This window comes from Bombina bombina, chromosome 1, assembly GCF_027579735.1.
Source record: "Bombina bombina isolate aBomBom1 chromosome 1, aBomBom1.pri, whole genome shotgun sequence".
NCBI classification, from domain to species: domain Eukaryota; kingdom Metazoa; phylum Chordata; class Amphibia; order Anura; family Bombinatoridae; genus Bombina; species Bombina bombina.
The window spans coordinates 146,609,925-146,754,103 of NC_069499.1; the positions used below are offsets into that span (position 1 = coordinate 146,609,925).

Sequence of the window (144,179 nt, forward strand, 5' to 3'; positions counted from 1 at the left end):
TTATAGGGGGCCTTGGTAGTTTGGGGGGGGTGGTTTGTATACTGTTAGGGGGTGTTTGTTTTTTGTAGCAAAAGAGCTGTTTAACTTAGGGCAATGCCCTTCAAAAGGCCATTTTAAGGGCCCCCCAAAAGGTTAGTTTGGGTGCTTGTATACTGTTAGGGGGTGTTTGTTTTTTTGTAGCATAAGAGCTGTCTAACTTAGGGCAATGCCCTACTAAAGGCCCATTTAAGGGCCCTTGGTAGTTTATTCTAAATTAGGCTTTTTTGGGGGTGGGGTGTTTTTTTTTTTTTAAAGGGCATTAGAAGAGGAATAATTTTTATTTTTTTGTAATGGTAGGTTTTTTATTTTATTGTAATTGTAGGTTTTAGTGTAAGGTAGCTTAGGTTTTATTTCACAGGTAAATTTGTATTTATTTTAACTAGGTAGCTAGTAAATAGTTAATAACTATTTACTAACTAGTCTACCTAGTTAAAATATATACAAACTTACCTGTGAAATAAAAATAAAACCTAAGCTAGCTACAATCTAACTATTAGTTATTTTTTAGCTAGCTTAGGTTTATTTCACAGGTAAGTATGTATTTAGTTTTAAATATGTATTATTTACTTAATAATTGTAAATTTAATTTAGATCTATTTTAATTATGTTAAAGTTAGGAGGTGTTAGGGTTACGGTTACAGTTAGGTGGTTTAGGGTTAGGTTTAGGGGTAGGTGTAGGGGTTAATAGTTTAATTTAGGTTGTTGCGATGTGGGGGGCTGGTGGTTTAGGGGTTAATAGTTTACTTTAGTATATTTCATTGTGGGGGGCTTGCGGTTTATTTAGTGGTAGTGATGTGTGAGGCCAGAGGTTTAGGGGTTAATAACTTTATGTAGGTGGCGACGATATCGGGAGTGGCAGATTAGGGGTTAATAACTGTAGGTAGATGTCGGGGATGTCGGTGGTGGCAGATTAGGGGAGTTTAGACGTAGGGTTTATGTTAGGGTGTTAGGTTTAAACGTTAGTTTCTTTTTCTCCATAGACATCAATGGGGCTGCGTTACGGAGCTTTTCTTTCTGCAATCGCATGTGTTAGACTTTTTTCTGACCCGCTCTCCTGATTGATGTATATGGGGAAAGTGTACATGAGCACATCAAAACAGCGCTTGTTTTTTGGCGGTATGGAGCTTAAAAGCACCATATCACACGCAGAAGCCGGGTTTTGAAAAACTTGTAATGCAGCGCTATAGGGGATTAAATAATGCAACTTTTGTTGCGTTCGTTAAATTCCCTATAGCGCTCAAAACTCGTAATCTAGCTGACAGTATTTAACTAAGTACTTAATGTAAATATTTCACTTTCGAATGTTCTTCACATAGAGAAATATGTTCTAAGTATTTATAAAAAATTATATACATATACAGTCATGTAAAAAAGGAAGTACACCCTCTTTGAATTCTATGATTTTACCTGTCAGTAAATAAAAATAATCATTTGGTCCTTAGCAGGTCTTAAAATTAGATAAATACAACTTCAGATGAACAAAAACACATGACATATTACACTGTGTCATGATTTATTTAACAAAATAAAGCCAAATAAAGCCAAAATGGAGAAGCCATGTGTAAAAAACTAAATACACCCTTACCTTTTCCATAGGAATTAAGAGGCTAAGTAGCAGCCAGGTGCTGCTAAGCAAATGCCCTTGATTCATTGATCATCAGCAAGTGCAACCACCTCTATAAAAGCTGTTTGCGGGTCTGGAGCATTCAGGTTGTTTTATCACAATGCCAAGGAGGAAAGACATCAGCAATGATCTTAGAGAAGCAATTGTTGCTGCCTATCTATCTGGGAAGGGTTATAAGACCATTTCCAAACAATTTAAAGTCCATCATTCTACAGTAAGAAAGATTATTAAAAAGTGGAAAACGTTCAAGACAGTTACCAATCTTCCAGCAAATTCACTCCAAGGTCAGACCGTGCAATGCTTAGAGAAAATGCAAAAACTCAAGAGTTACATCTCAAACTCTACAAGCCATGGTTAGCATGTTAAATGTTAAAGTTCATGACAGTACAATTAGAAAAATACAAGTATGGTTTGTATTGAAGGGTTGCCAGGAGAAAGCTTCTTCTCTCTAAAATGAACACGGCAGAACAGCTTAGGTTTGCAAAGTTGCATCTAAACAAACCACAAGACTTCTGGAAAAATGTCCTATGGACAGACGAGACCAAAGTGGAGATGTTTGGCCATAATACACAGCACCATGAGTAGGTTTGCACTTGACTGTGTTTTTTTTCAAATTTTTGTGCTCCATTAAAGTCTATAGGGAAATACGTAAACATGGTCCCGATATTCATGGTTCAGCTTTCTGTGTACATTGGGTTTGTTTGTGAGCAAATACTTTTTTCTTTACACACATCCATTTGATATTGAAGCCAGTGAATAATTTCTTCCTTTGGATTACTGTAGCCAAAAATGCTTGCACTGGCCCTGAGTAATGGAAAAGATTATGTAAACCAAAAAAATGTAAAGGGATGGTGAGCTCGGACCATGGTATAGTCACTAAGAATAATATGGCACCATAACCCTTTTCATATGAGAACAAACACTTTTTGAAATTGTATTTAACTTCTATTTCTTTGAAATGTGAAATTATTTTTGGGAAATTAACCAACATTTTGAGAGTATATTGCCATCTTTTGATAAAATTGATTACTGACCCTAGTTTGTTAAGAATGGCTGTTTATTAAATCCAAAGATATCATCACATATATATTTTCAAACACACCACTAATGCATATTCACTAATGCTTAATTTTCTTGCTATCCTTTTTTGAAGGAGCAGGAATGCACAACTGGGAGCTAGCTAAACACATAAGGCAAGCCAATGACAAGTGGCACAAAGTGCAGCCACCAACTAGCTGCCTGTAGTGCATTGTTGTTTCTGAGCCTACCTAGGTATTACTTTTTAAACAAAAAGGATACCAAGAGAATGAAGCAACGTAGGTGTTAGAAGTAATTTGAAAAGTTGTTTACAATTTTATACTTTGACGTATGAAAGAAAAGTGTTAGGTTACATGTTTCTTTAAGAAAGATTACATTTTCTGAATATTAATACCCACTTTTAAATTTTGCAAGATAAAGTGCAAGAAAATTTTGCAAAGGTTTATTCAGCAGATACTTCATACACCCCCGCCCAAAAAAAACTTACATTACTGATGAGAAGTCTATACCACATTTATAACATATTCCTCAGAGTTTTTTTGTTTTTTCCTATCATGTATAGTATAAAGCTGCAGTTTAATATATTAATACTACTTTTTTTATTTTTTATTTTTTTTTTTTAAAAAAAGGGGTATTTAAAGTTTTTTTGAATTTTAGACAAACTAACAGAAAGGGTATGGTCATGTGTAACTAAATCCTGGGACTCTACATTAGCTAAGAGGGACAACTCCCAAGGGACAAAGTTGATTTATTTATCAATGAAACATATTTAAAAAAATAAATAAAGCTCTATAATACATTTTAATAGAACAGATCATTTTTTTGGGGGGAATCATTGCCCTTTAAAGGGACAGTTAATAGTTTGACAAAGCAATATACAAATTTTACTTATGCACCATAAAAACAGCTTTACAATTTAATTTCATAATTTATTTTACCCCCCTTTTTCTGTGTTTTAAATTTGGAAATTGAGTTTTTCTGTATTCCAAATAATAAAAAATAATGAAAAAACAAGTCTAACCCATTCATATCTCTGTCGATAATTTGCAGTTTGCTATTATGTTGAAGAAAAACAACGGAAACTTAGTTAAAACAAGGACAGTGGTTAGCCTGGATTGGTTCCACAAAATAAGGAGAGTAGTTGGGAGAGTTTGACCACTGAAAAACTATTGCATTGAACAAGGTGTTAAACTGTTCTAATAATGTTCAGACTCTGCTGACAAGTTAATATAATAGAAGACTTAAAATAAATTTGTAATTACAAGGTGTTTATATTTTCCTTAAAAATGTTTTTTTCCCCCTCACTCTAGATGCAACCTTAATCAGGCATTTATGTCACAGCTGCCTTAAAGGGCTATAAAACACTAAGGACTATATTACAAGTGAGGCGCTATCTTAACATTCACTGGTAAAGAGGCAAATGTGTCCCTTTACCAGCGAATGTTAAATAACCAGCCTTTACAGGTAGCTTTTACAACTTGGGCTAGCAATTATTATTATATCATTAACCAGAGGTCAGATAAAGGCTGCACGATTTGCCCGCTGCACTGCGCTAGGTGGTTTGCCGTGTCTGACGGCATGGGATCGAGGCTGCCATTGTAACCTATGGAAGCATGCTCTTGTGAGTGATTGGCTTCTAGGCAATGCAAACGCAAGATCACATTCACATTGCGCCTCACTTGTAATACACGTGCATTTACATCCGCTGGTATTACTGAGTGGAGCACAAATAACGTGTTTGCGTAAGGGCAATATTGCGCTACACTCATAATCTGGCCCTAAATAAGTCATTGCTTGAATGTTGCATTTAAAGAAAAGATTAGCCAGAGAATAATTTGCACATGTAGTTTTAAAAATTATATTAGGTGTTTAAATATTGAAAAAATAAGGGTAACATTCTAATGTCCATAAAGCAGTAGGTGCCGCCATATTCTAACTTAGGTTACCTTTTCTGCAAAGGCCAATTAGGAATGGTTATAAATGGCTTACTAAAGTGTGCAACCAATAAATGAGGGTAATACAGCTGTGTCTGAAATTCCATGTTTGACATGAATTGGAAAGCCCACAATATTTAGAATTAAATTACAGGAAATGAAAACAAAAATAAATAATGAAAGTATATTGCAAATTTGTTTTACTACATGAAATTAAACAATTTATATTAATATATTTACGGTAGGTGTTTAATGTCCCTTTTAACTTTGCTGTTTTTGTAACTATTTAAAGACATTAGATACAATATAATTGTAAAAAATGAAAAGAATCAAATAAACAATAGTTATCATACATCAAGAGAAACAAGCAGAAAAAAACTGTAAAAGATTATTAAATATAAGTTACATTACACTCCATGACTACAATTTTTTTAGCAATCAATGTTCCCTTACAGTTAGAGTGAAATTGACAAATACATCTTTGCCCATATGTGACCAATAAACTGCACATAGGATTAATAATACTCAGTTCTCATTTTTCAGTAAATTGCTACAAGTATTATTCAATATCTCGACACATGCCTATAATTTCTAATGACAAGATAATATAAATAAAGGGCACATAGAAAGATTGTTGTAAACAAGCTAGATGAACAAGTTATTTATCGACTAAAAAAGTTGACTAACTACATCCATTCTGAAAGGTTGAACTGATGAGCTATCTTGCCCAAGGGAAATCCAGTAAATAAAGAACAGAAGGCAATACTTTACATTGATCTGTGATAGCTTTTCAAACAAGACAAAAATATATATTTATATACTCTTTTCTTTTATTCTGCAATGAATTTTCTACTGAGTATGTGCTAACTGACCTTAAATGTATCCTGTTGAATTATTAGTGAACTTGTCAAAAATAATCTTTCTTAAGTGTTAGAAAAGATCCTCACATTCAATACATTGTAGCATGGTGCTGTATATCTGTGATACAGAAACTGATCAATTTAATATATATATATATATATATATATATATATATATATATATATATATATATATACTGTATATTATTTAATTTAATTTTTGATATTCATGTTTCAAATCTGGGTAATCTTAAAAATTATATTTTATTATATAAACTTGACATAATTACACTTTGTATATTAGTCTGGTCTGTCTTAGCTGAAACTATTTCCATAGTAATCTACAAAAGAGAAAAACATTAAAATTGATAGAATTTAAGGCAAAGATGTTGTCTATAAAAGGAGAATATTGGTAGATAAATCAATAAATAAATCAATCAGTCAATTAAAATAATTAAAAATAGTCAGCTTTACTATAGAAAACTGTAGATAACAACGACTATGTAGCCACAAAGTGATGTATAGGTTAGGTCCCAAACAGTGCTTAGTGAATGTAATGCTGATTGATACAAGCAGGACTACTACACAACTATGCATTGGTGGGAAATGTTTTACAGCGTTTACCCTTACCACCAGTCATGCCAAAGAATACAGCATTTCAAGGCACTTTAAATGGAATGGTGGACAATTTAACAAGTCTGCAAAGATTTTATTTGTGAACCAAAACCAAGGTGAATTTTATATAAAACCAGACCAGGGGGCAGATTTATTAAGCAGCAGATGCTGCAATCTACCCCCAAAGTTTCCAACTTGCTGGAAGCAGAAGTTAAGAAGAAGCGGTTATAAGACCGCTGCTCCTTAACTTCTCCGCCTCTTAGATGGCGAACTGCAATCATCCCAATCCGATACGATCAGGATGATTGACACCCCCTGCTAGCAGCCGATTGTGCAGGGGGCCGGCATTGCACAAGTACTTCACCAGAAATGCTTGTGCAATGATAAATGTTGATAGCGTATGCTGTTGACAATTAGTAATGTCGGACGGACATGATTCGCTACAGTGAATCATGTCCGCCGGCCATTTGTTAAATTGGCCCTATGTCTTCTGACATTTTTCATGTGCCAACAGGGATGCTCTATATGATGAATTGCTTTCAAGAGTTTGCAAGATTGGGTTCCTAGCTACTATGAACAAAGGATATTTTTTTCTAGTGGCTTCTTTTTGACAGAGAAAACAGCTATAATTTAGAAGGATATTAAACAATGGTGGTTTCCTATGGTTTATCACTAAGATCAGCTTCTGACTGGCACACAGATACCATTGTCATAGCACTTTAACCCAAACCATGACCTTCCCAATTAAATAAAGTTGAATAAAAACATATGCAGCAGTAAAGTCTTGATGATGTACTTTCTATTTTTCAGCATCTTTGACAGGTCCTCTTTATTCCACACTGTGTTCTACTGAAAAAAGATGTAATACCATATGGTTAATCTGATTAATTGAATAGAATGGCTGATGTTTTTTCTTCTTTAAAACTGAGCACACCCTCCTTTTTGTTTGAGATTGTGTGTGAGTCACCATATTTGAGCTGTTATGAACAAAGGATTTTTTATTGTGGCCAGATTAAAACAGCTATAATTTAGTGGGTTACTAAAAAATTGTGGTTCCCTATGGTTTTGCACTTCAATCTTCAAAGAGCTTCTGGCTGGTACAAGCCATGACTTCCCCAATGTAATAAAGTTGCACAGAAAACATGTACAACCCTAATAGTGATAACAACAACTAAGCCTAATTACAATCAGCCCTAAATGTCACCTGTCACTCACAACCCTGACAACTGAGAATAAATTAAACCTGAGGAAAAAGTGCTTGTTCAATATGTCAGTGTCACTCAGGGTGCAGTCTCTTTTACCTCACTATCACCAAGATTACAAGTTGTGCGCTAAACCTGGTGCATAAATAACGCAAACAAATTAGTGATACCGCACTTTCCATAGCGCTGCCATTACAAGTTACAGAAAAACCTTCTTGTGTTGTGTGGTATGCGTTAAGCTCCATACAGCACAAAAGCCAAAGCCATCACCTGCGATTGCGGAATGGCGATTGCTATAATGCAATCTCCATTGATGTCTATGGGGAAAAGAAAGTTATGTAAAAACCTAACACCCTAACATAATCCCATAATCTAAATACCCCTAATCCGCTGCCCCCGACATCGCCGACACTAAATAAACATATTAACCCCTAAACCACTGCCCCCCACATCACAACTACTATAAAAAAGCATTTAACCCCTAAACTTCTGCCCCCCCCCACACCGCAACTACTATAATAAAGCTATTAACCCCTAAACTGCTGGCCCCCACATTGCAACTACTATAATAAAGTTATTAACCCCTAAATCACTAGCCCCCCACATCGCTAATACTAAACTAAACCTAAAAAAAACCTAAACCGCTGCCAACCCACCCCACTTCTTCCAGGGCGGCACCATCTTCTATCTTCTTCCAGGAGGTGGGGAGCAGTCTTTGGCGATGCACGGATCCGGAGCGCTGGACCTCATCTAGAGTGCTGGTCCTATTCAGTGACAGTGGTCTTCAGCGACTTGGATCCTCTTCATGCGATCATCTGTCGCACACTGAAAATTTAATGCAAGGTACCCCTTTTATATTGGGGTACCGTTGCATTCCTATTGGCTGAAAAATTCATATCAGCCAATAGGATGAGAGCTGTTTTAATAGGAATGCAAGGGTACCCCAATATAAAAGGGGTACCTTGCATTTATTCTTCAGTGTGCGGCAGATGATCGCATGAAGAGAATCCATGTCACTGAAGACCCCCGCCATAATTTTAGTCTGTTTTTTTGGTAATGTTAGTTGTTTGTTTTTTTTCATAATTTAGTGGGGTTTTTTTTGGTAATGATATTTTTTTAATATATTTTCTCAATGTTAGGATTTTATAATTTTGTCACTTTTTTTTTCCCCCTTAATTTTAGTTTTTAAAATAATAATGTTAGGTTTTTGTATAGTTTAAGCTTAGGTTTTTTTATTTCACAGGTAAGTTTTTATTTATTTTATGGTAGTTATATTGTAAGTTTAATTTAAAATTAGAGGGTGTTAGGTTTAGGGGTTAATAGTTTAATTTAGTGTTATGCGATGTGGGGGGCTGGTGGTTTAGGGGTTAATAGGTTTAGTTTAGAAGTGGCAATGTGGGGGGCTGGCAGTTTAGGGGTTAATATATTTATTTAGTGTTGGCAATGTAGGGAGTCGGTGGTTTAGGGGTTAAAACTTTAATTTAGTGTTGGCGATGTGGATGGGTGTCAGATTAGGGGTTTAATAAGTTTAATAAAGTATTTGTGATGTGAGGGGTGGCGGTTTAGGGGTTAATAGGTAGTTTATGGGTGTTAGTGTACTTTGTAACTTTTTTGTTATGAGTTTTGTGAAACTACTGGTCTCTGATCGCGGAATGGATCATGGCGGTATAAACTATAACGCTAGCGTAATAGCCTGACCGAACAACTTGTAATATGGGAGACCAGAAAATTCCACACTCAAAATCCATTTTTTAGTGCGGAATGGAAAGTTGCAGTATAGGCTAAAACGATAGCGGTATAGCTGTACCGCCGCAACTTGTAATACGGGAGACCTGCAATTGCGCTCCAAAAGGCCAATTTTTCAGCGATATAGCCGTACCGCAAAACATTTAATCTTGCCGTATGTCTAAATAGAGAAAAATATCTTTTAGCATATTTGTCTGATCCTGCTGTGACAGACAGTCTAGCCCAAAAGTACCCATTTTGAACATTCCCTGCCGGGTATATCTCTTCATTTCCTTTTTTCTTAATCAACTATTTGCTACCAAAACCACAACCCACAACAATTAAGAGATGCAGACCAAGTCTCCCATGAATATTCTATATTAAAACAATATCCTCTTATGCAAACCTCACACTTCAAGATACCGCTTTATTGAAAATCACCTTCACATGACTTCCTTACTGCAAGATATCCCCCTTATTTTAGAACCCTATATGTAAATTCCACTCCCCATCTGAATCTCCCCAACACCTAAAACCTAACACCAAATCAAACCTCTCAAGAAAATAACTACGGTATCTTAAAAAATAAATAATATTTAAAGCCATTGACCTCTTGCCTTAAGATCTTGATGAGTGATTGTCTTTTTTCAGCATGTTTCACCAAGCAGCAATTGGTTCGTTTCATCTTTATTCCACTCTGTGTTCTGTTGAAAAAAAAATACTTCTATATTATTTATACAACAAAAGAGGTCATAATCTGATTAACTGATTAGGATGACAGATGTCTTTCCTTCTTTAAAAATTGAGCACCCTGTCTTTGCTGTTGGTTTAATCACTTTAATTAACTTTAGAGGGTTGGATGTGGCCCACAGGTCATAGTTTTGTTGGCCCTACTCTAAACAAATCATAAAGGTTGAGACTGCTGTCATATTATGGTGAGCTATAAGCAAGCAACATACCTGGTTTAATCACTGCTTAGAACTTGCTTCAACTTTTTTCTTCATATTTTAATAATCATTTGTATTCATGAGTCCTACGTTTTCAATAGTAATACGTTTTATGATTCAATATCACTTTGTTTATGGTGAGTTGTCTTTTTATTAAGTTAGGTGACATCTCTTTTGGAGATCCTTACAAACCATTATAATTGAAGCAGATATCAAGCACTTTACTGATATTACTCTTGATGATCAAGTGATATGATGAATAAAAGATGAGAATAATAAACAGTGATACACCAATGTTATCTCATTTTAACATTTAAAATACATTATGAATGTTTTATATATCTATTTTATATACCTATTTGATTCTATTGTACATGTAAAAGCAATTAATCTCACAAAATACATCTACTTTAAGTTTTTCATGTTTAAGAAGATATTTTTCATGTAAAATTATGTAAATTCCACTGCCCATTAAATGATTGCTTCAAAGCTCCAATAAAGAAACAAGTATGCACAATTGACCATATTATTTATCATCCTTACTTCTTGAGGTCTTCAGCTCCATCTCTCTTGCTAATAAATGTGCACACTACTGCGCATGCAAGATATGCCAATGAAACACATAGCAACCATTAATCGGTGTACTCGCATAGGCCCTGATGATCGAAAGTACTACGAGGGGGCGAAATATTCAAAGGGATCCGGCCGCCATGATGAAGGAGCCTGTTGAAATATTCCAAACTCTCGACATAGCGGCATTGCTTGGGGATTCTGGCTATAGATAGCAGCCAGCATTGCGGATCTTATTGGCAATGTATAGTAAAGGAATCCCTTAAATAGAACTGCTGTGCTTAACCACTAATCCTAATACCCCTAAACCAAAGTACCCCACTCTCACAAACTAACACTACACTAATAAAAATCTAAACTGCTACATACCCACAGCAAGTCGCTAACTATAAACCTCTATGCCGCCCCATACCCACTGCAAGTCTCTAACTATAAACCCCTATGCCACCATATACCCACTGCAATAAACTATTAACCCCTATGTCTCTAACTATAAACCCCTATGCCACCATATACCTACCGCAATAAACTAACTATAAACCCCATTGTCTCTAACTATAAACCCCTATGCCAAAACATACTTACCCCAATTATCTAACTATTAACCCCTATGCTGCCACAAACCCACCGCAAGTATCTAACTATTGACCCCTATGCCACCATATACCCACTGCAAGTATCAAACTATTAACCCCTATGCTGCCACATACCCACCACAAGTATATAACTATTAACCCCTTTGCCACCATATACCCCAAACATAAACTAACCTAACACCTAACCCCACTCGAAATTAAACCCCCTAAGATAACAAAAAATAAAAATCAGACAGCCAGATTAGAGTTTTTAGCGCTATAGGGAAATTAACGACTACCACAAAAGTGGAGGTATTTAACCTCCCTATAGCACTGCTATTACAAGTTTACAAAAAGCAGGCTTGATATGGTGGTGTTGAGCTCCATGCTTCACCCAAATACAAGCGCTGCTTTGACGTGCTCATGCACGATTTCCCTCAAGGAAACAAAAGCTCCATTACCCAGCCTCATTAATGTCTATGGGGAAAGAAAAAGTTATGTTTAAACCTAACACCCTAACATCAAAACCGTCTAAACACCTCTAATCTGCTGCCCCTACCATCCCCACAACCTACATAAAACTATTAACCCCTAATCTGCCGATCCCGATATAGCCGCCACCTAAATTCACTTATTAACCCCTAATCTGCCGTCCTTAACATTGCCACCCCCTACATTACAGTTATTAACCCCTAATCTGCCGTCTCCAATAAATAACCCTAAACCTCTGACCTTCAATATCACTAGCACTAAATACATATATTAACCCCTAAACCGAACCCTAACCCTAACATAACCCTAACCCTAATGTAACCCTAACCCTAACACCCCCTAAATTAAATATAATTAAAATTTAAATAAAACTTTAAATTATTACATAAATAATACCTATTTAAAACTAAATACAAACGTACCTGTAAAATAAAACCTAAGCTAGCTACAAAATAACTAATAGTTATATTGAAGCTAGCTTAGGTTTTATTTTTGTTTCACAGGTAAGTTTGTATGTAGTTTAACTAGGTAGACTAATTAGTAAATAGTGATTAACTATTTAATAACTACCTAACTAAAATAAATACAAATACCTGTAAAATAAAACCTAACCTGCCTTACACTAAAACCTAACATTACAATAAAATAAATTAAATTAATCAAATACAATTATCTAAATTACAAACAAAATAAACACTAAATTACACAAAATAAAAAACCAAATTATCAAAAATCAAAACGAATTACTCTAATAGCCGTATAAAAAAAAAAAAAAAAACCCAAAATAAAAAATCCCCTAGCCTACACTAAACTGCCAATGACCCTTAAAAGGGCCTTTTGCAGGGCATTGCCCCAAAGAAATCAGCTGTTTTACCTGTAAAAAAAAATACAAACAACCCCCCAACAGTTAAACCCATCACCCACCCAACCAGACCCCAAAATAAAAACCTATCTAAATAAACATAAGCTAACCATTGCCCTGAAAAGGATGGGTATTGCCCTTAAATATATAGGGCATATGACTCTTTTACTGCCCAAACCCTAAGCTAAAAATAAAACCCACCCAATAAACCCTTAAAAAACCTAGCACTAACCCCCGACAATCGAAGACCGGACATCCATCCTCATCCAGGTGGCAGAAGTCTTCATCCAAGTGGGCCAAAGTCCTCATCAAAGCCGGCAGAAGTCTTCATCCAGATAGCATCTTCTATCTTCATCCATCCGGCGTGGAGCAGGTCCATCTTCAAGACTTCCGCGCGGAGCATCTTCTTATTCCGATGGTCAACATAGAATAAAGTTTCCCTTTAAGGTACGTCATCCAAGATGGCGTCCCTCACATTCCGATTGGCTGATAGAATTATATCAGCCAATAGGAATTAAAGGGGAAAAAATCCTATTGGCTGTTGCAATCAGCCAATAGGATTGAGCTTTCATCCTATTGGCTGATCCAATCAGCCAAAAGAATGCAAGCTCAATCCTATTGACTGATTGGATCAGCCAATAGGATGAAAGCTCAATCCTATTGACTGATTGCAACAGCCAATAGGAATTTTTCCCCTTTAATTCCTATTGGTTGAGAGAATTATATCAGCCAATTGGAATGTAAGGGACGCCATCTTCGATGAAGTACCTTAAAGGGAAACTTCATTCTATGTAGATTATAGGAAGAAGAGTATGCTCTGCGCCGGATGTCTTGAAGATGGACCCGCTCCGCGCCGGAAGGATGAAGATAGAAGATGCCGTCTGCATGAAGACTTCTGCCGGCTTCAATGAGGACTTCTGCCGCTTGGATGAGGATGGATGTCTGGTTTTTGAAAACTGTAATTGGATCATCAGGGGTTAGTTTTATTGTAATTTAGATAATTGTATTTGATTAATTTAATTTATTTCATTTTATTGTAATGTGAGGCAGGTTAGGTTTTATTGTAGAGGTAAATTAGTATGTATTTTAACTAGGTAGCTAGTAAATAGTTAATAACTATTTACTAACTAGTCTACCTAGTTAAAATAAATACAAACTTACCTGTGAAATAAAAATAAAACCTAAGATAGCTACAATATTATAACTATTAGTTATTTTGTAGCGAGCTTAGGTTTTATTTTATAGGTAAGTATTTATTTTTAAATATGAATTATTTAGGTAATAATTGTAAGTTTTATTTAGATTTATTTTAATTCTATTTAAGTTAGGGGGTGTTAGGCTTAGGGTTACGTTAGGGTTAGGGTTATGCTTAGGGTTAGGGTTACGTAAGGGTTAGGTTTAGGGGTTAATATATTTATGTAGTGATGTGGGAGGCCAGAGGTTTACAGGTTAATAGTGTATTATAGTATATTTCGTTGTGGGGGGTTTGCGGTTTAGTGGTTAATAGGTTTATTATTGCGGCGGTGTGGGCAGACGGCAGATTAGGGGTTAATAATATTTTAATAGTGTTTGCGATGTGGGAGGGCGGCGGTTTAGGGGTTAATAATTTTATTATAGGGGCAAGGATGTCGGGAAGTGGTGGAATAGGGGTTAATATTTCTTTAAAGTGGCGGCGATATTGGGAGCACTAGATTAGGGGTTAATACATTTATTATAGTGTTTTACGATGATGCGGGAGGGCCTCGGTTTAGGGGTTAATAGGAAGTTTATGGGTGTAAGTGCACTTTGTGACAGTTTAGTTATGATTTTTACGTTACAGCTTTGTAAAATAAAACTCATAACTACTGACTTTAGATGGCGGTACGGACCTTGTCATTTTAGGCTGTACCGCTCACTTTTTGACCTCACCGCAAAACTCGTAATACCGGCGCTATGGGAGTCCCATTTAAAAGGGATTTTTCTTAAAGTGCAGTACTGAAATTGCGTGACGGCCAAAAAGGTGTACGGTACACCTATTCTGACAAGACTAATAGCGGCGTTAGTGAAAAAGCATCGTTAAGAAGCATAACATCTGCAAGACATCCGGCGCGGAGCATCCTCTTCAATCGAAGTCTTCTTCCAGAATCAGGGCTCCTTTAAGTGACGTCATCCAAGTTGGCGTCCCTTGAATTCCGATCTGCTGATAGAATTCTATCTAAGGATCTCCGCGCCCGATGTCTTGAAGATGGATGAAGATAGAAGATGCTGTCTGGATGAAAACTGAAGGACTGCCTGTCTGGAGGACCACTTCTGCCGGGTTGGATGAAGACTTCTCCCGGCTTCGTTGAGGATGGATGTCCGGTCTTCAAAACTGTAAGTGGATCTTCAGGGGTTAGTGTTAGATTTTTTAAGGGTTTATTGGGTGGGTTTTATTTTTAGATTAGGGTTTGGGCACTTGAAAAAGAGCTAAATACCCTTTAAAGGGCAATGCCCATCCAAATGCCCTTTTCAGGGCAATGGGGAGCTTAGGTTTTGTTTTAGTTAGGATTTTATTTGAGGGGTTGGTTGTGTGGGTGGTGGCTTTTACTGGTGGGGGGTGTTTGTATTTTTTTTTTACAGTTTAAAGAGCCGATTTCTTTGGGGCAATGCCCCGCAAAAGGCTCTTTTAAAGGCTATTGGTAGTTTAGTTTAGGCTGGGTTTTTTTTATTCTGGGGGGCTTTTTGATTTTTATAGGGCTATTAGATTAGGTGTAATTAGTTTAAATATCTGATAATTTCTTTTTTTATTTTGTGTAATTTAGTATTTGTTTGTTTTGTAATTTAGTTAATTGTATTTAATAAATGTAATTTATTTAATTGTAGTGTAAGGTTAGATTTTAGTGTAACTCAGGTTAGGTTTTATTTTACAGGTAAATTTGTATTTATTTTAGCTAGGTAGTTAGTAAATATTGAATAACTATTTACTAACTAGTCTACCTAGTTAAAATAAATACAAACTTGCCTGTGAAATAAAAATAAAACTTAGGCTAGATACAATGTAACTATTAGTGGGTTTATTTTACAGGTAAGTATTTAGTTTTAAATAGGAATTATTTAGTTATTAATACTAGGTTTTATTTAGATTTATTTTAATTATATTAAAGTTAGAGGGTGTTAGGGTTAGATTTAGGGTTAGGTTTAGGGGTTAATATGTTTATTATAGTGGCGACGATGTCCAGAGCTGCAGATTAGGGGTTAATAAATGTAGGTAGGTGGCGGTGATGTTAGGGGTGGCAGATTAGGGGTTAATAATATTTAACTAGAGTTTGAGATGCGGGAGTGCAGTGGTTTAGGGGTTAATATGTTTATTCTAGGTTAATAAAAATGTTTTCGTGTTTGCGATGCGGGAGGGCCTCGGTTTAGGGATTAATAGGTAGTTTATGGGTGTTAGTGTACTTTTTAGCACTTTAGTTATGAGTTTTATGCTACAGCATTGTAACGTAAAACTCATAACTACTGACTTTAGATTGCATTACGAATCTTGCGGGATAGACTGTACCGCTCACTTTTTGGCCTCCCAGAAAAAGCTTGTAATATCAGCGCTATGGAAGTCCCATTGAAAAAAGACTTTACGCAAATTGCGTAAGTTAATTTGCGTTTCAGCCAAAAAAGTGTGCAGAAAAGCTTTTTTGACAAGACTCGTAATAGCAGCGGTAGTGAAAAAGCAGCGTTATAACCCATAACGCTGCTTTTTCATTCATAACGCAAAACTGGTAATCTAGCCGAAGGTTTTTTATTTTTACTTTAATTTTCTAGCCTATGTTTTTTTAGTTCAATTTTTTTCCTTTTGAGGGGTTACAAATAATGTAGATTTGGGTTTTGTAATATTTTTTCTTTTGCAAAAGAGCTGATCATTTTTGGAAAATTAAGTGCTATTGTAATTTTATTTAGTGTTAAGGTGTTTTTTTTATTGTTAGGTATAATGCTTTTTTTATCTTGGATTCTGTAGTTTTTTGTGTGTAACTTAGATTATTTTTATATTTTGTAACTTAGTGGGGTTAGTTAAGACTTGGGGGGTTAGGCGTTAGTGTAGTTCTAGTTTGCATTGGGAGGTGGCGGTTTAGGCATTAATCTCCTAGCCACCAATAACTGTATGGGAGTTGATAGGCAATTATTGTTAGTATTTATTAGGCCTTTATCTCTTAACCACCCCCATACCTGTATGGGTGTTGATTAGGTGATTATTGTTATTTAGTATTTAGTAAGCCTTAATCTCCTAACCACCCCCCATACCTGTATGTAGGTGATTATTGTTAGTTAGTATTTAGTAGGCCAAAAATAATGATATAGCTGCACCATCAACTGTATTTAAAACATCATAGTTTTATTGACCCATGTCCTTATTCATGTCTAATATAAAACTTTAAAAACAAACCTTATATAGGCTGAAGCTCCACCCACCACACCTGTTTTCACTTGTGTTAACTTAACACTGAATTTTCTTGTACTTAATGCCATCTAGTGGTCAATTTTTACATTTCTTGTTATACATTCATCATAACCTTAAACAAAGGACATATAGATAAGTTAGTTAAATACATTTCTTCATATCTTTGTACGTTATACATCAAGTTATTGAACCCAGTACACATATCTGTTAAATATATGATTATTGTCATTGATTGTTAAATAACCAAATTTTACCTTAAAAAAAAAGATAAAAAAAAAAAAGTAGGCATTAATCTCCTAAAACCCCATATCTGTGTGGGGGTTGATTAGGCGATAACTGTTTTATAGTATTTAGTAGGCCTTAAAGGGACATGAAACCCCCCATGGTGAGCCAATTACAATAGATATATATATGCAGCCACCGATCGGCAGCTAAAACCTAGTTTATTTGCTGCTCCTGAGCTTAACTAGATAAACCTTTCAGCAAAAGATAACAAGTTAAATTAAATAATATAAGTAAATTGGAAAGCTGTTTAAAATTGTATGCTCTGTCTAAATCATGAAAGTCTAATTATGACTTTACTGCCCCTTTAATCTCCTAACCACCCCCTATACCTGTATGGGGGTTGATTAGGTGGTTATTGTTAGTATTTACTAGGCCTTAATCTACTAACCACCCCCCATACCTGTATGGGGGTTGATTAGGTGATTATTGTTAGTATTTAATAGGCCTTAATCTCCTAACCACCCCCATACCTGTATGGTGGTTGATTAGGTGATTATTGTTAGTATTTGATTGTCCTTAATCTCCTAACCACTAGCCCCTACCTGTATAAGGGTTTATTAGGTGATTATTGTTAGTTAGTATTTAGTAAGCCATCATCTCCTAACCACCCCCATACCTGTATGAGGGTTGATTAGGTGATTATTGATGGTTACCATTTTGTTAGGCCTTAATCTCCTAACCACTCTTCATCTGTTTGGGGGTTGATTAGGTGATTATGTTAGGGCAGCTTAGGGATTATTATTGCATTTATCTACAATTTTAAAAATATATTTGTATTTACAATAATAAATGCATCATGCAAGAATATCTACATTTAAATGTATATATCCAATACTTAAACTAATATGCATTATACATGAACATGCATTTTATTTCAAAGATTGTAGATATAATGTAACCAGGCCTTGCATTGATATTCACTATTTAAATTTATGAACGTATATTGCATAACGGTTTAAAGGGACAGTCTACACTAAAATTATTATTGTTTAGAAAGATAGATAACTCCCTTACTACCCATTCCCCAGCTTTGCACAACCAACATTTTTATATTAATATACTTTATAACATTTAAACCTCTAAATGTTTGCCTGTTTCTAAACCACTAAAGACATATGTTAATAGTAGTCAGTAGCATTAAATTATATTTTTACATAACATGCATGCAGTTATGTATAACTTTAATGTTAATTATACTGTTTTAATTAAAAATAATAAACACAAAAAGCAAACTTAATTACATTTACATTTATATGCAAATGTTTAAACATTATGCATTCTACATATCAATGCATTATTTTAAATATTGAATATTTATGTGTAGTTTAGACATAACGTCAGTGTAGGCGGTATTAGGGACTTAGCTGGGCATCCAAGGGGTGTGTATCTTAGGCATGACGTAGGTGTAGGCGGTCATGTAAAATTAGGTGGGTGGTGCAGGGGGGAGTGTAGGTCAGCTGTAACATAGGTATAGGCGGTCGATGGGAGGTAGCAAGGTGGAGTAGGGGGAGTGCAGCTTAGAAGTGACGTAGTTATAGGCATTATGGGGGAGTTAGCCGGGAGTGCTAGTGGATGTAGCCTGTGCATTGGACACATAGACACAAGATCGATATGTTCGAAGCAGCAAAGTGCAGGTTACAAGGAGTGTAGTGGCCATGTTTGTCTCGCTATCTATTATCTGTTGAGTATACATCACCTGAGTTTGTTTGTGTAGGTGTAGTAAAACAGGTTTCCACAGCAATATTTGAAGTGTGCCTACACAGAAACTAATTTTAGTTTCAGTGAGTGCACTTTCTGCGCCATGTAATCCCACTTCAAATAGGGCCTCCCCCTGCCACTGCAAAATGCCGATGAGCAGCGATGTTGTTAATGTCGGTGGTGAAGTCACGCTCCCATTGACTTCTATGGCAAAGACATCGCTGCTTGCTAGCATTGCTCGGGTACGCCTGTTTTCTTTTAATATCTCAACAGACAATCGGACTTAATGCAAGTTTAAATTTAAATAAATTCAATTAAATTGTGTTTTTATAAATATATATAAATAAGAACCAAAATGATACATTTCATATTAAAGGGACACTGTACATTTTCTCTTATATTTATGAAAGTGTAGCATTTAAACATTCAGGCATATGTTTGCTTAAAATAAATGCTGTTTAAATTAAAAGGGGCAGTAAATCCAGAGTTAAATTTAAATTGATTGGATAGAGCATGAAGTTATAAACATCTCTCCAATTTTCTTCTATTATCAATTTTACTTAGTTCTCTTGATATACTTGTAAAAGATTAATCCTAGGTGAGTACCTTTAAACAGCCTTTAAGCATGTGTGTGCCTTTAAACAGCTGGCAGCAGTGTTTGCAACAATATTTACATCAATGTTATACATTGTTGTAATCACTACTGCCATAAACTGCAAAAGACGTTACCTAAGCTGCAATCAGCCTTTATAGGTTTACTCGTTAACAAAGGATACCAAGAGAACAAAGAACATTTGATAATAAAAGTAAATTGGAAAGTTGTTTAAATTGCATGCTCTATCTGAAACATAAATGCTTAATTTTTACTTTATTGTCGCTTTAAATTTGAACTAACATACAACTATCTGTTGTGCACTTCCTACAAATGCTTAATTAACATTAGTTAGCAGGAAGTACCTATCACCCAATGAATATTAACATGAAGTATCTATCAGCCAATGAACATTAGTTAGCAGGAAGTGTCTATCACCCAATAATTATTAACAGGAAGTATCTATCAGCCAATGAGCATTAGTTAGCAGGAAGTAACTATCAACCAATGCACATTAGCAGGAAGTATCTATCAGCCAATGAGCATTAGTTAGCAGGAAGTAACTTTCATCCAATAAACAATACCAGGAAATACCTATCAGCCAATGAGCATTAATAGGAAGTTTCCCGCTCGCACTGACTGACTCTGTGAGCAGCGTCCTCACACTGGCAGGCCCCGACCCTGCCAAAAATGGCTTGCGTCAAGGAGGAGTTTGCACTAACTTCTACTGCGAGTCCTCCCAAGTTATTTCCCAGCATCCCCACTGCAAAATGTGCGGTGGACTCCTTCCCCACCGCAGAATGTGCGACTGACACTGCAAGGGCCGATCACGGACACCAGTGTCCCTTGTACGGACACCTTGCCGACCCCTGTAGGAAATGCTTTTCAGACATTAATCATTAGTTTAAAGCACATGACTGATTTATTAGTTTTAATGTTAATTAATATTAGTTTTAATTTAGGTTTCAAAGGAAGTAAAAATAATTTTGTTAATAGCTATTTAATAGTGGATACAATTGCAAGATTTCAGGACACTGATGTCCCTTTATCAGGTATTCACAATGCAGTGTCCTGAAAGCTTGTATATGTTATTTTCTTACAAACTTCATTTGAAAACACTGGCTAATATGACCCTGCCCTTTTCCTGCATCAACAATTAAGGTTTAAAATAGATTTTACATTATATTTCTTTCATAAAAAACAAGCATACTTAGATGCTGCTTGTTTTTTTATGAGTACAATGTCTCTTTAATATAAATTTCCCCTATGCTAAATGATGTGTGCAATTTATTGCTTATATTAAAAAAAATTCCATTCTATTTGATTAGACATTGTGAATAATTAATAGGTGGAGCATGTTCAGTTTGGTGTATCAGCTGTTAGAAAACAACATATTGCTTGAGAAAACAACATATTGCTTGAAAAAGGTGACTTGCAATGGTCAAAATAAATTGAGAGCTTTGTGTCTATTTTAACTGTCTGAGTATTTTCCATGTAGCAAAGATACTTTTTTTTTACTACAGATTACTTTATCTGCTTCATCTGTCAGGCTGCTCGACCTCGCTAAATTCTGACAGCATAAGCTGTGAGCATTTCACATTGCCGTGAAATGCTTGTGCAATGCTGCCCCTGCTCCGTCAATGATCTCAATTGGATCGGGATCATTTTAGTGGCAGAGAAGTTGAGAAGCATCGGTACTACGACCGCTGCTTCTTAACTTCCATTTCTGGTGGACCAGATGGGGCTTTAATGCAGCATCCGCTGCTTAATAAATTGACCCCTTTGAGTCTTTTGCAGTACAGACTCCTTTAGGAGAGCCTTGACATTTAAAGAAATTGCTTGCTGCTTCATGGTAACAAGCTTTAATCATCATCTAGGTCACATTCACCTGGGATATATTGCAAATCCTGATTTTATTGCAATTGGTTGGGAGGAACAGTACAAGTAAAAAGTTACATTATTTCAAAGTGGTGCTTTGGTAGCCTTGGTGGCTACAAATGTGGCAGATAAGTTACCATAATTTTGTTGAAGATACACCTTTGGTTTCTAAGAGAATATCTTATATCTAAACCACTGCATGCCATTATTCCCAGCTATTAGTGTGCAGATTAGTGTTTGTGTAAAAAAGTTAAGTTGTGTAAGGTGTATCTTATGACCGGGGGTATCACTTCACAATTATTCCGTTATCACAAGACTTTAACTTGCAGTGTGAGACTTTAACTCACACTATAACTTGTGCTAGGACTCAAACCTACACAAACCTCACGCTTAACGGCAAGACTCAAACCTGTCATGGGGAGTTTAAGCCTTTTATAAAGGGACTTTAACCCTTTATATATCACTAACGCCATTCAGACTTTGGGTTCAGATTCACAGAGGAAAAACCAGAATAAAAACACTTATCAACTTACCCCTGTGTGAATCCCACACTCTTACACCAGAATTGATAGGCGCTATCTTATGATCAGGGGTATCACTTGACAATTAGCAGTATTCTACACCTTCACCTGGAAAAAAAAATGGGTTACTTGAAGAGATATCTTGGGAACAACAATCAGACAGGCAGCAAGTAAAGTCTAATCACTGTTCTGTTTAATATAAGGCATCACAGACTTTTATAGACAATGGTTACAGTATATGGGGTTAAACAATGACATATCAGTCACATCATCTTACACAGTATGCTTGGAACAAAGAACATCATAGTAAAAATAAGGAGTAAAAAGGAATATCTTTAATGAGCGAGGAGTGTTAGATAAAAGTATACCTGGGCGAATCACACAAGACATGGCAAGTTCATTGGACCAATTATTGAGATAAAGTGTTCATGTTAAAACATCAGCATATTTTTTCTAACAACATAATAACTACCTTATAATGAACTATAATAAACTCCTCTTAAAATGGTATGCTTAAACTAAATGGATTACTAGAGACAAAATGGCATCATTATGGTTATATAATCTTACATTTCACCCTTTTATTCTAACAGAATAACATACTATTAAAATTAAACAACTATATAAAAGGCACAGAAAAATAGTAAATATATTAATAACAATATAAGCCTAATACTATGGTATAACATGAATCTATTTGAGAATACTGTAGTAGAAATTCATTCACATTTCCTGCTATAATAGTTAACTAATATAAAATGCTGAATAGGCCAATAGGGTACAATATGTCACTGCACATGAGTACAGGCTCTCCAATACTCTCTGTCTACCTCAAAGCATCCCAAACTACTGGTCTATCCGCACAAAGACCCAACCAGCCCCCTATCTACCCCCAAACAACACTGCATCTTTATTTCTCAACCTGCATAGCTAGCATCCCCAAATAGCATCACCATTTTCTTGCTCTGTACACTCTCCACAGTGAAGATTAACATAGGAACAGCACAAGTATCTCTGGGTGGCCTCTGATCATTTTCATAACAGTATTTGTCCTCTTAGAGCTTCATCTCCCTCAGACACTCTGCTTTAATACCATAGTCCATTTGCAGTAGGGGGGCTTTGCACATGAGAAAGTGTCCATCTGCAGATATATGCTGTAAGTATGATGGTTTGTTCATGGGGTAGACAAGGGAAACAGGTGGATCCTTATAGCAACAGACACTCGAGTCAGAAGGAGTCTAAGAAGGAAACTAAACAGCACAAGATGAGCATGCACCCTGATACAATTACAATTATGTCCAACAGATTATCTTTTTTGTAAGCATCGCAATTTCCTTTAATAGCTTAACTTATCCTATGTCATTTAAAACCAGGAAACATTGTGAATCTATGATACAAGTTAAATACATTTATTATATTTTACAAAGAATAACTCACAGCTTCTCTATACAATTTAAATGATACCTTAAACATGAATACTAAGCAAGTACAACCTGCTAGACGTCATCAAGAGGCTGTATGACTATGCTAAGTAGCTAGTAATGAGGTCTGCCCTGCAACAAAAATACAAATAAAAACAGTCAATAAAAACATTTTCTTTAAAATGTATTTCTTAACACTTTCTCTTTGAACTACTTAAAAAAATAACCTAGTGTTGTTTTATTCTGCAAAGCTACTATATGTAATCTTTATACAGTAATTTGCCAAATATGATTTTAGTAGAATCAGCTGTCTCATCTGATATAAGCACTACTAATTTACTAATTATTTTATGCAACCTAAATTCTCTCACACTCCTGTATGAGGAAAGAGTACAATCATAACATTATTAAAACTACACAATCTTTTAAAGGTAAACACATCTTTATGGTAAGATAATTCCTTTCGCTGACAAACACCTGGAATTACAAAACTCAAATAGCAGATACCATACCACTTAATAAAGGAAAAATATATTTGCTTTTATAACACAAATCCAATAAGAGCCATTGTAAGTATAAAATATACCATCAATATCATTATAATTATACTACTCACAAAACTCATATTTCTCTGTATAATTTATATACATTTCTAGCGGAGGTTGTGTTCTTAACCTGTTTATTGTGAGTAGTTTTACTATATAATAAGGAATAATTACAATGGGAAATTCCTACAAAACTTCCTATTCTCCTACCTTTCTTCATTGTAAGACACAATATCCCTTCTTCGCTTAAATATTAAGGGGTGGTAAAGAAACATATAATGGTGAAGGGTCTAGAATATTCTGAGATATTGCAGCATTTTCTTTAAACTAAAAAGGTGCAAACATTCTCTATACTCAGTGGGCCATACAATAGATTACAATACTGCAAGGTTTAGAGTTACATTTATCTGGAGGATTTTGTCTAAGTACATAAACTACAATGTATACTAATACAAAATAAGGCATACTTTTTATAAATTATTATAACTAAAATGATCAATAAAAATAACACAATTGCAAGAGAATACAAAACAAGCAATATGAGTAAGCAAGTTAAAACAATACTCCCCTAATTTGGCTGTGGATGACTCTGTAACAGCGTAACAGGTACTCAACTCCAACAGTCAAGGCACAGTCAAGAGAAGGATAGTCTTTATGTTCTGAAGACACACATCATAGAAAACAATCATTGATTACCCAGAGTCCAGTTCTGGGGCTCTTACCAGCTTGCAATGCAAATAATAAATCCAAAAGATAGTTCAGCAACTTATACTGCAGTGTGGTGGTTAAACAAACTTGACAAAGGTCTTTTTATCTTTTTTTTCTTTCCTTCACCTAGGCGCCAGGCATCTCTTTATTTAAAAGGTTTACTTGCATTTAATCTTCAATCTTTTGGAGAGTACACTATGGAATTGTATCTACATAGATTTACCTAAATATGGAAAACTTAAAAATCATTTAGTTAGTCAGGCCTAGATTTAGAGTTCGGCGTTAACCGTGAAAACCAGCGTTAGAGGCTCCTAACGCTGGTTTCTTACGCACTCCGGTATTTAGAGTTTATTTACCGCGACTCAAAATACACCTAACGCTCACCTTTCTACCGCCACCTCAGACCCAGTAGTAAACATATACCGACAAAAAAAACATCCACGAATCACAAAACAAATATTACACAAAGTACACTTACACTCATACAAACACTACACTATCTTTATTTTTCATATTTATTTTGTTTTCGTTAAAATACAAAGGATTAAAGTTGCGAGATCTCGGGTGTTTGAAATAAATCCACAAAAATCCATTTTCCCATTGACTTACATTGACACACGGGAAAAGACCCTCATATACCTACATCTAACTAATAACATTATCACAAACATACACTCATCGATGCATACAAACAATATACACCACATGACATACACAAAATTTTTATTTATTACAAAAACAACACGATTTATTTACTTTTTCACACAAGCTCATGACGTCACTCACTTTACGAGGAAAACCAGTCTTAGAAAAAAAAATTAGAAATCTTTAGAGCCTCCATTGACTTCCATTGACCCTCATTTCCCTAACGCACGCAAATAGCGTAGACTGAAAAACTCCAAATACCAGCGCTAGAAAAGACATGATTTTATGCGTTAGACCTAGCGATGATAAATAGATTAAGAAATGACTATTTCCCTATGGTGGACTTATGGTTTTTAATTATTAAATATTCACAACACCATAAATTTGTTTCACACTTTTAGATTACATCAACTACAAATCCACATCACTAGTAACACATTATTATTTCAATAAAATTACATTTAAAATTAAAATAAAATTCTAGACACATTTCTGGATTCACAAACACTACACAATGGGAAACACCTCTCATTTACCTTTATTATTGCATTTCAGTTATTCAACTCATATGCTTGCAGCAACAGCATATCTACATAGGCTTAACACATGATCAGTCATGGATGCACATACATTACTTTTAACATTCACTCATACATGTGCATTCAAATGATGGGGGAAAAACACATTACATTTTCTAGAGGAATCACAAAACACAACATATGGATTTTACTGTACTTTTAACATCATGATTCCATCACCAGAAACCATTAGGAATTACGTACAACAAGAACATCATTATACCAGATTACAGATGTCACTTTATGGGAAGGAACAACAATGCCACACCGCTATATAGAAGTCAGCATATGTGGGACACAATCACAATATATACGTACATGTACATAACACGCATCACCCATCACGCAACCACAAAGCACACATTTATATTTTATTCAGCACACAACAACAATGTAGTCAAATACAACAACACAATGAGGATTTCACAACTACATAGGCAGGTTAATAATATCATGACGTCATTACAAGATTCAACCATACACATCACAGATTCACCACTGTACCGCCCCTTTAGGAACTTTAACACTCAATACTACAATACAACATATACGTAAACAACTGTTTGGAACAGCATTATTAGGGAGATTTCAATGGGACAATTAAGAAATATTGTCAGATCGCAAATCACTTATATATACAATACTACAGATGACAGCCGGAAGTTATTCAGTATTAGTGCGATTTGAATGGGACGCATACAATATTGACAGCTCGGCAATCACTTATATATACAATACTACAGATGACAGCCGGAAGTTATTCAGTATTAGTGCGATTTGAAAGGGACGCATACAATATTTACAGCTCGGCAATCACTTATATACACAATACTACAGATGACAGCCGGAAGTTATTCAGTATTACTGCGATTTGAAAGGGACGCATACAATATTTACAGCTCGGCAATCACTTATATATACAATACTACAGATGGCAGACGGGAAGTTATTCAGTATTAGTGCGATTTGAAAGGGACGCATACAATATTGACATCTCGGCAATCACTTATATACACAATACTACAGATGACAGCCGGAAGTTATTCAGTATTAGTGCGATTTGAAAGGGACGCATACAATATTGACTGCTCGGCAATCACTTATATATACAATACTACAGATGGCAGACGGGAAGTTCGGAATTATTATTGCGATTTTAAAGGGACGCATACAATATTGACAGCTCGGCAATCACTTATATATACAATACTACAGATGGCAGACGGGAAGTTCGGAATTATTATTGCGATTTTAAAGGGACGCATACAATATTGACAGCTCTGAAATCACTTATATATACAATACTACAGATGTTACTTTATCGTTTACAAACAATGTTGCAGCAACATTGATCGATCACATTCGATGCACATTATACACAACTATGCACTTTCATTCATGTTAGCCTGGACGTGTGCTTGTTACTAGAAGATCGCGTTTAAGAAATATTGATTACGCATATGATCAAACATTACAAACATGCACTGTATGTGTGATATTTTACACTTTCACATTGAGAATCATTGTTTGAAACTAACATTTCAGCAAACAACAAATAAACGCCCACTGTGAAAGCATTCGCGCCGCTCACATACAAACAAGTGAATACAATTAGCAATCATTACAAACTCAATACCATTGGACTAATTGTACTATAAATCCCCCAAACAACATGGCCAATGCATCACTTGTGATCCACATCAGATCAAGTGCTTACCTTGTTACGCTGTTTTGAAAGATGGATGACGATGACATGGTAGACACTGCTGGTGCTGCTATTGGCGAACTAGCTGTTGGTCGAATCAGGCAGCCTCGGCGGCTCAGACCGAGACGAAGGGGTCGTCTGGTTCGAGGTCCTCGTGTCTACAGGGTGAGACCCACCTTGGAAAACATGAGTGACTTTGAGGTTTTTGATAAGTATCGGCTCGATCGCGAACAGCTCATTGGCCTTTACGAGCTTCTTAAACCTCATTTGGAGCCACGTATACAAATAAGGACTGCTGTTCCCCCCATGAGTAAGATGCTAAGCTGTCTATACGTCCTGGCCTCCGGGAGTTTTCAATCCGGAGAACTGTACATGCATGGCCTGGCTCAAGGTACATTCTCTGGGGTGTTTGATAACTTTCTGAACGCCATGGTACGTAAGCAATACATAGGATTCCCACAGAATGATGGTGATTGGAGGCGCCTGAAGCGGGAATTCTTTGATATTGCTCAATTGCCCAATGTCTTGGGAGCCATAGATTGTACCCACATTGCGCTGCGTGCTCCAATTGATGACTTGCCCTTCAGAAATCGCAAACATTTTCATAGCCTCAACGTGCAGTATGTTTGTGACGTACGGATGAGGATTATGCATGTGTATGCGAATTTTGGAGGGGCTTGTCATGATGCCCGCATCCTCTCTCTGTCGTCCCTGTGGAGCCAGTTTGAGGAAAGACAAATGCCCCCTGGTTATCTCGTTGGTGAGTATTTGTGCTCAACATGGTTAATAATGTTGACAATTGGCCCTGTATTTTTTAACTGTTAGCGTCATGTTCAGCTATAGGATTAAATTTAACCATTTGTTATTTACCGACGCTAATGTCTATTTTTATTTAAATGCAGATATGTAGCATGTCTTACCTTAAGTGTTCAGATAGAGAATGCAATGTAACCATGTATTTAGCATTTTACACAAGGTTTGTTTTCAGAACAATACGCATATGTAGCATGTCTTAGCTGAAATGGGAAGCTATTATCTCATGCAATTTAACCCTGTCATTGTCTCTTTCTGCTAATGTCTAGTTTTATTTAAATGCAGATATGTAGCATGTCTTACCTTAAGTGTTCAGATAGAGAATGCAATGTAACCATGTATTTAGCATTTTACACAAGGTTTGTTTTCAGAACAATACGCATATGTAGCATGTCTTAGCTGAAATGGGAAGCTATTATCTCATGCAATTTAACCCTGTCATTGTCTCTTTCTGCTAATGTCTATTTTTATTTAAATGCAGATATGTAGCATGTCTTACCTTAAGTGTTCAGATAGAGAATGCAATGTAACCATGTATTTAGCATTTTACACAAGGTTTGTTTTCAGAACAATACGCATATGTAGCATGTCTTAGCTGAAATGGGAAGCTATTATCTCATGCAATTTAACCCTGTCATTGTCTCTTTCTGCTAATGTCTATTTTTATTTAAATGCAGATATGTAGCATGTCTTACCTTAAGTGTTCAGATAGAGAATGCAATGTAACCATGTATTTAGCATTTTACACAAGGTTTGTTTTCAGAACAATACGCATATGTAGCATGTCTTAGCTGAAATGGGAAGCTATTATCTCATGCAATTTAACCCTGTCATTGTCTCTTTCTGCTAATGTCTAGTTTTATTTAAATGCAGATATGTAGCATGTCTTACCTTAAGTGTTCAGATAGAGAATGCAATGTAACCATGTATTTAGCATTTTACACAAGGTTTGTTTTCAGAACAATACGCATATGTAGCATGTCTTAGCTGAAATGGGAAGCTATTATCTCATGCAATTTAACCCTGTCATTGTCTCTTTCTGCTAATGTCTAGTTTTATTTAAATGCAGATATGTAGCATGTCTTACCTTAAGTGTTCAGATAGAGAATGCAATGTAACCATGTATTTAGCATTTTACACAAGGTTTGTTTTCAGAACAATACGCATATGTAGCATGTCTTAGCTGAAATGGGAAGCTATTATCTCATGCAATTTAACCCTGTCATTGTCTCTTTCTGCTAATGTCTAGTTTTATTTAAATGCAGATATGTAGCATGTCTTACCTTAAGTGTTCAGATAGAGAATGCAATGTAACCATGTATTTAGCATTTTACACAAGGTTTGTTTTCAGAACAATACGCATATGTAGCATGTCTTAGCTGAAATGGGAAGCTATTATCTCATGCAATTTAACCCTGTCATTGTCTCTTTCTGCTAATGTCTATTTTTATTTAAATGCAGATATGTAGCATGTCTTACCTTAAGTGTTCAGATAGAGAATGCAATGTAACCATGTATTTAGCATTTTACACAAGGTTTGTTTTCAGAACAATACGCATATGTAGCATGTCTTAGCTGAAATGGGAAGCTATTATCTCATGCAATTTAACCCTGTCATTGTCTCTTTCTGCTAATGTCTAGTTTTATTTAAATGCAGATATGTAGCATGTCTTACCTTAAGTGTTCAGATAGAGAATGCAATGTAACCATGTATTTAGCATTTTACACAAGGTTTGTTTTCAGAACAATACGCATATGTAGCATGTCTTAGCTGAAATGGGAAGCTATTATCTCATGCAATTTAACCCTGTCATTGTCTCTTTCTGCTAATGTCTATTTTTATTTAAATGCAGATATGTAGCATGTCTTACCTTAAGTGTTCAGATAGAGAATGCAATGTAACCATGTATTTAGCATTTTACACAAGGTTTGTTTTCAGAACAATACGCATATGTAGCATGTCTTAGCTGAAATGGGAAGCTATTATCTCATGCAATTTAACCCTGTCATTGTCTCTTTCTGCTAATGTCTAGTTTTATTTAAATGCAGATATGTAGCATGTCTTACCTTAAGTGTTCAGATAGAGAATGCAATGTAACCATGTATTTAGCATTTTACACAAGGTTTGTTTTCAGAACAATACGCATATGTAGCATGTCTTAGCTGAAATGGGAAGCTATTATCTCATGCAATTTAACCCTGTCATTGTCTCTTTCTGCTAATGTCTATTTTTATTTAAATGCAGATATGTAGCATGTCTTACCTTAAGTGTTCAGATAGAGAATGCAATGTAACCATGTATTTAGCATTTTACACAAGGTTTGTTTTCAGAACAATACGCATATGTAGCATGTCTTAGCTGAAATGGGAAGCTATTATCTCATGCAATTTAACCCTGTCATTGTCTCTTTCTGCTAATGTCTAGTTTTATTTAAATGCAGATATGTAGCATGTCTTACCTTAAGTGTTCAGATAGAGAATGCAATGTAACCATGTATTTAGCATTTTACACAAGGTTTGTTTTCAGAACAATACGCATATGTAGCATGTCTTAGCTGAAATGGGAAGCTATTATCTCATGCAATTTAACCCTGTCATTGTCTCTTTCTGCTAATGTCTATTTTTATTTAAATGCAGATATGTAGCATGTCTTACCTTAAGTGTTCAGATAGAGAATGCAATGTAACCATGTATTTAGCATTTTACACAAGGTTTGTTTTCAGAACAATACGCATATGTAGCATGTCTTAGCTGAAATGGGAAGCTATTATCTCATGCAATTTAACCCTGTCATTGTCTCTTTCTGCTAATGTCTAGTTTTATTTAAATGCAGATATGTAGCATGTCTTACCTTAAGTGTTCAGATAGAGAATGCAATGTAACCATGTATTTAGCATTTTACACAAGGTTTGTTTTCAGAACAATACGCATATGTAGCATGTCTTAGCTGAAATGGGAAGCTATTATCTCATGCAATTTAACCCTGTCATTGTCTCTTTCTGCTAATGTCTAGTTTTATTTAAATGCAGATATGTAGCATGTCTTACCTTAAGTGTTCAGATAGAGAATGCAATGTAACCATGTATTTAGCATTTTACACAAGGTTTGTTTTCAGAACAATACGCATATGTAGCATGTCTTAGCTGAAATGGGAAGCTATTATCTCATGCAATTTAACCCTGTCATTGTCTCTTTCTGCTAATGTCTAGTTTTATTTAAATGCAGATATGTAGCATGTCTTACCTTAAGTGTTCAGATAGAGAATGCAATGTAACCATGTATTTAGCATTTTACACAAGGTTTGTTTTCAGAACAATACGCATATGTAGCATGTCTTAGCTGAAATGGGAAGCTATTATCTCATGCAATTTAACCCTGTCATTGTCTCTTTCTGCTAATGTCTAGTTTTATTTAAATGCAGATATGTAGCATGTCTTACCTTAAGTGTTCAGATAGAGAATGCAATGTAACCATGTATTTAGCATTTTACACAAGGTTTGTTTTCAGAACAATACGCATATGTAGCATGTCTTAGCTGAAATGGGAAGCTATTATCTCATGCAATTTAACCCTGTCATTGTCTCTTTCTGCTAATGTCTAGTTTTATTTAAATGCAGATATGTAGCATGTCTTACCTTAAGTGTTCAGATAGAGAATGCAATGTAACCATGTATTTAGCATTTTACACAAGGTTTGTTTTCAGAACAATACGCATATGTAGCATGTCTTAGCTGAAATGGGAAGATACAAAATAATATAGAAATTTTTTTATTGGTATGTTTCTGAAAAGTTTTAATATGGATTATGGTTTTTAACTAAAATAAATTATACAACAATATACTAGTTTAAGTATTCTGTTTGAATTATGTTCTGTTCAAAATTTATAGGTGATTCTGGGTATATGAGCCGGCCTTGGCTCATTACCCCCTTGCGTAGCCCGACTGATGTGTCTGAGGAGCGCTACAATAGGGCTCATAAGAGAACCAGGGCGGTGGTTGAACGGATGTTCGGGCTCCTGAAGATGAGGTTCAGGTGCCTGGACCGTTCTGGAGGAGCACTCCAGTACAACCCAAAGAAGGTGGCGAAGATCGTTGTAGCCTGTAGCGTCCTGCATAATATTGCACAGCGGGCTGGGATGCTGCAGGCCGTCCCGGTGGACAGAGACCTCCTCAGAGATGAGGAGGATGATCCTGTTCTAGAGGGGGAATTCCAGGACGAGGGACTTGATGTCAGAGCAGACGTCATCAACCGCCACTTTAGACGGTAAAGAATAGAAGTTAGACTGTGTAGTATTTTCAATAGATGTGAACTCTAGGGAAATGACAAGTAGAGAATTGTGCAAACATGTTAGTATTGATCAAATGTTAGAATAAATTTTAATTTTCATAATATAGGTGATGCTCTGGGCATTGGGTCCTATAGCGAGTCTTTGCCACCTGGTTTTTAAAGAGGACATCAGATGGTAAGTAGAAATGTTTGGACTGTTGCTGGCATGATTTGTACACAAAAACATCATATGGCATACATTTTAATAAATAGATTTTTGTTTACACATTACTTAAAATGTACATAATCAGAAAGGGATACTCTAGAATGACTATGGTTCAATGTCACACAGAGGTTTTTTATGCTCAATATGACTCATCTTCACACTTGCTAGAAAATAACACAGGTTCATACACAGGCTTAGTAAGCTAGTGACAGATATTTATTATGAAATGGGGGGTGGGAGAGGGGTACTGAACTGATTCACACACTTGTATGATTTTTTTTTAATTAAATTTATTACATTAGGGAGATGACTTAATCTAAAGACTGAAAGGGAACAATTTGAAGCCTGACAGTCAAGATTGCCCAGACTGACAGTGGGGAAAAAGCCAAGATTGAAATTGAAGTATACCAATGGGATCATGTCTGGCATTATCTTTCAATTCTGCTGACCTTGAAAACCATACAAAGACATGTTCACATGGTAAGTGCAAACTATTTGATAGAATAAGGCTGTGGAGACATCCTATTGGAGACACTTAGATGATTTTCTATTTTGTAGATGGTATTTCCCAGTCCTCTATTTAATGAACTGATGAATAAGACACCTATTGAAGATCAACTGTTTACCCCTGAATTGACTTTCAAAGACCATGCATTATCCAGGTTGGTGCATGCTAGTTAAGAATCACATGAAGAATGTTGATTATTGTTAGCTTACATACATTAGTCATACTTATTTCATCATTAGATATTTAGGGATCACAATCAGAAAAAGGAATACATATTATAGTTGATATAGAGGTATTTGAATGGACATGAAATATTAGATTTATGTTCAGCATACATATATTGTTGAAATGTGATATACATTATTATGTATAATTTGAAATTTGGATATTTAAATTGAATTTTTAATCAACAATATAATGGTGTATGTATTTCATGAATTTTAAATCAATTTAATGATTATCTTTAAAAAATGTTGATCAAAGTTAGAGCATAGACACCATATGATTTTAAATGTATTTTATGAATATTTGACAACGTGTGTATTAACTTTGTTCCATTTTTATTATTTTTCTTTTCAGATTGGCATCTGATGACTTCCAGGAATATTTAATTTTTTTTTGATTAATTATATTTTGACATGTTAATACTAAACATTTTATTATTAAATACATTATTTTGAACAGATTCTACTAAATATCAATATAATCTGTAAATAAATCAAACTTGGACTCCCATGACTGGTAGTTGGCTATTTGACAAGCACATGCATAAGATAAAATAATGCTTTAATATTAGAAAATAAAATGCTTCCGAGAATATAAATATATATTTTATAACATTAATTGGGGAGTCAGATTCTTCAATGCTTTTATATTGAAAATGTATATATTACAATTATTTAGGATATGTAGTAAAATAATTTTTTGTTTAACATATAATAAGGTGAAGTGGTTCAATTACATGAAAGTGACAGTGTTGTTGAATGTAAAAATAATTGTATAAGATCATGTATCTTCCTTAGGTATCTAAAAAAATTAATAGAAATTATTTAAATTATTACATTTATGAATGGTAGGTCATTTAACTTGATAATTTTTAAAAATTAGTAATTGGATGCCAGGTTAATCTATGTAATTTTCTAGTGGAGTCATTTAACTATACTTAGTAATATTATGTATTTATTACAATCTTACCTCTTGGGTTCGACATCAAATATCTATATACAATGTAAATTCCCCTTTTGTTTATTTTGTCAATGTTAAATAAAAATACCAAATGTTTGGGTCCTTAAAGGGACAATCACAAAGTATATTTTGTATAGATTGTAAAAAATATCATACAAGAATTTAAACATATTTAGAAAGTACTATAGAATTACATTCAGTCTTTAAATATACTTGTTTTCTAAAAAAAAAAATGCACATATCTTAGTCAATGATATAAGGCATCTATATGCAAACAACAATCAGCATCAAAATAGCCTATGTAGAGATGTATTTAATCCAAGAATATATATAATTACAATATAATGATTGAATAACAAAACATATTAAGTTGTTCAAATATAAGAATATTATACAAAATGCATACATAACATATAGCTTAATGTCCCTCTACACTGAAGGCTAAAAAAGACATAATTTAATAAATATATTTCAGTCAGTGTGTAAAACAATCTAGAATTTAATCTTAATTTGCTTTACTCATATGTTAGACTCATTTAGCAAAAGGAAGGTGCCTAGGTTTATGATATTTTAATTATTATTGTGAAATGTTTATTTAAAGGGACATGAACTCAAAATATACTTAAAGGTAGACAGTTAAAAAATTAATGATTTATACATTCTGAATGAGTATTCTATTGGAATCAACTTTAAAACTTGTCTCATATTATGAATGCTCATTGTGATGTTGCTATCATTACTTTAAAATTAAGGCAGTAAATAGCTAATTTATTTGCTTCAGTACTCTGGACAGAACTTGATTGTTTGGAATAATTGATGCAACAATCGTCAAGGACAACCCATGTTTTTATAAAACAATTGTCCGTAATATAAAATATCATTATTGATTTGCAAAGAAACATAACAAGATAACTGTTAAAATTTGATAATCTGATTAAAGAATAAAGTTGATTAACATTTCATGCTCAATCACCAATGCTAAATTTGTTGGGACAGTGTCCCTTTAAGAGATTTAAAGAGTGTATTTACTTATCTTGATATCTTCACATACTTTGCTTGAAAAGCATATCGAGATCGGCTCAGTAGATGAAGATTGGTGGATGCACAGAGATGCCTTATGTGATTGGCTCAACCATGTGCATTTAAATTTCTTATGTTGAGGATATCTAAATACTAAGAGAAATTGATTTACATTTTAAAGTCTAAACAATCTTCTATCTCTACAGATCATTTGATACAATTGTTTGTAATGTCTCTTTAAAACTAAAGACGCCATTGCACAATAACATATATGAGCACTTCAGACAAATACAAGCTCGAGGTTTATTTGCGAATAACAAAGCTGTAGTTTAATATTTATAAACAGATTATCCAAGTTACTGACATTCTAACCTGAATTTTAACATTAATAAATATTGCGTGGGAAACGCATCTTGAAACACCAGATTAGCATCTTTAAACATTAGAGTCTAATGTCACGCAATAGCACACAATCAATGTGCATTATGAAATGCATTTAATAGAGCAATGTCAATACTTCACAATAAATGTATTTAAAGAACAATAAAGACATACAATATGAAATGTGTATTTGTATTAAAGAAACAGACCGTTATTAAACCGAGAAATGTCGACAACATTAATAATGTGACAGTATTAGATTTTAAAGAGTATTTAATCATTAATATTTAACGTATCATGGATATTAAATCTGCGTCACACATATCCGCATGACAGGCCCATGAGTTACAAATAAGTATACATGAAAAATGAAGTTACAGCACCACCATGAGGTATGTGTAAGGAAGTTACTAAGATATGAAACATTAAGGAACGGCCAATCAGAGTTCATCACACAAACACAACTTGAGTCAGGATGGTCTCACACACATTCTAACAATATTTCAAACTTTTATCCAATCAGATGTACAGATAACTTGTCCCATGGTGCATCTCATGTTTACTTCACCATATAAAAGTCCATTACACGTTGCCATCTTTGTCAGTTCTCTAATGCCTGCAGGCGTACTAGATATATTTTTATATATATATATATTTGAGAAGACAACCCAGCAGGCATGTCAGTTCCCAGGGTCACCAAGGAGGAGAGCGCTGCACTGGTCCACGCCGTCAAGGACTTTTATCCCCAGCTGTTTGGGAACAAGAGGAGGTTGACAGATGCGCACGTTAAGAAGGCCCTCTGGGAGTCTATCACCAATGCGGTTAGATTGGTGTGTGACGTCCAGAGGACCCAGGATCAGATCATGAGGAGATTCGGAGATATGAGGTTGCGTTTATCGAAAAAAGTAAACCTCATAAGGGACTGGGTACAAGCCCGTAAAAGAGGTGGCAAAAGAGAGGCCCCGCGGAAACTGTACCTACTCCCTTATGAGGTGACTTTATGCGAGCTCCTCAATCTCCGGGTCCCCAAAAGATTTAGATCCTCGCCATCCTCGGCCTCCTCTTCTTCCCTCCCAGCTGCGGGATCTGAAAGTCCTGACGCGGGGGACAGGGCAGATGCTTCTCCGTCCGGTGGCCTGGGAGGAGATGATAGAGAATCTGAACCAGGTAATTATCCAACTTCATATAATATGTTAATATTTTATTAGACTTTTAGAAAATGTGCATATAGTCAGATACTAAACCTATACAGATCTCACAACATACACTACATATGATGTTTAGATATCTGATTTTAGATTATTGACACATGAAATAGGAATGATGTTTCTTGCGCTCTACAGAATATGCGTCACAGAGCGGAAATGTAATTTCTCATCCACGTTAACATGGGTTTGCGGAAAGTGGCATTGCTTTATACATATTGGTGAAATGACGGATGCGTAATTCCGCTTGGAATCATTGCGCAATGATCGCGAAAATGGCATTTCTCATCCACGTTAACATGGGTTTGCGGAAAGTGGCATTGCTTTATACATATTGGTGAAATGACGGATGCGTAATTCCGCTTGGAATCATTGCGCAATGATCGCGAAAATGGCATTTCTCATCCACGTTAACATGGGTTTGCGGAAAGTGGCATTGCTTTATACATGTTGTTAAAAATTAAATGGGAATTCTTAGATTAGTGAAGAATACAGTATTCTTATTTTCAATATTATAGCTAATAAAAAAACAATAATACAAAACAATTATAACATATGGCCATCAATTGATGATTATGTAATAACAAGCAGATATTCTTAAAGATACAGTAAACAACACAACTGATTGAAAATAAGAGTCCAGGATATATTTTTAATTAATTTAATTGAGGAAACTATTAACTCATGGGACTACCAAAGGATTAATATTTTTCAATAGATTTGTTATTAATGTAAATTTTTTAAATATGGCATGATTAGTATTAATGATATGCAATCCTCATTTAATATATTACAGATATGGATGTGGCTGCTGGATCCTCAAGCCAGGGCTTGTCACAGTATGGTATGTCTCTTTTTAATTGACATTTGTCTTAGAAACATGGACTGAACATTACATACTAAATACACATTGTTCAATATTTAGATGTAATGTCTATTTAATAGATGAAAATTAAATAATTATTCGGATATCCTTAAATAACATATTACATTTTAATTGCATGCTCAATACCATTCATGACATCAACATATGGAGTAGATAATTCATTAACAACAACATTGTGGAATCAATTTAATTTTACATTAAAGGGATACTGAGCTACAATTATTAATATTGTCATTCAGATACAGTATGCAATATTAATAAACACAAAAATATAATACTATCATCATATGTGACATATTCTATTGCTAAATGTATTGTAAAATAAAGAAAGTACGTTGATGTGCATCTAAATTTTGGTTGACCAACCTGGGTTTTTATTGATGATTGGTGGATACCTTCAACAAACAATATTTATTGAATCCAATATTCCTTATCTGCCTTTAAGATTAATATCGAGCAACATTCTAATTATAATAGGAGTCAATGTTAAATCATTTTTTACAGTTTGAACATAGAAATCAATTATTTAAATTAATCATGTCAGTGTCCCTTTAAGACAAAATAGATTCATTCATCTTTACATTCTTTTTATTAAAAACTATTGATATATAAATCACATTCTCTGTTGGAGTTACTTTATAGATATCTGCATACTCTAACAGCACCATGATTACATATTTGTAATAATCAATTTTGTTTTGTATTGTGATAAATATGTGTTGTGTCCTAAACAAGATTACTGTACATTGCAAAAATGGCTCGATGTGACACATGTGTTTGTTTAGATTTGTCAACAGATGCTACTCAATATGTGGTTTGTGTGTATTCTTGTAACTTCTTAAGGACATATGACGGAATTATTCCGTCATAAAACAATTGAGCAAAGTGAAAGGCGTGTCCTTAAAGGGTTAAGAACATTGATCATTGGGTATATTTAGATATGCAATAGCAGCATCTGAGATGACTTTGATGTCTAATGTAGTCTGACATTAAACATATGTTCAATACAGATATTTTTACAGAATCCCCTTGATTCAATCAAGCATTTTCTTGTGTAATGACTGCTCTATTCTTCACATTTTAAAGTTGATTAATGTTAAAATTCTAGACAGATGTGATTTAGTGATATCCAAAATGTGTTTAATAATATATATCTATATCATTCATAGAGAGAGTTGGTGTGGTGAGCCCACAGGAATCCAGCAGTGACATAGAGACGCCTTTGCGGTCTCCTGGTAAGTCCATTGACTCATTTATATGTAATTGAAGGTGTATTGCTAATCAATATTATGATCATGATTCTGGTGAAGCATAACATTATAAAAATTCAAAATATTTATCTTCTGATTATATATTAATTTATTTTTCATATTGAACGATTAATAATTTCTACTTTATTAGTCTACACATTTGTTATTCATAAGATGTATAACATATGTTTGTTTCCATTAGATTTTTTGACAACAGTCATCAAGTTATACACACATGAGAAATCTTAAATGTTCTATGTACTATGCTTTTATGAATTTAACATTAATACAAACAATACATTAAAATTAATATTCATTGACAATAACAAATCTATTGTCATTTGTATGCTCCATCAAAATGATGTAAATCATAACTTTGTGTGTGTATATCTTTAATGCAACATTGATGTGCGTATTTGAGCAACAGTAACATATGTTATAATATCTGATCTTAACGTGTACACAACATGTTATGTTTTACAGAGATTGCTGTCACATGTGGGACGGAGGAGGAAGAGGCTGCCTTGGAGTCTGATGGTATGTGAAATATATCTATCATGTTTCCAACATGTTTTTTTTTTGGAAATCATTTTATTGAAGACCTTAAAAGTCTACAGCTTTTGCCCTTTAAAAAGGAATATTATTTGTCTGTTCAAATACACTACTGCCCCCTTTCTATATCAGGCAGCATGAAATTCTGCTTGTATATTTATTTTGAAATATTTCTAATTCATGCCATCATTATGTCACATGCATATTCCATGCCAAAAAACAATAATAAGGTTCAAATTGTACAGACAGTCATTGATATTCATCTGAGTGCCTATATACATACCATATCCTCATTTCAGAATTGTTTAAAAATTCAAACACACTTCGAAGTATATTGAAAACATAATCAATTTGAAATGCGTTGATTTGATGTCAGGATGTATGAGATGTTAATATATTTTCTTTACATTTTCAGATGGATCCACCACTTCTGGTCATCTGGTTTCCGCCCCTGCCCAGTCACAGACCCCTCCCCATGCACACACCCATGACCATGGCCACACCCCTGCACAGACCCAGAGCCCTTCCCATGACCAAACTCATGACCATGCCCAGACCACTGCCAGCCCTTCCCATATTTCATATCCTGTCCCTCCCAAAAAACGCCCATACACCCCCCTTCGCCGCTCTCCCCGTATTCTGGCCCGTACAGCTGCCCAGACCCAAACTCCCCACTCCCCAGCTGTACGGCCTACCCCGGAGCGGCAGCTCACCCCTCCCCAAGCCATTCACATCCCTCCCCAAGCCAATCCCATCCCTCCCCCCTGTCTCAACCTTCATTGTCCTGGGTGTCAGATTGTCCTTCCCAGGCACAGCTGTAAGTATCATTCTAAATACACTTTATAAGATACTTAAAGGTACAGTGAAGTTAAATTGTGAATCAAATCCAGCATGCAATGTTAATCAAATTTATAATTTCATACTCTTATTAATTATTCGTCATTCTCTTGATATATTTTTGTAAAAAAAGTAATTACTATAATTAGTTTAAACAATAAAATAAATCTGGCCATCATTTCTTTATTGTTGGATGAATGTATCCATCAACCAGCATGCACAAACAAAGTTGATAAACAAATATTTGCTTCCATAAAAAGCAACATTCTTGCTTTCAAAATATAGCTTGAGAATTAAAACATATAATGAATATGTGTAATTTATAAAGATTTGTCATGTCATGCTCTATCTGAATGAGTCCATTAAATATTTAGGTTCAGTGTCCCTTTAATTGGATATCACTACATATACCAATCACCACTACTTGGATCCAAAATTTTATGTACAAATGTGGATACATTATCTCTTGTCTAACCCAGTGGGAATGTAATTTCTTCTGGTTGCTATGTTTACACAGCTTGTCCTCAATGCAAAAATGTTTAAGGATAGGTGTGCCTACCACAGTCTAAATTAAATTTTTAAATTTCTGATGTAAGTACAATGTAAATCCTTTAACAAGATTTGATACACTCAAGCTGTATAAGTGGATCATCTAAAACCAATTAAAGGGGACAACATGTTTGAGTAACATGTCCCTTTAATGATTTCTGTCTGTCTGAATAACCTAATTCATGTGTAAAGAATAAATGTAAACTAATTAATGTAAATAATTATTTGTCTTTATGATGACAATGTATGTATTAAAATTTTTAGTCTGTTGTGTAATTATCCTTAATCTTTAATTTTATTTTATTTTAGGCTGTGACTCAGCATGGCTCATGCTAGAAGGGATAGCAAGAGTAGAGCAGGCCGTGTTGAGGAACGCAGCTGTCCTGAGAGGGATGAACGACACCATGCAGGCCCAGCTCCGGGTTCAGGACTTGACTCTGCGTGAAATTATGCAATTACGTTCAAGGCCTGAATCTGGAGCTGGACATGCACAGGACAATGAAGAGGATGACCAGTAAGTGGAGGATCTGGATATGCTCCATGGTGGCAGATAAGAATCCTCCGTCCACATGTTGAATTTTTATTGTTAGTGTTGCCATTTGGCCTTTTTTTCTGTTTATTGTTGTGCCTGTTGCACTCTTTTACCTTGTCATATGTCTCCAATGGGGCTATGCTGGCCCTTGGCAACTCTCTTCATGGACTGTGATGCACTGTGTTACCTTGTCATGTGTCTCCAATGGGGCTATGCTGGCCCTTGGCAACTCTCTTCATGGACTGTGATGCACTGTGTTACCTTGCCATGTGTCTCCAATGGGGCTATGCTGGCCCTTGGCAACTCTCTTCATGGACTGTGATGCACTGTGTTACCTTGTCATGTGTCTCCAATGGGGCTATGCTGGCCCTTGGCAACTCTCTTCATGGACTGTGATGCACTGTGTTACCTTGCCATGTGTCTCCAATGGGGCTATGCTGGCCCTTGGCAACTCTCTTCATGGACTGTGATGCACTGTGTTACCTTGTCATGTGTCTCCAATGGGGCTATGCTGGCCCTTGGCAACTCTCTTCATGGACTGTGATGCACTGTGTTACCTTGTCATGTGTCTCCAATGGGGCTATGCTGGCCCTTGGCAACTCTCTTCATGGACTGTGATGCACTGTGTTACCTTGCCATGTGTCTCCAATGGGGCTATGCTGGCCCTTGGCAACTCTCTTCATGGACTGTGATGCACTGTGTTACCTTGTCATGTGTCTCCAATGGGGCTATGCTGGCCCTTGGCAACTCTCTTCATGGACTGTGATGCACTGTGTTACCTTGTCATGTGTCTCCAATGGGGCTATGCTGGCCCTTGGCAACTCTCTTCATGGACTGTGATGCACTGTGTTACCTTGTCATGTGTCTCCAATGGGGCTATGCTGGCCCTTGGCAACTCTCTTCATGGACTGTGATGCACTGTGTTACCTTGCCATGTGTCTCCAATGGGGCTATGCTGGCCCTTGGCAACTCTCTTCATGGACTGTGATGCACTGTGTTACCTTGTCATGTGTCTCCAATGGGTCTATGCTGGCCCTTGGCAACTCTCTTCATGGACTGTGATGCACTGTGTTACCTTGTCATATGGCTCATAGATTCCTTATTTTTACAAGATTATTTATAAATGTTGTGTATGTTTTCTTACATACTAATAAAATACATTTTATTTCACAAATAATTGTCCTCATTCTTCCTGTTATTTTTTGAAAGCTCTAGTTTATGTTGTTGATCCTTAAAGGGACCTACCAAATATATTTGTTATACTGAAATCATATATGTAAGACAATAGTAAATGACTTTAAGATTAACATCTCCAATGTAATCTTATTATTTGTCTTTATATTATTTTCTCTTAGCTCTATCATTGCCTGATTATGATTAGCAGAGTAATTTCTTTATATATGTATATATAGATTGGTATTTGTGTATATATGTATATTTAAATGTTCAGATCCATGTGTGTATTTAGAAAGTCTGCATGAATTGATGCACCTTTACCAAATGATCTGAGTATTGATAAAATGATATAATCCCTGTAAAGTCTTCATTTTATTGAAATAGTATTGACTATGTGTATGCTCTTTTTAAAAACAAAATAATGTCCCTTTAAGTGATGTTGATCACAATTGTTAATGAATGTTTTTCCATTTGTAAAGCGTTTTTGTCCTTTTTACAAGAACAAAGACATATAATTTTATTAATAAACAATCTTATTGTAATGTTGACAGCACCTGTATTTCATTTTCAAATCTATATTAGTGTAAAGGTGTAACCAAATAAATCTCTGTGTGTAATGCAAATAATTTAGATGATGAATATTAGTTAACTAATATGTTAACAAAATACATCTCCTCCCATATATGGCTATAGGTAGGCTGACAATAATTAAACCTGAATAAATGACACGTTTAATCAATACATGTATAACTATTGTTATTCAACAACAATCCAAACATATCTTAAAACATCAATGGCATATGTATTTCTCATGTGTATCTTTTAAATGTTAAAGATATACACCATAGCAATAGTTCAAGGTACAGTCAAGTCCGAAAAGATGAATCAGGATTTGTTGTCATTCCTAGATAGCAATCTACACACATACTAGTTCCTAAAATATAAATACGTTTCTTAGTGATATGCCAAGCTGTCACTGAGTCCTTGTATTGTCAGCGGTTTTTCAGCGATCTCGGATGCGCCATGTTGCTTAAGACGTCACCTGCCAGGCTGTCCAATGATTCCTTGTATTGACTGACGTTCTTACGTGATCAGGAATATGCCTTTTATTGGATTGCGTTTTGACGCGATCAAGGATGCGCCTTTTATTTTGGGCGTTCTTACGTGATCAATAATGTGCCTTTCATTGGATGGCGTTCTTACGTGATCAAGGAAGCGCGATGTTAAGACGGCACATGTAAAGTTAAAAAAACGTCTGATTGGATTACGTAGTCCCGCAATATTTGTGCACGTTAAAAACGTTTGTGACTGCATCCAATTTTAAAAAGCTTGCGAATATGTATTATTTGCATCATGTTACATTGTTGACCCGTAGCTGATAAAGACCACCACATTCTCTTTTGCTGTATGTCTGGTTGAATCAACGAACTAAAGAAAAATGTTTTCATGCATAGGATATTTCTAGGCAAGTGCAAATCTCTACAGTCCATGTTTAATATGTTTGTCAACAATATGTTCCTTTTTCTTAAAAAATTAATGTTGTGTTTAATGTTGAATATATCTAATTAATAAATAAGCGCTATTGTGTTTGAATAAATTAATCAATATGCATTTATCTTTATCATATGCTAAATATATGATGCCGACTTCTTCTAAATGTAATTTCGTTGTATATTTTATTAAAGGTTCATTAGACACTCACATTATAAATCAAAAGCTTGGATTTTGTCTCTAGTTAGATAGTCCATTGTTTAACCAATACGTTTATTTTTTCTTCTGTTCTAAGAAAATGTAAGTAATTTTCTTACTCCTCGCAAAGCCTCTGAGTTTCATGTGAGTACATTCTCCAGCTTTCTCCAGTTTGTGTAAAGGGTCTTTTCATATGTTAATGATGGTGTATTGTGTTGTTTTACGGTTGTAATGGGGGTTTCGTCTATATTTTCAATATAGCTAACCCTATTTTATTTTCAATTGTTTGAAGCTTTTTAAGATTGATATCAGTATATGTTAATCTTGTTGTTTGTAGTAGTGTCTATTACATACAGTTATGTTAAAAATATAGGATACTGTCCCTTGAATGCAAATGTTGTTTTTTGTATCATGTATGAGATCCACATAGTTTAATCTTCAAATATATTATTGTTAGCATATTTTCTCCCCCCCCCCCCTCCTAAAAGGACTTTAAACCATATTCATTGTTAAATAAAAATGTCTTTACAATAAAATATTAACACAATAATGTCTCTTAAAGAAAATACTTTATTTAACACGTCAATATAAATGTGATTTCAATTTTTTTAATTTGACAAAGTACATGTAGATATACCAACAAGTTTAAAATATGTGTTAGCATATGTAATGTTGTTAAAGGGACAGTTTAGAAAATATATAATGTTTGTCATTATTCTAAAAGTCAATTCTGTAATATCAAGGATATCAAATGTTTCTCAACAATTGAACATTTGTCTGGGTTTATTTAAATTTGCTATCTAAACTTATGAGGTTGGTGTGCTCATTTCTTCCATCTTGAAGAGTGCTTGTAATCATTATACAATTTGAGCACTAGAGGGCATTTTGATAGCATTTGTATATGTAAAACCTTGGGCTCATACAGCATATTATTGACCATGTATTGATCATTGATATCTAAAATGTTGTTATGTCAGAACAACAAATAAGTGGTCATTTTTCATAGTCATAGATACAAGGGTAAGCACATAAGTCACACGTATTTCTCCATGTTTTGTTGTTTCAAACTTGATAATGCGTAATACAGTGTTTTCTTTGTAATCAATAATTTCCTGACTGTCCCTTTAAGCTGTGTTATTGGCATTCAAACAGTAATATGCCATCATGGATAATTGTAATGGTAATTTTGTTTGCGATTAGGGAAACAGTTTGGACATCACATCACAGAAACCAATCAATATCATGAACAAGGATAGGTATGTGATGATGTGGTTTTCACACACTTATAACCCACACTCTGCAAACAATCTGCCTCCATGGACCCGGCCCCATAGAAGTCGATTATATACAGAGTGTGGTCCACAAGTGTATGAAAACCACATCATCACATACCTATCCATTACACATTAAATTAAAAAAAGCAGTGAAGATGAAAAAAATACTTACTTCCTCTTCCTTCCCCTCTTCCCACGGGGCTGAGGCTCTGGGAGAGGCAACTGCCGACTCCGAAGAGTCCTCCTTGGAGCTGTTGTGGGAGGAGTGGAAGGAAGAGTACTGGGACGACCAAGGTGAGGAGTAGATGGCTGGGGAGGAGAAGATGGATGAGGAGGAGAAGATGGCTGAGGAGGAGGATGAGTAGATGGCTGAGGAGGAGGAGGAGTAGATGGCTGAGTAGGAGGAGTAGATGGCTGAGGAGGATGAGATGGGCCGGCAGGAGGAGATGGCCCAGCAGCAAGAGGCCCAGCAACAAGAGGCACAGCAACAGGAGGTAGACCAGCATGCGCCTCCCGGAAAAAAGTAAACATTTGTTGATGAAGATTAAATATTCTTGTTTGGCCTTCTTCTATTCTATTCAGTATGTTTATGATTTCATTTTGGCCTTGAATAATCTGATTTTGGCCATCAAGTATTCTGTGTCGTCCTTCTATATTTTCTATCCGGGAGTTACGCATCTGGTCTATGTACTCCAGTAGAACCCGCACCTCCGCTATCTCCTCTTGTTGTGCATGTTGAACCCGTGCACGGCGGGGTGCCCGTGCACGGCGGAGTGCGGGTCTTTGAGGGACCTCGGGTTCCGCGGGTTCCTCCTGTGCTTCCGGGGCCTCTTGATCATCTCCCGTGCGCTGTTCGTCACGGGGGGCCTCTTCCCTCCGAAGTGGAAATTCCTCACCACCACTCTCATCCCGGGGAGATGCAGGAGGCTGTGCTGCCTCGTCCCCAGACTCTGTATATAAAAAAAAAAAAGAAAAAAAAAAAAAGTATATATTAGCATATTTGCAAATAAAGGTTTAAATGACTTAGCTTACGATACAATTACAAATGCAGAATCATTAATCCACTTTGAAATCTAACAAACAATCAATACGATTTCATCTTTTTCATAAACCGTGTTTGTGATATCTGGTCAATGTGAATGTTTTTGCGTTTTTTTTCAGTCTGTTTAAATGCACACCTAACCTATAGCCTAGATACTGATGTAACCGCAAAGTAATTGAATGCGTGTAAACAACGTTATAGCATTAATCGGATACTTAACACATGAAACCCAATGTTTTATCTTTCATGATTTAGAAGCATACATTTTGTATCAACTTTCGAATGTACTTTTCTTATCTAATTCGCTTCATTCTCTGGATATTCTTTGCTGAAAAGCATATCTAAATATGCTTATAAGATGCTGATTGTTAGCTGAATATAGCTGCCTCCTGTGATTGTTTCACCGTGTGCATGGCTATTTCTTCATTAAAATATATCTCAAGAATGAATCAAATGAGGTAATATAAGTACATTTGAATGTTTTGACAAATTGTATTCGCTACCTCAATCATGAAAGTAAATGTTTGCGTATAGTGTCCCTTGAAATACATTTGTATGTGAAATTATTGTTCAATAAGCTTACCGTCAGATGAGAGTGGCAGGTTCCCGGTATCGATTCCTCCGATACCGACTACTTCCACCTCGGAGATGCTGGGACGCAACATTTCCTCCCATCGGCAGTAGTCCATTTCAATGGCAGGGCCGCCACCGGTCCCTGCGGCATGTCGGGCCTCCAGGCTTAACTTTTTTTTCAGTTCAAGTTTACAGTCCCGGTACCGATGTTTGATAGAATACATATCGCGGTTCCGGCCACCCACTGCATTGACTGCATTCCTAATCTCGTTCCAGAGCCTCCTCCTGTCAGTCGGGGTGGTCTTTTGGTGCTGCAGCATCCTATGCCTGGCCATATAGGCCTCTACGAGGGCCTCCTTCTCCTCCATCGAAAACCTCGCCTCCCTGGTCGCCTTGGCCTTCCCCTGTGATGATGCCCTCTGTTTCCCGGACTGTGAAGCCCTACTCTGACCGCCACTGGGCCCAGCCACTTGGTCATCTTGAACCAAGTGGCTGGGTCCACCCACCGCTTCCACCCCCGCTTCCTGCCCCCCTTCCTGCCCTGTTCCTCTCCCCCTCCCTCTACTCCCCCCTCTACCTGTCCCCTGCCTGGCCTCCATCTCTTCCCTAAACTAAACCCCAAATAATCAAAAAAAAAGTGAGTGTGATGAAATTAAAGGGGGTCAAAATAAAGAACTAAAAAGACAAAAAAGGTGCTTAAAGTGTGAGAGGGATGTAAAAAACAAAGAGGGTAAGGAGTCTTTAAATAAACGAAAAGAATAAGACTAAAAGGAGGATATGTAAACTAAATGTAACTAGGGGATGGGTATGGGATGGGTATGGGGTATGGGATAAGAGTAAATGGGATGAAAGGGAATGGGACTACAAGGAATGGGGTATGGAGTGTAGTATGAGGGGGTAGGGGGTATGGAGTGTATGTAGTGTTATTGATAAGTGTATGTATGTATTGAATGTGTTTGCGTGTAAATGTGTTAAGTGTACAGAAAAATCACTCGCTCGCTAACTCACACTACTTCTAATTCTCACTAACAAACACTCCCACTAACGCTCACTAACTACCACTAACTGACGCTCACACTAACAACTCTCACTAATAACTCCCACTAACTCACTCACGCTCCCACTAACAGACTCTCTCCCACTCCCACTAACTACCACTAACTCACTCACTCTCTCACGCTAACACTACCAACTGACTCTCTCACGCTAACACTAACTCTCAAAAATTCGCAAACTCTCTATTCTTAAACCTCCAATCTCCAAAGACCCAACAGCAACACAGTCAAAGAAGCCATGCTTGTGTGGTGCTTATATACCCTGTGTAAATGTTTAATGATGTACCTATTTGCGTTGTAAATAGTGTTCAGGTGTGCTTTATTAGCAATTAATATTATTGCAATGTGTATTAGGTGTGTGAATTTGCGCATGCTCATTTTGAGTTGGTATTTGTGGAATGTGCAGAATGCGATGATGTCATAGTGGTCGTTTTCTCTAACATTGTCCAATAGTATTCATTTTAAATGTGAATTTGCGATGGTGTGTTATTAGTGAAGTGTTGTATATGTATGTTTGTCCTAATATATAGTGATATTGAATACGATCTTTTTTCTAGTGTATGTATATCATTTTTAATCCTTGTTGTTATTTAGCGATTTTCCGCATCTTAAAGTATATGCGTATTCCCCGTATAAAAATTTTATTAAAACATCCCCCGCTTGTGAATGTGTAATGCTTGTGTGATTTGTTGATTGATTGTTGTTGTGACATTTGCGGCGTGTTATTGTTGTGCATGATGTGGTATGCGTCATATGACTGAGCTGTGCGTATTCTCGCGAGATCGAGTGTTAGGTGAAAAAAGCTATTTTTTTGCTTTCCCATTGATCTCTATGGGAGACTGTCTTACGCGGCCAGTATTACGCGTGTGACATACACGCGTTAGGAGCATCGTTAGATGGTCTTATTTTAACTCTAAATACCGGAGTCAAACAATGCCGTGCGTTAGACATAAAACACGCGTGGAGTTAACAGCCCTTTTACCGCCGAACTCTAAATCTAGGCCTTAGTGTTTTTTTTTTATGTGTACAGCTCCATGATCTCAACCTGCAAACACAAATATTGTGTTAACAACTTGTCTAAATATTTTAGGTTAATTTTCTTACTAAAAAACACTCACCCAAATCCAATAAATAAAGATATTCATAAATACCTAAAGATACTCATCAATGCATAAAGATACTCATCATCAATACTCCCCCCTTTGTTTGCGTGAAACACCCTATGTGTCACACAAACACAATATGACCACAAACTAAAAGACAATCCATGCACTCCTAAAAAAAGTAGTATCCTTAAAATCAGGCAAAAAACAAAACAAAACCTCAATATATTAAAAACATAAAAAAACATTCTTTAAGAATTAATTTAAAAAACAGCTGTCCACTACTCAAAACAAAAACATTAATAGCCTTCACAAACTTTTAACAAAAAAATCAACCTGAAGCACATATACACTCACTGAAACACAGCACTGAAAAATACTAAATTGTAGCAAAATAACTACAAATAATTAAAATCCTATAATAACCTTTCATGCCCTGGTTTTGCCAATTCTATCATGCACAATACTACAAGATCATGATAATAATGCAATTACTTTAGAAGATCAATAAACTCTAGTTGCATATTTACAAATAAAATCCCTAACCATGAATAGACAAAGGAACATACAAACACCCAAGTACTATAATCTGGGAAAGGTCAGATAATAATGGCACTGTCACTGCTCTATGGTTTCTGCTTGTATGCACAGTGCAAACCCACCGTTAAAGAATTAAGTTTGTCACAATTTCTAGCCTGGTTAATTACCAGTCAAAAAACACAGATAAAAAAAAAAGCACCAAGGCCAGCTTTTGCAGCGATACACACACACACACTTATATCAACTTGCATACTGTAAATTCACTTCGAACATTTATGCTTAAGCAATTTTAACATACATCAAACTTTTAGTGACACAGGAAACACATTTTATTAACATTCTATCTCTTTAAGGAAAACATATATTTCAAACATATCAGAGACTTTAGTAACACAACAAGATAAACTCTCCACCAAATTTAAAATGTATCTAAGAGTATCCGAAAATACTAAGAATGGCCATTTTCCAAGCAATTTAGGATTCTAACAAATTATTTTTAGACATGATAATAAATCCTCAGATACTTAGTGGGGAGTAAACCTTTTACACATAACACTAAACACAGTGAAGCATCAGACAAACACTTCTTGTGCATACATTACACAGAATCTCCGTTTCATTACTGCAAAGATCATAAAACAAAAAGAAAAGGTTTTCAAATACCAAGTGATTTTTCAAGATACTGTACATCCTGTCATGTCACATTACAACATTATGTAGGGAGTCAGGAACTTTTCTCCATGAGCACAGAATGCAACAAACAGCAACAACACGTATCATTAAGCCCGATGAACAGACCCCGCATTCACAACACAATACGATTAGCAATGAAATAAGCAATTAAGCAACAATCATCAAGTGACCATTCAGCTCCAGTGATATTTAAACTAAACTATACTATATGCTTATATAAGGAAATTTAACCCTTTAAAACCCTTAAAACAAAAGACTTTAACTTCTGTTATCGCAAGACTCTAACTTGCAAACAAATAAGGTGAGACTTTAACTCAAGCTATAACTTGCGCTAGGACTCAAGCCTACACAAACCTCACGCTTAACGGCAGGACACCTGTCATGGGGAGTTTAACCCTTTATAAAGGAACTTTAACCCTTTATATATCACTAACGCCATCCAGACTTTGGGTTCAGATTAACAGAGGAAAAAGCAGATTAAAAACACTTATCTACTTACCCCTGTGTGAATCCCATGCTCTGACACCAGAATTGTTAGGCGTTATCTTATGACCGGGGGTATCACTTGACAATTAGCAGTATTCTACACCTTCACCTGGAACTCAATGGGTTACTTGATGAGATATCTCTGGAAAAACAATCAGACAGACAGCAAGTAAAGTCTAATCACTGTTCTGTTTATTATAAGGCATCACAGACTTTTATAGACAATGGTTAAAGTATATGGGGTTAAACAATGATGTATCAATCAAATCATCTTACACAGTATGATTGGAACAAATAACTTCATAGTAAAAATAAGGACTAAAAAGGAGTATTTTTAATGAGCGAGGAGTGTTAGATAAAAGTATACCTGGGCGCATCACCCAAGACATAGCAAGGCCATCTGACAAATTATTGAGATAAAGTGTTCAGCTTAAAACATCAGCATATTTTTTCTCACAGCATAATAACTACCTTATAATGAACTATAATAAACTCATCTTAAAATGGTTTGATTACACAAAATGGATTACTAGAGACAAAATGTCATCATTATGGATATATATTCATACAAGTTGAGAGGGCATTCCAATTATTTATAATATTTCTGTAAAGGATAGGCACATACATTGCAATACAGAACTCAGTAAAAGAAGCAGTTCAAAAATGTTGTGAAATTCGTGATTAGAGTATGCATTAATAATCATAATGATAATACGCATTACATACTTGAAAACGAGAGAAATCTCAATGTATCCTTCCTTGTAAAATATTTTATAAATAAATAAATTACCATGCATATTAAAGGGACAGTCTACTCCAGAATTGTTTAAAAAGAGACATAATCCCTTTATTAACCATTCCCCAGTTTTGCATAACCAACACGGTTATATTAATTTACTTTTTCCTCTGTGATTACCTTGTATTTAAGCCTCTGCAGACTGCTCTCTTATTTCAGTTCTTTTGACAGACTTGCATTTTAGCCAATCAGTGCCCTCTCATAAGTAACTCCAAAGGCATGAGCACAATGTTATCAATATGGCACGCATGAACTAACACCCTCTAGCTGTGGAAAAAACTGTCAAATATGTTGAGAGCTTAGAAATGAGCATATGAGACTACCTAGGTTTAGCTTTCAACTAAAAATACTAAGAGAACAAAGCAAATTTTGATGATAAAAGTGAATTGGAAAGCTGTTTAAAATTGCATGCCCTATCTGAATCATGAAAGTTTAATTTTGACTAGACTGTCCATTTAAAACTATGCTGCAAAACTTGAATTTAAATACAGTAAAATACTTATTTAAAGTTTAAATAATGAATATTTTTTATTATATACAGTAAAACTGTATTTAATGTACAATTTAATTTCAAAATACAAAGTTAAACTGTACTAAAAAGCATACAATTCAAAGAACACTGTTTTCTTACACCCTTGCTGAGGGGGCTGAATAGGGGACTTTCTGCTATTTGCTTAAAGCTCTCTCACAGGGCTCACAGCTTTTACCCCTGAAGATCTCACTGTTTTATTGCACCAAATGTATGATGGAAGATTTATCTCAATACAATACAATACAATACACTCTTATTATACTGATTGAAATATGTGCAATACGAAGCAAATACAAGTTAAACCATTTAACAAAGCATAGATGGACTTAGTGCCCAACTAGGAAACCTGTCCACCTGTAATTGCAGTGAGCAGGCAGGGGACGCAGCTCAATCACCTTTAAGGAGATGAGAGACCTTGAGAAAGACTGTGATCAGCTGAAACGCGTAGATGAATCAGTAAGAGTTCAACTAAACAGAGCGCTCTGTATCAGTTATCGGAATTCCTCAAGAGGTTTTTCGTTTGCAAGTAAGTGCCAAAGAGTTTGTTACTGTATGTCAACAGGAGTAATTGAAATTTATATCCTTGTATCAAAGCAAGCTTTGTTTCAAAAGGAAACACTCTACACTCATCGAAACCCGATAATCCACCTTACAGATTGGCTGAATAACTCACCACGTGACCCAGAACTCAGTGAGCGGGATACAGGGTACACACTACAACGCTAAAAACTGCATGAAACAAGGGCTCTACGGAGGGTCGAGACGTTGTGTGTTTTGTTCGCGGATAATAACTTGGTGAGACCGGATTGATAACAGCTTCTGCATTTATTATTATTTTATTATTATCAGGTATTTATAAAGCGCCAGCAGATTACGTAGCGCTATACAAGAAATAATGGAACATTACAGGGATGCATTAAACACACAAACAAACAAGTACAATATTGGGGTACATTACAGTTGTAGGTGCAATAATTGAGTTATACAAAAGGATAAGAATGCCCTGCCCTTGAGCACAATCAGTAGTAGTTAACTTTAAATACAAAGTGGCCTACAGGTAGAGAGGCTCTCAAGCTTACAATCTAAAGGAGAGGGAATGGACACAAATGGTGAGGGAGAAGGGAAATATGTTTGATGTAAGGCAGTGTAAACTGAGAGTGAGTGAAAAGTGTGGTGAGTAAATGAGGGTTGGAAAAGTGTAACAGAATATAATAAAGTGTCAGTTCAGAGGCTGTGAGTGTGAAGTAGTGTCTCTATCCTGGATCATTAGTGACAGCTGCACCTAATTGCTGTTAGGAGTTTATATATTAAAGTAAACACCAGGGTGGGAGGTGGAGGGAGGCTTGGTGGGCAAGTGCGTGCAGAGAGCCTGTAGGACTGCTTGTTGCTGTGAGGTCTTCAAATGTTTGTTTGCAGAAATGGATCTTTAAATGTATGTTTGTAGAGAGCCTGTAGGACTGCTTGTTGCTGTGAGGTCTGTGTGAGAAAGAGAGTTTTAAAGGTAAGACTTCCTGTTGATAAAGGGTAGAAGTGTGTGTGTGTGTGGGGGGGGGGGCGGTCAAGGTGTAGCTGGGAGAGGGGAATGTTAAAAACCAATTCCAAATTAGCCCAGCAGATATAAAAATAAAATGCACTCATTGTCTTGATTGGAGATAGATGATTTACCTTCAAATGTTTGTTTGCAGAAATGCATCTTTAAATGTATGTTTGTAGAGAGCCTGTAGGACTGCTTGTTGCTGTGAGGTCTGTGTGAGAAAGAGAGTTTTAAAGGTAAGACTTCCTGTTGATAAAGGGTAGAGGTGTGTGTGTGTGTGGGGGGGGGGGGGGGGGGGGGGGGGAGGTGTAGCTGGGAGAGGGGAATGTTAAAAACCAATTCCAAATTAGCCCAACAGATGCACTCATTGTCTTGATTGGAGATAGATGATTTACCTTCAAATGTTTGCTTGCAGAAAGGGATCTTTAAATGTATGTTTGTAGAGAGCCTGTAGGACTGCTTGTTGCTGTGTGGTCTGTGTGAGTGGTGCTGGGTGAGTGGTGACTGGTGACTAACAAACAAACATCTATTATTGGCACGTAGACTGAAATACATATCTAAATCCCATACCTCTGTCTTCATTAAAAGCATATCGGGACTTTTTAAGTACAACCATTGGTTGTTTTGGACAAATCGATTTTTGAACTCCATCGCAACTTTTAAGATAAAATAGGAGGAATATTTTTCTATTTTTTTTTGTATATTACCCCCTTTTGTCTGAGCATTTTATCATGACCAATGGTTATTTCACTTGTTTTTTCTTTAATTTTATGTTTTTTATGTCTATTAAACTGTTCCAGTATTTACATTTACACTTATTTCATTGCTTTTTAACCTCTCTTAGCTACTTTTTTTTAGCGCACCCTTACCATTGTCATTCATTGTAGTGACTTGCCTAGAAACTCATGGTTTGTCTCCTAATAGCTGCTTAGTTGTGACTTTCTACATATGGGGCATTATAAGAGATGTTAAGCACAAAATAACACATGGATAAGAACATGATTGAAATAAAAACGTGTTCATATTGTTACTATTCACAACAAAGTGTATATGTGTATGAGCAGTCATATAATGACATTTTTATACATGCATCAGAAATCCATCACTGCATCACAAATATCTTCAGAGATATAAATGTTTTGAAGAATTTAAAACAGTCAATTTAATAGCAATATTTGCAGTGTTTTAAAGTCTTGGGTACTGTTTATCTTATCTCCTGTCCTTTGACCTATTAGGGATAGATATTTGTTAGCTCATGCACTGATCAAGTAATCACTGTTCAGCATGTAGGATGTGCAGAGGTCTGAACCTCAAAGAATATACTTCAGCGTCTGTTAGAGCATTTTAAATATTTTTTTTTATTGGGGGGGGGGGGAATAATTAATGAAAGTTATGCAATTTAATGGGGACTACATTGAGGTTAATATCCCTTTAAACATCAAAAGATGAAGAATTAGTAGGCTGAATATTTTCATAACAGCGAAATGGCAAAGAATATTGAAGTATAAAGGAGAGATGTACAGAAAATAATACTCTATCTTTGCACATGAAACATGGTTTAATAAAAATAGAAATTTTGGTTACTATACCACTGAATCTTAAATGTTCATTTAATGAACAAATGCATGTTACAAATGTTATTTAATATATACACAGCGAACAGTGCATAAGACATAAAACTAGACATTTATGTTTCTTTTCATGGTGGGAGGAGTCAGATAATGTTGATTGACATATACTTATAGTGGCAGTCATGCATTAACTGGCCTTCAAGCAGATACCTTAAAAAAAGGTTTTGCCATCAAAAGCTTAGCTTAATGCAGTGCTACTTTTTTTATATACTTTCTAAATATTATTTGATGAATCCTCTTTAATCTGCAGGCCCACATATATATTCTGACAGAAATAAATTGCTTTCTAGCATGGAATACGTTTTTTTTTCTGCTTTTGCATCTGTATATTTACATACCATCTCAGCCATCAATAGGATGTACATCAACTGACTTGCAGATGAAACATAAAACAGATATTTCAAGTGTCAAATAATACACGTTCAGTCACTTTGCTACCTTGCAAAAGAAGAAAATGAAAACCAAACAAGTAATAATAATATTAATATCAATAATAATTTGCTAATACATAATACAATAATATAGTATTGCAGTGACATGTATTTGCAATAAATTAATTTCTTAAATCAAACAAAAAGATTAAAAAAAAACATAGCCAGCATATGTTTTTAAAAAAAAGAAAAACACAGAAAACTGCTTGTACCCTAGAAAAACATATTAATATGAAAAATACTTAGCAAAACTGTAAGAAGATAGGTATATATAAATACAATACTTTCCATATTAAAAATATGGGAATTAGAGCCTATAGTTCAATAGATTTAATGGGCAAAATGGTAGTTCAAAATAAAGTTAGATTAGAAAAAAATAAAATAGATGTAGAAACCAGTCACAAGGAAGTTAATCTAATCCTAATTTTACCTAATTTAACAATCATGTAAAAAAGACTACAGGCAAGCTTCAATCAGAAATAAAATGAAGAAAAGGTTGTAAAATAGTAAGAGACCAAGAAGACTATTATAGAGATAGAGTATGTACCAATTTTTCCTTCAGTAATTCTTATAATTTAGGGACTGATACTTCAGATATAGAACAAAGGTAAAAAAAAATTAGAGAGGTGCCCGAAAAGGAATGTTACTCGAAGGGGAGGTAGGATACGTAACAACTGGGATAAATTCAGGTTCACAAGAAAGGAGGTATCCCACCATATATGGTCGAGCAGGGAACAATTAACAGAATACAAGGAGACAACGGTGGCAACCTAGTTTTGTTGTATGAACACAAGTATGTGCTTGAAGTTAAAAGACAATTGTTAGATGGTACACAATATAAACAATTACCCAACAATCCAATAATTACTATACAATCAGATTTTTTTTTAAATTTAAATGATGCCAAGCATGATGGCATCATTACATATGATGATATATATATATATATATATATATATATATATATATATATATATATATATATATATATATATATATATATATATATACATACATACACACACACACACCCTTTGTATTAAATTTTGCCTGTCTCCTATTGTATCCCTAAACTACATAAAAAATAGGACCAACACTCTGGGAAGACCAGTACTCATGGGTATAGGAAGTGTTACTGAAGAAACTGGTGCCTATATAGACTATTTTCTTCATCCTTTCCTACACACTGCAATCTTTTGTGTTAGATATGGCAGACTTGCTTTGGAAACTTGATGGGATAAAGGTCTCTAGCGACACTATTTTTGTGTCACTTGATGTGGAGAGCCTCTACTCCTCCATTCCACATAATATAGGTTTACAAGATTGTAAATATTTTCTTGAAAGTCACGGCCAACATTATCATAAGTATACTAAATTTGTACTGGACCTTATGCAATTTATGCTTGAGAATAATGTCTTCCTTTTGATAGCATTATCTATAAGCAAATTAGGGGGACTGCAACGGGGGAAACTTGTGCCCCCACATATGCACGCCTCCATTTTGGGGACTTAGGAGATGCAAACTGTCTGAACAATTTAGCTACTACATGGATAACTTTGTTCAAATTTGTTTACGGTATCTGGATGGCATACTGTTGCTCTGGAATGGCTCTATTTAATTTGTTTTGGAATTTGTGGCAAAGTTAAATCATAAAACTAGCAATATATTACTAACATGCCTTTATGTTGTACATAAGGTTTCTTTTTAGACATTAAAATTAGAAAAAGAAGTTAAACACATAGTTTTAATTTAAAAAAGTGACTGCATTGAATAATCTGTTTGCTTCTAGTCATCATTTTGAACCTCTTGAAAATGGTATTCCTGTTGGGCAGTTTCTAAGAATTAGGAGGAACTACTCCACAAGAGCCATCTTCGAGAAACATGCAAATAAAATAAAATCTCGTTTCATGTCTAGAGGGTACTCTAAAAATAATGTAGACAGAGACTATAAATAAGTGAGAGGAACTCATAGAGATTAACTTCTATATGGCAGGAAAACAAAGGCCAGTGGCAAGTTACGTCTAGTAACTAGAAATAAGTGCCACTGGGGAAAATTGAGAGACATTGGGAATTTCTTTTGGCTGATGAACAGGTATCCAGAGGTGACACACCCCTATTAAAAGCTCGGAGATAAAGTCATAGTAACTATGTGGCCCAACTGACAAATAGGCTCTCTAAAATAAATATCAATGAAAAGTATACATGCAGAAACTATGTGACATGTGAATATATGGTTAGAATAAAAAGGTTTTCACAGATGGTATAAAACAGTATGACATTCTATATTTCTTTAATAACACCGAAGGGGTTGTATATTTATGATACTGCTCGCGCCAAAAAGCAAGGAACATTAAAAGAAAGTTTATATATAGAATAAGGGAACATAGAGATCATATATGTGATAAAGTTTTAGATAGCCGTGTAGCTAGACTTTTCTTGGAGGTACACATATCGAGTACAAAATCCCTGAAATGTATTAAGGTATCATCAACAGACAGGGTGGTCTGTTAAGAATAGAGTCTACATGGATGTTTAAGCTTTGTAGCCTTTCTCCATTTGGCCTAAATAAAAGGCTTGATTTTTTTCCTGTTTCTTAAAAGGATACTAAACCCAAAACATTTTCTTCCATAATTCAGATAGAGCATGCAATTTTAAGCAACTCCTATTATCAATTTTCTGCATTCTCTTAGCATTTTTATATGAAAAGCAAGAATGAAAGCTAGGAGCCGGCCCAGTTTAGGTTCAGCACCTGGGTAGTGCTTGCTGATTAGTGGGTAAATGTAGCCACCAATCAGCAAGCATAATACAGGGTGCTGAAGTAAAAATGGGCTGGCTCCTAAGCTTTCATTCCTGCTTTCTCTTGTAAGGTGTATCCAGTCCACAGATCATCCATTACTTGTGGGATATTCTCATTCCCAACAGGAAGCTGCAAGAGGACACCCACAGCAGAGCTGTAATATAGCTCCTCCCCTAACTGTCATACCCAGTCATTCTCTTGCAACTCTCAACAAGCAAGGATGTTGTAGGAGAGAGTGGTTAAATATAGATAGTTTATTTTCTTCAATCAAAAGTTTGTTATTTTTAAATAGTACCGGAGTTGTGCTATTTTATCTCAGGCAGTAAATAGAAGAAGAATCTGCCTGAGGTTTCTATGATCTTAGCAGGTTGTAACTAAGATCCATTGCTGTTCTCACATATGTCTGAGGGGATTACACAGATGAGGTAACTTTAGCGAGAGAATGGCGTGCAGTTTATTCTTCTATCAGGTATGTGCAGTTATATTTTTTTCTAGAGATGGAAAACACTAGAAAATGCTGCTGATACCGGATTAATGTAAGTTATGCCTGGATACAGTGATTTAATAATGACTGGTATCATGCTTACTCCCAGGGGTAATACCCTTATGATATTGCAATATAAAACGTTTGCTGGTATATGCTTTGGTGATAAAACTTTATTGGGGCCTAGTTTTTTCCACATGGCTGGCTTAAATTTTGACTAGAAACAATTTCCACTGTTGTAGTATAAAAGTTACAGTTGGTGCAGTTAAAATTACAAACTGTGACATCCAGCTTCCCTCAAAGGCCCTCTGAATGCTATAGGACATCTCTAAAGGGCCCAAAGGCTTTCCAAAGTCGTTTATTGGGGAAGGTAGGGCCACAGCTTGCTGTGGCAGTTGGTTGTGACTGTTAAAAAACGTCTGTTTCGTTTTTTTTATCCGTTTTTTGAACTAAGGGGTTAATCATCCATTTGCAAGTGGGTGCAATGCTCTGTTAGCCTATTATACACACTGTAAAAATTTCGTTTGATTTACTGCATTTTTTCACTGTTTTTCAAATTCTGACAAAATTTGTTTCTCTTAAAGGCACAGTACCGTTTTTTATATTTGCTTGTTAATTTGATTTAAAGTGTTTTACAAGCTTGCTAGTCTCATTGCTATTCTGTATAAACATGTCTGACATAGAAGAAACTCCTTGTTTATTATGTTTAAAAGCCATGTTGGAACCCCCTCTTAGAATGTGTACCAAATGTACTGATTTCATTTTATGCAATAAAGATCATTTTCTGTCTTTAAAAAATGTATCACCAGAGGAATCTGATGAGGGGGAAGTTATGCCGACTAACTTTCCCCACGTGTCAGACCCTTTGACTCCCACTTAAGGGACTCACGCTCAAATGGCGCCAAATACATCTAGGGCGCCCATAGCGTTTACTTTACAAGACATGGCGGCAGTCATGGATAATACACTGTCAGCGGTATTAGCCAGACTACCTGAACTTAGAGGTAAGCGAGATAGCTCTGGGGTGAGACAAAATGCAGAGCATACTGACGCTTTAAGAACCATGTCTGATACTGCCTCACAATATGCAGAAGCTGAGGAAAGAGAGCTTCATTCAGTGGGTGATGTTAATGACTCAGGAAAGATACCTGATTCTAATATTTCTACATTTAAATTTAAGCTTGAACACCTCTGCGTGTTGCTTAGGGAGGTTTTAGCTGTTCTGAATGACTGTGATACCATTGCAGTGCCAGAGAAATTGTGTAGACTGGATAAATACTTTGCAGTGCCGGTATGTACTGATGTTTTTCCAAATACCTAAAAGGTTTACAGAAATTATTAATAAGGAATGGGATAGACCAGGTGTGCCGTTCTCTTCCCCTCCTATTTTTAGAAAAATGTTTCCAATAGACGCCACCACACGGGACTTATGGCAGACAGTCCCTAAGGTGGAGGGAGCAGTTTCTACTCTAGTAAAGCGTACTACTATCCCTGTCGAGGACGGTTGTGCTTTTTTTTTTAGATCCAATGGATAAAAAATTAGAGGTTACCTTAAGAAAATATTTATTCAACAAGGTTTTATCCTACAGCCCCTTGCATGCATTGCCCCTGTCACTGCTGCTGCGGCATACTGGTTTGAGTCTCTGGAAGAGGCTTTACAGGTAGCGACTCCATTGGATGACATACTTGGCAAAATTAGAGCACTTAAGCTAGACAATTCTTTTATTCTGATGCCATTGTTCATTTGACTAAACTAACGGCTAAGAATTCTGGTTTTGATATACAGGCGCGCAGAGCGCTATGGCTTAGATCATGGTCAGCTGACCTGACTTCAAAATCTAAGCTACTTAACATTCCCTTCAAGGGGCAGACCCTATTCGGGCCTGGTTGAAGGAGATTATTGCTGATATCACTGGAGGAAAAGGTCATGCCCTTCCTCAGGACAGGTCCAAATCTAGGGCCAAACAGTCTAATTTTCGTGCCTTTCAAAACTTCAAGGCAGGTGCGGCATCAACTTCCTCTAATAATAAACAAGAGGGAACTTTTGCTCAATCCAAGACGGTCTGGAGACCAAACCTGACCTGGAAAAAAGGTAAGCAGGTAAAAAAAAGCCTGCTGCTGCCTCTAAGACAGCATGAAGGAACGGCCCCCTATCCGGGAACGGATCTAGTAGGGGGCAGATTTTCACTCTTTGCCCAGGCGTGGGCAAGAGATGTTCAGGATCCCTGGGCGTTGGAAATTATATCCCAGGGATATCTTCTGGACTTCAAAGCTTCCCCCCCAAAAGGGAGATTTCACCTTTCACAATTATCTGCACACCAGATAAAGAGAGAGGCATTCTTACACTGTGTACGAGACCTCCTAGTTATGGGAGTGATCCATCCAGTTCCAAAGGAGGAACAGGGACAGGGTTTTTACTCAAATCTGTCTGTGGTTCCCAAAAAAGAGGGAACCTTCAGACCAATTTTGGATCTAAAGATCTTAAACCAATTCCTCAAAGTTCCGTCGTTCAAGATGGAAACTATTCGTACCATCCTACCACTGATCCAGGAGGGTCAATATATGACTACAGTGGATCTAAAGGATGCTTATCTTCACATTCCGATACACAAAGATCATCATCGTTTTCTCAGGTTTGCCTTTCAAGACAGGCATTACCAGTTGTAGCTCTTCCCTTGGGATTAGCTACAGCCCCAAGAATCTTTACAAAGGTTCTAGGGTCGCTTATGGCGGTCCTAAGGCCGCGGGGCATAGCAGTAGCCCCTTATTTAGACGACATCCTGATACAGGCGTCAAACTTCCAAATTGCCAAGTCTCATATGGACGTAGTACTGGCATTTCTGTGGTCGCATGGGTGGAAAGTGAACGAGGAAAAGAGTTCTCTATCCCCACTCACAAGAGTTTCCTTTCTAGGGACGGAGTCCAGGTTATCAAAGCTTCTAAATTCCTGCTGGGTTCTTCATTCCATTCCGCGCCCTTCGGTGGTTCAGTGTATGGAAGTAATCGGCTTAATGGTAGCGGCAATGGACATAGTGCCGTTTGCACGCTTACATCTCAGACCGCTGCAACTATGCATGCTCAGTCAGTGGAACGGGGATTACACAGATTTGTCCCCTCAACTGAATCCGGACCAAGAGACCAGGGATTCTCTTCTCTGGTGGCTATCTCGGGTCCATTTGTCCAAAGGTATGACCTTTCGCAGGCCAGATTGGACAATTGTTACGACAGATGCCAGCCTTCTAGGTTGGGGTGCAGTCTGGAACTCCCTGAAGGCTCAGGGATCGTGGACTCAGGAGGAGTCTCTCCTTCCATTAAATATTCTGGAACTAAGAGCGATATTCAAGGCTCTTCAGGCTTGGCCTCAGTTAGCAACTCTGAGGTACATCAGATTTCAGTCGGACAATATCACGACTGTAGCTTACATCAACCATCAAGGGGGAACGAGAAGTTCCCTAGAGATGTTAGAAGTTTCAAAAATAATTCGCTGGGCAGAGATTCACTCTTGCCACCTATCAGCTATCCATATCCCAGGTGTAGAGCACTGGGAGGCGGATTTTCTAAATCGTCAGACTTTTCATCCGGGAGAGTGCGAACTCCATCCGGAGGTATTTGCACAACTGATTAATCATTGGGGCAAACCAGAACTTGATCTCATGGCGTCTCGCCAGAACGCCAAGCTTCCGTGTTACAGATCCAGGTCCAGGGATCCCAAGGCGACACTGATAGATGCTCTAGCAGTGCCCTGGTCTTTCAACCTGGCTTATGTGTTTCCACCGTTTCCTCTGCTCCCTCGACTGATTGCCAAGATCAAGCAGGAGAGAGCATCAGTGATTCTGATAGCACCTGCGTGGCCACGCAGGACTTGGTATGCAGATCTAGTGGACATGTCATCCTTTCCACCATGGTCTCTGCCTCTGAAACAGGACCTTCTTCTTCAGGGTCCTTTCAACCATCCAAATCTAATTTCTCTGAGGCTGACTGCCTGGAGATTGAAAGCTTGATTTTATCAAAGCGTGGCTTCTCCGAGTCAGTTATTGATACCTTAAGACAGGCACGAAAGCCTGTCACCAGGAAGGTCAAAAGGCTTCGGCAACCTCTTTTTCTTTTTGACTAAGAAGCTTAATCCGCTTAGCCTATGAGACTGCTGGACAGCAGCCTCCTGAAAGGATTACAGCTCATTCCACTAGAGCTGTGGCTTCCACTTGGGCCTTTAAAAATGAGGCTTCTTTTGATCAGATTTGCAAGGCGACGACTTGGTCTTCGCTTCATATTTTTTCAAAATTTTACAAATTTGATACTTTTGCTTCTTCGGAGGCTATATTTGGGAGAAAGGTTTTACGGGCAGTGGTTCCTTCCATTTAAGTTCCTGCCTTGTCCCTCCCTTCATCCGTGTACTTTAGCTTTGGTATTGGTATCCCACAAGTAATGGATGATCCGTGGACTGGATACACCTTACAAGAGAAAACACAATTTATGCTTACCTGATAAATTTATTTCTCTTGTGGTGTATCCAGTCCACGGCCCGCCCTGTCATTTTAAGGCAGGTAATTTTTAAATTTAAACTACAGTAACCACTGCACCCTATGGTTCCTCCTTTCTCGGCTTGTTTTCGGTCGAATGACTGGCTATGACAGTTAGGGGAGGAGCTATATTACAGCTCTGCTGTGGGTGTCCTCTTGCAACTTCCTGTTGGGAATGAGAATATCCCACAAGTAATGGATGATCCGTGGACTGGATACACCACAAGAGAAATAAATTTATCAGGTAAGCATAAATTGTGTTTTTTCAAATAGAGACACCAAGAGAAAGAAGAAAAATTGATAATAGGAATAAATTAGAAAGTTGCTTAAATTGCATGCTTTGTCCGAATGATAAAATTTGGGTTTAGTATCCCTTAAACTAACTTTGTGAGCAACTAGGATGTGGGTGATTTTGGGTATTAAGTAACCTGTGATGTTTGTTTGGACTTATATTTTCACTAAGAGGTATATTTGCTTGGTGCTTGAATTCTTGTTGACACATAATTTCCTAATGTTCAACAATCAATATTACCTGCAATGTTGTGGAACGGCGATGGGGCGAAGTATGCCCCTTCATTTGCCAATTTATTTGTTGGATATTGGGAAATATATATATATATATATATATATATATATATATATATATATATAAACAATTCTTGTAACACCCATACATATAGAGTTTTGTTCCACAAGAGATTCATGAATGATCTCATTCTAATAGTAGATACACATTTTAATGCAAATATATTTGAACAGTTTATTTCTTTTTAACAATAATGATGTGTCTGAAATTCATGGCAAATTATAATTCTGAAGAGATTGACTTTCTGAATGTGTCACTACAGGGTGATGTGGTTGAGAATAAAATAGTATTGAAAACTTTTAGAAAGCCAAGTGCTGGTAATACTATACTTAAAAAACAAGTTCTGTAAAACAAAAGACAAGAGGCGCTCATTGTGCAGCAAGTTCAAAACACTTAGCAATTGAACAGATAGAGGTCAGGTACTCACAAAGGAAGTTGCACATCCAGTGCAATAACGGACAAGCCGAAGCTTCAGAGCCGCTCGGCTGACTCTCCAAGGCAGTGACAGCTGGATAACCAAAACGAGGCTCCACTTCCGATACCGGTTCCAATACGGGACACCAACATGGAGGATCCTGTATTAAATACACCTAATAGAAAAGACCCAACTAGGTGGGTCTTACCAAATGTGGGTGAATAATGTGAAGTCCAGAGCAAGGCTTGAGAGATTCAATACACTTTATTTAAAACATGTAAAAGTGTTGCTTAGCAATGCGTTTCTCGGCTACGTGCCGTTTCATCAGGCTATATTCTTACTCTAAGTCTTGCTCTATTTAAACCCCATATGGCCAATCATCAACTAAAGGTTTTGGCACACCTCCTATCTTTAGATAAACATTGGTAATAGAGCCATAAGTGGGCATCCTATCAGATCATACAAATAAAACACACCTCTCTGATCCTCAGCCTTGCATTTGCAAGGTAACGATAATACATATAAATATTTCATATTTTATGTTTGAAATTTTTTTCCTGATCAGTCATAAATTGATACGCTATAAATACTATCTGTGATCAAAAATAAAAACACATTAATATAAACTTTTTAAAAACTCGTATAAATTCGAAATGCTCTCTTGTTATTAAAAAAATAGATAAAAATGTATAAAAGAAAGATTCATAAATATGTTACGCTAAAGGCAGCTGTAATGATTAAATTCTATACTCGCCGGTCCTCATATATCATAGATATATTACGCTAAAAACAATATTAATAGTTACATTTTATACTCGCCAACCCTCATATGTCATTCTCAACTAGTATAAATAATTTGATGTAATATTTCATACAAATAAATTAAAAATAGATGTTTAAAAAGCTCCCCCTAGTGATTTCTTATGTCATTACATGATGTACTTACTATTTAATCCTAATAGCGTAACAAAAAATAAGGGACATATACTGTTAAAAGGGCCCCAAACTTAGCCACAAATTAGTCTACAATCAACTCCCAAATATGTATAATCTGCCATTTGGTGATTCAATGAAAAAGAGTTCAATAAAAAGATCCATAATAACTAGATATATAATATAAATTGAGTGATCGGTGACTAGCCAATAATATTGAATAAAAATACACTGACCACTATTTGAATGTATTAATGAGTATGTCAGATGATGTAAAGAGCCTATACATAATAGTTAGAAATTAAATACTATGTAACCTGTGGAATATTGCACCTAAAAAGTGCAAATGTATATAGATATATATCAGTGAGAAATTGTGTATTTAAGTACTTACTGTGTGTGTTGGCTTTAAAAATTAAATAATATCTAGTGTTAAATAATAAATTAACATAAGTGGCCTAGGATAAAGTGCTATATGCATTGGTGACAATAATGGTGATAAATGGGCCTAATAAATGTGGCAATATATACATATATAGCTACTATAACGTGCAAATGTATATTAGTATATATCTATAGGAGATAAGAATAGGTGTACTTATAAAAGTGTGTGTAGGATAATAAGTTGTGATATCTAGTGAGTAAATAATAAATGGATAAAGTGCTATATGCAATAATGGCAATAATAGTGATATATGTGTCTGATAAATGTGACCATATGCATTTATGTGACCAATAAACTCTACTAAACCTCCATATAAATATACATATGTGATGAATTTATAGTGAGTGTAACAAAAAAAAGGGGGAAGGAGATATGTGTATATTAGTGTGTCAGAAAACTCCAAAACTGTAACAGAACCCTATTCCAAAGGTAGAATAAGTTAGAAAGCTGCTAGATTCACAATTAAATTCAATCCCATAGGATGAATAGTTTTTAATTTGTGGATCCAGTAGGTCTCCTTTTGTCTCAATCTCGTGAACCTATTATATAGATGTGAAACAGGGACTTCTTCAATAGGCGTAATAGTGTAATAATTTGGGTTACCATTATGTTTTGAATAACAATGTTTGATTACACTATGGGATTTCTTATTCTTAAGAATACTGCAATAGTGCTCAGACCACCTATGGCTGAGGCGTCTAATTGTGCGACCTACATACTGAATCCCGCATTCACAGGACAGAAGATAAATCACATAATGTGAAGCACAAGATAATTTACTTTTGATCTTATAGGTTTTCTTATTGACATAAGAATGAAATACTGTTCTTTTGTCTTCAATGTGGTCACACATTTTAGAATTTCTGATATTACATTTATATGCCCCTTTTTTAGTAATGGACTAGTAACTATTTTTTTCTATTTTCAACTCGATTAACTCGATTAATATTCTTATGTTTCACTATTTTACTAGGAGCTAAAATATTTTTTAAATTTGGTGCTCTTTTATATACTACTGAGGGTTTCTCACCTAGCAATTCATTTAAAATTGGATCACGTTTCAAAATACTCCAATGTTTGTTGAAAATATCACTAATGAGACTATGGTTACAGTTAAATTGTGTAATGAATCTAACTTCGGGGGGTTTCGATGTTCCTACTATTTTTTTCCGATTATGTTGAAAATATTCCTCTATATTTTCAGTTTTGGCATATATATAAATAGTGTTTGACTATAATCTAATTGGCGCACCTCCTATATAGACACCTTTATTGTAAGCAATTTTGGAGTCTAGTGGATGTTTTAATACTATACTTCATGCCAGCTCATGTCACCCACCTCACCTTGTGCATGCCATACCAAGGGGTCAATTCATACCAATGATACAGGCATTTACTTAAAGCAATCAGAAGAACTTGTTAACAGGATGACCTCTAGGGGATATGACCGAGTGAAATTAGAAGAAACAAAAATTAAAATTAGCTCACTTTGTAGTTTAGACTGCAGAGAAACAAGAAGGAGAAAGAATGAACTGGATAGGCATAGTGTTGTAGTTACCACAGAGTACACAAGTCAGTTCTTTTAAATACAGCGAGTGCAGAATTATTAGGCAAATTAGTATTTTGACCACATCATTCTCTTTATGCATGTTGTCTTATTCCAAGCTATATAGGCTCGAAAGCCTACTACCAATTAAGCATATTAGGTGATGTGCATCTCTGTAATGAGAAGGGGTGTGGTCTAATGACATCAACACCCTATATCAGGTGTGCATAATTATTAGGCAACTTCCTTTCCTTTGGCAAAATGGGTCAAAAGAAGGACTTGACAGGCTCAGAAAAGTAAAAAATAGTGAGATATCTTGCAGAGGGATGCAGCACTCTTAAAATTGCAAAGCTTCTGAAGCGTGATCATCGAACAATCAAGCGTTTCATTCAAAATAGTCAACAGGGTCGCAAGAAGCGTGTGGAAAAACCAAGGTGCAAAATAACTGCCCATGAACTGAGAAAAGTCAAGCGTGCAGCTGCCAAGATGCCACTTGCCACCAGTTTGGCCATATTTCAGAGCTGCAACATCACTGGAGTGCCCAAAAGCACAAGGTGTGCAATACTCAGAGACATGGCCAAGGTAAGAAAGGCTGAAAGACGACCACCACTGAACAAGACACACAAGCTGAAACATCAAGACTGGGCCAAGAAATATCTCAAGACTGATTTTTCTAAGGTTTTATGGACTGATGAAATGAGAGTGAGTCTTGATGGGCCAGATGGATGGGCCCGTGGCTGGATTGGTAAAGGGCAGAGAGCTCCAGTCCGACTCAGACGCCAGCAAGGTGGAGGTGGAGTACTGGTTTGGGCTGGTATCATCAAAGATGAGCCTGTGGGGCCTTTTCGGGTTGAGGATGGAGTCAAGCTCAACTCCCAGTCCTGCTGCCAGTTTCTGGAAGACACCTTCTTCAAGCAGTGGTACAGGAAGAAGTCTGCATCCTTCAAGAAAAACATGATTTTCATGCAGGACAATGCTCCATCACACGCGTCCAAGTACTCCACAGTGTGGCTGGCAAGAAAGGGTATAAAAGAAGAAAATCTAATGACATGGCCTCCTTGTTCACCTGATCTGAACCCCATTGAGAACCTGTGGTCCATCATCAAATGTGAGATTTACAAGGAGGGAAAACAGTACACCTCTCTGAACAGTGTCTGGGAGGCTGTGGTTGCTGCTGCACGCAATGTTGATGGTGAACAGATCAAAACACTGACAGAATCCATGGATGGCAGGCTTTTGAGTGTCCTTGCAAAGAAAGGTGGCTATATTGGTCACTGATTTGTTTTTGTTTTGTTTTTGAATGTCAGAAATGTATATTTGTGAATGTTGAGATGTTATATTGGTTTCACTGGTAAAAATAAATAATTGAAATGGGTATATATTTGTTTTTTGTTAAGTTGCCTAATAATTATGCACAGTAATAGTCACCTGCACACACAGATATCCCCCTAAAATAGCTATAACTAAAAACAAACTAAAAACTACTTCCAAAAATATTCAGCTTTGATATTAATGAGTTTTTTGGGTTCATTGAGAACATGGTTGTTGTTCAATAATAAAATTAATCCTCAAAAATACAACTTGCCTAATAATTCTGCACTCCCTGTAGTTAAAATTCTAAAAATAATTCTTCCATTGCTTGTTTGTTGTAGTATGTTAAGTGATGTGGTTGTCAAATGAAGATTGGCATCCAAGAAATCCCTTACACTAGCATCAAAATTAGCACCCAGGATGGTCTAAAATTTAAAACAAAAATGAGGCCATTCATGGCTAGGGACGGGAGTCATTGCACTTTCAGATGTTGACCCAGGACATGCTTAACCTATAGTATGATAGAGGTGTCTAAGAAGTTTAGATCAGATGTTGATAATATAACTTATGATATACGGTTTTATGCCAATTGAAAAAATGACTTTTGCCATTTATCTGTTAGAGTGCAATATTTGCCACGTTCAATACGTTGGTAAAACAACAAGGGAGGTCAATGTACGTATACGTGAACACGTTAACAATGTAAAAAATTATGACAAAGACTCCACAGTTGCCAGACATTTTACCAATATGCCTTTCACAAGTATAGCAGATTTAAGTGTAAAAATTATTGGTGTGGCTAAAATGCCTCCACGAGGAGGGAATAAGTATAAGATCCTTGAAAAGAAGGAATTATACTGGATATATAAATTGAATACCAGGACCCCATTGGGGTTAAATCTTGAATGGGATATTAGTTATTATGTGTAATGAATTAAATTTGATGTGATAAGGTATTGCGTAATTTGGTATGCACATTCATCTAATATAGAAATATGTATCAAGTTAATATGAAAATGATTTATGTGTACAAAAAGAATACTTTTACAAAATATACTCTTACAATGTATATATCAAATTGTTTTCAGAAGCTAGCATGAATCATATGTTTTATTAATCATCTGTTGTTGTTTTTATTGTTAAGTGGACTCATAGGTGATTAAGGGGTTAAATCAGGTGGCAAGTTGTATACCCCTTTATAAGGAGATTGCAGGCTCACATCTGTAGTCTATGATTAAGGACTGCTAGTAGTGCAAAACATATCAGACTGTGACTCTGTCCATTGCTTATACTGTAAGTTGTTTCTTCAATATATTGTATTTTGTTTTTTTGATCCACTGTTGTGCAGCCGGTTCTATTTTTTATAAATAATGTGTATACATAGTAACATAGTAAATTAAGTTGAAAAAAGACTGAATTCCATTGAGTTCAACCTATACAAATCTAATATACTTACAAAAAAAGCTCCAGTTGAGCTTAAATTAATCCCACTAAAAGGTAACCTATTTAATACAAGCAATCATATCCATGAATTTTGTTTCTAGCTAGCAATGTATCCAAACATTTTTTAAATGTATATAGGGTATTGACTATTCACTGCTCTTAAAGTGAAAAAATGTTTCCGTTGCAGGAGAATAAATCTCCTTTCTTACAAACTTACGGCTAGATTTAGAGTTTTGTCGGTAACGACCCGCGTAGCTAACGCTGGCTTTTTTCTGGCCACACCTTTAAAATAACTCTGGTATTGAGAGTCCACAGAATGGCTGCGTTAGGCTCCAAAAAAGGAGCGTAGAGCATATTTAACGCAACTTCAACTCTCGATACCAGAGTTGCTTACGGACGCGGCCAGCCTCAAAAACGTGCTCGTGCACGATTCCCCCATAGAAAACAATGGGGCTGTTTGAGCTGAATAAAACCCTAACACCTGCAAAAAAGCCGCGTTCAGCTCCTAACGCAGCCCCATTCTTTCCTATGGGGAAACACTTCCTACCTAACACTCTAACATGTACCCCAAGTCTAAACACCCCTAACCTTACACTTATTAACCCCTATTCTGCCGCCCCCGCTATCGCTGACCCCTGTATATTATTTTTAACCCCTAATCTGCCGCTCCGTAAACCGCCGCTGCTTACATTAACCCTATGTACCCCTAATCTGCTGCCCCTAACACCGCCGACCCCTATATTATATTTATTAACCCCTAATCTGCCCCCCACAACGTCGCCTCCACCTGCCTACACTTATTAACCCGTAATCTGCCGAGCGGACCGCACCGCTATTATTATAAAGTTATTAACCCCTAATCCGCCTCACTAACCCTATAATAAATAATATTAACCCCTAATCTGCCCTCCCTAACATCGCCGACACCTAACTTCAATTATTAACCCCTAATCTGCCGACTGGAGCTCACTGCTATTCTAATAAATGGATTAACCCCTAAAGCTAAGTCTAACCCTAACACTAACACCCCCCTAAATTAAATATAATTTTAATCTAACGAAATTAATTAACTCTTCTTAAATAAATTATTCCTATTTAAAGCTAAATACTTACCTGTAAAATAAATCCTAATATAGCTACAATATAAATTATATTTATATTATAGCTATTTTAGGATTAATATTTATTTTACAGGTAACTTTGTATTTATTTTAACCAGGTACAATAGCTATTAAATAGTTAAGAACTATTTAATAGCTAAAATAGTTAAAATAATTACAAATTTACCTGTAAAATAAATCCTAACCTAAGTTACAATTAAACCTAACACTACACTATCAATAAATAAATTAAATACAATTCCTACAAATAAATACAATGAAATAAACTAACTTAAGTACAAAAAATAAAAAAGAACTAAGTTACAAAAAATAAAAAAATATTTACAAACATTAGAAATATATTACAACAATTTTAAACTAATTACACCTACTCTAAGCCCCCTAATAAAATAACAAAGCCCCCCAAAATAAAAAAATGCCCTACCCTATTCTAAATTACTAAAGTTCAAAGCTCTTTTACCTTACCAGCCCTGAACAGGGCCCTTTGCGGGGCATGCCCCAAGAAGTTCAGCTCTTTTGCCTGTAAAAAAAAACATACAAACCCCCCCCAACATTACAACCCACCACCCACATACCCCTAATCTAACCCAAACCCCCCTTAAATAAACCTAACACTAAGCCCCTGAAGATCTCCCTACCTTGAGTCGTCTTCACCCAGCCGAGCCAAATTCTTCATCCAAGCGGAGCAAGAAGAGGTCCTCCATCCGGTAGAAGTCTTCATTCAATCGGGGCAGAAGAGGTCTTTCATCCGATTGAAGTCTTCATCCAAGCAGAATCTTCTATCGCCATCCATCCGGAGCGGAGCGGCAGCATCCTGAAGACCTCCGACGCGGAACATCCATCCTTGCCGACGACTGAACGACGAATGACGGTTACTTTAAATGGCGTCATCCAAGATGGCGTCCCTCGAATTCCGATTGGCTGATAGGATTCTATCAGCCAATCGGAATTAAGGTAGGAATATTCTGATTGGCTGATGGAGTCAGCCAATCAGAATCAAGTTCAATCCGATTGGCTGATCCAATCAGCCAATCAGATTGAGCTCGCATTCTATTGGCTGATCGGAACAGCCAATAGAATGCAAGCTCAATCTGATTGGCTGATTGGATCAGCCAATCGGATTGAACTTGATTATGATTGGCTGATTCCATCAGCCAATCAGAATATTCCTACCTTAATTCTGATTGGCTGATAGAATCCTATCAGCCAATCGGAATTCGAGGGACGCCATCTTGGATGAGGTCATTTAAAGGAACCGTCATTCATCGTTCAGTCGTCGGCCAGGATGGATGTTCCGCGTCGGAGGTCTTCAGGATGCTGCCGCTCCGCTCCGGATGGATGACGATAGAAGATTCCGCTTGGATGAAGACTTCAATCGGATGGAAGACCTCTTCTGCCCCGCTTGGATGAAGACTTCTACCGGATGGAGGACCTCTTCTTGCTCCGCTTGGATGAAGAATTTGGCTCGGCTGGGTGAAGACGACTCAAGGTAGGGAGATCTTCAGGAGCTTAGTGTTAGGTTTATTTAAGGGGGGTTTGGGTTAAATTAGGGGTATGTGGGTGGTGGGTTGTAATGTTGGGGGGGTATTGTATGTGTTTTTTTTACAGGCAAAAGAGCTGAATTCTTTGGGGCATGCCCCGCAAAGGGCCCTGTTCAGGGCTGGTAAGGTAAAAGAGCTTTGAACTTTAGTAATTTAGAATAGGGTAGGGCATTTTTTTATTTTGGGGGGCTTTGTTATTTTATTAGGGGGCTTAGAGTAGGTGTAATTAGTTTAAAATTGTTGTAATATATTTCTAATGTTTGTAAATATTTTTTTATTTTTTGTAACTTAGTTCTTTTTTATTTTTTGTACTTTAGTTAGTTTATTTCATTGTATTTATTTGTAGGAATTGTATTTAATTTATTTATTGATAGTGTAGTGTTAGGTTTAATTGTAGATAATTATAGGTATTTTATTTAATTTATTTATTGATAGTGTAGTGTTAGGTTTAATTGTAATTTAGGTTAGGATTTATTTTACAGGTAAATTTGTAATTATTTTAACTATTTAAGTATTAAATAGTTCTTAACTATTTAATAGCTATTGTACCTGGTTAAAATAAATACAAAGTTACCTGTAAAATAAATATTAATCCTAAAATAGCTATAATATAAATATAATTTATATTGTAGCTATATTAGGATTTATTTTACAGGTAAGTATTTAGCTTTAAATAGGAATAATTTATTTAAGAAGAGTTAATTAATTTTGTTAGATTAAAATTATATTTAATTTAGGGGGGTGTTAGTGTTAGGGTTAGACTTAGCTTTAGGGGTTAATCCATTTATTAGAATAGCGGTGAGCTCCAGTCGGCAGATTAGGGGTTAATAACTGAAGTTAGGTGTCGGCGATGTTAGGGAGGGCAGATTAGGGGTTAATACTATTTATTATAGGGTTAGTGAGGTGGATTAAGGGTTAATAACTTTATTATAGTAGCGGTGCGGTCCGCTCGGCAGATTAGGGGTTAATAAGTGTAGGCAGGTGGAGGCAACGTTGAGGGGGGCAGATTAGGGGTTAATAAATATAATATAGGGGTCGGCGGTGTTAGGGGCAGCAGATTAGGGGTACATAGCTATAATGTAGGTGGCGGCTCTTTGCGGTCGGCAGATTAGGGGTTAATTATTGTAGGTAGCTGGCTGCGACATTGTGGGGGGCAGGTTAGGGGTTAATAAATATAATATAGGGGTCGGCAGTGTTAGGGGCAGCAGATTAGGGGTACATATGTATAACATAGGTGGCGGTCGGCAGATTAGGGGTTAAAAAAATTTAATCGAGTGTCGGCGATGTGGGGGGGCCTCGGTTTAGGGGTACATAGGTAGTTTATGGGTGTTAGTGTACTTTAGAGCACAGTAGTTAAGAGCTTTATAAACCGGCGTTAGCCCAGAAAGCTCTTAACTACTGACTTTTTTCTGCGGCTGGAGTTTTGTCGTTAGATTTCTAACGCTCACTTCAGACACGACTCTAAATACCGGAGTTAGAAAGATCCCATTGAAAAGATAGGATACGCAATTGACGTAAGGGGATCTGCGGTATGGAAAAGTCGCGGCTGAAAAGTGAGCGTTAGACCCTTTTTTGAATGACTCCAAATACCGGTGGTAGCCTAAAACCAGCGTTAGGAGCCTCTAACGCTGGTTTTCACGGCTACCGCCAAACTCCAAATCTAGGCCTTAAATTGTGACCTCTTGTCACAAACAATTTTCTTAGAACAAACAGAGCTTCTGCCATCTCTGTATATGGGCCTTGAATATATTTTTATAAAGTAATAATGTCACCTCTCAAGCACCCTTGTTCTAGGGAAAACAGACCCAGGTTGGCTAGCCTCTCCTCATAGCTTAAATTCTCCATTCCCCTTATTAGCTTTGTGGCCCTTCTGTTCTGCAATATCTTTTTTTTCAATCGGACCCCAGAACTGTACTCCATACTCAAGGTGAGGTCTTACCAGAGATTTATACAGTGACAGAATTATGCTTTCCTCCCAAGAATTAATACCTCTTTTAATACATGCTAGTATCTTATTAGCCTTTGAAGCAGCTGTCCTGCATTTTGCATCCACCTTTAGCTAGTTATCTATACTTTTCCCAAATCCCTTTCCTCCTCTGTCTTGTCCCATTTAAATACATTGCCTGCTTATTTTTACTTCCAAAATGTAGAACCTTGCATTTTCCCGTATTAGATCTCATTTTCCATTTACTTCCCTAATTTATGCGAATCCCTTTGTAACGAAAGTTCATCCTGCTCTGACCTAATGACCTTACTTAACTTAGTGTCATCTGCAAAAATAGAGATGTCACTATTTAAATCCTTGCTCCAACTCATTAATAAAAATATTAAAAAGAACAGGGCCCAGTACTGATCCCTGGGGGACTCCACTGATTATCTTAGTCCAATCTTAGTATGATCCATTCACTACTACTCGTTGCTCCCTATCTTTTATCCAGTTATTTATCCATGAGCTAACATTTTCAGCTATTTCCAGTCCCTTAATTTTGTGAATTAATCTCTCATGTGGCACTGTATCAAATGCCTTTGCAAAGTCTAAGTATATCAAATCAACTGATTCCCCTTTATCTATATTTTTACTTACTTCCTTGTAGAATCTAATTAGATTAGTTTGATATGATCTATTTCTCATAAAACCGTGCTGATTTGAATTCATAATCTTGTTTACACTAATATGCTCATCAATATATCCTTGTTAAATTGATACTTTATATCTGTATTTAGACCTTGCCCTAGAAACCGTGCTCTAAGTGATCATCTGTTATGAAAAATTATACCTAATTTACTTTTTTAAGCATTGTGTGTCTAATATATTTGTCCATTTCATTATACATAATAATTTTACATGTATTATGTAGTTCAGGTATATGGGGTGTTGCCTTAATAACAATGCTGTTTGTATTTTAAATGCTAGTTTTGACAATGTTGATGCCAATATATATATATATCGCAACATTTTTAAGTTCTTATCAAATTAGAATAGATAAATTAACTCAGTTCATGCTTCCAAAGACAATCTCTACAAACCCTGGATATTGAGCAAATCAGTTTAGCATTGTTTGAGTTATTAAAGGGACACTAAACCCCAAAAATGTTTTCATGATTCCGATAGAGAATATAATTTTTAACAACATTCCAATTTACTTCCATTATCTAATTTGCTTCATTATTTAGATATTCTTTGCTGAAGAAATAGCAATGCACATTGTTTTCCCAGCCACACATGACATCTATGTGCAGCCACCAATCAGCAGCTTCTAAGCCTATCAGCAAAGAATATCAATATCAAGAGAATGAAGCAAAATAGATATCAGAAATAAATTAGAAAGTTGTTTACAATTGCATGTTCTTTCTAAATCATGAAATAAAAAAATGTGGGTTTAATGCCCCTTTAATGTAAAATTGACATCACTGGTCATTAAGGGAATGTCTGGCTATAATAGTGTGGGTCAGGGGTGTCCAAACTTTGCTCTCCAGAGGTTTTGGAACTACATTTCCGATGATGCTCAGCCAGCATTTTATCTAGCTGAGCATCATGGGAAATGTAGTTCCAAAACCTCTGGAGAGCAAAGTTTGGACATCCCTGGTGTGGGTCTTGTCATGAACTAAGAACAAGACTGTTCTAATAAAAACATCACCCCTATAGAAAGGGTTAAATAAGGCCATAGCCCAAACTACTGCAAAACTCCAATTGAATGTAACCAAAATATCCAGCCGAGTAACATAAATATTTGAGAAGATTCTAATAACATTTATGGACAAACTGGTTTGGGTTATTTAAAATTTTATAAATTAATTCACTTTCATTATTGTCTCTCTTTCTTCTTTCTCACCTCTTCTTTGTATACAAGGAAAATATATAATTCTAAACTCCAGAAAAACAAACAAAAACAAAAAAGAACAAAGTGAAAAAGTGCTGTTTAATTTACAGTACATTACAAAAAAAAACAAAAAATGAAATTGGCTAATTTAACATAAATGTAGCATACAATTTACAGTACATCAAGTTAAGAAATGCTCTCTCTAGTATATGTGTTTAACACTGGTAACTCTTCTTAGGTCTGTGTTCCTATTATCTTTTATTTAGGAAATGTATTTCCCTAAAGCAAAATATAAAAATGATTACTTTTACATTTAGTACCTTAGCAAATGAATAGTTATAATACTGATGAAATTATATAAGCCCTTTAAAACAAAACAGCATTGATTTAGATAAAAGACCGGGACATGCAAAATGTAAACTTTAAGTATGGTATCAAAGTAAAGCCTAAAGCGATCATTTGTTTCAAATACGGCTACTTGCTAGAACAAAATAAATTGATTCGTGAGAGTTTTCAAACTTTCAGACATATAACAAATGTAACTGAAAATTACAAACTTGGAAGAATAGTAAAAACAAAATATTATATCTACTGACTGAGTTTGTACATTGACATGTCCCCAATTTACTATTTAAAATAATACTCTCTCTGTGATACCACTAATTGAAAAGATTATTAACATTTCAGGTAGTGCGTTTGTTTGGGTCCATTGACACACCTAGATGGAGTCCCTTGAATTCAGATTGGCTGATAGGATTCTATCAGCCAATCGGAATTAAGGTAGGAAAAATCTGATTGGCTGATAAAATCAGCCAATCAGCCAATCGCAATTCAAGGGACGCCATCTTGGATGACGTCATTTAAAGAAACAGTCATTCGTTGTTTAGTCGTCGGGATTGATGGATGCTCCGCGTCGGATGTTTTCAAGATGGTGCCGGTCCTCGTCGGATGGAAGAAGATAGAAGATGCCACTTGGATGAAGACTTCTGCCCATCTGGAGGACCACTTCGCCCAGATTCGTTGAGGCCGGCTGGGTGAAGACAGCTCAAGGTAGGGTGATCTTCAATGGGGTAGTGTTAGGTTTTTTAAGGGGGGATTTGGTGGGTTTTAGATTAAGGTTGGGTGTGGGTGGTGTGATTTAATGTTGGGGGGTGTATTTCTTTTTTACAGGTAAAAGAGCTGATTACTTTGGGGCAATGTCCCGCAAAAGGCCCTTTTAAGGGCTATTTGTAATTTAGTATAGGGTAGGGAATTTTATTATTTTGGGGGGATTTTTTATTTTATTAGGGGGCTTAGATTAGGTGTAATTAGTTTAAACTTCTTGTAATTTTTTTTATTTTCTGTAATTTAGAGGTTTTTTTTTGTACTTTAGTTAATTGTAGTTGTTTTTATTTAATTGTAGGTAATTGTATTTAATTAATTTAATTTATTTAATTGTAGTATAGTGTTAGGTGTTATTGTAATTTAGGTTAGGTTTTATTTTACAGGTACTTTTGTATTTATTTTAGCTAGGTAGTTATTAAATAGTTAATAACTATTTAATAACTATTGTAGCTAGTTAAAATAAATACAAAGTGGCCTGTAAAATAAATATAAACCCTAAAATAGCTACAATGTAACTATTAGTTATATTGTAGCTATCTTAGGGTTTATTTTACAGGTAAGTATTTAGTTTTAAATAGGAATAATTTAGGTAATGATAGTAGGTTTTATTTAGATTAATTTTAATTATATTTAAGTTAGGGGGTGTTAGGGTTAGACTTAGGTTTAGGGGTTAATAGATATAATGTAGGTGGCGGCGGTGTGTGGGGGCAGATTAGGAGGTTAATAAATGTAATGTAGGTGGTGGCGGGGTATGGGAGCGGCGGTTTAGGGGTTAAACAATTAATTTATTTGCGGCGGGGTCCGGGATTGGCAGGATAGGGGTAAATAACTTTATGTAGGTTGCGGCGGTGTAGGGGGGGGGCAGATTAGGGGTTAATAAGTTTAATGTAGGTGGCGGCGGTATAGGGGGGGCAGATTAGGGGTTAATAGGTATAATGTAGGTGGCGGCGGGGTCCGGGAGCAGCGTTTTAGGGGTTAAACATTTTATTTAGTTGCGGAAGGGTCTGGGAGCGGGGTTAATACGTATAATGTAGGTGGCGGCGGTGTCGGGGCGGCGGTTTAGGGGTTAATAAGTATTCACTATTCACACAAATATAATAAATAATTAATTTCTATAAAAATATATAGGCATGGGTAACTGAAGTTTCATATCAGCAAAGGTTTCCAAAACCTGGGGCTAACAACTATACCTGTACATTTTGAAATTTCCCTGATTTTCTTCATTTGATTTGATTAGCATTATGGTAACCGTGTTGTCATTGAATTTCCTGGCTTTGTATTGTAAAAAAATTATACATGCATGTATCTGTGTGGTGTGTCTAGTATTTGTTTGGTCTGTGTTTATTGTTTGGCCGATATGTGTAAAAATGTTTGCATAGTGTGTGTGTGTAGTTATTTTGCAGGGTATTTGTATCTTTTATATGTTGTGTAGTATGTATTAAGCATTTATGTAATGTAAGGGTTTGTGTAGTCCATGCAGTATTTATACAATGTGTGTAATGTGAGTGTATAGTCTGTGTGTAGTAGTTGTGTAGTACGTAATCTGTGTGTAATGGTTGTCTATGTATGCACTGTATGTAGTCCTTAAAGGAGAAAATACTTTTACTTATAGTCAATATTAAGCGTGCTGGGTGCCAGCCAAATAATAAGTAGGTATTCAAATTTCCCACTTATTATGTGACAATGTGAGGCCAAAAATCTTAAATACTTCCCCATCTAACTCTCCTGTGTCTAATTATACCGGCTCCTACAAGTCTCACCTTCTGTCACTCACACTCCTACTACTGTTTGCTGCTGGTGACATCTCTCCTAACCCTGGCCAGGGCCACCACTAGAAATTTTGGGGCCCCTGACTTAACCATTGATCAGGGTCCCCCCCCCCCCCACCACCACCACCTTTGACATGTGCAACTTTTGACCAAGTGACTAAAACGTATATGCACTTTATTCTTAAGTGTCTATTTAAACTTGGAAATGTTGTAAAGGTAGTAACATACAAACACACAGACATACTCATACACTGAAACACACACACACTCACACATAAGGATTCACATATAGACACTCTAGCAGACATGCAAAGAAACACACTAGGACACAGACACCCAAATAGACACTCATTACTTGTCAGGTCAATGTAAACAAGTGCTGAGGTAAACTTCAGTTTTGTAAAAAAAAAAAAGGAGATTTAGAAAACAAAATATGGAGTTCTGATTATCTTTTTTTAAAGGAAGATGCCAACTAAATGACGAAAACAGCATGCAGTGGCTGAAAGGAAGGGCCCTGAACTGCTTAAACAATAATTTAAAGGTTAAATGCTAGATTGGTGACTTCCGGAAAGGTCTCATTAGTCTCAAAGTCTGTAGAAAGATGTGAATAATCAGTAGTAAGCTCAAATTGTCCTAAAAAGGAACAGACAATGGGCACACACACAAATTCAAACTTGCACATACACCCAAGGAAACACAGACAGAGACAGCCTCAGAAAACACACAAAGACATACACAGAGACAACCACATAAAACACAGAAAGACATACATACACACACCCTCACTGAGACATCCACAGAAAACACACACCCTGACAGAGACATCCACAGAAAACACAGCCATACATACATACATACACACACACACACACACACCCTCACAGAGACATCCACAGACATACACACCCACCCACCCTCACAGAGGCATCCAGATAAAATACACAAAGACAAACATACACACACCCTTACAGATACACCCATAGAAAAAGCTCAAAGACATATGCACACAACCCACCCTCACAGAGAGACCCACAGAAAAAAAATACATACACACTCAGAGACACAAACCAAAGCACAAATATATATAAACACAGACACCTACAGAAACACTCACAGGAGGAAACATTTATGCACCTTCCATCCCCTAAATCAACAGTGTGTGATATGCATGATAAAAAAAATTTGCTTTTTAAAGAATCATATTTGTAAATGTGCAAACAAAAATAATTTTGTGAATTCAAAATTGTACATTAATGATCTGGGTAGATGGCTAGATGAAGAAAAGTACTTTTAAAAGGTTGACATATGTTTGTTTTTGTTTCCCCATTTTCCTAAACCAAGAGCACCTCTTCAATTATGCTGCACAAATGTTCCCATCTGCCAGCTGTACTTATGGATTTTGAAAATGCTGTACTCTATATGGTCTTGGTAGAACCATAAGCTGTGGTACTCATACCATTAGATCTGGTTAAATGCAGGATTAAGGCTTGTTGGTATGTATTTCAAAATTAAGTCAGCTGTAGTGTAAACTGAACAGTTTTAAGTTAACCTGTCTCATTTCAAACACTGAGCAATCAGGGCACCTACATTTGTGTATTTAGGAGGAAACATTTCTGCATGGTTTTAAATATAGAATTTTTACAGCATTGTCAAATAATCATAAATACACAGCTGTGTTTTTATGGACCCCTGGCCCCACCATACAACTACTACCACACTGAAGTTACAATCCGAAATTGCACAAAGAAATAAAAAAACAATTGCTACGTAAGTCCTACCTCCTCTGCAAATGAAAGTGATCTGCTGTCTGACTGTACAAAGTAAGTGCCAAGTCTGTCTCACACTGAGCATGGTGGTTTAGTTCACACTCAAAAATCCTCTCAAATGCTAATACTTTACTCCTTGTAATAACATTTCCCATGCTCAATTAGCACTCTGCTGTAGTACCCACTAGTGGCTGCCATTGGGCCCCTGACAGGAGTCACCCCTGTCACCCCCTGATGGCGGCCCTGACCCTGGCCCTGCAGCAATCACCACACTCTCACTCAGTCCCCCACTGCAAAAACTCTAGGTCACGCAATCCTAACAATCTCATCTCTATCTGTAATAGACTTACAACTGTTCACGACCTTGTATCTAATGCTTTCAATCTTCTAGCAATTACTGAATCCTGGTTATCATCTTCTGACACTGCTTCCATTGCTGCTCTCACGCACGGTGGTCTCCACTTTAGCCACACACCTAGGCCAGGTGAGAGATGTGGTGACGGTGTTGGTATCTTACTCTCCCCCTCCTGCTCCTATCAGCACCTGCATCCTCATCCATCTCTCTCCTCTTCCTCCTTTGAAGTCCCCTCTCTCCCTCAGGGTGGCAGTTATCTATTGGCCCCCTGGACTAACCTCCCAATTCCTTGATAACGTTGCTGCCAGGCTTTCTCACTTTCTGTCTACAAATACACCTGTTTTAAACCTGGGGGACTTCAACATCCTCATTGATAACCCATCTGCCCCTGTTGCCTCTATGCTTCTCTCACTCACAAACTCCTTTGGTCTCTCACAATCCACCCTACTCACCGCGATGGACACTGTTTATCTGGTATTCTCCTACATTTGCTCTCTCTCTGATGTCACCTGTCACCAATTTCCCATCTAAAACCACAATCTGCTCACCTATAATCTTGATATACAGGTTAAACCTACTTCTCCCCCTCGCCCTTGTACCTGTAGAAATCTGCACACTGTGGATCCTCTCCAACTTTCCAACCTTATTCAAAAACACCTCCCCCACACTTCCACAATATTCTGCCCTGACCTTGCTACAACCCGCTATAACAATACTCTCTCCTCTGCACTTTTGCTCCTCCCCAAATATGCAAAACCCCACGTCATCAGCTCCAACCCTGTAACTCAAAGCAAACACGCTACCTGCAAAAATACTCCCATGCTGCTGAACGTGCCTGGAGGAAATCCCGCTCTGAACCAGATTTCCTCCACTATAAGTTAATTCTTTATTCTTACTCCTCTGCCCTTCACTTAGCCAAGCAAACCTACTTCTCTTCTCTTATATCTACTCACTCCTCCTATTCTTAATTTTCAACTCTCTCCTCTATCCAACTGCACAACCCCCTTCATCTGCCTTTAGTGCTCAAGACCTGGCAGACTACTTTTTCAACAAAACACTTACCATCCAAAGTAATATCCCAACACAAGACTGCAACCTTCCATTTCCATCCCCGGCCACCCCCTCCGCCACTCTCAGCACCTTCCCCCAACCACTGAGAATGAAGTGAGTTCCCTATTGTCTTTGTCACACCTCACTACCTGCCAACTTGACCCTATCCCTTCACATCTAATACCTTACTCAAATTTTCAATCTATCCTTTACTACTGGTTCATTCCCATCTTCCTTCAAACATGCAAAGGTCACCCCCATTCTCAAACTCCCCTCCCCTCGACCCCAATTCTCCTGCAAACTACCGCCCCATATCATTACTTCCACTAGCTTCTAAAATTGTGGAAAACTAGTTTTCGGTTGCCTAACCCACTTCTTGTCCTCCAACTCATTGCTTGACCTCTTGCAATCTGGATTCCGCCCAAAACACTCAACTGAGACTCCCCTCAGTGTTAGGGTATTTATAGTTAGATAGTTTTGTATATAGAATTGGAACACAATTGCAGATTAATTTGCTTAAATAATGGTTTGTATCACTAGAGCATTGGAATCTCACTATGAATGGAGTGAAATTCAAGATGTATAGTGAATTGATAAGCTGGTAAGTACCCCTCAATATAGGCTTTAGAATCAATGTATTCGTAAATGGAATAACTGATTTGACAGGAGAGGTTATACTAGGAACTGAGTCTCTTAAGAATAGCTCTTGTTTTGTAGGAGCTTATATATACTTGCACTACCTCTTAGTTAGGATAATATCTGACAAGCACACACAGCATGGAGAAGTACCCAGGAGTTTAGTGAGTTAGGTTGCAGCTCCTCTTAGTTAGGTAAATAACTGACACGCACACACAGCATGGAGAAATATCCAGGAGTATAGTTAGATAGGTTGCAGCTCCTCTTAGTTAGGTAAATAACTGACAAGCATTCACAGCATGAGAGTAATATCCAGGAGTATAGTGAGATAGGTTGCAGCTCCTCTTAGTTAGGTAAATAACTGACAAGCACACACAGCATGAGAGTAATTTCAGGAAACAGTCTCTGTGAGATAAGTGCTGCTGAACAGCGTGACACAAACAGTGAAAAGTGAAAATGAAACTACTTGCAGCTTGATGGGATTTCCAATCCTGTGGTCAGCTGAATTGAGGAGTGTCCTTACTGCAGCTGAGGAGTCTCTGAATTCCAATCTCTATTCAGTTTCAGTGTATAACATCCAAGTTGTCAGTGGAAATGCAGGGAAATATTTACAGGTACTTTATTGAAACACACTGAGAGCTCCGTAGCAAGGAAATTGCAACATTTGTATCAATCCTAGGTTATGCTTGAAGTGAGTCCGTAACTGGATACTTTGTATGAGAGTGTTGGCAAGCTTCCCAGAATGTAAAAGTTAGTTCAGTTTGCCACAAAGGCTATGAGTCAGGCTGGAAAAATGTAAAGATATCCTTAAGTTTAGCTCAGGTTTAAATGTAGTCTTACTACCAAAAAACTAAGCAAAGTGCAGCAGGAAATGATGAAATATATAGAGGAGGTAACCAATGAGATGAGAATTCACATGCACAACAGCCTTAAAGAGACAGTAACCCTTACACCAAGGTTACTTATGCTTTTCTTTCTGCTAAAAACCAACAGCCACTAATCAATACTTATCTTACTTTACCTGTCTGCTGCCTTTGACACAGTTGACCATACCCTTCTCCTATGGACTCTCAGATCCCTTGGGCTCTCTGACACTGACCTCTCCTGGATCCACTCTTATCTCTCTAATAGGTCATTTTCTGTCTCCATTGCCTCTGTCTGTTGGAGTACCTCAAGGCTGTGTTCTGGGTCATCTACTCTTCTTTATTTATACTTCCTCACTGGGTAAACTTATTAGTAGCTATGGCTTCAACTATCACCTCTATGCTGATGATACTTAGATCTACCTATCCACCCCTGCACTCTCTCCTTCTGTCCTTTCTCACATCAGTGTCTGCTTATCTGGCATTTTTTCTTGGATGGCCTCTCACCACCTAAGAATCAACATGTCCAAGACTGAGCTTTTTCTAATCCCCCTTCTAATTCTACAACGGTTTCTAACTTTTAAATCACTGTTGGTGACACCACTATCTCCCCATCACCCCAAGTCTGCTGCCTAGGAGTTACACTTGACTCCAATCTATCCTTCATACCCCACATCCAATTGCTCTCTTCATCCTGTCACAAACACCTACGCAATATCTCCAAAATGTGTCGGTTTCTGAGTGCTGAAACTACTAAACAGCTAATTCGTTCCCTGGTAATTTCCCGACTTGACTACTGTAATAACCTAGTAACTGGCCTCCCTCTCTCCCGCCTCTCCCCTCTTCAATCCATCCTAAATGCCTCTGCTAGGCTAATCCACCTCTCCCGATGCTCTGTATCTGCTGCAACTCTCTGCAAGTCCCTTCAATGGCTCCCCATTCACAGCAGAATTAAATTCAAAATTCTCATACTGATGTACAAAGTCCTTACCAACGCAGCCCCCCCTACCTGTCCTTACTCACCAACAATTATACTAAAGCCCGCCCCCTAAGATCCAACAATAACCTGTTCTTGCATCTTCTACCATCACCTCTTCCCATGCTATATTACAGGGGGCCTATTTATGAAAGGTCTGTCGGACATGATCCAACATTGCGGATCATGTCCAACAGAGCTCGCTGAATGCGGAATGCAGAGAGCAATACGCTTTCTGCATTCAGCATTGCACCAGCAGCTCTTGTGAACTACTGGTGCAACGCCGCCCCCTGCAGATTCGCGGCCGCTAGCAGGGGGTGTCAATGAACCCGATCATATTCCCCTCATATAATAGACTTCCATGTGGGGAGTGCAATAAAATTAATGTTGAAATTCCTTCAGTGCTAAGCTGATGGTGCGTTAAGCGAAGAATACGCTTAGCTAATTGTGCGTAATAGAGTTCTTCATGTAGTTATGTGCTATACTATTAACAGTAATGATTTACTTTCATTCTTAAAAATCACTACATTTTAGAGCTGTATTTTGGATTTTGATCAAGCTTAAAGGACAGTAAACACCTTGGGGCCGATTTATTATTGTGCTGTAGTGGATCATGTCCAGGCACATCGATAAATGCAGAGAGCATAAACTGTCTGCATTTATCATTGCACAAGCATTTATCATAAAATGCTTGTGCAATATCGCCCCCTGCACATTCGCGACCAATCGGCCGCTAGCAGGGGGTGTCAATCAACTCAATCGTATACGATCAGGCAGATTGCTGTCCGCCGTCTCTAAGGTGGCGGACGAGTTAAGGAGCAGCGGATTTATGCTTCTTAACTTTCGCTTCAGGCATCCGCTGCTTCTTAAATCTACCCCCTTGTAATAACGAGATTTTTGTTGCGTTACTAAATAATAATTTATCAGCCAAGTCTTAACGTTTTTCAAACAAAGTAACATCTTTTGTTTTCACAATTATTTTTCAATAGCTAAACGCCACTTACCGTTTCCTGACTTGGAGGAGCCTATCTGGGCTTAAAGGGACAGTATACACCAATTTTCATATAACTGCATGTAATAGACACTACTATAAAGAATAATATGCACAGATACTGATATAAAAATCCAGTGTAAAACTGTTGAAAAACTTACTTAGAAGCTCCCAGTTTGGCTCTGTTGAAAAGGTTGCTGGAACACCCACTGCAAGTGACTGTATAGGAAAAAAGCAGACACTCACCCACCCCCATCCTCTGCATATGAAAAGACTCTTAACACAAACAGGAGCAAGCTGGAGTAGGTATACATCAGTATACTTTTAAAACTTTGGGCTTGGTTATGAGTCTGAAAATCAGCGCAATATTATTATTAAAAAAAAAGCAAAACTATACATTAAAAAAAAACAAAAAACCCTGTATGGGCTATATAACTGGATCATCCACAAAACATTTATGCAAAGAAAAAAAGTGTATAATGTCCCTTTAAGTCAGCAGACAGGCAGGCAAGCTAGTAAGTAATAGACGGCTAGATTACGAGTTTTGCGTTATGAGCGGCGCGGTGCTAACTTGCAAGTTATTGTCACCGCTCACTTACCTACAGCGCTGGTATTACAGGTTTACAAAAACCCAGCGTTATCAAGCAAAAAGTGAACATAGAGCAAAATTGAGCTCCATAACGCACTCCAATACCAGCGCTGCTGAAAGCTGCTGTGAGCGGGTTTTTACGTGCTCGTGCACGATTTCCCCATAGACATCAATGGGGAGAGCTGGCTGAAAAAAGCCTAATACCTGCAAAAAAGCAGCGTAAAGCTCCGTAACGCAGCGCCATTGATTCCTATGGGGAAACTAAATTTAGCACCCTAAAATGAACCCCGAGTCTAAACACCCCTAATCTTACACGTATTAACCCCTAATCTGCCCCCCCTGACATCGCCAACAACTACATTATACTTATTAACCCCTAATGTGCCGCTCCGGACATCGCCACCACTATAAACATATTAACCCCTAAACCACTGCACTACCGCATTGCAAACACTAGTTAAATATTATTAACCCCTAATCTGACGCCGCTAACATCGCCGCCACCTAACTGCATTTATTAACCCCTAATCTTCTGCCCCCAATGTCGCCGCCACTACTCTAAATTTATCAACCCCTAAACCTAAGTCTAACCCTAACACCCACTAACTTAAATATAATTAAAATAAATCTAAATAAAACCTACTATCATTACCTAAATAATTCCTATTTAAAACAAAATACTTACCTATAAAATAAACCCTAAGATAGCTACAATCAGGGGCGTATTAAGGCATAGGCCAACAAGGCCGGTGCCTAGGGCAGCAGATTTTTAAGGGGCAGCAGAATTTTGAGTCCCTAGGGCCACTATACTGAGCTCAGGGCTGGGTGGCTAAATCAACCAATTAGTAATGACTTAAATGACTGGCCCGGCTATTGCTATCCTATGGGATTGCATGTCGGTGCGCATGACGTGGTGACAGTGGAGGCGGAGCTCACTTGCGCAGCCTGGCCTGGACTGAGAGGGAATGCGGTATTCTTCCTGGCTCCACCGCGTGATTGAGACTCACACAGACTACACAGTGCAGTGTGCACTACAACGTGACCACTGTAAAACAGCATATGCCTTTCTCCCTTCAATACATCTTCATTAGGCATTAAAATACTTAAACGGATTAGTCACTAAATACTTGTACATTTACTGTTGGTCTATCTGTCATACATGCAAAGAATAAGTATTTATTGCTGAATCTATACAACTATGTGACTTAAAACACAACTGAAAATATGTTGTATGCATTTAATACATTCAGAAACAATACAAGTATATACTTTATTATGATTGTATCATGTGACTTTATCCCCTAGGATACAATTCCTAAACCTATCATAACTACTGTTGTATTTTTTAAGTATTTTTAAAGGCCAGTTTGTATATTCATTACATATTTATCCAAGCAGATATTTTGCTTAAATAACTGTCAATCATCAAAGAAGATGTTCAAGGTCAAACAACTACCTACTGACAAACTATCATACAGTGAAGGATATTTTTTCTTATATAAACACTTTAATCATCTGACTTGCAAAATAATGTCTTAATATATATATATATATGTGTGTGTGTGTGTGTGACCAGAGTGAATGCAAGCCCTAGTGAACATCTACTTAAAAAGACATTATTTTTTTTATTTTTTACACCCTGCCCCAAAAATATTATGTCTAAAAAAGGCCTTAAACCTGGGGTGGGGTGAGGGTGGGGCAGCAGAATTTTGAGTGCCTAGGGCAGCACAAAACCTAAATACGCCCCTGGCTACAATATAACTAATAGTTACATTGTATCTATCTTAGGGTTTATTTTTATTTTACAGGCAAGCTTGTATTTATTTTAACTGGGTAGAATAGTTACTAAATAGTTATTAACTATTTACTAACTACCTAGCTGAAATAAATACAAACTGTAAAATAAAACCTAACCTGTCTTACACTAATATCTAACCTTACACTACAATTAAATAAATTACATAAATTAAATACAATTACCTAAATGATTGCATCAACCAATAGGATTTTTTCATCTTTAATTCCTATTGGCTGATAGAATTCTGACAGCCAATCGGAATTCAAGGGATGCCATCTTGGATGACATCATTTAAAGGAACCTTCATTCTGCAAGAAGACGTTGATTGAAGAGGATGCTCCTCACCAGATGTCTTGAAGATGGAGCCGCTCCATTCGTTGAGGATGGATGTCCGGTCTTCAAAACTGTAAGTGGATCTTCGGGGGTTAGTGTTAGGTTTTTTATAAGGGTTTTAAGGGTTTATTGGGTGGGTTTTATTTTTAGATTAGGGTTTGGGCACTTGAAAAAGAGCTAAATGGTTGGTTGGGTGGTGGGTTTTACTGTTGGGGGTTGTTTGTATTTTTTCATAGAGGTAAAAGAGCCAATTTCTTTGGGGCAATGCCCAGCAAAAGGCCCTTTTAAGGGCTATTGGTAGTTTACTTTAGGATAGGGTTTATTTTTAATTTGGGGGGGGGGGGGTTATTTTGATAGGGCTATTAGATTAAGTGTAATTGTAGTTTAAATATCTGATAAGTTCTTTTTTTTATTTTGTGTAATTTAGTGTTTTCTTTGGTTGTAATTTAGGTAATTGTATTTAATTTAGGTAATCGATTTAATTGTAGTGTAAGGTTAGGTGTTAGTGTAACTCAGGTTAGGTTTTATATTACAGGTAAATGTGTATTTATTTTAGCTAGGTAGTTAGTAAATAGTTAATAACTATTTATTAACTAGTCTACCTAGTTAAAATAAATACAAACTTACCTGTGAAATAAAAATAAACCCTAAGCTAGATACAATGTAACTATTAGTTATATTGTAGCTAGCTTAGGGTTTATTTTATAGGTAAGTATTTACTTTTAACTAGGAATTATTTAGGTAATGATAGTAGGTTTTATTTAGATTAATTTTAATTATATTTAAGTTAGGAGGTGTTAGGGCTAGGGTTAGATTTAGGTTTAGGGGTTAATAAATTTAGTATAGTAGCGGCGACATTAAGGGCAAAAGATTAGGGGTTAATAAATGTAGGTAGGTGGCGGTGATGTTAGGGGCGGCAGATTAGGGGTTAATAATATTTAACTAGTGTTTGTGATGCGGGAGAGTGGCGGTTTAGGGGTTAATATGTTTATTATAGTGGCGGCGATGTCGGAGCGGCAGATTAGGAGTTAATAATTTTATTTTAGTGTTTGCGATGCGGGAGGGCCTTGGTTTAGGGGTTAGGTAGTTTATGGGTGTTAGTGTACTTTTTAGAACTTTAGTTATGAGTTTTATGCTACAGCTTTGTAGCGTAAAACTCATAACTACAGACTTTCAGTTTACGGTATTGATCTTGGCGGTATAGGCTGTACCGCTCACTTTTTGGCCTCCCGGGCAGACTCGTAATACCGGCGCTATGGAAGTCCCATTGAAAAATTACTTTTTGAAAGCTGCAGTAATTACATTGCATTATGGCCAAAAAAGTGTGCGGTACCCCTAAACCTGCAAGACTCGTAATACCAGCGGTAGTGAAAAAGCAGTGTTATGAGCCTTAACGCTGCTTTTTCACCCATACCGCAAAACTCGTAATCTAGCCGAAAGTTAGCATTAAATGCATTTATTTGCAGTCCAAGCCTTGAAAAGCCTACAGGGTGCATATCAATTTCTGAATTTTAGAAATTGTACAATTTTTTGTGCTAAATAACATGAAAAGGGGACAAAATAAATAATGAAAAGAAACATTGTATATGTATTTAGAAATCTCAAGAGTTAACTTACCATTTGTGATTTGAGCGGTAATGAGTGCACCAATGGCTCTCACTTCACTATCCATTAAAAGTATAAGGCACGTTAAAGTCTCAGCCTCGTTAAGATGATTTGGTTAAAATATTTAACCATCCACATGTAATACCAGAGTGCGGGCCAATCTTTGTGCAAGGTTATATAAAACATAACACATCCTGTGATATCACTTGCGCTGATATCACTTGCGCTGAGAGAGTCCAATTATAAAGACAGCACTTGCTGGATTTAGTAAAACTGAACTTTTATTCAAAACGATTCATAAATAGTCCCATGACATTTGGGTGCCTGACTCACCTTTATTAAATGGATTCACCCAGCGTGTAGGTAGATGATATATCCTGGCATCCGGGAAGTCTGTTAAAAAGAGTAGATGCTGCAGCCTTATATACCTGATCTGGCATCTTGTTCACAAATGAGCAAAACATTTTCGGCTCCAGACACGCGTGTCCGTGTGGCCACGCCCCCTTCCTGTCAATCTGCTTCATGCCTATTGGTTTGCGTTACGCTCTCAACCAACCACCCATCCAAGGTGAAGGGAGCAAGCACATGGCTAATTAGCATATATCGTACTGCGCATGTCACTTCAGTGAACGGAATAGAGCAACTTGTGATCGCTGCGGCATTCCAAGTTAAAAAATGCATATACAAAAACGCATATACAGAAAATAAGCGCACTGTACACGGTATTGATTGAAAGGTTGCAAGTTTATAAATACATAAGCAATGTGAAGTGGATGTATTGTGTGTAGAGGGATATTTGGAATCCTGTGGATGCCCTTTTTCTTAAATTTTATATTGTATCATGGCAATGGAATCTGGTAACACATCCCAATCCAGTTTAGAATTGTAGTACAGTATGTATGTATGTATATCTATATCTATATCTATATATATATATATAATTCAAATTACCTTTCAGCTTTTAATTAAATGGACAGCAAACCCCACATTTTTCTTAATTCGGATAGAACACACATTTTTAACAACTTTCACATTTACTTTTATTATCAAATTTGCTTCATTCTCTTGTTATTCTTTGCCAAAGGAACAGCATTGCACTACTGGCAGCTACAGTATCTGATCACATCTAGTTTGTCAATCACAAGAGACAAATGTATGCAGGCACCGATCAGCAGCTAGCTGCCACTAGTGTAGGATATGTGTGTATTCATTTTCAACAATGGATACCAAGAGAACAAAGCAAATTTGAAAATAGAAGTGGATTAAAATGTTTCTGAAAATTACTTGTTGTATTAAATCTTGCTAGTTTCATTTGGACTTTCATATCCCTTTTCTAAGTTCTTAGATCATTGCTGTAACCATATGGAGATGACACCCGTTTAGGCATAAAACATTGTACTTATTTGTTTTCTATACTTTATTTTGAAAGGAAAACTACATTCCCAGACAGTCCCATAAGCCTGCTGCTCTTAAAATGCTTTCTTGAAAAAATAACAGCTACGATAATTGCATAAATTAGCATAAATAAATATTATGTAGCACATCTCAGAGTCTAAAACTGCTATAAAATTTTAAAATCAGCATATACTTCAAACTGCCATCCCAAGTACTTGTAAATTTTACCATAAAAAGGGCTTAATTTCTTTCTTTATTCCTTAATACCCACAATTAACCTGGAACTTAACCTTTGTCCTGGATATAAATATGGGCATAAATGGCATCATGGTGAGTGATACAATATTTTTTAACAGTAAAGAAGCAGAGGTAATGTTTGTTTTGGCACAAAGAGGTAGTTACAAAAAATGCCAAACTATTGAGATTTTCTTTATTGCTTCAGCTATTTCTGTAGAGGAAGCCAAAAGATTCTCAACAGCATTTTCTTTTTTCAGAAAGCTAAAATCTGTGATGTTTTGTGGCATAATTTCCTTCACAGCAAATTTCCTTTTGGAACAACTGTGAAAATGTAAGAGACATTTTCAAACCAACTGAGATTTAATGAAATGTAAATCATTCCTTAGTAAACTCAGTGAAGATGAAGAAAATATATTTCTTTTGTTGTCTCTTTTGGTTTATCTATAGAAATAACCACATTTATCTTGGGTTTATGTGAGTTACTTGATATTGTGTTTGAAGATGGAAAATTAGAGCTTCCTTTGAAAAGGGCAGAGGATCTGAATGCATTATTTGCATAATTTAATATCATTTTTAGAAACCATTGCATTAAAGCAGCTAAAAACCAATTTAATTAAGAACCATATTTTGAAGGCAGGCAATCTTAATAAAAATTTAGCAGGGTAATGCATTACATGTAACAATCTCAATATTAATAAAAGAATGTTATATAAAGTATAGAAATATTGCACATGTCTAATTTATATGCTTTCTTCAGTGTTCAAGTAATGAATCATAATCAATAACATTTATGAAGCAGATTTTGTGATTGTAGCTGTGCTGACTAGACAAGTTTGATCTTCCAAGTGTAATATAAAATAAGCCTTTCATCTGTTCTTCTTGACAGATTTTAATAAATTTAGAAAGACAGAGATTAAAATATTAAGGTATATATGTCAGATTTTCCAAACCAATTAAAGATAAGATATTGAACGCATAAGTTAATTCCATGACATTTAAAATGAGTCTCAATAAAGTTACCTGAATGACGAGATATCATTTGTATCAAGATTAAACAGATTTTTTTTTAATGAAATTGAGACTAAATATAAATAGTGCTCTGTATAGATTAAAATGTAAATTAGCTAAATACATCATCTGATAGAAAGGTACTCTTTTAGCCTCAGAGAGGATTTCAATGTATGGGAAAAAAAAGCATTGAAACATGATTGGTAGCCTATTGGTTTAAAAGGACTCTGTCACCAAACTGTTTTGTTATTTTAATCATTTTAAAGAACATTAGAAAAAAATGGTTGCAAGAACAAAACATTATTTTTTAACAACAAAATAGATTTAGTTCTCCCTAACATTATACATGATACAGTTAAAATGTGCAGCCCATTTTGTGGAGATAAATAGCAGGGACAGATAGGTTAACATTTAACTTCAATAGTTTAGATAGAGTATGCAATAAAAAAAAAAAAATAATTTCCAATTTACTTTTTTTTTGTTAAATTCCCTTTGTTCTCTTAGTATCCTTTGTTAAAGAGTAAGCCAAGCTCATAGGAGCTCAGGATCGGGCATGTCTATGACAGTAGTATTTGCAAAGTCTGCAACAGTTTTATACATTGTTACAACACTATAAAAGTCCTACGACCTGTACATCCTACTGAGTTGAACGAAGGATACCAAATGATTGAAGCACATTTGATAGCTAAAAAAACCTGGTAAGTGTTTTAGATATTGCATGCTCTATCTCAGTGGTTCCCAAAGGGGCACTAATAGGCATAAGAGGTGGAAGGGGGCACTAGAATTAAAATAGGGGTCGCTAGTAAGAAAGGAGTGCAAAAGAATGATAGTGGGCCCCTCCGAGTATAATATAATTTGTTGTGTTTTATACTAAATGCTCAAAAATCTACTTTCTCTCTTTGTATGTGAAGTTTTTTTGCTCTTTGATTAAAGGGTTTTTTCTTCTATGATAGTTCAGGTTTATGAGCAACTTACACTTGCTCTCACTACAAAATAATTGCAGCCACTTGTACTGTAGCATTGCATGTTTTGTTTTGGCAGCACTGTAATTAGAACATATTATTTACATTAAAGGGACAGTCAAATCCAAAAAAAACTTTCATAATTTAAATAGGGAATGTAATTTTAAACAACTTTCCAATTTACTTTTATCACAAATTTTGCTTTGTTCTCTTGATATTCTTAGTGGAAAGCTAATTCTAGGAGGTTCATATTCTAATTTCTTAGACCTTGAAGACTGCCTCTAATCTGAATGCAATTTGACCACTAGAGGGCATTAGCTCATGTGTTTCATATAGATAACATTGAGCTCATGCATGTGAAGTTACCCTGGAGTGAGCACTGATTGGTTAAAATACAAGTCTGTCAAAAGAACTGAAATAAGGGGGCAGTCTGCAGAGGCTTAGATACAAGGTAATCACAGAGGTAAAAAGTATATTAATATAACAGTGTTGGTTATGCAAAACTGGGGAATGGGTAATAAAGGGATTATCTTTCTTTTTAAAAAAAAATTCTGGTCTTGACTGTCCCTTTAAGTACACAGTTTAGAATCAATGTGTAATAGCAGGAAACTGAGCAAAGGCCTGCTGTGCTTGTCTTATTAGCTTTGTACACAGTCAGCAATCTTTCACCTAGATTACGAGTTTTGCGTTAGAGGCTGTGCGGTGCTAACGAGCAGTTTTCCCTCAACGCTCACTTACATGCAGCGCTGGTATTACGAGTTTTCAGAAGCCCATCGTTAAAAGACAAGAAGTGAGCATTGAGCAACATTTTGCTCATTACCGCACTCCAATACCAGAGCTGCTTAAGTCAGCGGTGAGCTGGTGTAACCTGCTCGTGCACGATTTCCCCATAGGAATCAACGGGGAGAGCCAGCTTAGAAAAAGTCTAACACTTGCAAAAAAGCAGCGTAAAACTCCTTAACGCAGCCCCATTGATTCCTATGAGGAAATAAAAGTTATGTCTACACCTAACACCCTAACATGAACCCCGAGTCTAAACACTCCTAATCTTACACTTATTAACCCCTAAGCTGCCACCCTGACATCGCCGACACCTACATTATATTTATTAACCCATAATCTGCCGCCCCCAATGTCGCCACCACCTACCTACACTTATTAACTCCTAATCTGCCGCCCCCAACATCGCTGCCACTATAATAAACATATTAACCCCTAAACTGCCGCACTCCCGCCTCACAAACATTAGTTACATATTATTAACCCCTAATCTGCCATCCCTAACATCGCCGCCACCTACCTACATTTATTAACCCCTAATCTGCCACCCCAACGTCGCCGCCACTATATTAAAAAGTTATTAACCCCTAAACCTAAGTCTAACCCTAAACCTAACACCCACTAACTTAAATATAATTTAAATAAATCTAAATAAAAATTCCTATCATTAACTAAATTATTCCTATTTAAAACGGAATACTTAGCTATAAAATAAACCCTTAACTAGCTACAATATAAATAATAGTTACATTGTAGCTAGCTTAGGATTTATTTTTATTTTACAGGCAAGTTTGTATTTATTTTAACTAGGTAGAATAGTTATTAAATAGTTATTAACTATTTAATAACTACCTAGCTAAAATAAATACAAAAGGACCTGTAAAATAAAACCTAACCTAAGTTACAATAACACCTAACACTACACTATAATTAAATAAATTAACTAAATGAAATACAATTACCTAAATTAAATTAAATTAGCTAAAGAACAAAAAACAAACAAACACTAAATTACAGAAAATAATAAACAAATTACAGAAATTTAAACTAATTACACCTAATCTAATAGCCCTATTAAAATAAAAAAGCCCCCCCAAAATAAAAAAAAAACCCTAGCCTAAACTAAACTACCAATAGCCCTTAAAAGGGCCTTTTGCGGGGCATTGCCCCAAAGTAATCAGCTCTTTTACCTGTAAAACAAAATACAAAACCCCCCCAAAAGTAAAACCCACCACCCACACAACCAACCCCACCAACTAAAATACTATCTAAAAAAGCCTAAGCTCCCCATTGCCCTGAAAATGGCATTTGGATGGGCATTGCTCTTTTGCCGCGCAAACCCAAATCTAAAAAATAAAACCCACCCAATACACCCTTAAAAAAACCTAACACTAACCCCCTGAAGATCGACTTACCGAGAGACGTCTTCATTCAAGCCAGGCGAAGTGGTCCTCCAGACGGGCAGAAGTCTTCATCCAAGCCGTGCAGAAGTGGTCCTCCAGACGGACAGAAGTCTTCATCCAAGCCGGGTAGAAGTGGTCCTCCAGATGGGCTGAAGTCTTCATCCAAGCTGGGCAGAAATGGTCCTCCAGATAGGCAGAAGTCTTCATCCAGATGGCATCTTCTATCTTCATCCATCCGGCATGGAGCATCCTCTTCATCAGACGACTAAAACAGAATGAAGGTACCTTTAAGTGACGTCATCCAAGATGGTGTCCCTTAGATTCCGATTGGCTGATAGAATTCTACCAGCCAATCGGAATTAAGGTAGAAAAAATCCTATTGGCTAATGCAATCAGCCAAAAGGATTGAAGTTCAATCCTATTGGCTGATCCAATCAGCCAATATGATTGAGCTTGCATTCTATTGGCTGATTGGAACAGCCAATATAATGCGATCTCAATCCTATTGGCTGATTGCATCAGCCAATAGGATTTTTTCTACCTTAATTCCGATTGGCTGGTAGAATTCTATCAGCCAATCGGAATCTAAAGGATGCCATCTTGGTTGACATCACTTAAAGGTACCTTCATTCTGTTTTAGTCGTCAGATGAAGAGGATGCTCCGTGTCGGATGTCTTGAAGATGGACCCGCTCCGCGCCGGATGGATGAACATAGAAGATGCCCTCTGGATGAAGAATTCTGCCTGTCTGGAGGACCACTTCTGCCCGGCTTGGATGAAGACTTCTGCCCATCTGGAGGACCACTTCTGCACAGCTTGGATGAAGACTTCTGCCCGTCTGGAGGACCACTTTGCCTGGCTTGAATGAAGACGTCTCCTGGTAAGTCGATCTTCAGGGGTTAGTGTTTGGTTTTTTAAGGGTGTATTGGGTGGGTTTTATTTTTTAGATTAGGGTTTGGGCGGCAAAAGAGCTAACTGCCCTTTTAAGGGCAATGCCCATCCAAATGCCCTTTTCAGGGCTATGGGGAGCTTAGGCTTTTTTAGATAGTATTTTATTTGGGGGTTGGTTGTGTGGGTGGTGGGTTTTACTGTTGGGGGTTGTTTGTATTTTGTTTTACAGGTAATAGAGCTGATTACTTTGGGGCAATGCCCCACAAAAGGCCGTTTAAGGGCTATTGGTAGTTTAGTTTAGGCTAGGGTTTTTTTTTTTTTTGGGGGGGGGGACTTTTTTATTTTAATAGGGCTATTTGATTAGGTGTAATTAGTTTAAATTTCTGTAATTTGTTTATTATTTTCTGTAATTTAGTGGGGGGTTTTGTACTTCAGCTAATTTAAATTTAATTTAGGTAATTGTATTTAATTTAGTTAATTTATTTAATTATAATGTAGTGTTAGGTGTTACTATAACTTAGGTTAGGTTTTATTTTACAGGTAAATTTGTCTTTATTTTAGCTAGGTCGTTATTAAATAGTTAATAACTATTTAATAACTATTCAAACTAGGTAAAATAAATACAAAGTTGAATGTAAAATAAAAATAAATCCTAAAATAGCTACAATGTAACTATTATTTATATTGTAGCTAGTTTAGGGTTTATTTTATAGGTAAGTATTTAGTTTTAAATAGGAATAATTTAGTTAATGATAGGAATTTTTATTTAGATTTATTTAAATTATATTTAAGTTAGTGGGTGCTAGGTTTAGGGTTAGACTTATAGTGGTGGCGACGTTAGGGGCGGCAGATTAGGGGTTAATAAATGTAGGTAGGTGGCGGCGATGTTAGGGATGGCAGATTAGGGGTTAATAATATTTAACTAATGTTTGCGAGGTGGGAGTGCGGTGGTTTAGGGGTTAATATGTTTATTATAGTGGCAGCGACGTTGGGGCGGCAGATTAGGGGTTAATAAGTGTAGGTAGGTGGCGGCGACATTGGGGGTGGCAGATTAGGGATTAATAAATATAATGTAGGTTTCAGCGATGTTGGGGGCAGCAGATTAGGGGTTCATAAATATAATGTAGATGGCGGTGGTGTCCGGAGCGGCAGATTATGGGTTAACATTTTTATTCTAATATTTGTGATGCGGGAGGGCCTCGGTTTAGGGGTTAATAGGTAGTTTATGGGTATTAGTGTACTTTTTAGCACTTTAGTTATGAGTTTTATGCTACGGCGTTGTAGTGTAAAACTCATAACTACTGACTTTTAAATGCTTTAGGGATCTTGGAGGTAGAGGGTGTGCCGCTCGCTTTTTGGCCTCCAAGGACAGACTCGTAATACCAGTGCTATAGAAGTCCCATAGAAAAAAGACTTTACGAAGTTTACATAAGTCGTTTTGCGGTAAGGCCAAAGAAGTGTGCGGTGACCCTAAACCTTCAAGACTCGTAATAACAGCGGTAGGGAAAAAGCAGCGTTAGGACCTGTTAACACTGCTTTTTTACCCTAACGCACAACTCATAATCTAGGGTTTTAAGTCTTCTGTCATCAGAAATAATTTGGTGCATAAGACTTTTGTAAGTAGAATATACTTTCTATAAAGTTCATTTATTGGTGCAGTAATGCAACTATGCTCCAAGAAAACAAATCAACTTTACACCTCCAACTATGATGATTTAAGACTCCTGCTAAGTGACATAAAACCAGAGATTGGCAAAGTGGTATAACTACATTAAGCCCATCCATCGGATTAACAGTTTTAAACAGTGAAATCATTACTAAGGGCTAGATTATGGGTGGTGCGCTAACTGTTGCATGCAAGCGAAAAGGGGATTATTGTGGCTCTTTTCACAGGTCGGAAATAGCGCGCGTATTACAGGTTAAAAGTAAACACGTTCACTTGAGTGCAATTGAATTTAATGTGAGTCAGGATAGCACAACTTTAGAGGTCTGGTAACTGTTACGCAATAAAAAAAAAATATTAAGGCCTGAGCTAGATTAATTTATGATATCATACTAATTTGGGAAGGTGGTGACTAAACCTTAAAGAACTTACATTAATCAAAATGACTATAAACTAAGTTTCACTGACAAAATGAGTGAGATTGCAACTGAATTCTTAGATCTCATTTTATTCACTGGAAAAAAAAAAATCACCAAACTATAAATAAAAAAACAACTGAGTGGCCATCATCCAAATTGGATTAGGAATATACGGTATTGGCAATTCCAAAGATTTAAAGGGATAGTATACACCACTTTTCATATAACTGCAGTTAATAGACACTACTATAAAGAATAATTTGCACAGATACTAAAATAAAAATCCAGTATAAAACAGTTTAAAAACTTACTTAGAAGCTTCCAGTTTAGCTCTGTTTAAAATGTTACTGGAACACCCACTGCAAGTGGGAAATATCAGACACTCCCCCTCCCCCTTCATTTGCATATGAAAAGACCCTTTACACAAACAGAAGCAAGCTGGAGTAGGTATACCTCGGTATTCTCCTAAAACTTTGGGGCTTGGTTAGAAGTCTGAAAATCAGAGCGATGTTATTTAAAAATAAGAAAAACTATCCATTTAAAAAACAAAACAACTTTATGGGCTATATAAATAGATCAGCTACAAAACATTTATGCAAAGAAAAAAACAAGTGTATAATGTCCCTTTAAGAAGAATTGTTCCAAGGTGGAAGACTTTGAGAAGGAAGCTCAGATACTTAAGGATAAACTATTAGCTAAGGGATATAGAAAAGAGAACGTTCATAAGGCTTATGAAAAAACAAGCTAAAGTAATAGTCTGGATCTACTTAAAATAAGAAAGAATGACTTCCGGTGGGTGACGATCCAAGATAGCCATGGATTCTTGAAGCTCCGTGCAGCTTGGAGCAAAAAGTGGCTATATTTTCCTCCATCCTCCTATCCCTTAGTAAACAATTGTGCCCGGGAACTCTCCTGGATCAAGGTACACTAACCCTTGGCCGCCTCGAAGCAAATTAAAATTTTAAAAAACTTTTGGCGCAGTGGCGTGTTTTGTACCGCCACGTTGTACATAGTTTCATTTTACCTCAGCTACGTGCTAACTCCTCTTCCTAACCTACTGCAATGGCAACATCTAACTTTAAAGATCTATGCTCTGACGTATGCATGTTAGTTGAAATAAGAGCTGTACTTCTGCCTGGACTAGACCAACTTCTAATGTCATATACAGACCTATGTGCATTAATAAAGTTAATGGATCAGCCCTCCCAACTAAAGAAGCCTGTATCCAGTTGACATGGCCCCACCTTACAGAATAAGGCAAGCGATACCATACCCTATTCATTAGAGAACAACCAGCAGTCTTGCAACTTCAGCTCCCACACTGAGGAGAGAAGTGGCAGCAATACCAGAGGCTGGAGAGAACCCCCACTGCCTGAACCTGCCAGAACTTACCATAGAAGCACTCCAAGATCTAAAGAAGGGCTTACTGACACCCCCAATCCCTTGTCCGATGACTAACCAAGCTGATTCAGATCAGCCGATTACAACACTGCTGATTCCGCAATGGGAGCAAAGGATTTTCTCAACTCGCAATACAAATGCTCCATTACATATGGACTCCCACAAGATAACTTTATAAATAGAATCACAAACATACCTGCACGAACACTCGCCGATCTTGGAACTATCATGATAACTACTGTGGATATGGGACTCACAAAAAAGGAGCAGCGGGATGTAGACCTGCAGGATCTATCTTGTTGCCGTCCCCACATGAGACATTACTGGTGAAAGCAGAGAGATACTCGGCTAGCAACGGGTGTTGGCTGAAATGCAATTATTTTACTTACTTCATAAGGGACTTGCTACTTCTTAGTCTCAATTATGCTGCACAATGTTGAAAGTAACCCTTTGCCTTGAGATGGTCAATGCTTCCTTGATGGGTGAAATAAAGTTTGTGGCACAAAGTCTAAAAACAATAACAAGACTTTATTAGGCACTGTGCCTAATAAAGTCTTGTTATTGTTTTTAGACTTTGTGCCACAAACTTTATTTCATTCTCACCTATACAGTTACATTGCCATTTATACACACTTTTTCCAGCGTTTGGTCTGGGTCTGATTAGTGTGTTTGATCTACTGGTTTGCTGGGTCTGGAGCCTTGCTGGACATATTATCAGCTTACAGTGCCGGTTACTATCCAGGAGAGCACAGGCTGCACACAAGATAGGACGTGTTGGTTGCAGAACCATTATTCATACCACACAGGAGTGGGAGTTAGCTGGACGACTCCAAGAGTCCAGAAGGTGATTGTGACACTTCTCAAGTGTCTGCTATATTGTGAGTATAACAACACTTACAGCAGCGGCGTGTCATGCCTCACTGATTGTGCACTATGTTGGCGCCTTCGTTTGTTTCACTCTATCTGTGATTGTATCTCACATTGCACCATATACTAAGAGTCAAATTTGTCATTCCGTGTAAGCAATATTACCATGCTGCAAATTGTACACCTCTCATGTAGGTCACCATTGATATCTTAAAACAGTTAATGGACCTGAACAGAATGTGACTTACAGTGAACCTTTAATGGGATCTTGAGTTCTTTGCCTCTGGATAACCTATTCCTGGTTAGATGCTAGTCTAAACAAGATTTACTCATTTACATAACCATTAGAAGCCTATACCCAAGTGCAAAAAACTCACTATTGTTAAGAAAGTTTATAGGTCTTTGTAATCTCTTGGTTGTTTTTTAATTTGTTCGCACTAGGCAACATACCCACTTAGATGCTATACACAAATGTTATTTTTACTCTTGGAACTCACACTGTATCTTGTATTAAGAGAAAAGTCTAGTATTTCATACAAATAATGTTATTAAGCTGTAAATTGTATATTTCTTATACAGGTCACCACTGTTCTCAAAGAACAGTCAATTGATTTGAACAACCTGTGACTTAAAGTAAACATTTAATGGGTTTTCTAGTTCTCGGTCTACATGTAGGCTATCCTCAGCCACCTAGTAGTTTACCCATAAGTCTGAAACATTGAATAGAAAATAACTACAAGGTCTACAGACAACCAATGTTATAACCTGCAAGGCTCCAAACTCTATAAAGTCTCACATAATCTCACTTCTAAAAGATGACAGGTAGAAGGCAGGGACGTGCACTCATTGGAGGCAGGGGAGGCAGTGCCTACCCTGCCATATGGGGCCAAAGCTTAATTAAATTTTAATTTAAAAAAAAACTGTTCCCCCTCATGTAATGCTATGGAGAGGCAGGTACAGGAACGCTTCTCTCCATTGCAGTACATGGGTCAAAGGAAAAGCTGTGCTGCACCGCCATCTGTGTTCTGTCAATATATTAGCAGCAAAAATTGGTACCAATAGGAAGCACCCCTCTTGATGCATCCTACCAAGTAAAGGATATATAGATTAATCAGAAGGAGGATGCAGTGAGCAGGGTCATGTGACACAACTGGAAGCTGAGGTAACCTAAGAACAGATGACACCAATCAGAAGAGTAAAGTAGTATTCTACATCTCTTGTGATTCACAAATTGTGTTCAGATACAGCTCATTAACAGGGGGACAGTAAGTGTGCATAACCCAATACTGACGGGAAGTCAAAGGGTCAATTCAAATTTAAATCCATAATTTAAAACCCAGAGATTGAAGTTAAGTGTGCAGTGTCCACATTTTTTAAACTAAAGTTTTTGACATTGAATATTGCTAAGCCTCCCTTTTTCATGGTTATTTGATTTAATTAGGTACAAACCCCATATATGTTATGTCTGTTAAGTCAAAGGATGCAGTATCTCTTTTTAGTTTTGTCTGTCTCTCCATTTATTTAAAGACTGCTTTTAACTTGTAATTCACAAATCAATTGAAAGCTGTTGCATTGTGTTTTTAATATGTGCTGCTTTTATACAAGTTTATATTAATAAAAGGAGATAATAATGAGTCATTTAAAAAATATATGTAATTATTGCAGTTGTTAAATGTTTTTAGAAATAATGCCACTGTAAAGTAACTGGTTAAACACATAGTCAAAGGGAGAGGACATTTAAAATTAAACTTTCATGATTGACGTAGAGCATGCTATTTTAATCGACTTTTCCAGTTATTTATATTTTGAAACTTCGCATAAACTGTTACTGGCCCCATGTCAGCAAATTAAATTAGTTTTTGAAAGGAACATGAAAGTCATAATTAAATTAAAATTCCATCATTCAGATAGAAATTGCACACAAAACTTTCTATTTTACTTTTATTATTATGTACTTCAGTCTTTTGGTATCCTTTGGTGTCCTTTGTTGAAGAGCATACCTAAGTGGGATGTGCACGTGCGTTTCTTGAGCACCATATTGCAGCAGCTGTGTTGGCAATATTGATAACTTGTCCTTTGTGTAAAATGTGTATGGTAAATTATTTCTATTTTTACAATACAGTAGTGAGTAGAGAAGAGATTGTGTATCATTCTAATTGCTTAGTAATAGGGATGGGCGGATGTTTCGCAACATTCGAAAAATCAAACAAATTTTAACACATTCGTTTGTTCTAATTGAATTTCGAATGTTTATATGACATTCTAACATTCGATTTTCGAATGTTCGGTTTCAAATTTTTTCGATTATATTTGAAAATATTTGTTTCGAAAAATTCTAATTTATATTTGTAATAGTATTTCTAATGCTTTCTTTAAATGTAATATTCCAATTATGCAATATTCGAATTCGAAAAATTCTAATTTATATGTTTGTAATAGTATTTCTAATGCTTTCTTTAACGTAATAGTCGAATTATGCAATATTCTATATAGAAACATTTGAAATGATATATTTGTGTCTATTATGTATCAATTTACTAGATTCCCTCCCTACCACATGAACTATTGAACTTTTGACTAGTATTTGTTAAATAGAATGTTAAATTCGAAATTTTAAATGTGGACATTCGATATAATTATAAACATTCGAATTCGAAAGTGACATTAGAAAACTGTAAATAGCATTCAATTATATAATTTTTAAGAACATTCGTTCTTATCAACATTCAGATTTATAATTCGAATTTCGGTAATAACATTCATTCTAACATTCAAATTCGGAAATTTGCACATTCGCCCATCCCTACTTAGTAACTGGCACTTGTGCCACAGAATTGTGTGAGTGTGTATGTGAGCAGAGTGTGTGTGGGTGTCAGAGAGCAGAGTATGTGTGCTTTATTCTCCAGGTAATCAATACATTTCCGATGAGCTGGTGCTTTAGTGCAGTGTTTCTCAACCATGGTCCTCAAGTACCCCCATCAGGCCAGGTTTTCATTATAGCTGAATCAGTGCACAGGAGAAGTAATCAGCTGATCAGTAACTCAATGGTTAATAACTTGCTCTCACCCATCAGCTGACTATTTCATCTGTGCACTGGCTCAGCTATAATTTAAACCTGTCCTGTTGGGGGTATTTGCAGCCCTCTATATGTGTGTTTCTCTGGTGTATCATATCTAGTGCCTCACCAGCCTCTGACCTCACTGCAGGTCACTGGTAGAAGGTACTCATATGAACATTGTCGATTGTCCATATTAAATGGTAGAGGTAGATGGTAGCGTTCCCACACATATTCAGAAATGTTGCATATATATTTTCTTACCTTTGGCTTCTAGGCTGTATCACACATTAAGAGACCAACATGATTTTACTGTCTGTATTACCATTATTCTGTAAAATATAGCTAACATAAAATATCCAGTTAATCTCTAATGGAACCCAAAGCCCTATACCTTCACCTAAGCAATATTAAGCTATTTCATATCATTTTTATATACCCTGAATAAAGAGTAGAGCATAGTTTTGGGGTTATTATGACTATATAGCTACCTACAAAATGTATTGGCTTTAATAATAATTAGAAGTCTTTGCCCAAGTGTAAACAATTACTCTCGTTTAGTCAGTGTAGTTTAGCAGAAATATTCCTTGATTTATAAAAAAATGAAAAACACACAACAGTGTAGATATTTGGAATATTTAGCGGGTCATAATGAAAATCTGAAACAGTACATGATTGTCATATGAACATGGCCTTATTGAAACTTTAAATTTCTAAATGTGTATCTTGTCCAATGTACCAATGTAATTCTTCTACCCTGTGTGGTATGATAACATGTTTTATGTATGTCTGCATTGTTGAATATAAATAAAAGTTTAAAAACAAATAAGAAAGAACAACACTAAGGTTAAGAAGAAGAGAAATTATAGGGAAGCTCTTATAACTACCTATAATGAAGGTGCCAGAGATATAAAAAATTGTTTGGAGAAACACTGGCACATACTGGAGCAAAATCAATTCTAGCTCAAAGTAAATTGAAATAAAAAAGAACTAAATTGTTTACAATCCAATTCCAAAGGATTTTTTTAAATTGAATAGGTCAAATTGTGTGGCATGCACACACCATTCTAATAAACAGAAATCTATTAAACAAATTACTTCTACATCAAATAGTAAAACTTTTTACATAAAATCCCTTGCGAATTGAAAGATGGATTATGTAGTTTATCTCCTTTAATGTGGTTGTAATCTACAGTACACAGGCCGTGTGACTAGATCATATAAGAAGAGACTCCTAGAACATCTAAGAAATATAGAGAAACATCTCATAGCCTTTTTAGACCGTTACAGAATTTGTCATAATAAGGATCATAGCTGTCTGAGGGCACAATTTTAGAACATATAAAGGTACACTCGGAAGGGATAAGCAGGGAGCTACATCTGGAGGAAGAGGGAGACATTCTGGATACATCAATTTAATACAACACCCAGAGGTCTCAATAAAGACATTGATCTGGCTCTGTATTTAATTGTCTAGGTTGAATTGATAGATTTCAGATTAGCAAGGTTTGTTTTTTAACTTGTACGGGCTTAGATAGGTGAATATCTGGGTGTGGAATAGGGTGTATATATGTTCAGAACTTTCTCATGATACATATGGGTTAGGATGTAATTATGTAGGTGGATAAAGATGCCCTTACATTCTACTATACCATGACTTTGACCTGGCAATCATATTATTGCAGCACAGTATTGCTTTGTTTTTTAGGGGATTAGTAGGTGCCAGAAGAGATGAAAAAATTATATGGGTTATGATAAGACCCAACAGAACTCGGGGATTTCTACATGAACTCTATATATTCATTCCACGAAAGGCGTAGTTGAATAATATCTGAACTCATCTAATCCTCATGCGATACAAGACATATCCTTATGTTTCTTCTACCCTGCTTCTAGTATGTCAATATAATAAATGATTGGTGTTTGAAATGTGTTGCTTGTTATTATGTATTATTATTTAGTAGCAACCGTCTTTGTTTATGGTAACATAATAATATGGAGACTTCTGTGATTGGGCAAAATTGAGTCATGTGATCGCTACGTGTGACGTCATTACACATGACGTGGACCTGCTAATGATGACCTACGAGTCTTAAATCTGTAACCCTCTGAAGAAGAAGGAAAATAAGAACCTTTGAAACGCGTGAGGGACTTTTGTTGTTAGAAGCTTCATAATGCCAAATAGGACACTGTTGCTCTCATAACTCTTCTGAGTGTTGGATTTTATTATGTGTATGATATACTTCCAACTGGGATCAATACAACACACTGGGGTACAGTGCACACACATTTCTCTACATTTTGTTATACCTCATAACATTGAAGTTTTTAAATGTGAGTGCTAGTGTATTGCTTTTTAAGATGATTTATTAAAACATTATCACACTATCTCTGCCCCTCTTATATGTTTTTTCATATCATTACAACTACCATACGAGGAGGATAACGAGATAGATACAGTTGACTTCCCTCCTAACACTCTTAGGAACCATAAGACATACCTTACCATACTCTAGGAGGTAAAGAAGGAGCAATCGTCACTAGTGCACATTTTTTGGGGCACCACGGAATTCTGTCCCTCACAGATGTGAAAACTTACCTCATAGGATTGGCATACCTACCAAAACCCATATTGTCACGTGTGGACTTTTATATTGTTATATTGTTGCATTTTTTTTCTCCTTTTTATGTTTTATCTACCCTTAGCGCTGAAACATTCATTATGTATTTATCTTTTTTTGCATTGTATCTGGGGCATTTCTTTTGGAATTTCGGATCTGTGTATATAGGTTTCAGAGTGGGATCAGTAGATAGATAGCGCAGGTCATTGGGCTGCTTGCCTTTATACTTTTTGTTTAGGCATTCTACTCTTTTCTCATATAGTTATATATTTTACCAAACAAAAAATTTAGTTGTACACTACTGAAAGCTAGCTGGTGATTGGTGCCCCTTGTTGTGGCTCTTTAAATGTATATCACTTTCACAGTAATGTATCAATATCACAGTAATGTATTTCTGTTTTGTAGCTAACCAGCTATGTGTTTAACCCGCTTGCAGGGGTTAAAGAAATAAACCAGTTTATTGGAGATATATACTGTTCATAATAATATAAAAAATACTTTAATATCCCTTTAACTGTGCAAAGCCTTTTCTAACTAATAAGTATTCTCTGGACAAACATTGTTGTAGTCAGATAGTTTCCTGAAATATTTTGTGTAACTGTGTTTGAACTCAGTTGTCTATGTTATAAACTTGGAATTAATTTACTTTAGGAGTCAGAACTATATTTTTTCAACTAATGTACAGAAGGTCATAAAAATGTGACATGAAGTCTATAAACTGTATATTACAAAAACATTCAGTGATGCGCTCTCCAGTTTGTTCAAATTGCTTTTCTTGAGACATACAAGGCAGTTCATTCCTAATATTGAAATACAGTTTAAAGCTTTCAGTTGCCTGCTTGACACACAATATTCAGCTTAGATGCACATATTGCAGATACTTTCCATTAGCCTAGCAATTACAGAGACTCTGAAAATAAAAAATCATTTGGTCTTCAAAACAGTTCCAGAGATTTTCTTTTTTTTTAAATTTTAAATAAAAGTGATTTATGTGTGTGTATTCTGTCTGCTTGTAACTTTGGACTATATTTTGTTTTGTGGGTTTTGGGGGTACTCTCCGTATTGGAAATACTAAACATTTTGAATTCAATTAGACCAATTAAGGGCTAGATTACAAGTGGGGTGCTATTTAGCACTCATGCTCGAGAGTAAACATCAATAGAAGTAATCTTTTTGCGTGGTGAGGTTAGCGCACATATTACAAGTTGAAAGTAAAAGTTTTGCGTGAGAGAGAAACCCGTGGCACACTAATTTCAGGACGTTGTATATTGCATTCACCCCATAGACCTCAATGGAGAGAGTGGAAGAAAAACCAAACACTTATCACTTGCACACTAACCAGACAGGAGTTATTAATATTTCACATACCAATGTTCTTAATATACAGTAATATGTTATTTTTATTTTAAATACATATTTCTATCTATATATCTATCCATCTATCTATCTATCTATCTATCTATCTATCTACCTATTTATCTGTACTTCTGTACCTGTATATCTATTTCTATAGATAGTTAGGTACAGGTATATATTTTACATTAACATTATCAGATATAGAAATATATATTTAATAAAAGTACATTTTATTCCTTGTACAGAACATAGGAATGTAAAATATGCGTAATTCACTTTGGATTTTGCTCTTTAAGTCTAACGCTGTGTCAGGTTAGGCCACATGTAGAATTTTTTATCTTAAGGTGCGTTATGTATTTATTAAATATGAAATATTGATAAAAATATGAATACTTATTATTTATAATTACTATAGATACTGTAAAATATACACGTATATATATATATATATATATATATATATATATTCTATGTTTTTTTTTAGAATATTTTAGTACATTTATAATAATTATTATATGTTGGGTTTGTGCACATAATTCGGACAAGAGTAGACTATTTCTTCATGTGCGCTAACCCGACATGAGTTATTATAAGGTAGTTATGTATTTATTAAATAAAAATATTGAAAATGAATTAATAATCACCTAGATTACGAGTTTTGCGCTAAACAGGGTGCGAAACTAACGCCAAAAAGGTTGCGTTATTTCACTCTCCATAGCACTGCCATTACGAGTTACTGAAAAGCCTCCTTGTGCGTGTGATATGGTGGCATTAAGCTCCATACCGCACAAAATCCAAGGGCTGAATTGACGTGCTTGTGCACACTTTCCCCCATAGACATCAATGGGGAGTGAGTGTTAGAAAAGAAACTAACACCTGAAGTGCGAAATGAAAAATCTCTGTAACGCAACCCCATTGATGTATATGGGGAAAAAAGTTACATTTAAACCTAACACCCTAACATAAACCCCTAATCCGCTGCCCCCCGACATCGCCAACACTAATACAAGCTATTATCCCCTAATCCGCTAAAAATAAAATGATTAACCCCTAAACCTCCAGCCTCCCATATCACCGCTATTAAATAACCCTATTAACCCCTAAACCTCGGCCCCCCACATCACCGCTACTAAATAAACCTGTTTACCCCTAAACCTCCAGCCCCCACATCCTCGCCATGAAATAAACCTATTAACCCCTAAACTGCCAGCCCCCCACATCGCAAAACACTAAATTAAACTATTAACCCATAAACCTAATACCCTCTAATTTTAAATTAAACTTACAATATAACTACCATAAAATAATAACACGCCCCTAACTTTAAATTAAAATTCTCGATATAACTATCTTAAAATAAATAAAAACTTACCTGTGAAAAAAAAAATTAACATTAAACTATAAATTAAACTAACATTACTATTCTAATAAAATAAAAAAATACTGCCAATTAAAAAAAAAAAATACAAATTTAAAAAACCTAACACTACGAAAGAAATTTAAAAATCTAAAATTACAAAAAAAAATAAGCTTACAAAAAATAATAAACACAATTATCAAAAATAAAAACAATTACACCTAATCTAATAGCCCTATAAAAATAAAAAGCCTCGCCAAAATAAAAACACCCCCTAACCTACAATAAACTACCAATAGCCCTTAAAAGGGCCTTTTATAGGGCATTGCCCTAAGTTAAACAGCTCTTTTACTTGTACAAAAATACAAAGTTCCCCCAACAGTAAAACCTACCACCCAACCAACCCCCCAAAATAAAAACCTAACTCTAAAATATCCTTAACTATCCAATGTCCATAAAGGGGCATTTGTATTTTCATTGCCCTTAAAAGTGCATTCAGCTCTTTTTCACTGCTCTTAAAAGGGCATTTAGCTCTTTACCAAGTGCCCATCCCTAATCTAAAAAAAAAAAAAACACCCCAAAAAAAACACAAAAAAACTAACACTAACCCAAGAATATCTACTCATGGTTCATAAAGTCCAGACATCCATCTTCATCCAGGCGGCAAGAAGTCTTCATCCAGGCAGCAACACCTTCATCCATCTCAGGGACATCTTCTATCTTCACATTATTAAATATTATTATAGAATTATTATTTAGACCATATATATATATATATATATATATATATATATATATATATATATATATATATATATATACACACACAGTATATATATACAGTGGATATAAAAAGTCTACACACCCCTGTTAAAATGTCAGGTTTCTGTGATGTAAAAAAATGAGACAAAGATAAATTTTTTCAGAACTTTTTCCACCTTTAATGTGACCTATAATTTGTATAACTCAATTGAAAAACAAACTGAAATCTTTTAGGTAAAGGGAAATAAAAATAAAAAACTAAAATAATATGGTTGCATAAGTGTGAACACCCTTAAACTAATACTTTATTGAAGCACCTTTTGATTTTATTACAGCACTCAGTCTTTTTGGGTATGAGTTTTTCAGCATGGCACATCTTGACTTGGCAAGATTTGCCCACTCTTTTTTGCAAAAACACTCTAAATCTGTCAGAATGCAAGGGCATCTCCTGTGCACAGCCCTCTTCAGATCACCCCACAGATTTTGAATTGGATTCAGGTCTGGGCTCTGGCTGGGCCATCCCAAAACTTTAATCTTCTTCTGGTGAAGTCATTCCTTTGTTGATTTGGATGTATGCTTTGGTTCGTTGTCATGCTGAAAGATGAAGTTCCTCTTCATGTTCAGCTTTCTAGCAGAAGCCTGAAGGTTTTGTGCCAATATTGTCCGGTATTTGGAACTGTTCATTATTCCCTCTACCTTAACTAAGGCCCCAGTTCCAGCTGAAGAAAAACAGCCCCAAAGCATGATGCTGACACCACCATGCTTCACTGTGTGTATGGTGTTCTTTTGGTGATATGCAGTGTTGTTTTTGAGCCAAACATATCTTTTGGAATTATGGCCAAAAAGTTCAACTTTGGTTTCATCAGACCATAACACCTTTTGCAACATGCTTTTGGGAAACTTCAGATGTGTTTTTGCAAAATTTATCCAGGCTTGGATGTTTTTTTGTTGTAAGAAAAGGCTTCTGTCTTGCCACTCTACCCCATAGCCCAGACATATGAAGAATACAGCCGATTGTTGTCACATGTACCACACAGCCAGTACTTGCCAGATATTCCTGCAGCTCTTTTAATGTTGCTGTAGGCCTCTTGGCAGCCTCCCAGACTAGTTTTCGTCTCGTCTTTTCATAAATTTTGGAGGGCCATCCAGTTCTTGGTAATGTCACTGTTGCACCATATTTTCTTCACTTGATGATGACTGTCTTCACTGTGTTCCATGGTATATCTAATGCCTTGGAACTTCTTTTGTACCCTTCTCCTGACTGATACCTTTTAACAATGAGATCCCTCTGATGCTTTAGAAGCTCTCAGCGGACCATGGCTTTTGCTGTAGGATGCGACTAACAAAATGTCAGGAAAGACCTACTAGAACAGCTGAACTTTATTTGGGGTTAATCGGAGGCACTTTAAATGATGACAGGTGTGTACTGACTCCTATTTAACATGATTTTGAATGTGATTGCTTAATTCTGAACACAGCTACATCCCCAGTTATAAAAGGGTGTTCACACTGATGCAACCATATTATTTTAGTTTTTTATTTTTATTTCCCTTTACCTAAAAGATTTCAGTTTGTTTTTCAATTGAGTTGTACAGTTTATAGGTCACATTAAAGGTGGAAAAAGTTCTGAAATTATTTATCTTTGTCTCATTTTTTTACATCACAGAAACCTGACATTTTAACAGGGGTGTGTAGACTTTTTATATCCACTGTGTATATATATATATATATACATATATATATATATATATATATATATATATGTATATATATATATATACACACACATACATACAGTATACAGTATATATAGTATATATGTAGTAAGGCTCCACCCCCAACTCATACACACTCTGTTTGAAGGGCAACAAGACTTTCAGCTGTTTTCGGTTAATTTTCTGTTTACAGCACAGATCGTTTAATGCCAGATCTAACAGAAGTGTTTTTTTGCTCTCTTTTTTTATTTATTTTTTAAGCATTGTGATTTCAAGTGTGTTATAAGTGTGTCATATACTATTGGCATAGTGTGGAGTGTTTCTATAAACTGCCAACTATAACACCAAGTCTGATCTTTAAAGCCCCTATCCATCCCCCTTTTTCATATCAATTCTGTGGGATTAAGGAGTTAAAAACAGGTTGACAAGACAGATGTAAAGAAGTTTTGCTTTTGGAATAGCACTACAATACTGTGAAGAAGTACCAAGAAGTGAAAAGGATGGCAGGATGTCTTACAGGGCTTGACATAGCCTCCACGCCAGCACCTTACCTCATACTGATTGAGGTTTGAACAAGTGAGTGTGATTTTAGCGTTAATCCTGGTACCATAACATACTACACCCAGATGTGGCTTCTCTGTGCACCCTTCCCTTCTTCTGTTCATATATATATATATATATATATATATATACACATACATACATATACATCTTTAGCCATGTATGTGTATGTATCTCAATGTTAATGCCCTTTGGCTGCTTTTTTTTCCGAACATCTGAGATCTCATGTCTTTGAGAAAAAGTACAGAAGAGGTTCTGGTATAGGGACTAGGAGTGGAAAGAGTTAATGGCCCCTACTTATCAAGCCGTCGACACTCTTGCATTCGCCGGCACCAATACGTTCGCCTAAGATCGCCTAACATCGTCGCTGCGGACCTGAATAGGCTCTCCAAAATTATCAAAAAAGCTGTCAAAAAGCCGTGCACCAAGTACGGTGCAATGAGCAGCAGACTGTTGTTAACTAACAGTCATCGATCTCGCTGCTATTCGGCTTTTTCAAGGCTTCCTAGCTACCCTGTCACTAAGCACCCACACTATACTATACTGTTTAACCCCCTAAACCTCCGCTCCCGGACCCCGCCACAAATAAATAAAGTGTTTAACCCCTAAACTGCAGCTCCCGGATCCCGCCACCACTCTAATAAATGTATTAACCCCTAAACCGCCGCTCCCAGAGCCCACCGCCACCTACATTATACTTATTAACCCCAAATCTGCCGCCACCTACATAAAGTTATTAACCCCTATCCTGCCACTCCTGGACCCCACCGCAACTAAATAATTTTTTTAACCCCTAAACCGCCACTCCTGGAGCCCACCGCCACCGACATTATATTTATTAACCCCTAATCTGCCCACCCCTACACCGCCGCCACTATAATAAACATATTAACCCCTAAACCTAACACCCACTAACATACTTACCTGTAAAATAAACCCTAAGCTAGCTACAATATAACTAATAGTTATATTGTAGCTATCTTAGGTTTTATTTTTATTTTACAGGCAAGTTTGTATTTATTTTAACTAGGTAGAATAGTTATTAAATAGTTATTAACTATTTAATAGCTACCTAGTTAAAATAAATACAATTATACCTGTAAAATAAAACCTAACCTAAGTTACAATTACACCTAACACTACACTATAATTAAATTAATTAACTAAATTAACTATAATTAATTACAATTAAATAAATTAACTAAAGTACAAAAAAAAAAACCCACTAAATTACAGAAAATAATAAAATAATTACAAGAATTTTAAACTAATTACACCTAATCTAATCCCTCTAATAAAATAAAAAAGCCCCCAAAATAATAAAAATCCCTACCCTATACTAAACTACAAATAGCCCTTAAAAGGGCTTTTTGCGGGGCATTGCCCCAAAGTAATCAGCTCTATTACCTGAAAAAAGTACAATACCCCCCAACATTAAAACCCACAACCCACACACCCAAGCCTACTCTAAAACCCACCCAATCCCCCCTTAATAAAACCTAACACTAACCCCTTGAAGATCACCCTACCTTGAGATGTCTTCACCCAACCGGGCAGAAGTGGTCCTCCAGACAGTCCGAAGTCTTCATCCTATTCGGGCAGAAGAGGTCCTCCAGATGGGCAGAAGTCTTCATCCAGGCGGCATCTTCTATCTTTATCCATCCGGAGTGGGTCCATCTTCAAGACATCCGCGGAGCATCCTTCAAGGCCAACGACTACCCGACGAATAAATATTCCTTTAAATGACGTCATCCAAGATGGCGTCCCTTGAATTCCGATTGGCTGATTCTATCAGCCAATCGGAATTAAGGTAGGAAAAATCCTATTGGCTGATGCAATCAGCCAATAGGATTGAGCTCGCATTCTATTGGCTGTTCCAATCAGCCAATAGAATGCAAGCTCAATCCTATTGGCTGATTGCATGAGCCAATAGGATTGAACTTCAATCCTATTGGCTGATTGCATCAGCCAATAGGATTTTTCCTACCTTTAGAATGCAATGCTGTTTTTTAATGTCTGTCTTGTATTCTAAACTTAGAATTCTTTTTATTTATTACTTGAACCACACACACCACAAAAATCAAAGAAACAGGCATATATATATAACAAAAAAAAAAAAAAAAAAGTCATGAGCAAACTGCTCTTGGAAGACGCAGCTTCCGACCATACAAGAGTATTTGGAGGAGACACAGCTCCTGTTCTTGACACTTACGTTGGCTACGGGAAGAGAGAGAAAAAAAAAAACTCCCCCCCCCGAAACCTAGTAGCCCATCTTTCCCCCTACCTGTACCAGAAAGACTCAGAGCCAATGTGCGGGGAGTATGTCCCCTGCCACCAATGATATAAAATTTGCATTCTTTTCAGAGGTGTGACAAATTGAGTCTGTGCTATACAGGGCCATGAAAGGATTACCTTCTTCTATTTCTCAAAAAATAATCTATATGTTCTTTCAGGCGCTCTTACTAAATACTGTCTTTCGATAATCATTTGTGTCTTTATAGTATTAATAAATTCGCACATATTAGGGGCATCAGGGGATCTCCATTTCAGGAATATTAGGTGTCGCGCTGCCAAAATAGCCAGATTGATTAGTTGTCCCTCACCTTTCACACGTCTGTACTCCTTTAATAGAAAAATATGCCTCAACTGCAGATTATGCTCCGCTGACATGTATCTCTTTACCCAATATTGGATTCTACTCCAGAATTGACTGACTTTTGGGCATTCCCAGAGACAGTGAGGCCTAGTTATCAAGCCGTCAACCTCAAATACGCTTGAACTCCGCAGCATATTTGTGGCAAGGCTGATTCGCCTTAGTTATCAAGCCCTGCTGCCCGGCAAAAGTAGAATATAGTGACGTAAGCTTAGATCTGCCGGACACAGTCCGCCACAGATCGATTCTTACGTCACTCCAGATGTTCCGAACGCAAGTTCGGCAAAATCTGACTACTTTTGCTAGTTATCAAATGACTAGCAGGTACGCTCGGCACTTTTCCGGCCCGCCCTGGAGGCGGCAGATCCCATAGGAATCAATGGGAGTCTGACCATAGCGAAAGTTCATGTTCGCTGCTGCCCGATATCCCATTGATTCCTATGGGAGATATCTGCACCTAACACCCTAACATGTACCCCAAGTCAAAACACCCCTAATCTTTCCCCCCCTACACCGCCGCAACTAAATAATAATATTACCCCCTAAACCGCCGCTTCCGGAGCCCACCGCAAGTCTAACCCTAACACCCCTCTAACTTAAATATTAATTAAATACATCTAAATATTATAACTCTTATTAACTAAATTAATCCTATTTAAAACTAAATACTTACCTATAAAATAAACCCTAATATAGCTACAATATAACTAATAATTATATTGTAGCTATTTTAGGATTTATTTTTATTTTACAGGCAAATTTCAATTTATTTTAACTAGGTACAATAGCTATTAAATAGTTATTAACTATTTAACAGCTACCTAGTTAAAATAAAGACAAATTTACCTGTAAAATAAATCCTAAATTTCAATTACACCTAACACTACACTATCATTAAATAAATTATTCCTATTTAAAACTTAATACTTACCTGTAAAATAAACCCTAAGATAGCTACAATGTAATTAATAATTACATTGTAGCTATTTTAGGATTTATATTTATTTTACAGGTAACTTTGTATTTATTTTAGCTAGTTAGAATAGTTATTAAATAGTTATTAACTATTTAATAACTACCTAGCTAAAAGAACTACAAAATTACCTGTAAAATAAATCCTAACCTAAGTTACAATTAAACCTAACACTACATTATAATTAAATTAATTAAATAAATTAGCTACAAATAACTACAATTAAATACAATTAAATAAACTAATTAAAGTACAAAAAATAAAAAAAAATAAGTTACAAAAAATAAAAAAAAGTTACAAACATTTTAAAAATATTACAACAATTTTAAGCTACTTACACCTAATCTAAGCCCCCTAATAAAATAACAAAGCCCCCCAAAATAAAAAAATGCCCTACCCTATTCTAAATTACGAAAGTTAACAGCTCTATTACCTTACCAGCCCTTAAAAGGGCCTTTTGCGGGGCATGCCCTAAAGTATTCAGCTCTTTTGCCTGTAAAAAAAAAAATACAACCCCCCCAACATTAAAAGCCACTACCCACATACCCCTACTCTAATCCAAACCCCCCTTAAATAAACCTAACACTACCCCCCTGAAGATCATCCTACCTTTAGCCGTCTTCAGCCAGCCGACCACCGATGGAACAGAAGAGGACATCCGCAGCGGCCGAAGTCATCATCCAAGGGGTGCTGAAGAAGTCTTCCATCCGATTGAAGTCATCATCCAAGGGGAGCTGAAGAAGTCTTCCATTCGATTGAAGTCATCATCCAAGGGGCGCTGAAGAGGTCTTCCATCCGATTGAAGTCTTCATCCAGGCGGCGTCTTCAATCTTCATCCATCCAGAGCAGAGCAGAGCCTTCTTCAAACGGAACAGCCAATAGAATGCGAGCTCAATCTGATTGGCTGATTGGATCAGCCAATCAGATTGAACTTCAATCTGATTGGCTGATTGAATCAGCCAATCAGATTTTTCCTACCTTAATTCCGATTGGCTGATAGAATCCTATCAGCCAATCGGAATTCGAGGGACCCATCTTGGATGACATCACTTAAAGGAACCGTCATTCATCGGGAAGTCGTCGGTGGAAGAAGATGGCTCCGCGTCGGGTCATCTGAAGATGGCTCCGCTCCGCTCCGGATGGATGAAGATTGAAGACGCCGCCTGGATGATGACTTCAATTGGATGGAAGACTTCTTCAGCGGCCCTTGGATGATGACTTCAATCGGATGGAAGACTTCTTCAGCGCCCCTTGGATGATGACTTCAATTGGATGGAAGACTTCTTCAGCGCCCCTTGGATGATGACTTCAATCGGATGGAAGACTTCTTCAGCGCCCCTTGGATGATGACTTCGGCCGCTGCGGATGTCCTCTTCTGTTCCATCGGTGGTCGGCTGGCTGAAGACGGCTAAAGGTAGGATGATCTTCAGGGGGGTAGTGTTAGGTTTATTTAAGGGGGTTTGGGTTAGAGTAGGGGTATGTGGGTGGTGGGTTTTAATGTTGGGGGGGTTGTATTTTTTTTTACAGGCAAAAGAGCTGAATACTTTGGGGCATGCCCCGCAAAAGGCCCTTTTAAGGGCTGGTAAGGTAATAGAGCTGTTAACTTTCGTAATTTAGAATAGGGTAGGGCATTTTTTTATTTTGGGGGGCTTTGTTATTTTATTAGGGGGCTTAGATTAGGTTTAAGTAGCTTAAAATTGTTGTAATGTTTTTTAAATGCTTGTAACTTTTTATTTTTTATTTTTTGTAACTTAGTTTTTTTATTTTTTGTACTTTAGTTAGTTATTTAATTGTATTTAATTGTAGTTATTTGTAGCTAATTTATTTAATTAATTTAATGATAGTGTAGTGTTAGGTTTAATTGTAACTTAGGTTAGGATTTATTTTACAGGTAATTTTGTATTTCTTTTAGCTAGGTAGTTATTAAATAGTTAATAACTATTTAATAACTATTCTAACTAGCTAAAATAAATACAAAGTTACCTGTAAAATAAATATAAATCCTAAAATAGCTACAATGTAATTATTAATTACATTGTAGCTATCTTAGAGTTTATTTTACAGGTAAGTATTTAGTTTTAAATAGGAATAATTTATTTAATGATAGTGTAGTGTTAGGTGTAATTGTAACTTAGGTTAGGATTTATTTTACAGGTAATTTTGTATTTCTTTTAGCTAGGTAGTTATTAAATAGTTAATAACTATTTAATAACTATTCTAACTAGCTAAAATAAATACAAAGTTACCTGTAAAATAAATATAAATCCTAAAATAGCTACAATGTAATTATTAATTACATTGCAGCTATCTTAGGGTTTATTTTACAGGTAAGTATTTAGTTTTAAATAGGATTAATTTATATAATGATAGTGTAGTGTTAGGGGTAATTGTAACTTAGGATTTATTTTACAGGTAAATTTGTCTTTATTTTAACTAGGTAGCTATTAAATAGTTAATAACTATTTAATAACTATTCTAACTAGCTAAAATAAATACAAAGTTACCTGTAAAATAAAAATAAATCCTAAAATAGCTACAATATAATTATTAGTTATATTGTAGCTATATTAGGGTTTATTTTATAGGTAAGTATTTAGTTTTAAATAGGATTAATTTAGTTAATAAGAATAATATTTATTTAGATGTATTTAATTAATATTTAAGTTAGGGGGTGTTAGGGTTAGGGTTAGACTTAGGTTTAGGGGTTAATAATTTTATTATAGGTGGCGACGGTGTAGGGGGGGGCAGATTAGGGGTTAATAAGTTTAATATAGGTGGCGGCGGTGTCCGGGAGCGGTGGTTTAGGGGTTAAACAATTTATTTAGTTGCGGCGGGGACCGGGATCGGCAGGATAGGGGTTAATAAATTTATTATAGGTGGCGGCGGTATAGGGGGGGCAGGATAGGGGTTACTAGGTATAATGTAGGTGGCGGTGGGCTCCGGAAGCGGCAGTTTAGGGGTTAATACATTTATTATAGTTGCGGCGGGATCTAGGAGCGGCGGTTTAGGGGGTAATAACTTTATTTAGTTGCGGCGGTGTAGGGGGGGACAGATTAGGGGTGTTTAGACTCGGGGTACATGTTAGGGTGTTAGGTGCAGACATCTCCCATAGGAATCAATGGGATATCGGGCAGCAGCGAACATGAACTTTCGCTATGGTCAGACTCACATTGATTCCTATGGGATCCGCCGCCTCCAGGGCGGCGGATTGAAAACCAGGTACGCTGGGCCGGAAAAGTGCCGAGCATACCTGCTAGTCATTTGATAACTAGCAAAAGTAGTCAGATTGTGCCGAACTTGTGTGCGGAACATCTGGAGTGACATAAGAATCGATCTGTGTCGAACTGAGTCCGGCGGATCAAAGCTTACGTCACAAAATTCTACTTTTGCCTGGCAGCAGGGCTTGATAACTAAGGCGAATCAGCCTCGCCACAAATACACTGCGGAATTCCAGCGTATTTGAGGTTGATGGCTTGATAACTAGGGGCCAAAGAGTCAATGTGGAACCAGGGTGTTATCCCTGCAAACAATGCAAGGCTTGTAACCATATAGATAAAATAAGGTTTTTTTCTGACAGTGCAGGAAAAGTGTATAAAATAAGGTGTAAAATCATGTGCAGAACTGAGGGTTTAGTGTACTTAGTGAAGTGTAGTTGTTCTCTATGTAAAACTACAAGAGCCCTCAGTGATAGGGTTCTTGAACATCTAAGAGACATTGAAAATGAGGTGAAAACCTCTAGCATACCGAGGCATTTTAGACTCTTCCATAATTCATCCACACGTGATTTTAGAATGATTGGGATTGACCAAGCATGTCTAGGCATTAGGGGAGGTAACTTAGACAGAATAATTGTGTTTCTCCTGTGGCGGGGTACATCTCATCATCTATATGAATTTGTTAAATCCTTAGACAATGAGGTATTTAATCTGAATTTTACTCTGACCTCTGATAGTAGAGAGATTAACTTTTTGGATTTATCCATCACTATAGATGAAGGGGATTGAGGACAAAAATGTATCGCAAACCCACTTCAACTAATAGTTTGCTAAGGGCTGATAGCTTCCATCCCAAGCATCAAAATTAGAGGTATCCCGATCTTTTACTGTTTTTGAGCGTGTAGAAATTGTACATCTAATGTAGATTTTACTAGTGAGTCACATAATCTGACACAGAGATTTAAAGAGCGGGGCTAGCCGATGAAACTGATCAGTAATGCCTATGATCACCAGAGAGATCATTCTCAACAGGATAGCCTCATTAAAATAATGTCTAATAAGCAGCAAAAACAGAGTGTTAAACAGCCTACAGTGAGATATATAACAGAGTATAATGAAAGCTGGGAAGACATATGTAACATAATGAAATGATATTGGCATATACTATATACAGACGCCAAATTAAGTTCCATTTTGACAGCCCAACCCCTTATGATAGCACGTAGGGCACCAAACCTACAGGATTGTCTAGTTCACAGCCACCTTGTCAGACCTTCAAATTGTTCCAATTGGTTACAAAGAGTCAATGGGGAACCAGGGTGTTATCCCTGCAAACAATGCAAGGCTTGTAACCATATAGATAAAATAAGGTTTTTTTCTGACAGGGCAGGAAAAGTGTATAAAATAAGGTGTAGAATCATGTGCAGAACTGAGGGTTTAGTGTACTTAGTGAAGTGTAGTTGTTCTCTATGTAAAACTACAAGAGCCCTCAGTGATAGGGTTCTTGAACATCTAAGAGACATTGAAAATGAGATGAAAACCTCTAACATACCGAGGCATTTTAAACTCTTCCATAATTCATCCACACGTGATTTTAGAATGATTTGGATTGACCAAGCACGTCTAGGCATTAGGGGAGGTAACTTAGACAGAATAATTCTCAAATGTGAGAGTAAATGGATTTTCAATTTAGATACATTTGCCCCTAATGGCCTAAATAAGGAAATAAACCTTGGTCATTTCCTATAGTCTCCTCCTTATAACTCTGTTCACGTAACCAACAGTGAGGTTTTTTCAAAAAATCAATACTCTCTTTAACTAAATGAAGAAACATTTTTACACTTAGGTAAGAGCCAAGACACCACTGTATAACAATTTATTTTATATGACTATATACATTTTATAAGATTATTAAATATACTTTGTAGCAGTATTATTTGTATATACTATAATATATTTTTTCCAAGTTAAGAGGGGAACCTATATTCACTGGCTATAGTTTCCAGAGGACGTTACACATTTGGTAGCCTTAAAACAGCAAGTGTCTAATTCATTTTAGATATGCCATGATGAAGCCAATTTTTGGTGAAACGTACGTTGGCTTTTCTTACTTCTGAGGACACTATTGAGGACATCAGTACCTTCATAAGAGACCCGCTGACGGAAACGGCGGAGACGCAAACATCTATTAATACACCAGCTGAGAATGAGCTGCGCATACAGTGTGTCAGTGTAGAATGAGCAGGCATCGGGTAAAATTTCTCGATTTCTCTGCGGTTAGGATTTACCGAGGTGACTTGGCTGCCGACCACATAAGAGATTGGCACACTCCTTTTAGTATCACTCACACAAGCGGCTTCCAGTGAGAGTGTATTATTGGTTAGCAGCGGATTGTATAAAACCTATTTGCTTGTGTTTTCAGTGTGGGAAGGAATTCTCTTCAATCAAGGCTTTTTTTTCCAAGGACTGTGGCCACCTTCTTTTGGAACATTATTATTATCCCTGAGCTCACGGGACTTTACATATTGACGTGGACATTGACGAATAAGTATAAGAGTCTTTAAGGGCCCAGTTTTCTTGTACTTGTATTACGGAGATTAACAAATTGTCTGTTTGATGTCTTCATGGCATTCTCTAGTCATACATTATTTTTAATTCAAAATAGCACTTATTGTTATCTCTTGATAAGAGCCTGTATTCACTAACAATAGGAGTACTCCCCTGATTAAAGTAAGGTTTAATTTAACTAGAGTGCTGTTTTGGGGTTTCTGTATTTCTTTCCATATTTCTAATTTCCTGCAGATCTTATTGGCTATAGGAGATATCATGTATTAAATATATAAATATGTATATTTTGGTCCCACCCAATAGTGACAGACTGTACAACAGCAATGAATATAGATTTAATTAATGTAGACCTTGCATTTATATTTACAACTAAACTGGGGTTTTTTTGCCCTTTCAGAGTGCTACATAACATAATTGAACTACTCATAAATGTGTTTAAAAAGGCGAACTTTGTACAAATAGGTAAAATGTAAACTGTGTTTTAATGAAAGCTAATGCAGGATTTTGTAAAGCAATATTTTTATGTTTAATAACTACAGATTATCAGCAAATATGTTAACGCAGCCTCAATATGGTTTTGTCATATAAAAAAAAAACACACTACATTTTTATTAAAACAGTTCAATAACCATATTTAAGCCTTCATTTGCAGAATTCATTTTCTATAATCTTTTATTCTTAAAATACATCATTGATTTTAACAACATACAATAAATTAGTGTTAGCTTTTTAAAGGAATGCATTTCAGTTCTTTGTCGAACCAATTTTGCAGTATAAAAATACACGTTTGGGAGGCATATGCACATATACTGTGTTTACCCCATTCACCCTCATTCAAACAATGTTTTGTGTTAGTGGTGATTTAATTTGTCCACTCATGCACATTTCAGTTTTGACTGTTAATTTAAAATCTATTGAAACTCATATTTCAGTTTTCACAATAATACTTTTAAATGTTTGATTTGATTTTAAAAAAAATAAGAATTTATATAGTTTGAAAAATATTTTCTCATCAAAATATTTATATTTTTCACATCTTCTAAATCATCTCATGCTCAACAATTATCAAACAATCGCCTAGATTATGAGTCTTGCGTTAGCCTTAAAAAGCAGTGTTGAGAGGTCCCAACGCTGCTTTTTAATGCCAGCTGGTTTTATGAATCTTGCAGGTACAGGTGTACCGCTCACTTTTTTTCCACGATTCGAGCATACCGCAAATCCCCTTACGTCAATTGCGTATCCTATCTTTTCAATGGGATTTTCCTAACGCCGGTATTACGAGTCTTGGAAAAAGTGAGCGGTACATTTAAAAGTCAGTAGTTAAGAGTTTTATGGGCTAACGCCGTAACATAAAACTCTTAACTAAAGTGCTAAAAAGTACACTAACACCCATAAACTACCTATTAACCCCTAAACTGAGCCCCCCCCCCCCCACATCGCAAACACTAAAATACATTTTTTAACCCCTAATCTGCCGACCGGACATCATCACCACTATAATAAATATATTAACCCCTAAACCGCTGCACTCCTGCCTCGCAAACACTAGTTAAATATTATTAACCCCTAATCTGCCGGCCCTAACATCGCCACCACCTACCTACATTTATTAACCCCTAATCTGCCGTCCCCAACGTCGCCACCACTATGTTAAATGTATTAACCCCTAAACCTAAGTCTAACCCTAACCCCCCCCCTAACTTAAATATAATGCAGTTTTTTTTCAGCCGATTCTGCCCCATTGATTCCTATGGGGAAATCATGCACGAGCACGTTTAGCCAGCTCACCGCTGACTTAAGCAACGCTGGTATTGAGGTGAGATGTGGAGCTAAATTTTGCTCTCCGCTCACTTTTCTGTGGCTAACACCGGGTTTAAAAAAACCTGTAATACCAGCATTGTCTGTAGGTGAGCGGTGAGCATAAACTAAGCGTTAGCACCGCACAGCTTTACCGACAAAACTCGTAATCTAGCCAAATAGGTTTGAAAAATGTATTGCATAAAATGATCTTCCTCTAGGACTCATTACATAAATTAAAGGTGAAAGGAAGGCATTTGTATATTATAGTAGATTTACTTATGTGCTTTTAGTGGAAAAATTAAATGCTCTAATTTGTCAGAACGTTCAGTTCTAGCACTCTTGGACCTGCTGTATGACCACTGCTACTCGTTGGGTCACCAGATGTTTCCTCTGGGGACCAACAGTTTTTGTGGCATCTGAGATGAAATGTATCTATGTGTTTAACCACTTTAAGACCCTTTAATTGCACATATGCTTCTTAGAAATCTCATAACATAGCATCAAGCCAGTTATTCCCATTTTACTATCGGCTTCTTACAGTTTAGTTCTATTATTATCTATAAAAAAAAAATAAATGTTTCTTAAAGCTTTATAAAAAAATACATAATTGGAATGTAGGAATTATAGATCTATTCCATATACAAGTCAGACGGGCTATCAAATATAAACAGATAGTCTTCCAATGAACTGAAATATTGTTTATAAGGAAGCCAAAAATATCTATGTTTAGTTTGGAATCTACCCCTTGTCATAATATAATCACTTTAATTTTCCTCTTATTTTATCTCTCTTTTTTTCTTTTTAAAATAAAAATAAATAAATAGATTTGGCCCAATTCCCAGATTATCATAACTTTAAATGCTGGTTGAAAGAGATGTTATGACAATCTGGTATTGAAAAATATTGAAAAAAATACATCTTGGCAGGTGTGTATTAAGGATAATTTCCATTCTGTTTTCTCACAATTATGTGTACAGAATACATTTAATGTGACCTAAGCTTTATATTTCCAAATCTAATCAGTACAATTTTCAAAAAAACATAAAATCAACCTCAATGTCAAATTACCATAAGGCACAAAAAGTAATTTTTACCACATAGTAAAAACTTAAAAAATTCTAAACCAATTTGCATCAAATAATCAGGGATAATGGTGATAGGCAGTTTGCAATAAAGTAAAAAGGAGATCCAATGGCTTTACCTAATTGTAAGTATTTCTGCACCCTATATACATTTATAGCCTATCGGCTTATCCAAACAAAGGGCAGGAGGTGCTGTGTATTAGCTGAACTAGTACAACAGGGAAATGGTAGGGAAGAAAACCATTTAAAAATACACTTATAGCACTCAAAGCAGACAAATACATATGCTATGCCTTAAAAATAGGCCCGAATGGGGTCAAGGTGTAATTCGCTTGAATATATTTTAAAACATAACTTTTATTAAAAATGCAAAAACATTAAAATACTGGGATGTGCAATTAAAATCAACAGTTAATGAGGATTATCAATCATCAGATCAATACCATGTACCGGAAAGTAAATTGGTGTTGGTTAAACACCTAGATAAGGTGGGATTATATCAGTGTGATTGGTGTAAACAGTAAAGGAGTACAATGTACAACGAAAAAGTCCCAGCTCAATAACTAGAACTACAGATTCCCTGCATAACCTGGCTTAGGGGGAAAAAAGAAAATGAAGGGGTAAGTATAATACCTGATTCTCAAGCAATAATATTATTTTCCCTCTATAAATAAGAACAATGTACAAAGATGTCAGTAACTCCAACAAATAACCTGAAGAGTAAGGGATTATGAAAGATATAAAAAGTATCAAATATCTTGTGTAACCAAACTATGGATACTTAATCCATACTGAAAAAGTAATGGTCTGATGTAATTAAACTATACAGAACTCATGTTAGTTGACTACTGAAGTTAAAATCCACAATCTGCCAAATTAATACTGGCATCAGAATATAACAAGTGGATTTAAAGACAGTAGGTAAATCAGTAATGGTGTGCTGATAATTAACACTCCCTCTTAGTTTAACTATTATTAGTTTAATCTTTATAAATGAGTGACTAAACAGTGTGGATCCTACAGAATTATGCAGCTATACAATGCTGAACCACCGCCAAGGTCCATCGCCCCCTCCGAGGATCGCCACATCTAGAAACAAAGCTCTGCATCTCCGCTCCACGCCGCCTTCGCTGTGGATGAAGATGATGGACCTGTCTGGAAGAAGATCTTCTCCGCCGGACTTCAGGACCTGTGAGTATCTATTTGGGGCTTTAGTGTTAGTTTTTTTTTTATTTTTATGTTTTTTTTTAATTTTTCAACTTAGGTTTTTTTGGGCACTTTGTAAAAAAGCGAAATGCCCTTTTCAGGGCAATGGGTAGTTTAGGTTATTTTAGTGTTAGGTTTTTTATTTTGGGGGGTTTGGTGGGTGGGGGGATTTTACCGTTAGGGGGACTTTGTGTATTTTGGATGTAAAAGAGCTTATTATCTGGCTACTGGTAGTTTATTCTTAGATTAGGGGGTGTTTTTATTTTGGTGGGCTTTTTATTTTCATAGGGATTTGGTTTAATTTTTTCAAACTTAAGTAATTTGAAATTTTATTTTCTGTAATGTAAACCTTTTTTATTTTCTGTAATAGTAGCTTTTTTTAACTTTAGTATTTTTTAGTTTAGGTAATTTGTGTTAATTTAGGGGGTGTTAGGTTAGAGGGTGTTAGGTTAGGGGGCTTAGTAATTTAATTACAGCTAGATTACGAGTTTTGCATTAACAGGGGTGCGGTGCTAACGAGCAGTTTATGCTCACCTAAAGACAGCGCTGGTATTACGGGTTTTTACAAACCCAGCATTAGCAGCAGACAAGTGAGCGGAGAGCAAAATTTAGCTCCACATCTCACCTCAATACCAGAGCTGCTTACGGTAGCGGTGAGCTGGTAAAACGTGCTGGTGCACGATTTCCCCATAGGAATCAATGGGGGAGAGCCAGCTGAAAAAAAAAAACCTAACACCTGCAAAAAAGCAGCGTTTAGCTCCTTAAGGCAGCCCCATTGATTCCTATGGGAAAATAAAAGTTATGTCTACACCTAACACCCTAACATGAACCCCGAGTCTAAACACCCCTTATCTTACACTTATTAACCCTAATCTGCCGCCCCTGACATCGCAGACACCTACATTATATTAGTAACCCCTAATTTGCCGCTCCGGACACCGCCGCCACCTACATTATATGTATTAACCCCTAATCTGCTGCCCCCAACATTGCCGAACCCTAAATTTTATTTATTAACCCCTACTCTGCCACCCCCAATGTCGCCACCACCTACCTACACTTATTAACCTCTAATCTGCCGCCCCCTATGTCGCCGCCACTATATTAAAGTCTAACCCTAACCCCCCTAACTTAAATATAATTTAAATAAATCTAAATAAAATTATTACAATTAACTAAATTATTCCTATTTAAAACTAAATTCTTACCTATAAAATAAACCCTAAGATAGTCACAATATAACTTATAGTTACATTGTAGCTAGCTTAGGATTTATTTTTATTTTACAGGCAACTTTGTATTTATTTTAACTAGGTAGAATAGTTATTAAATAGTTATTAACAATTTAATAGCTACCTAGTTAAAATAAAGACAAATTTACCTGTAAAATAACACCTAACCTAAGTTACAATAACACCTAACACTACACTACAATTAAATGAATTAACTAAATTAACTACAATTAAATAAAATTATCTAAAGTACGAAAGAAAAAAAACCCACTAAAATTACAGAAAATAAATTAATTACAAGTTTTTTTTTAAAAATAAATTAACCTAATCTAATCCCCCTAATAAAATAAAAAAGCCCCCCAAAATAATAAAAATCCCTACCCTATACTAAATTGCAAATAGCCCATAAAAGGGCCTTTTGCGGGGCATTGCCCCAAAGTAATCAGTTCTTTTACCTGTAAAAAAAAGTACAATACCCCCCCAGCATTAAAACCCACCACCCACACACCCAACCCTACTCTAAAACCCACCCAATCCCTCCTTAATAAAACCTAACACTAACCCCTTGAAGATCACCCTACCTTGAGAAGTCTTCACCCAACCGGGCCGAAGTGGTCCTCCAGACGGAAAGAAGTCTTCATCCAAGCCGGGGAGAAGAGGTCCTCCAGACGGGCAGAAGTCTTCATCCAGACGGCATCTTCTATCTTCATCCATCCGGTGCGGAGCAGGTCCATCTTCAAGACTTCCGACGCAGAGCATTCTTCCTGGCCGACGACTACCCGAGGAATGAAGGTTCCTTTAAGTGACGTCATCCAAGATGGCATCCCTTAAATTCCGATTGGCTGACAGAATTCTATCATCCAATCAGAATTAAGGTAGGAAAAATCCTTTTGGCTGATGCAATCAGCCAATAGGATTAAACTTCAATCCTATTGGCGGATTGGAACAGCCAATAGAATGCGAGCTCAATCCTATTGGCTGTTCTAATCAGTCAGTGTCAAAGAAACATGTAAGTCAGTGTCAATCAAACTGCACGTTTGTGGGAAGCCACGCCTCTCATTTGCGGCAAATCTAGTGTGTCGCTTGCGACTAACCACGCCCCTTCCTTGTGCTGGTTAGTCAATTTAAATAATACGTTTTAACATTAGCTGATGCAGTTAGGAAAAAGCAATCGGTGAGGAGAGTTGCTGTAGCATGAGATCAGTTAGTTTAATAGCGGAAGATCGTATTTAGTTTAACTTTTTAGCATTATTAGGCCTAGATTTAGAGTTCGGCGGTAGCCGTGAAAACCAGCGTTAGAGGCTCCTAACGCTGGTTTTAGGCTACCGCCGGTATTTGGAGTCACTCAAAATAGGGTCTAACGCTCACTTTTCAGCCGCGACTTTTCCATACCGCAGATCCCCTTACGTCAATTGCGTATCCTATCTTTTCAATGGGATCTTTCTAACGCCGGTATTTAGAGTCGTTTCTGAAGTGAGCGTTAGAGCTCTAACGACAAAACTCCAGCCGCCGGAAAATAGCAGGAGTTAAGAGCTTTCTGGGCTAACGCCGGTTCATAAAGCTCTTAACTACTGTACCCTAAAGTACACTAACACCCATAAACTACCTATGTATCTCTAAACCGAGGTCCCCCCACATCGCCGCCACTCGATTAAAAATTTTTAACCCCTAATCTGCCGACCGCCACCTACGTTATACTTATGTACCCCTAATCTGCTGCCCCTAACCCCGCCGACCCCTGTATTATATTTATTAACCCCTAACCTGCCCCACACAACGTCGCCGACACCTGCCTACACTTATTAACCCCTAATCTGCCGAGCGGACCTGAGCGCTACTATAATAAAGTTATTAACCCCTAATCCGCCTCACTAACCCTATCATAAATAGTATTAACCCCTAATCTGCCCTCCCTAACATCGCCGACACCTAACTTCAATTATTAACCCCTAATCTGACGACCGGAGCTCACAGCTACTATAATAAATGGATTAACCCCTAAAGCTAAATCTAACCCTAACACTAACACCCCCCTAAGTTAAATATAATTTAAATCTAACGAAATTCATTAACTCTTATTAAATAAATTATTTCTATTTAAAGCTAAATACTTACCTGTAAAATAAACCCTAATATAGCTACAATATAAATTATAATTATATTGTAGCTATTTTAGGATTAATATTTATTTTACAGGCAACTTGGTAATTATTTTAACCAGGTACAATAGCTATTAAATAGTTAAGAACTATTTAATAGTTACCTAGTTAAAATAATAACAAAATTACCTGTAAAATAAATCCTAACCTAAGTTATAATTAAACCTAACACTACACTATCAATAAATAAATTAAATACAATTGCTACAAATAACTACAATTACATAAACTAACTAAAGTACAAAAAATAAAAAAGAACTAAGTTACAAAAAATAAAAAATGTATTTACAAACATAAGAAAAATATTACAACAATTTTAAACTAATTACACCTACTCTAAGCCCCCTAATAAAATAACAAAGACCCCCAAAATAAAAAAATGCCCTACCCTATTCTAAATTAATAGAGTTAAAAGCTCTTTTACCTTACCAGCCCTGAACAGGGCCCTTTGCGGGGCATGCCCCAAGAAGTTCAGCTCTTTTGCCTGTAAAAAAAAACATACAATACCCCCCCAACATTACAACCCACCACCCACATACCCCTAATCTAACCCAAACCCCCCTTAAATAAACCTAACACTAAGCCCCTGAAGATCTTCCTACCTTGTCTTCACCATCCAGGTATCACCGATCCGTCCTGGCATCCGGTGCTGAAGAGGTCCAGAAGAGGCTCCAAAGTCTTCCTCCTATCCGGCAAGAAGAGGACATCCGGACCGGCAAACATCTTCTCCAAGCGGCATCTTCGATCTTCTTCCATCTGGTGCGGAGCGGGTCCATCTTGAATCAGCCGACACGGATCCATCCTCTTCTTCCGGCGTCTCCCGACGAATGACGGTTCCTTTAAGGGACGTCATCCAAGATGGCGTCCCTTGAATTCCGATTGGCTGATAGGATTCTATCAGCCAATCGGAATTAAGGTAGGAATATTCTGATTGGCTGATGGAATCAGCCAATCAGAATCAAGTTAAATCCGATTGGCTGATCCAATCAGCCAATCAGATTGAGCTTGCATTCTATTGGCTGATCGGAACAGCCAATAGAATGCGAGCTCAATCTGATTGGCTGATTGGATCAGCCAATCGGATTGAACTTGATTCTGATTGGCTGATTCCATCAGCCAATCAGAATATTCCTACCTTAATTCCGATTGGCTGATAGAATCCTATCAGCCAATCGGAATTCGAGGGACGCCATCTTGGATGACGTCCCTTAAAGGAACCGTCATTCGTCGGGAGATGCCGGAAGAAGAGGATGGATCCGCATCGGCTGATTCAAGATGGACCCGCTCCGCACCGGATGGAAGAAGATCGAAGATGCCGCTTGGAGAAGATGTTTGCCGGTCCGGATGTCCTCTTCTTGCCGGATAGGAGGAAGCCTTTGGAGCCTCTTCTGGACCTCTTCAGCACCGGATGCCAGGACGGATCGGTGATACCTGGATGGTGAAGACAAGGTAGGAAGATCTTCAGGGGCTTAGTGTTAGGTTTATTTAAGGGGGGTTTGGGTTAGATTAGGGGTATGTGGGTGGTGGGTTGTAATGTTGGGGGGGGGTATTGTATGTTTTTTTTTACAGGCAAAAGAGCTGATTTTCTTGGGGCATGCCCCGCAAAGGGCCCTGTTCAGGGCTGGTAAGGTAAAAGAGCTTTTACATTTATTAATTTAGAATAGGGTAGGGAATTTTTTATTTTGGGGGTCTTTGTTATTTTATTAGGGGGCTTAGAGTAGGTGTAATTAGTTTAAAATTGTTGTAATATTTTTCTTATGTTTGTAAATATTTTTTTATTTTTTGTAACTTAGTTCTTTTTTATTTTTTGTACTTTAGTTAGTTTATGTAATTGTAGTTATTTGTAGAAATTGTATTTAATTTATTTATTGATAGTGTAGTGTTAGGTTTTATTGTAGGTAATTGTAGGTATTTTATTTAATTAATTTATTGATAGGGTAGTGTTAGGTTTAATTATAACTTAGGTTAGGACTTATTTTACAGGTAATTTTGTTATTATTTTAACTAGGTAACTATTAAATAGTTCTTAACTATTTAATAGCTATTGTACCTGGTTAAAATAAATACAAAGTTGCCTGTAAAATAAATATTAATCCTAAAATAGCTATAATATAATTATAATTTATATTGTAGCTATATTAGGGTTTATTTTACAGGTAAGTATTTAGCTTTAAATAGGAATAATTTATTTAATAAGAGTTAATTAATTTCGTTAGATATAAATTATATTTAACTTAGGGGGGTGTTAGTGTTAGGGTTAGACTTAGCTTTAGGGGTTAATCCATTTATTATAGTAGCGATGAGCTCCGGTCGTCAGATTAGGGGTTAATAATTGAAGTTAGGTGTCGGCGATGTTAGGGAGGGCAGATTAGGGGTTAATACTATTTATTATAGGGTTAGTGAGGCGGATTAGGGGTTAATAACTTTATTATAGTAGCGCTCAGGTCCGCTTGGCAGATTAGGGGTTAATAAGTGTAGGCAGGTGTCGGCGACATTGAGGGGGGCAGATTAGGGGTTAATAAATATAATATAGGGGTCGGCGGTGTTAGGGGCAGCAGATTAGGGGTACATAGGGATAATGTAGGTTGCGGCGGTGTACGGAGCGGAAGATTAGGGGTTAAAAATAATATGCAGGGGTCAGCGATAGCGGGGGCGGCAGATTAGGGGTTAATAAGTGTAAGGTTAGGGTTGTTTAGACTTGGGGTACATGTTAGAGTGTTAGGTGCAGACGTAGGAAGTGTTTCCCCATAGGAAACAATGGGGCTGCGTTAGGAGCTGAACGCTGCTTTTTTGCAGGTGTTAGGTTTTATTACAGCTCAAACAGCCCCATTGTTTCCTATGGGAGAATCGTGCACGAGCACGTTTTTGAGGCTGGCCGCGTCCGTAAGCAACTCTGGTATCGAGAGTTGCATTTGCGGTAAAAATGCTCTACACTCCTTTTTTGGAGCCTAACGCAGCATTTTTTTGAACTCTCGATACCAGAGTTAATTTTATGCTGCGGCCAGAAAAAAGCCCGTGGAGCGTTAACAGCACATCTACCGCCAAACTCCAAATCTAGGCCTTAATTATTCCAACCAAAAAGCTTTTTTAAATGCTAAAGATAAGCCTGTTTTTTATTTTTATCAGCTTTTTCAAAGCTTTAGTGGTGACAAAAAAAAAACAAAAAAAAACAATAGGATATTTGATATTTAGAAAGCTATAGACAAGGAATATAATTAATGTTATAAAGCTATAGTAATAACAACAACAACAAAAAATAGTCTTTTGCTACATAAAAAGCACAGTAAAATATAATTATATATATATAATATATATATATATATATATATATATATATATATATATATAAATAATAATATAAAGTATACTCTATTTATAAGGTATACTATTTTTTTTTATAAAAAAAAATTGTTAGTTTTATTTCTTTCAAAAATAGTTGTAAATTCAACTATAGTTAAGAAAGACATAGCAAATAGGATTTGCTACATCTATAGATTACATATATCATATAAATAAAAATGATATATTAAGGACAGTTGTCTGTCCAAATAGGTTCTCCAAATATATCTTTAGATTACATATATATTTAATATATATATTTAGGAAATCAGTTCCTCAAAAAACAGAATTTATGTTTACCTGATAAATTTCTTTCTCCTACGGTGTGTCCGGTCCACGGTTTCATCCTTACTTGTGGGATATTCTCTTCCCCTACAGGAAATGGCAAAGAGAGCACACAGCAAAAGCTGTCCATATAGCCCCCCCTCTGGCTCCGCCCCCCAGTCAGCCAATCAGATTGAGCTTGCATTCTATTGGCTGATCGGAACAGCCAATAGAATGCAAGCTCAATCTGATTGGCTGATTGGATCAGCCAATCGGATTGAACTTGATTCTGATTGGCTGATTCCATCAGCCAATCAGAATATTCCTACCTTAATTCCGATTGGCTGATAGAATCCTATCAGCCAATCGGAATTCGAGGGACGCCATCTTGGATGACGTCCCTTAAAGGAACCGTCATTCGTCGGGAGACGCCGGAAGAAGAGGATGGATCCGCGTCAGCTGATTCAAGATGGACCCGCTCCGCACCGGATGGAAGAAGATCGAAGATGCTGCTTGGAGAAGATGTTTGCCGGTCCGGATGTCCTCTTCTTGCCGGATAGGAGGAAGCCTTTGGAGCCTCTTCTGGACCTCTTCAGCACCGGATGCCAGGACGGATCGGTGATACCTGGATGGTGAAGACAAGGTAGGAAGATCTTCAGGGGCTTAGTGTTAGGTTTATTTAAGGGGGGTTTGGGTTAGATTAGGGGTATGTGGGTGGTGGGTTGTAATGTTGGGGGGGGTATTGTATGGTTTTTTTTGCAGGCAAAAGAGCTGATTTTCTTGGGGCATGCCCCGCAAAGGGCCCTGTTCAGGGCTGGTAAGGTAAAAGAGCTTTTACATTTATTAATTTAGAATAGGGTAGGGAATTTTTTATTTTGGGGGTCTTTGTTATTTTATTAGGGGGCTTAGAGTAGGTGTAATTAGTTTAAAATTGTTGTAATATTTTTCTTATGTTTGTAAATATTTTTTTATTTTTTGTAACTTAGTTCTTTTTTATTTTTTGTACTTTAGTTAGTTTATGTAATTGTAGTTATTTGTAGAAATTGTATTTCATTTATGTATTGATAGTGTATAGTTAGGTTTTATTGTAGGTAATTGTAGGTATTTTATTTAATTAATTTATTGATAGGGTAGTGTTAGGTTTAATTATAACTTATAGAAACAAGTATCGCAACAGTGTAGTAATAATATGGAGGAGAGATGTGCAGGTAAAAACGTAATTTAATACATGTTACAGAGCGTACAAACAAAATTTCAGGCACAGCAAACAAACCCCGCTGACGCGTTTCCCGCTTCACAAGCGGTTCATCAGAGCTGCTCTGATGAACCGCTTGTGAAGCGGGAAACGCGTCAGCGGGGTTTGTTTGCTGTGCCTGAAATTTTGTTTGTACGCTCTGTAACATGTATTAAATTACGTTTTTACCTGCACATCTCTCCTCCATATTATTACTACACTGTTGCGATACTTGTTTCTATTTGTGACTTTGCTTATATAGGGGTATGGAGAGCCCCCAGCAACAGAGTTAGTATTAGCAGCCAGACCGGAATTATACTGATATTCTGTGAGGCCCTGGATTAAAGCCCTGTATGCATACTAATGCCCGGTGGATACATGTTTGCTCTGGATACCTGCAAAACGATACAAGGAATCAATACCGCACCGAGAGGGTCATAATCGGGTGAGTCCTCTTGTTTGATCTATTTCACTTGGATATTTTACGGTTTAGGTGACATCCGCATTAGTGGGACTCTTGGATAGAGTCGGTTTCACCTCTGAACTTTCATTTTTTACATATATTACAGCATTTATGACTGAGCAGTCTATTTCTTTTCATATTATTTATAACTTAGGTTAGGACTTATTTTACAGGTAATTTTGTTATTATTTTAACTAGGTAACTATTAAATAGTTCTTAACTATTTAATAGCTATTGTACCTGGTTAAAATAAATACAAAGTTGCCTGTAAAATAAATATTAATCCTAAAATAGCTATAATATAATTATAATTTATATTGTAGCTATATTAGGGTTTATTTTACAGGTAAGTATTTAGCTTTAAATAGGAATAATTTATTTAATAAGAGTTAATTAATTTCGTTAGATATAAATTATATTTAACTTAGGGGGGTGTTAGTGTTAGGGTTAGACTTAGCTTTAGGGGTTAATCCATTTATTATAGTAGCGATGAGCTCTGGTCGTCAGATTAGGGGTTAATAATTGAAGTTAGGTGTCGGAGATGTTAGGGAGGGCAGATTAGGGGTTAATACTATTTATTATAGGGTTAGTGAGGCGGATTAGGGGTTAATAACTTTATTATAGTAGCGCTCAGGTCCGCTCGGCAGATTAGGGGTTAATAAGTGTAGGCAGGTGTCGGCGACGTTGAGGGGGGCAGATTAGGGGTTAATAAATATAATATAGGGGTCGGCGGTGTTAGGGGCAGCAGATTAGGGGTACATAGGGATAATGTAGGTTGCGGCGGTGTACGGAGCGGAAGATTAGGGGTTAAAAATAATATGCAGGGGTCAGCGATAGCGGGGGCGGCAGATTAGGGGTTAATAAGTGTAAGGTTAGGGTTGTTTAGACTCGGGTACATGTTAGAGTGTTAGGTGCAGACGTAGGAAGTGTTTCCCCATAGGAAACAATGGGGCTGCGTTAGGAGCTGAACGCTGCTTTTTTGCAGGTGTTAGGTTTTATTACAGCTCAAACAGCCCCATTGTTTCCTATGGGAGAATCGTGCACGAGCACGTTTTTGAGGCTGGCCGCGTCCGTAAGCAACTCTGGTATCGAGAGTTGCATTTGCGGTAAAAATGCTCTACGCTCCTTTTTTGGAGCCTAACGCAGCATTTTTTTGAACTCTCGATACCAGAGTTAATTTTATGCTGCGGCCAGAAAAAAGCCCGTGGAGCGTTAACAGCCCATCTACCGCCAAACTCCAAATCTAGGCCTTAATTATTCCAACCAAAAAGCTTTTTTAAATGCTAAAGATAAGCCTGTTTTTTATTTTTAACAGCTTTTTCAAAGCTTTAGTGGTGACAAAAAACAAAAACAAAAAAAAAACAATAGGATATTTGATATTTAGAAAGCTATAGACAAGGAATATAATTAATGTTATAAAGCTATAGTAATAACAACAACAACAAAAAATAGTCTTTTGCTACATAAAAAGCACAGTAAAATATAATTATATATATATATATATATATATAATATATATATATATATATATATATATATATATATATATATATATATAAATAATAATATAAAGTATACTCTATTTATAAGGTATACTATTTTTTTTTAGAAAAAAAAATTGTTAGTTTTATTTCTTTCAAAAATAGTTGTAAATTCAACTATAGTTAAGAAAGACATAGCAAATAGGATTTGCTACATCTATAGATTACATATATCATATAAATAAAAATGATATATTAAGGACAGTTGTCTGTCCAAATAGGTTCTCCAAATATATCTTTAGATTACATATATATTTAATATATATATTTAGGAAATCAGTTCCTCAAAAAACAGAATTTATGTTTACCTGATAAATTTCTTTCTCCTACGGTGTGTCCGGTCCACGGTTTCATCCTTACTTGTGGGATATTCTCTTCCCCTACAGGAAATGGCAAAGAGAGCACACAGCAAAAGCTGTCCATATAGCCCCCCTCTGGCTCCGCCCCCCAGTCATTCGACCGACGGTTAGGAGAAAAAGCAGAAACTATAGGGTGCCGTGGTGACTGTAGTGTACAGAAATAAAAATTTTAAATCTGACTAAAAGCCAGGGCGGGCCGTGGACCGGACACACCGTAGGAGAAAGAAATTTATCAGGTAAACATAAATTCTGTTTTTTCATACATTGGTGTGTCCGGTCCACGGTTTAATCCTTACTTGTGGGAACCAATACCAAAGCTTTAGGACACGGATGAAGGGAGGGAACAAGTCAGGTAACCTAAACGGAAGGCACCACAGCTTGCAAAACCTTTCTCCCAAAAACAGCCTCCGAAGAAGCATAAGTATCGAATTTGTAAAATTTGGCAAAAGTATGCAGAGAAGACCAAGTCGCTGCCCTACAGATCTGTTCAACAGAAGCCTCGTTCTTGAAGGCCCATGTAGAAGCCACAGCTCTAGTAGAGTGAGCTGTAATTCGTTCAGGAGGCTGCCGTCCAGCAGTCTCATAAGCCAATCGGATGATGCTTTTCAGCCAAAAGGAAAGAGAGGTAGCAGTATCTTTCTGCCCTCTCCTCTTACCAGAATAAACGACAAACAAGGATGATGTCTGTCTGAAATCCTTTATTGCTTCTAAATAGAATTTTAAAGCACGGACCACATCTAGGTTGTGTAACAAACGTTCCTTCTTCATAGCTGGATTCGGACACAAAGAAGGAACATCTATTTCCTGGTTAATATTCGTGTTGGAAACCACTTTTGGAAGAAAACCAGGCTTGGTACGTAAAACTACCTTATCTGTATGGAATACCAGATAGGGTGAAGTACACTGCAAAGCAGACAATTCAGAAACTCTTCTAGCAGAAGAAATAGCAACCAAAAACAGAACTTTCCAAGATAGTAACTTAATATCTATGGAATGTAAGGGTTCAAATGGAACCCCTTGAAGAACTGAAAGAACTAAGTTTAGACTCCATGGAGGAGTTATAGGTCTGTAGACAGGCTTGATTCTGACTAACGCCTGTACAAACACCTGTACAAACCTTTATCCAAACCTTCTTGGAGAAAGGAAAGTATCCTAGGAATTTTAAATTTACTCCAAGAGAATCCCTTGGATTCGCACCAACGGATATATTTTTGCCATATCTTATGGTAAATTTTCCTAGTCACAGGTTTTCTGGCTTGAACCAGAGTATCTATAACCGAATCTGAAAACCCACGCTTAGATAGAATCAAGCGTTCAATTTCCAAGCAGTCAGTTGCAGAGAGACTAGATTTGGATGTTCGAATGGACCTTGTACTAGAAGATCCTGCCTCAAAGGTAGCTTCCATGGTGGAGCCGATGACATATTCACCAGGTCTGCATACCAAGTCCTGCGTGGCCATGCAGGAGCTATTAGAATCACCGAGGCCTTCTCCTGTTTGATCCTGGCTACAAGCCTGGGAAGGAGAGGAAACGGTGGAAACACATAAGCCAGATTGAACAACCAGGGCGCCACCAATGCATCCACTAGTGTCGCCTTGGGATCCTTTGATCTGGACCCGTAGCAAGGAACCTTCGAGTTCTGACGAGACGCCATCAGATCCATATCTGGAGTGCCCCATAGTTGAGTTAACTGGGCAAAGACCTCCGGGTGAAGTTCCCACTCCCCCGGATGGAAAGTCTGCCGACTCAAATAATCCGCCTCCCAGTTGTCTACTCCTGGGATGTGAATTGCCGATAGATGGCAGGAGTGATCCTCCGCCCATTTGATGATCTTGGATACCTCTCTCATCGCCAAGGAACTCTTTGTTCCCCCCTGATTGATGTATGCTACAGTCGTCATGTTGTCCGACTGAAATCTTATGAATCTGGCCTTCGCTAGTTGAGGCCAAACCAGGAGCGCATTGAATATCGCTCTCAGTTCCAAAATGTTTATCGGGACAAGAGACTCTTCCCAAGACCATAGACCCTGAGCTTTCAGAGAGTCCCAGACCGCACCCCAGCCTAAGAGACTAGCGTCGGTCGTGACAATGACCCACTCTGGTCTGCGGAAACTCATTCCCTGAGACAGGTGATCCTGAGTCAACCACCAGAGGAGTGAGTCTCTGGTTACCTGGTCTACTTGAATCTGGGGAGACAAGTCTGCATAATCCCCATTCCACTGTTTGAGCATGCACAGTTGCAATGGTCTTAAGTGAATTCGAGCAAAAGGAACCACGTCCATTGCTGCAACCATTAGTCCTATTACTTCCATGCACTGAGCTATGGAAGGCTGAGGAATAGATTGAAGAACTCGACAAGCGTTTAGAAGCTTTAACTTTCTGACCTCTGTCAGAAAAATCTTCATTTCCACAGAATCTATTATTGTTCCCAGAAAAGGAACCCTTGTGGACGGGGACAGGGAACTCTTTTCTATGTTCACCTTCCACCCGTGAGACCTGAGAAAGGCTAAAACAATGTCTGTATGAGCCCTTGCTTTGGGAAGGGACGACGCTTGGATTAGAATGTCGTCTAGGTAAGGTGCTACAGCAATGCCCCTCGGCCTTAGGACCGCTAGAAGGGACCCTAACACCTTTGTGAAAATTCTGGGAGCAGTGGCTAAACCGAAAGGAAGAGCCACGAACTGGTAATGTTTGACCATAAAGGCGAACCTCAGGAAATGATGATGATCTTTGTGGATAGGAATATGCAGGTACGCATCCTTTAAGTCCACGGTAGTCATGAATTGACCATCCTGGATTGTTGGTAAAATCGTTCGAATGGTTTCCATTTTGAATGATGGAACTCTGAGGAATTTGTTTAGAATTTTCAAATCCAGAATTGGCCTGAAAGTTCCCTCTTTTTTGGGAACTACATACAGGTTTGAGTAAAAACCCAGACCTTGTTCCGCTGTTGGAACTGGGTTTATCACTCCCATTTTTAATAGATCTCCTACGCAATGTAAGAATGCCTGTCTCTTTATCTGGTCTGAAGATAAGCGAGACATGTGGAACCTTCCCCTTGGAGGAAGTTCCTTGAATTCTAGAAGATACCCCTGAGAGACTATTTCTAGTGCCCAGGGATCCGGAACATCTCTTGCCCAAGCCTGAGCAAAGAGAAAAAGTCTGCCCCCTACTAGATCCGGTCCCGGATCGGGGGCTACCCTTTCATGCTGTCTTGGTAGCAGCAGCAGGCTTCTTGGCCTGTTTACCCTTGTTCCAGCCTTGCAATGGTTTCCATGCTGGTTTAGGCTGGGAAGCGTTACCCTCTTGTCTAGAGGCTGCAGAGTTAGAAGTCGGTCCGTTCCTGAAATTGCGAAAGGAATGAAAATTAGACTTGTTCTTAGCCTTGAAAGGCCTATCCTGTGGAAGGACATGGCCCTTTTCCCCAGTGATGTCAGAAATAATCTCCTTCAATTCTGGCCCGAAAAGGGTCTTACCCTTGAATGGAATATTAAGTAATTTTGTTTTGGACGACACATCCGCCGACCAAGATTTTAGCCAAAGCGCCCTGCGCGCCACTATTGCAAAACCTGAGTTTTTTGCCGCTAATTTTGCTAATTTAAAAGCGGCATCCAAAATAAAGGAATTAGCCAACTTAAGTGCGTGAATTCTGTTCATGACTTCATCATATGGAGTCTCCTTTTGGAGCGAACTTTCTAGTTCCTCGAACCAAAAAGACGCCGCCGTGGTGACAGGAATAATGCACGAAATTGGTTGAAGAAGGAAACCTTGCTGAACAAAAATCTTTTTAAGCAATCCTTCCAATTGTTTATCCATAGGATCTTTGAAAGCGCAACTGTCCTCTATAGGAATAGTTGTGCGCTTTGCTAACGTTGAAACTGCCCCCTCTACCTTAGGGACCGTTTGCCATGCGTCCCTTCTGGGGTCGACAATGGGGAACATTTTCTTAAATATAGGAGGTGGAACAAAAGGTACACCTGGCTTCTCCCACTCCTTAGTCACTATGTCCGCCACCCTCTTGGGTATCGGAAAAGCATCAGCGTGCACTGGGACCTCTAAGAATTTTTCCATTTTGCACAACTTCTCTGGAATTACCAAAGAATCACAATCATCAAGAGTAGCTAGCACCTCCTTAAGCAGGGCGCGGAGATGTTCTAGCTTAAATTTAAATGCCACAATATCAGGTTCTGCCTGCTGAGAAATTTTTCCTGAATCAGAAATTTCTCCCTCAGACAGACCCTCCCTCACTGCGAACTCAGATTGATGTGAGGGTATAACAGATAAATTATCGTCAGCGCCTACTTGCTCATCCTCTGTATTTAAAACTGAGCAATCACGCTTTCTGGGAAATGCTGGCAGTTTGGATAAAAGAGCTGCTATAGAATTATCCATTACTGCTGTTAATTGCTGCATAGTAACAAGCATTGGCGCGCTAGATGTACTAGGTATCGCCTGCGCGGGAAAAACTGGTGTTGACACAGAAGGAGAGGATGATGAACTATCCCCACTACCTTCATTAGAAGAATCATCTTGGGCAACCTTATTAAATGTGACAGTACTGTCCTTACTTTGTTTGGACGCCATGTCACAATTTGCACATACATTTAAAGGGGGAACCACCTTGGCCTCCATACACACAGAACATATGCTATCTGAAGGTACAGACATGTTAGACAGATTTAGGCAGGCTATTAATGCAATAAAAACAATTTTAAACAAAATCGTTACTGTCTCTTTAAATAATAAAAAGAGCACACTTTATTTCTGAATGTTCAAAAAACTATGAAATTTACCGGTTTTAAACACACTACAGTCCCTGCCACAGACTTTGCTGCGGCTTTTACCTTCCTTAGGGGTGATTCACCACAGAATAAAGCCTCTCTGAGTCCTTTTCTCAGTCACAGGACCCTCTCACATGAAGCTGCATGCACTGCCTCTGGAAGTAACTGCGCAATTGAGGCGCGAAAATGAGGCCTCCTCCCTCTGCATTACCAGAGTGAAGGGGCCTTTCTGACTAGATTTAGGCGTCTAAACAACTACCAGGCGCAAATAAACATCCCAAAAGTGTTTCAAAGTTCACAAAACACTCCAAATGTCATATAATATGATAAAAAACTAATCGATTTAGCCCACAATAGTGTCAACCAGCATAGAGCCCAATTTGTAAGCCTTAATTCTGTTACTGAGTCTAAGAAAATGGCTTACCGGTCCCATAAGGGAAAAATGACAGTCTTCTAGCATTACTGGGTCTTGTTAGAAAAGAGACTAGTCATACCTGAAGCAGATAAGTCTGCAAACTGTTCCCCCAACTGAAGTTCTCTGGTTTCAACAGTCCTGCGTGGGAACAGCAATGGATTTTAGTTACTGGTGCTAAAATCATACTCCTCTTTTAACAGAAATCTTCATCACTTTCTGTTGTAGAGTAAATAGTACAAACCGGCACTATTTTAAAATAACAAACTCTTGATAGAAGAAATAAAACTACAACTAAACACCACAAACTCTTTACCATCCCCGTGGAGATGCTACTTGTTCAGAGCGGCAAAGAGAATGACTGGGGGGTGGAGCCAGAGGGGGGGCTATATGGACAGCTTTTGCTGTGTGCTCTCTTTGCCATTTCCTGTAGGGGAAGAGAATATCCCACAAGTAAGGATGAAACCGTGGACCGGACACACCAATGTAGGAGAAAAAGGTGTCACAACACCTGTAGATTACTTTATATATATATATATATATATATATATATATATAAATGCAGCATTGCTAAATAAAGTGTTGCAATATCTGTAACATTATAACATAAATAAATATTGTTGCTACATTTGTAGCCTTATTATATATAATATATTTTGCATATATTTAGGACAAAAGTCCATCAAGATAAGGTTATCACTATACCTGTTGGTTTTATATATATATATATATATATATATATATATATATATATATATATCCACACAGTATATATATATATATATACACATATACATATATATATATATATATATACATATATATATATATATATATATATATATACACACACACACACATTTTCAATAAGTTTGAAAATATATTATATTTATAGGACAGTTGAATATAAAAAAAGCCATTACTACACCTGTAGAAATATTTATAAATAGATTAAAGCAGTTTCCATAATACATTTTTGCTACTTTGGTAGCTTTATTATATATCCTGTAGCTTTGTTAGAAATAACACATTTTCAATATATTTAGGACAGTAGTCCATTCAAAAAAGGGTGTCGTTACACTTGAAGGATATATATATATATATATATATAAAATATACCTGTAGATTAATTTATATAAAAAGACAAAACAACTTTCTCCTTGCATACGTTTACAAGATAATAGTCCTTATCCAAGAGCACAAGACATATTTATTAGATATACCTTCAAACAGTGGTAACTCACATGAAACCACAGGGAGACAATAGCGAGTGTCAACTGACGCGTTTCACTCCCAACGCCACTTTCTCAAAGATAGTCTGGGGTTGTCCCCATACAGGTATAAATGGCTACGTAGCGGGCAAGCCCCCAGGACTCTGACGTATAGGGAAACTCTCTGTGAGCATTGCCGTAAGAG

General features: G+C 36.8%; 1 long non-coding RNA gene across 1 annotated transcript; it reads right to left on the reverse strand.

Annotated features, from left to right (window-relative positions):
* Window positions 1-9,665: 9,665 nt before the first annotated feature.
* LOC128636512 (uncharacterized) lies at window positions 9,666-84,666 on the reverse strand. The gene is made up of 4 exons (XR_008398703.1): window positions 84,343-84,666; window positions 51,322-51,450; window positions 21,878-21,973; window positions 9,666-9,741 (listed from the first exon to the last, which is right to left on the reverse strand). It is a non-coding gene; the product is annotated as an uncharacterized LOC128636512 (long non-coding RNA).
* Window positions 84,667-144,179: the final 59,513 nt, after the last annotated feature.